Here is a 144,179-nt window from a genome sequence, read left to right as displayed (position 1 = left end):
GGGGCATTTCCTCGTAAGGAGTGCTACTAAAGTGCATGACTAGGTAATCGAACCCCATACATATCAAGTACGTCACACGTACGCATGGCATACCGATATGTATAGATACATCGATGGCATCACAACATAACCATAAACATACAAGCTTTATTTATGAGGCTCGGAAGAGCCACACACATAATATTACACATTAAGGGTCTCACGACCCATAATAGCAGTCATTCAGTTACAAGCCAGCGGAAGAGTTATAAACGGTCTGAGTACAGACAGGACAACTAGAAGGCACATGGCCTGACTATACTACAGACCAACGTAGGGCCAGATCGTAGCTGGGACACCAGCTACTCGTCGTCGTCGACGTCTACGAAGAACCCTCCATTAGGGTCATTAGCAACCTCTGCAACATGTATTAAGAAAACATGAGTACGAAGGTACTCAGCAAGACTTTAGGATAACTAACTACTCATGCAAGGTATCAAAAGGTATTGTGGGGTTTCATGCGGAAAGCCAGCATTTGACTCGTGGCTAGACAACTTGCATTTTTCAATAATTTTGACAACTTGATTTCTCGCACACGAGTCCACTAACACAACAACAATACACTATCGTGGAATCATTCCGTCTCCGTACGGAAATGTCGTCCACGACACTCACGCTTATCTTGGCAATTTTTATGAGTAGCCATTGAAGTTATCTATGAACAACATATGTCTCCAAGTAGTCCATATCCGCGGACGCGGCTATTCGAATAGATCATAACCCTGCAGGGGTGTACTTCGTCACACACGCTCTCGCCACTTATCGCCATGTGCACGTCATTCACCTCGGCAACCTTCAAGCGGAAGCCCAGCGAGGGAGTCGGCCACGACCGTTAACCACACTAGTACCTAGTCCAGGTTTATCGCCTATCTGAGAGTAACCTGTACGGATGTCCGGCGAGGTTTCCGCCACGGCCTCAAACGATGTGCGCAGGGTTCCCAAGCCCACCATCCGGGTGCCACTTGGTACACCGTGCCACTACCTACCGCATCACGGCCCACCTCTCAGGTCAGCACCATGCACGGCCTCCAGCATTACTATAAACACCAGAAACTACTTGCAACTCCTCGACCGAGTACTAAGCGATTAATAAGTCGAGAGGGTCAATTAAGTATCCCAACGTGTGGTAGTATCTAGTCTTGGATTACATACACGGAACTCAGTTCCTGAGGACGGTTCCAATGAAACAACCCGCCATGAACTCCTACACAGCCTTTCACCGGTACCTTTACCAAATCAGGTTCAACACACAATCTTTGCTTACCGAACACATTCTCACAATTCTGTTCATCTCCCAGATGACAGACCATACACAACTCTAAGCATAGCATGCATAGCAAGATAAGGCACACCACAGCTCAAGCAACTACCAGGTATGCTAGGTTGCAAGGTTCGACTAATTACTGTGACAAGGTTAGGTCATGCAAAGGAAGTGGGTTCAACTAATCATGGCAAAAGCAGTTGAAGCATTTGATCCTAATGCAATAAATAGGTGCAGGAGCAAGAACAGGGGATTTATCGGGATGATCAAAAGGGTTGCTTGCCTTGTTGCTCAAAAGAGGGACAATATCCGTCAGACGGATATTCGGTGGAATCCGAGGGTGCGGAGCCTACCGAAATGAATGGCAACAATCAATAACAATCATATGCAAACAAGATGATGCATGAGCATGGCATGAGAATGCAAGGTGATATTATTATAATCAACATGTGTTAGGTTTGTAGTTGATTTGAATCACATTCAAAATGAATTCAAACGAGGTATTCTCGAATACCGATTTAATTGATTCGACCTGATGCTCATATCAACTTGATGTTAACATGCATGAGATGTCATGTAAGGGTACTGATTTGTAATTAGGACAGTGTGTGATCATGTCAAACAAAGAGAAATTTAATTACTTTTCATATTCCATTTATAAAGTAATTATAGGAATTGACTTATTCCTTAATCTACTTGTTTGGGTTCTGTAACTTTTTCAAACATGAATGAAAATAGCATATTCAGATTCCTTGAATTTTTCTGATACTTTTTCATATATAAATTATTTTCATTGGAGTTACAGATTAATTTCTATGGATTTTTGAAGTTTTAATCATTTCTGGAATTATTTTTATACTGGAAAATACTTTTATTGCATCAGCATGACATCAGCAGGTCCATCTGGCCGTTGAAAGTCAAACCTGACCAGTGGGACCCACTGGTCAGTCTCTCTGGTCAATTTTAGATTAAGTTTAAACTTAATTAACTGATTAACCTTACTGGACCCACATGTCAGTGACTGATTAACTTATTTGATTTATTTTTACTAACTTTAAACTTGCCAGAGGCTGGCCCCACCAGTCAGTGGCTCAGGCCAGCCGAGATCCACCGGCGGCGAGGTCGTCCTCGCCGACGGGGAGCCTCCGGCGAGCACCAGAACCTCGGGGGGCTCGGAAATGGCGCACAGAGGGCCAAACGCATGGCTGAGACCATGGAAGGACCGGCCACTCGATGGCGAGCACGATGGGACAAGCCCCAGGGGCTGGGGTGGCCGAAATCAACGCCGGCGACGAGCTTGGCGGCGACCAAGTTCGGTCATCGTCGAGGCCATCGGATACGGGGTCAAAACTCTCGGGGTTGGGCACCTATCGCATCTACACAACGCCCTGAGGCTGCTGGTAGCCTCAGACGGGCCAACACTTCACCGGAGGGTTACCGGTGACGAGCTGCAGCGGCGGTCCTCGTCGGGCTCCGGTGAAACTAGGGCTAGAGGAGGGGATCGACGGGGAAAATTAGGGTAAAAGACCGCATGCTCACGGGGAGTGTGGAGCAGGGCTTAGACGGCTCGGGGAAGGCCTGGGGGCGACGAATCGAGCAGAGCTCGCCGGCGGCCAAAGGTTGAAGATGACGGTGCCGTGGGCGTTGCAGGGCTCGGGGTGGCTCCGGCTTCTGCAGGGAGGACCGGACCGACGAGGCGGAGCTAACGGCGTGCTCTGAGAGGGGATCCTATGGCTAGGGGCACGGGCAGCTCGAGCTTTGCTCGGCTCCAATGGCGGCAGAAGGGGGAGGATAGATCCGAGAGGAGGGGGAAGAACTGACGTTGGGAATGGATAGCGGTGGCCTCGGGGAGCTTATCCCCGGCCTTGCCAGCACAAGGCGGCGGCCAGGCAGGCGCACAGGTGCGTGGCCGCGCCGGAGAAGGCGGCGGCCACCTCCTGCTCCTACTGGCGCGAGGGAGGAGACGACTCAGGGAGATGGGCCGGGCCAGGCTAGGCGATAGGTAACCTCTTTTCCATTTCCTTCTGTTTTATTTCTGTTTTAATTTCTGACATTGATTTGCTATTTATTTCAGCTCCAAAAAGGTTGTAAAAAAATTATTTTAAGCACACCTGATTATTTGTTATAATATTCCCAACCATTTCCAAATTTTTCAACATTTTTGAAAATTTATAGTTTCTGATTTCAAATTTAAAATTTGAAACCAGTGGCTTTTTGCATTAATTTAAAATGCTTAAAGTGTCAAGAAAATAGTTTTCTCCAATGCTCATTTACTTTCATGATTTATCAGAAAGTTTGAACATTTCTTGAGGCCATTTTGGGTTCATTGATTTCAACTAGTTTGAGATTTCCTTTATTTAAAGTAGTGGCTAGGGTTTTGAGTTTTTCCTTTGCCACTTTCTTGTTCTTGTTGAAAATTCTTAGATGCAAATGCAAAGAAGACATGAGCTCAAGACTAACTTGCTTAAGGTGTCAGGGATGTGACACTTCTGATGAATTTATGATTGAGGCAGGTTTCACAGACGAGTTTGATGCACTTGTTCACAACATCGGACTCGAAGAATTCATCTCCGATAAATGTGAACAGCATGTTGCTCTCACTGCCTCTTTTGTTAGTAGATTCAAATTTTCAGATGGCCGTGAGACATCAGTATTGTTGGATCTCTATGACAAATCGTATACCATGGATTTTGAGGATTTCAATAGAATTGCAAAATACCTATTTGGGGTAGCCTCAATGATCCTCCTAAATCTTCGGTTAGAGATTTTTTTCTCTGGTATAATTGTTGGAGAAACTAGAGATATTACACAGGCTACCATGGGGAGCATTCATTTTCCTACCTTGCATTACTTCACCCTCTTCATAGGCAGATGCATTAATGGCAAGATTGAGCATTGTCACCTCTGTGCACCCGACCTTAGTATCCTTAAGAGCGTAGTAACGGGTGATAAGAGTTTCAAGATGGGAGCTATAATAGCAAGGAGGCTGAATAATAATGCTAATGAAGGGGATTTCTTGGGTGGTATCTATGCCACTCGCATAGCAAATTTTCTTGGAGTACCCATCCGTGAAGGAGATCCCCCGCTCCATACAGCTTTCCTTGACTGCGTCACCTTGACACGCTACCAGTTCCTTGAGAGGGATCATGAATCCCTCCTATACCGTTTGATATTTAACCGACAACATGTTTTCCATATTACCCTTCCTGCTCCTGCCTTATTTGACTTTCAGGTAAAACGGAGATATTACATAACCAGAGGAGAGGCAGAGGAGTATGAGAGGGAGGCAAAGGCTGCTCGTCTCCGTGAGGCAGCTATTCAGGCAGTGGCTGCAGCACTCCCGTACAACCCCCATTATGATTTTGGGTGTCGCCCGGACCATCCTTGGGAGTAGACCAACTTAGGCCAACAGCCTAAGCTTGGGGGAGTACGTGTTTCTCACGGACTTTACATTCTTGCTTATGCTTTCGCCTTGTTCGTCGATATTCACACTTTGCCACTGTATCATCCATGATAGTTTATTTCTTTTTCTCGTTTTCTTTTCGTGTGTCTGTCTAGTTTGAGAAAACCCAAAAAGATTTTCCTTTTTCTTCTTTTGCTTGTTGGGAGCTTTCCCGTGTAAATAGTTTTATTTTTCTTTCGGTCAAGGTAGAAGATAATGGTTACAATGTTTAGTGGCTCTCGCATGCATATCTGTTTATCTGTTAAAGAGCCATATTACTTTGTCTTCTCCTTTGTGTTTGCCTGCAGATTCCATCTTAGTACAATGCACGAGCATGCTTATTATTGTTCACATCGTTCGGTCGTGCAAGTGAAAGGCAATAATGATGTTATATGATGAAGTGACTGAGCCTGGAAAAGCTGGTATGAACTCGATCTATTTTGTTTTTGTAAATTTGACTTGCTCATCATTCCAAATTCAGCTTTGTTGTGAGAGAAACATGTTTGCAATGACAACTTAGAGATCATAGTTTTTGATGCCATGCTTAATTAGCTAGGAGCTTATAATGGTTTGTCTTGGATGCCAACATGAATTTTGAGATGACTATGATGTAGTATGATAGGATGGTATCCTCCTTTGAATGATTCAAGTGGTTTGACTTGGCGCATTTTCATGCATTAAGTTGAAACAAAATCAACATAGCCTCTATGATATTCATGTTCATGGTGATTTATGTCCTACTCATGCTTGCCCTCAATGTTAGTTAATCTCAATGCATTTTGATGACTGTTGTCACTCTCTAGTTGGTCACTTCCTAGTCTTTTGCTAGCCTTAACTTGTACTAAGCGGGAATACTGCTTGTGCATCCACTTCCATAAACCCAAAGTTGTTCCATATGAGTCCACCATACCTACCTATATGCAGTATCTACCTGCCGTTCCAAGTAAATTTGCATGTGCCACTCTCTAAACCTTCAAGAAATAATCTGTTTTGCATGCCCGATCCGCTCATGTGGTGACAGGGGGCTATCAGTATCTTCCATGCTAGGCATGTTATCCTCGATATGTGTTTATTCACTATCATTCACGAGAAAGGGGCTGGTAATTGGAATTCTCAGTTCCATGCTCAAATCGAAAAGATAATTGCAAACAAAAGTCCCCCAGGATTGATGTTGGTATAGACAGCACCCGAGGATTCGGCTAGTCGTGGAGTGTGATTGATTGGTGGTGGGGGAGTCAAAACTTTACTTTTCTGTTTGGGAACCGCCTATAGCATGTGTAGCGTGGAATATGTTGAGAACTCTTAGTCATTGCGTCGACAATCAAAGCATGCCACCCAAAATTATTATCTCTGTTTTCAAAGCTTGAGCTCTTGCACCTCTGCAAATCATTGCTTCCCTCTGCGAAGGGTCTGTCTATTTATGTTCATGTTGAGTCATCCTCCACTTATAAAAGCACCAATTAGAGAGCACCTCTGTCATTTTTATGCTTTGCTTTTAACTGTGTTGAGTATGACTGTGACTGGATCTTCATTGCCATGAAATACAATGTTTAGTCAGCCCTTGGTCTTTGAAGGTGCTCTACATTTATGTTTTGCGGTCTCAGAAAGAGCTAGCGAGATACCATCAGTTCGTACTTCTTCATGTTGTTTTGATTGAAGTGTTGACATTTGAGGCTTATTATTATTTGCTCGCTAGTTGATTATGCCATTGATATGAGTTTACCGTGAGACCTAGATGTCATTTGCTTATGTGGTTTCCTTGTGATCTTGCTAAAATTCTGGTTATGAGTTAGACATAGTTCCATCAACAAGATCAAACAGAGTTCGTCAAAGTTTTTCTTTTGTCTCTTTCAGTTTGTCAACTGAATTGCTTGAGGACAAGCAAGGCTTTAAGCTTGGGGGAGTTGATACGTCTCCGTCGTATCTACTTTTCCGAACTCTTTTGCCCTTGTTTTGGACTCTAATTTGCATGATTTGAATGGAACTAACCCAGACTAACGCTGTTTTCAGCAGAACTGCCATTGTGTTGTTTTTGTGCAGAAATAACAGTTCTCGAAATGACCTAAAAATTTATGGAGAATTTTTCTGGAATTAATGAAAAATACCTGCACAAAGATCCACCGAAGGAGGTGAGCCAGTGGGCTACAAGCCCACGAGGTGCGGCCACCCCCCTGGCCGTGCCTAGCTGGCTTTTGGGGCCCACAGAGCTCCACCGCCTCAAATCTCAGCTCTATATATTCTATTTCATCCGGATAAAAATCAGGGAGAAGGATTCATCCCGTTTTACGATACGGAGGTGCCGCCACCTCCTGTTCTTCATCTGGAGGGCAGATCTGGAGTCCGTTCAGGGCTCAGGAGAGGGGAGATCGTCGCCATCGTCTTCATCAACCTTCCTCCATCGCCAATTCCATGATGCTCTTCACCGTTCATGAGTAATCTCATCATAAGCTTGCTGGACGGTGATGGGTTGGATGAGATCTATCATGTAATCGAGTTAGTTTTGACGGGGTTTGATCCCGCGTATCCACTATGTTCTGATATTGATGTTGCTACTACTTTGCCATGCTTAATGCTTGTCACTAGGGCCCGAGTGCCATGATTTCAGATCTGAACCTATAGTGTTGTCGCCAATATATGTGTGTTTTAGATCCTATCTTGCAAGTTGTAGTCACCTACTATGTGTTATGACCCGACAACCCCGGAGTGATAATAGCCGGAACCACTCCCGGAGATGACCATAGTATAAGGAGTTCATGTATTCACTAAGTGTTAATGCGTTGGTCCGGTTATTTATTAAAAGGAGAACCTTAATATCCCGTAGTTTCCATTAGGACCCCGCTTCCATGGGAGGGATGGACAATAGATGGCATGCAAGTTATTTTCCCTAAGCACGTATGACTACATACGGAATACATGCCTACATTAGATTGGCGAACGGGAGCTAGTTACATATCTCTCCGTGTTATAACTGTTACATGATGAATAGCATCCGGCACAATCATCCATCACCGATCCAATACCTATGAGTTTTTCCTACTGGTCATTGCTATGTTACTTTGCCGCTACTGCTGTCACTGCTGCTGCTGTTACTCTCTTGCTACTGCTGTCACTTTGTTTCTACTGGTTACTGTTGCTACTGCTGCTATCATACTACCTTGCTAGTGATACTTTGATGCAGACACTAAATCTTTCAGGTGTGGTTGAATTGACAACTCAACTGCTAATACTTGATAATATTCTTTCGCTTCCCCTTGAACCGAATTAATAAATTTGGGTTGAATACTCTACCCTCGAAAACTGTTGCGATCCCCTATACTTGTGGGTTATCAGCATGCCTTGCTGGGGCCCCTAGGTTCCCTGCCTGAAACCCTAGGACGTGCCCCCAGGCTGGTCTGGCCCAGCCTAAGGGCAACAACGGGTATCCGAACACCTGCTGTTAACCGAACGAAGCCTGCGCCGGTGACATGGGCTTGTGTTCCACCCTCCGTCCCCAAGTGAGCATCGCGCGTCGTCGGGGTGGGAGCGGGTATACCACCCCGGCCCCCAGTTTGGGTTCGTTTAGCCTGGGAACATGGGCGTATGTTCCACCCTTCGTCCCCAGGGTGGGGCCCCTCGAACTAGACATGAGGGTGCGTCCACCCTGCCTAAGCCGAGAGGTCCCCGTTCCCCAGACCCAGACGCCTGCCTGAGGCAGCTCCCAACTAGCAGGTGTGCCCCACGAGTGTAGCCGCACTAGGCACCCTCATGGAGCCACCCCCTTGGATCACCCCACAGCGTTGTTCATACATGTTTGTGCGGGGGCGGTATATGGGGTCACGCTTGTGCCTCCTGTTGTAGTGATGGTCCGCGGGGTCTCCTCCGTGACGCGTAGGCGTGCCGGTGTGGTTGTTGTCATCCCGCGTGAGCCCTCGAGGGTTGATGGAGTCGGGCCTCTGGTACTCTCTCCCTGCTCTGGGAAGTGTGACGGGGAATGCTGGATGACGCACTCCAAGCGGAGCCGGGTCTTGCACCCACATCTGCTCCCGCTGGATCCCGTGCGGGGGCGAGCCCTGATGGAGGTTTGAGGCGCGCTCGCATGGTCCTTCTGTTGCATGTCTCGAAGGCGCGGGCTAACAGACACGGCTCGCACGGGGACGATGTCGGGCTTCTCCGGCGGTGGAGAGCTCGAGGTGGGGTGCATGATCTCTAACGCGGCGGTGACGTGCGACGCGCTGGCGCCTGAGCTCATACGCCACAAGCAGCGCAACATGCCTATGCATCGGGTGTTGGTTAGCTCGGATGAGGGGAAGGGCCAGCGGGACGCGCAGAAGAGCCGGGGCGACCCGGGGATGCTGCACGGGTGGTGAATATGGCAAACCCCGACGCTCGCCTGAAGTCTGTCCAGCATGGCCGTCGGGCGTCGGGGTGGATGGGGGCAGTCGGGCATCGTGGCCTGATCACGCCGTCCGCACCACACGGGCAACACGTCTCTCCGCACAGACTCGACATTTCCCCGCCATGGACGCGGTCAGTTTCGCTGAGCCGAACTTTGCGGGAGACCTCGACACGCCCCCTACCTGGCGCGCCAAATGTTGGATTTCAGGCACCGCTAAACCCTAAAGATTCGAACACTTGGGTGTGTACGAAGGTCTCTCCCTGCTTCGCCTCGCCTAACCCACTATTCGATGGAAACGATGAAGGACTCACTCAATGGCGAAGGGAACACAGAACACAACAATTTACCCAGGTTCGGGCCGATGCGAGGCGTAAAACCCTACTCCAGCTTTTGGTGGATTGCCTTTCACGGAGGTGGTGGATGAATTAGTACAATGTTCTTCCGCCTCCAGAGGCCGAGCAACTAGGTGTATCGTTGTACCGTCCGAATGAACCCCCTCTCTTAAGTATCCTACGCTCTCTATTTATAGCGGAGGCCCGGGTCCTCTTCCCTCATACCTTCGGCAGGAATGGATCCCACAACAGCCAATTTTGAAGGGGAACAAGGGAACATGCTCCCCTGACCAAAGGTGGTCTTCGGCTGCAAAGTAACTGTCAATGTCGCAGAGACGGGCCCACGGATGACGTTTGCCCTACTGGTGTGAGGTTGCGGCTTCGTTGCTCCAGAAGGGAAACCTTTGGAAGATGCCTTTGGAAAACCTGTACGCTCCCGCCTCCTTCGCACCGAAGGCGAAACTGCCCTATCCTGCCATTTGCTGCTCGCATGCTCTTCCATGGCGTGACCTTTGACTCCTGCTCGCCTGCGGGTCTTGACGCTGCTCCTCCCCTTGAGGCTTGGCCCCTCATGAGGGCCTTGTTCAGGGTGGTGTTTCTCCTTGCTGTTCTTGCGCTGTTGAAGTGGGCCAGCCCTGGGACGCAGGCAGGCAAGTCTGGGTACCGTGGTTCCCAGAACGCCAACAAGTCCTCTTGAGTGACAACCCGTAGTGGAGGCATGAGCCATTGCGCCCACTCCTGCATTATCACCTTGGGGAAATTAATGACCCTATGAGGCTGCCCAAGGCGCCACGCCGCCGCGTCGTATGCGTGGGCGGCCTCGTCGGCGGTGTGGAATGTGCCGAGGCCGAGGCACATGTCACCGGAGTGGATATCAGCATAGAAGGTGTCGGATGGGCTCTCGCGGACACCACGGAAGCCCGAACTTCCCCGGCGGTGCAACGACATGGTGCTGCGGCGACGGAGAGGCGAGTAGAGATGAGAAAGAATGGCGGAGAGAGCGGTGGGAGGCCGCGTGGCGAGGCATAGAGCAGTGGGAGGGCGCGTGGAGGCACGCTGAATTTATAAACTGCGCTAGACGCCACACGCCAAATATAGCGTGCGTTGGGCCACTTTTTCACGCGCGCGCGATCTTTTTCCGCGCACCGGAATCTCCCGCCCCCGCTGGAGTGCGCCAAACTGCTCCGCGCATGCTAAAACCCATGTTTCCCCCCACGCGCGTTTTTACCGCCACTGTTGGATATGCTCTTATGTTCTTCGCTAGATATAAACTTTGGAGTGACAATTTGTTGAATGTTGTGGGATAATCGTATGGTTCTATTATTTTAGCATTGTTGAGAGATTGTAGTAGTGAATGTAAGAACCCTAGGCCTTGTTTCTAAGCATCAATAAACTGTTTTTCTTCTGGTTTACTAATAATTACCTTCCTTTTTTTAATTTATTCAGATTATAAAAATTTATTTCTACTATACATACTACACTCGTATCACCATCTCTCCGCTGAACTAGTGCACCTATACCATTTGCCATTGTATTGGGTGTGTTGTGGACACAAGAAATTTCTTGCATTTGATTGTAGGGTCTTTGGAGAGAGACCATCTTCATCCTACACCTCCCATGAGTTAATAAACCTTAGGTCATCCACTTGAGGAAAAGTTGTTGTTGTCCTACAAAACTCTGCACTTGGAGGCCCAACAACGTATATACAAGAATAAAGCCGCGTAGTAGACATCAAGCTCTTTCCTCGCATCATTGCCGAGGAGGTGTGTGCTTGAATGTATATCTTTAGATCTCGCAAATTAATCTTTTAGTTTCTTGTTTTCACTAGTTTGGTTTCATAAAGGAAAACCACAACAAATGGAATTTAGGTTGCCTCAATTGGTTCGCCTTTTCAATGTCTTTCATGGAAATGATGGTTCAGAATATTGTGCTCAGTCGTTAGAGGAAGAATTTATAAAAAAGATTAATGTGAATTTCTTAAAGATGAGCATGATAGTAATTGTCAGTATGAATAATCTGAATATGCATCATGCTAATGATCATTGCACTAGTCATGATAACATGGTTCCCTATAAGTATGTCAACTTTTGGGGAGTTAATAAAATATGTGAAGACATGCCATATAGGGATGGTAGATTTTGTAAGAAGCATAAACATGATAAAACCAATTGGTGTCCTAAAGTGATAGATGAATTTGTCACAAGATTACGGTCTATTCATTCCATTACTTGTGAACTTTGCAATAGGGCTGGTCGTCTTAATTTCCAATGAATGCATTTTCATGATCAAAACGTTTCCGTATATTGTAATAATTTGATCTCCGGTGAACTCTATAATGAACTTTGTTTATTGTAGCGTGTGAAGAATTGTCACATCAAAATTATTTGTTTGATATATCCCTTATCACTAATGATAATGAAACTAATATACAAGAAATATATATGTTTTGCATAGTAAATCGCAATGACAATACTTATATTGGAAGCTATATAAAGGCGGGGAAACCATAAATTCAAAAGGAATACTAATGAAAGGGTAAAGGTCTCCCAATACCATCCTATAATTTCTCATAATGAATTAGGTTGCAAGGAGGATCTTCCCATCAAACCAATCTTTTCAATAAGAAGCTCTAATAAATTACTTAAACCCACACATAAGGTGGTGAAGAAGAAGAAAAGAAGGAAAAGTAGAGGAAAAAAGGTATCCCTGTCGAATTATGTTGCTCCTATCATTGTTGAGAATCAATCTGAAAATTGTATGGATGATGATACACTTGATGGTTATTTTGGTATGCCAATTTATTATAGTGATGAGGATGATTGGGAAGATAATGATACTCCTTATAGTATTGGAAATCCCGTTGGCACCAACTTGGAAAATTATGATGATAATAATTGTTATACTATTGGTGCAATTCATGCTAGTGATGATTATGCCAATGATACACAAACTCAAAAGCTTGGGGATGCTATGTTTCATGAAAATAACATGTTTGAGAATTTATTTGCTAAAAATAATGTTTATCCCAAGCTTGGGGATGTAGTGTTATATGAAGATGATCTTTTTAGTTCCGGTGCTTCCAATGATAAAATTTGTTATGATTATTACATGCCTATGATACGTCTCCGCCGTATCTATAATTTTTGTTTGTTCCATGCCAATATTATACAACTTTCACATATTTTTGGCAACATTTTATATGATTTATTTGACTAACATATTGATCCAGTGCCAAGTGTCAGTTCCTGTTTCTTGCATGTTTTTTGTTTTGCAGAATATCCATATCAAACAAAGTCCAAACATGATAAAATTTATGGGGAATAATTTTGGAATATATGTGATTTCTGGGAGGTAGAATCAATGCTAACGGAGGCACACGACCTCCACTAGGCACCAAGGCGCAACCCATACCCCCTGGTGCGGGGTGGTGCCTAGTGGCCACCTAGTAAGTTGGTTGCGACCCTTCTTAGGGCAAAAGAAAGCTAGTTTATGGATAAAAATCCCCTCAAAATTCCACCCTGATCGGAGTTATGGTTCTCCGAGAATCTAAGTAATGGTGAAGGGCCAGAAAACAGGAATGTGAAACATAAGAGAACGGAGAGGGAGATCCAATCTCGGAGGGGTTCCCGCCCCTCCGCCGCCATGGAGGCCACAGACCAGAGGGAAAACTATCCTCCCATCTAGGGGGCAAGGAAGAAGAGTAAGGAGGGGGCTCTCCCCCATCTCCCCCGGTGGTGCCGTAGTGTCGCAGGGGCAAGGAGAGTGACGATGATCTTCATCAAAAATCTTGCCACCCTCAATGCCAACTCTATCCCCCTATATGCAGAGGTGTAACACCTCTTTTCCTGATGTAACTCTCTACTTAAACTTGGTGCTCAACACTACATACTATTTCCCAATGATATGTGGCTATCCTATCATTTTTGAGTAGATTCAGTTTGTCGTCTGGGTTAATTGTGATATGTTGTTATTGATATGAGTTGTGTGTTGATATGGTGTTGTTCTAAGGTGCCATCCGTGAGGCGCACACGTGAAGGATACATGCGGGAGGGTTTGCAATATGTTCATGATTCGCTTATAGTGGGTGGCGAGAGTGACACAAACTTACACCCGAGTAAGGGGTTTTTGTGCGTATGGGAGTAAAGAGGACTTGATGTTTAATGCCATGGTTGGGTTTACCTTAATGATTTCTAGTGGTTGTGGATGCTTCCTAGAGGTCCAATCATAAGTGCATATGATCCAAGTACGGAAAGCATGTTAGCCTATCCTCTCCCTCATTACACATGATAAGTATCTATCATGTTATATTCAATTGCCTATGGACAATCTTTTTCTTGCGTTACACAAAAAGCTTTCTACTAAACAGCCCCAAACTTTTATTTACTTGCTCTTTATCTTTCTGCAAAATAGTATCATACTTCTTCTAGGTAAAGTAAGCATTTGCACGTATAGTGTTGTATCGGTGGTCGATAGAACTTGAGGGAATATTAATCCCACCTTTAGCTCCTTGTTGGGTTTGACACTCTTACTTATCGAAAGAGGCTACAAGCAATCCCTTACACTTTTGGGTTATCAAGACCTTTTTCTGTCGCCTTTGGCAAGGAGCAATAGCGTGGGGTGAATATTCTTGTGTGTGCTTGTTTGCTTTATCACAAAGTAGTTTTTATTTTATGTTCTAAGTTTTCCTCTATCTGAAGTTATGGATATGTAACACTAAAAAACAAACAAAAATAGTTGTACATGCTACTCATGGTGATGGGGAACCTCCTAAAACCCTCGATGCGTGTTATGTGGAAAATATAAAACACTACTTTGATAATCCTGAGAAAACCCCATTCAACTTCATAATGGGAGTAATGTTGGATCAACGTGAATACTTTAGGGATTATCGATTGACTCAAAAAGGGAAATTTTTATGGGATCCAATTCATACATTGCATTGGTATGCTTGGAATTTATGCCAACATGAATACTTTAGGGATTATCGATTCACCTTCCTTTTTAATGCAAATTTAATGATAATGATACCTTAGCTTCTTACGCTAATGGTATATATCATTACTATGATGTGGAACGAATAGAAGAATTTGTTGCTTTTAAGGGTGCTTATGAAACTGAATCTTTGTTCGAAATTTTTGAAAATTATTATGATGGTGTTTACAGACCTGAATTATTTTCTATACTTAAATATTTCTACGAGAATTATGAATACAAATATGATGTTGATGCATTTCTTGAGAAAGTCTCCGCTGTCCAAGAAGAGACTAATATTTTTCAAGAATCTTTGGAAGAAGAAATTGATGAAGCTCTGAGTTCATTGGATGAAAAAGATGATGAGGAGAGTGAAGAACAAAAGGAGGAAGAGAGGATTAGCTACCCGTGCCCACCTTCTAATGAGAGTAACTCTTCAAGTCATACATTGTTGAATTTCCCTTCGTGCTTACCAAAGTATGAATGCTATGATAACTGCTATGATACCGTTGATTCTTTTGAAATATCATTTTTGATGAAATTGATGCCTCCTATGCTTGTGGCCAAGATGCCAATATGAATTATACTTGTGAGGATGAACTTGTTATAGTTCCTTATGTTAAGAATGAAGTTTTTGCTATTGCACCCATACATGATAGTCCTATTATCTTTTTGAATTCTCCCAACTACACTATTTCGGGTTGCGTTTTACCACTTCACATGATGAACTTGCTATAGTTCCTTATGCTGGGTTGCTATAGTTCCTTATGTTGCTCTTATTAAGGATTATATTGATGGGTTGCATTTTACCACTTCACATGATGATTTTGATGGATATAATATGCATCTGCTTTCTGCTCCTACTTACAATTATTATGAGAGAGGAACTACATCTCCACCTCTTTATGTTTCCAACATGGTAAAATTGCAAGAAACTGCTTATGCTATGTATTGAACTTTTATGACATGCCGATGCATAGGAAGTGAGTTAGACTTCGTCATTGCATGATATATGTTGATTTGTGCTCACTACGAAATTACAAATCATTTTTAATTAAAATTGTCTTTGATATACCTTGGGATCCGGGTGGATCCATTACTTGAGCACTTTATGCCTAGCTTATCGGCTTTACAGAAAGCGCTGCCATGGGGACAACCCGGAAGTTTTAGAGAGTCATTTATTCGTGTTGAGTTCTTTTAAAAAGTTTGAAAACAAAAAAATGTGGGGAACTTAAAACTTTTTCAAAAGAAAAGTGAAAGTGAGAAGGACGAGCCTCGCTGAAGTGGGGGCTAGCCTTGAACTTTGTTCATGACCATGGAAATATTGTGAATCTTGATTACAGAAACTTTTCAACAAAAATTAATTACCCCCTTGTATAAATACCATTGTATTATAAAAATAACGTGCCAAGATTTGCCTTTAGGATTATTAGATTGCTTGTTTGTATGTGCGGTGCAAAAACAGAAACTTTGCCTGTAGTGCGTGAATTTATATTTTGTAGTCGAATGTTGAAAGTTACTGAAATTATTACACATTAATTCTATGCACATTATTTATTTCTTACCAATTTTTTAGAATGTTTTCATTTACAGAAGTATGGTTAATCTTCAGATTACTACAGGCTGTCCTACTCTTGTCAGATTCTGTTTTTGATGGATTGTTTTGCTCGTTTTGATGGAACTATCGATGGTATTAGCCATGGAGAAGTTATATTACAATAATTATAATGAAAAAATATGAATGGGTTTGCAACAATACTTAAGGTAGTAATTTGCATTATTATACAAACAGATCTCATGAGTTTTCTGTTAAGTTTTTTGTGGATGAAGTGTTCGAAGTTCGAGGAGGTCTCGATATGAGGAGATGGAGTAGAGGCAAGAGTTCAGGCTTGGGGATTCCCAAGGCACCCCAATTAAATATCCAAGGAGACTCAAGCTTTTAAGATTGGGGATGCCCCGGAAGGCATCCCATCATTTTTCAACAATTATCAGTGTGTTTTCGTCTTCGTTTCGTTTATGTGATATGCGTATATCTTGGAGCATCTTTTGTGTTTAGGTTTCACTTTTCTTCTATGCACCATGCTGGTTTGAGATAGTCTGTGGTTGATTTATAGAATTCTCACTGGACTTCACTTATATCTTTTGAGTATGGCTTTTTAGAATGCTTCATGTGCTTCGATTATATCATTTGAAGTTTGGATTGCCTATTTCTCTACATATAGAAAAAAGTTATTTGTGGAATGCTCTTCTGCTTCACTTATATTTATTATAGAATGGTCCTTTGTAGAAAGAATTAAACTCTCATGCTTCACTTATATCTATTTATAGAGTCAAAAGGAATTGGTCATTTACATGGTTAGTCATAAAATCCTACATAAAACTTGTAGATCACTGAGTATGATATGTTTGATTCCTTGTAATAGTTTTGCGACATTAAGATAGTAATATGTGGGTGAACTAGTTGATGATTGTGGGTTAGTTAGAATATTGATGTTAAGGTTTGTGATGCTCGAAGGATGCATGTATAGTCTCTCGTTATGCGATGAAGTTGGAGCATAATTTATCCTTGATGGAAATCCTTTGTGCTGTTATAATCGGAGTCGCGTGATGGTTAACTCCTCCCAACCTTCTCCCTAGGGGCACGCTAGTAGTGCTTTGCTTCGAGAAAGCTAATAAAATCTTGCAATAAGTATGTGAGTTCTTTGTGACTAATGTGAATCCATGGATATACGCACTCTTATCTTTCCGCAATTTGCTAGCCTCTACGGTACCGTGCATTGCCCTTTCTCACCTCAAGAGTCGCTGCAAACTTCGCAGGTGCATCCAAACCCCGTGATATGATAATATCTTCCTCAAAATATCCACCATACCTACCTATTATGGTATGTCCATATCCATTCCGAGATATATTGCCAAGCAACTTCCATCGCTTCGATTTTGATGAATTGAGCATTCATTGCCATATTTCTTTGCATGATCGTAAGATAGCTAGCATGATATTTCCATGGCTTGTACATTTTTTTATGTCCGTGCTATGCCAGATCATTGCACATCCTGGTACACTGTCAGCGGCATTCATATAGAGTCATACTTTGTTCTATGTATCGAGTTGTAAGTAAATAGAAGTGTGATGATCATCATTATTCATTATTAGAGCATTCTCCTAGTGAGGAAAGGATGATGGAGACTATGATCCCTCCACGAGTCGGGATGAGACTCCGGACAAAAAAGATAAGAAAAAAAAGGAAAAAGGGAAACAAGAAAGAAAGAAAAATGAGAGAAAAGAGAGAAGGGGCATGCTAATTCCACAATTGTGCTTCAAAGTAGCACCAAGTTTTTCATATGGAGAGTCTCCTATGTTGTCACTTTCATATACTAGTGTGAATTGTTCATTATAGAGTTCGATGCACACCCACTTAGTTTTCATATTGAGATTTCTACACTTATACCTCTTAGTGCATCCATTGCATGGCAATCCCAACTCCTCGCGCTGATATATATTGATGGGCATCTCCATAGCCCGTTGATACGCCGAGTTGATGCGAGACTTTCTTCTTCACTTTTATCCCTTTGAAACCTACCACCATATTCTTTTCCATCTTTATGCTATATCCATGGTTCACGCTCATGCATTAAGTGGGTAATAAAAGGCTGAAGCGCGTTAAAAAGTATGATCAAATTGCTTGATTGGACATCGGGGTGCTCATGATTTATACCTTATGCTAGGACGACCAAGCATGACAGGCTATATGATTTTGTAGGGATAGAATTCTTAAAGCATTGTTATTTTGTAAGGACATGCTTGTTTGCTAGTAAACCTGAGTATGGATGCCTTTTTGTCAAATGATAGACTATTTCCTTGAATCATTTGTATCTTAATATTCATGCCATGATTAGATTTATGATCAAGATTATACTAGGTACCATTCGACATAAAATATTATCTTTTTTATCATTTACCTACTCCAGGATGAGCAGGAATTAAGCTTGGGAATGTTGATACATCTCCGTCGTATCTATAAGTGTTGATTGTTCCAGGCCAATATTATACAACTTTCACATATTTTTGGCAACATTTTATATGATTTATTTGACTAACATATTGATCCAATGCCAAGTGTCGGTTCATGTTTGTTGCATGTTTTTTGTTTCGCAGAATATCCATACCAAACAAAGTCCAAAAGCGATAATAATTTATGGATAATTATTTTGTAATTTATGTTATTTTTGGGAGGTGGAATCAATGCAAACGGAGGCCCACAACCTCCACTAGGTACCAGGGCGCGACCTATACCCCCTAGCTCTGGGTAGTGCCTAGTGGCCACCCCGTAGGTCGGTTGACGCTCTTATTCGGGTGCAATAAAGCTAGTTTATGGATAAATATCCCTTCAAATTTTCAGCCCGACCGGAGTTACGTATCTCCGGGAATTTAAGAAACGGTGAAGGGCGAGAAAACAGGAACGCGAAACAAAAGAGAATAGAGAGGGATATCCAATCTTGGAGGGGCTCCCGCTCCTCCGCCACCATCGAGGCCATGACCAGAGGGGAACTCTCCTCCCATCTAGGGGGAGGCCAAGGAAAAATAATAAGGAGGGGGGATTGATATGTCTCCATCGTATCTACTTTTCCAAACTCTTTTGCCCTTGTTTTGGACTCTAATTTGCATGATTTGAATGGAACTAACCTGGACTGACGCTGTTTTCAGCAGAATTGCCTTGGTGTTATTTTTGTGCAGAAATCAAAGTACTCCAAACGTCATGAAAATTTATGGAGATAATTATTGGAAAATATGAAAAATACCTGCGCCAAGATCCACCTGAGGGGGTGGGCCAGTGGGCCACAAGCCCTACCTCCACCACCCCCCTAGTGGCGGTGGGCAAGCTTGTGGGGCCCACACGGCTCTACCGCCCCCAACCTCAGGTCTATAAGTTCACTGTCGTCCCAGAAAAAATAAAAGGAGAAGATTTCGTCGCGTTTGCGATATGGAGGCGCCGCCACAACCTGTTCTTCATGTCAAGGGTAGATCTGGAGTCCGTTTTGGGATCCGGAGAGGGTAAATCATCGCCATCGACATCATCAACCTTCTTCCCTCTCCAATTCCAAGAAGCTCTTCGTCGTTCGTGAGTAATCTATTCGTAGGCTCGCTGGGCGGTGATGAGTAGGATGAGATCTATCATGTAATCGAGTTAGTTTTGATGGGGATTGATCCCTAGTATCCACTATGTTCTCAGATTGATGTTGCTACTAATTTCCCATGCTTAGTGCTTGTCACTAGGGCCCGAGTGCCATGATTTCAGATCTGAAATTATTATGTTGTCACCAATATATGTGTGTTTTAGATCCGATCTTGCAAGTTGTAGTTACCTACTATGTGTTATGATCCGGCAACCCCGGACTGACAATAACCGGAACCACTCCCGGTGATGACCATAGTTTGAGGACTTCATGTGTTCACCAAGTGCTAATGCGTTGGTCCGGTTCTTTATTAAAAGGAGAACCTTAATATCCCGTAGTTTCCTTTTGGACCCCGCTGCCACAGGAGGGATGGACAATAGATGTCATGCAAGTTCTTTTCCCTAAGCACGAATGACGACACACGGAATGCATGCCTACATCACATTGATGAACGGGAGCTAGCCGCATATCTCTCCGTGTTATAACAAGTGCATGATGAATATCATCCAAACAAATCACCGACCCATTGCCTACGAGTTTGTCCTACTACTGCTGTTACTACTCTTGCTGCTGCTGTTACTTGTTTTGCTCTGCTGCTATTACTATTGTTGCTGCTGCTATTACTTGTCTTGCTCTGCTGCTAATGTTGTTACTATTGTCGCTTGCTACTGTTGCTACTTGCTACTGCTGTCACTACTGATGTTCATTGCCACTGTCGTTACTCGCTACTTTGCTGTTACTACTTTTCTTGCAGATACTAATCTTTCAGGTGTGGTTGAATCTGACATATTCAACTACTAATACTTGAGAGTATCCTCTCACCTCCTGCTTGGCGAACCAACAAATTTTGTTTGAATACTCTACCCTCGTAAACTGCTACGATCCCACGCGCTGGTGGGCCGTCAACAACATTCTTCTAGTTTCGATTGCCGGAGAGTGCTAGCAGCATTCTTCTGGTGCCCTTGCAAGGGAAGGTCTGCTGTTACGGAGTCAACATTTTTCTGGCACCGTTGCCGGGGAAGTATTGCTATATTCTCTGAGTCACTTGGGATTTATATCTGCTGATCACTATGAAGAATCTGAAGGATCCGAAGACCAAAGTCTTGCCCTCAACTACGGCGGGAGGTAAGGAATTGCCATCTTGCTCTGCACTTGATTCACCTACAGTTATGAGTAAGTTTGCGACATCACCTCCAGCTAGAAATCTTGATATGTCGCGTGTGCTTGATGATGCTTATGATGCTACTTCTAGAGATACTATGCCTGATGATGCTATGCTTGATACTGCTAGAGATGTTATGCTTGATACTGCTAGAGATGCCATATTGCCTGATGATGCTATGCTTGATACTGCTAGAGATACTACTTTTCCTGATGTTCCACTAGGGGTATTCCTTGATGCTCATATTGCTAGAGTTACTGCCAATGCTCGTGACGCTTCTGAAACTGCCGATACTATTGAGTTAGAACCTGCTTTTGCTCCTGTTAGATCTAGCTCTCCTAGATATGAATTGACTGATATACGTGAGGGTTATGTTATGGAGGGAGAGATAGCTGAGGATTTTCTTGCGTGTAAGGATGCCTATGACGCTGAGAAATTACTTCTCAAGTGGAAGGAAAAATCTCTGAAAGCTAGGATGAAATATGACCCGAAGTTTGCCACTTCACCTATCTTTATCACCGATCAGGATTATGAATTCTCTGTCGACCCTGAGATAATCTATCTAGTCGAATATGATCCTTTTCACGGTTATGAGTCTGAGAAGGTCGTTGCCCATCTTGCCAAACTTCACGATATAGCCACCCTTTTCACTAATGAGGAGAAGATCCGCCACTAATATATCCTTAAGCTGTTTCCTTTCTCTGTAAAGGATGACGCTAAATCCTGGTTCACCTCTCTTACTCCTGGATGTGTGAGTAGTCCCCAGGATATGGTTTATTACTTCTATGAGAAATATTTCCCTGCCCATAAGAAACAAGCTGCCTTGCAGGAAATATACTACTTTGCTCAACTCCAAGAAGAGAGTCTTCCACAAGCTTGGGGGAGGCTCATCCAGCTACAAAATGCCTTGCCTCATCACCCTCTTTAGAAGAACGAGATACTTGATATCTTCTATAACGGACTTACCGATGCTTCTAGAGACCACCTAGATAGTTGTGTCGGTTGTGTTTTTAGGGAACGAACTGTAGAACAAGCTGAGACCCTACTGAATAACATCTTGATCAACGATAATGCTTGGACTATTCCCGAACCACCTCCTAAGCCAACTCCAAAGAAAATAGGTATTCTATTCCTCAGTCCCGAAGATATGCAAGAAGCCAAGAAATCTATGCAAGAGAAAGGCATTAGATCTGAAGATGTCAAAAATCTACCACCTATCGAAGAGATCCATGGTCTCGATAACCCGATACAGGTAGTAGAAGTGAATTCTCTGCATAGGTTTGATGAGAGTGACATTCCTTTTGACAAACCTGCTAGCCTATGCTTTGATGAATTTGACAACTTTGTTGCCAAACAATAGAGTTTCAATGATTATGTTAGCAGCCATTTGGAACAAAGTACTCGTATGCTTAGCCATTTAAGTGCTTGTGTAGACAGAAATGTCAATGATCTGAAGCTTCGGAGTAAACATGCCTCTATGATTACTACTCAGGCAGAGCAAGTACTTAAAGCTCAGAATGACCTGCTCAATGAATTAAATGACAACTCTGTCACAGTCATTACTAGAGGAGGCAAAATGACTCAGGAACCTTTGTATCCTGAAGGTCATCCTAAGACAATTGATCAAGATTCTCAAGGAATCAATGCTGATACACCCAGTCATACTAAAGAGAAGAAGAAGGATGATAGAAACCTACACGCCAGTTCACCAAATACTGTCACACCTGAAGAACCTAATGATATTTCTGCGTCTGATGCAGAAACACAATCTGGTGATGAACATGAACCTGGTGACAATATGGACAGTGATGTTCATAATAATGCTCAACCTAGCAATGATGAGGATGTGGAGATTGAACCTTCGGTTAATCCTGATAACCCACAACCTACGAGATACGATAAGAATGACTTTACTGCTAGGAAGCATGGTAAAGCAAGGGAGCCATGGGTTTAGAGATCTATGCCCTTTCCTCCTAAGCCATCCAAGAAAAAGGATGATGAGGATTTTGAGCGTTTCGTTGAGATGATAAGACCCATCTTTCTGCAGATGCGGTTAACTCATATGCTCAAGATGTCTCTGTATACCAAGTACATGAAAGATATCGTGACTAATAAACGGAAGATACCGGATCTTGAGATCTCCACCATGCTTTCCAACTACACTTTCAAAGGTGTAACTCCTCAGAAACTTGGTGATCCCGGAGTGCCCACTATACCTTGCTCTATTAAAGGAAACTACGTAAGAACTGCCTTATGTGACCTTGGAGCCGGTGCTAGTGTTATGCCGCTCTCTCTTTATCATAGACTTGAATTGGATAAGTTGACACCCACTGAAATTTCTCTGCAAATGGCCGACAAATCAACAGCTTTCCCTATCGGCATTTGCGAGGATGTGCCTGTTGTGGTTGCTAACACCACTATCTTAACAGACTTTGTTATCTTGGATATTCCTGAGGACGATGCCATGGCTGTCATCCTCGAAAGAACCTTTTTAAACAATGCAGGGGCTGTTATAGATTGCAACAAAGGCAATGTCACTTTCCATGTCAACGGTAATGAGCACATAGTGCACTTTCCAAAGAAACGATATCAAGTACCTTGCATCAATGCTATCGAAAAGACTTCATCGATTCTTATGGGGAGCTTTGAATGCCCTATTCCTCGTGTCAAGATGAAGTATGATTTGCTTGTCGGGGAGATACATATCCCCATTGAGGTGATTTAGTGGCTATTCAAAAATTCTCCGTTCTCTCTTGCGATTCGAGAAGGTTTTGTCATGAGGACTTGATCAACCCCATTGACGGATTTCTTTCAATGACCATGAAATGGATGAATCAAAGAGTCACATACCTCTGTTTTAAGCTTTCATTTTGTGTTGCTTAGAAGAAAAATGATAGAATTAGTTTAGTTTTTCCTGTTTTCTGTTTTAGCGTCCCGGAGAAAAATACCTCGAAAATAAAAGTTCACCGATGGTCCTGAAAATTTAGTATGATTTTTTCTGGATTTTTTGAAAATTACTGGGCCTGAGAGCTAGCCTGGGGCCAGACCAGTGGGCCACAAGCCCTACCACCGCCACCCCCTGGTGGCGGAGGGCAAGCTTGTGGGGCCCACAGGGACCCCCTCCAGTCATTCCAGCTCCCAGCCTCTTCTTCCACCTCCAGAAAAAATTGTTTCGCAGCTCAAACCCGTGTTCTTGCTCATTTGGCTGTGATTTTCGATCTCCTTGCTCAAAGCACCATTCTCCGAACCGTTTTGGGGAAATTACTCCTTGGTAAGTGACTCCTCCATTGGTCCAATTAGCTTTTGCTCTAGTGCTTTATCCTTCGTGTATTCTTGCTACCTTGTTGACCCTGTTGTTGATCTAGAAAGGTTGATTTTAGCTGGCCCCAAGTAGTTTTAGCGCGTGATACGGTCACTAGGCACTAGTAGGAGTAGTTGCTACAAGGTGTGGTGGGTCTTCATTCACTTTTCTCTTGAACTTCAAAAATTTCAGCAAAAGGAAACTATGTTCAGGAGGAAGTTTCATGGTGGTTGCTCAAGTAAGAAGGGTCCCCGTGTCTCTTTTCGGGAGCCCGAACCTTTTCAACTAAGGGACGCACCAGTACAACCATGTGAATGGCCTTCCGATGAGTTCATGATCGAAGCAGGTTTCAAGTATGAGTTTGACACACTTGTCCGCAATGCCGGGTTAGAAGAATTCATCTCAGATAAATGTGAGCAGTATGTTATGCTCACTGCCTCTTTCGTGCGTAGATTTAAATTTTTGGTTGGCCGTGACTCATCCATATTGTTTGATCTGTAGGATAAATCCTATACCGTGGATTTGGAGGATTTCAATAGGATTTGCAAGTTACCCGATGGGGTAGTATTAATGATCCTTCTAAGTCTTCGGTCAGAGACTTTGTCTCCCATATAACTGTTGGAGAAACTAGAGATATCACGCAAGCCACCATAGGAAGCATCCATTTCCCTGCCTTGCACTACCTTGCCCTGTTCATAGGTAGGTGCATTAACGGCAAGGGTGCACATTGTCACCTATGCGCTTCCGACCTTAGTATCCTTAAGAGCGCAGTAACAGGTGACAGGAGCTTCAATATGGGAGCTATAATAGCAAGGAGGCTGAATAAAAATGCCAGTGAGGGGGATTTCTTTGATGGAGTTTATGCTACACGCTTAGCAAATTCTCTTGGAGTATCCATCCGTCCAAAATACCCTCCTCTCCGTACAGCCTACCTTGATCGTGTCGCTCTAACACGCTACTAGTTCCTTGAGAGAGATCATGGATCCCTCCTATACCGCTTGATATTTAACCGGCAGCATGTTTTCCATATTACCCTTCCTGCTCCTACTTTCTTTGACTTTCAGGAAAAACGAAGATACTACATAACCATAGGAGAGGCAGAGGAGTATGAGAGGGAGGCGACGGCTGCTCGACTTCGTGAGGCAGCTATTCAGGCAGTGGCTGCAACACTCGCGTTTAACACCCATTATGACTTTGGGTTTCCCTAGGATCATCCATGGGAGTAGACCAAGCTAGGCCAAAAGCCTAATCTTGGGGGAGTGCGTGTTCTCACCGACTTTACATTCATACTGATGCTTTCACTCTGTTAGCCGCTGTTTACACTTTGCCACTGTATTATCCATGCTAGTTTATTTTCGTTTTCTTGTTTTCTTGTTTTCTTGTTTTGTGTCCTTTTGAGAAAACCCAAAAAGATTTTTATTTCTTCTTTTGCTTGTTGGGAGCTTTCCCGTGTAAATAGTTTTCTTTTTCTTTGGGTCAAGGTAGAAGATATTTGTTACAATGTTTAGTGGTTCTTGCATGCTTACCTGTTTAGCTTTCAAAGAGCCATATTACTTTGTCTTCTCCTTTGTTTTTGCCTGCAGATTTAGCTTAGTCCAATGCGCTTATTATCGTTCACATCGTTCGATCATGCAAATGAAAGGCAATAATGATGATATATGATGAAGTGACTGAGACTCGAAAAGTTGGTATGAACTCTATCTATTTTGTTTTTGTAAATATGACTTAGATTCAGCTTTGTTGTGAGAGAACCATGTTTGCAATGACAACTTAGAGATCATAGTTTTTGATGCCATGCTTAACTAGCTGAGAGCTTATAATGGTTTGTCTTGAATGCCAACATAGATTTTGAAATGACTATGATGTAGTATGATAAGATGGTATTCTCCTTTCAATGTTTTAAGTGGCTTGACTTGGCGCATGTTCATGCATGTAGTTGAAAAAAATCAACATAGCCTCTATGATGTTCGTGTTCATGGTGATTTATATCATGTTCATGCTTGCATTCAATGTTAGTCAAACTCATTATATCTTGATGACTGTTGTCGCTCTCTAGTTGGTCGCTTCCCAGTCTTTTGCTAGCCTTCACTTGTACTAAGCGGAATACTGCTTGTGCATCCACTTCCATAAACCCAAAAAAATTTCCATGAGAGTCCACCATACCTACCTATTTGCGGTATCTACTTGCCGTTCCAAGTAAATTTGCATGTGCCACTCTCTAAACCTTCAAGAAATAATCTGTTTTGCATGCCCGAACTGCTCATGTGGTGACAGGGGGCTATTGGTATCTTCCATGCTAGGAGTGTTATCCCCGACAAGTGTTTATTCACTATCATTCACGAGAAAGGGGCCGGTAATTGGAATGCCCAGTTCCACACTTAAATCGAAAACATAATTGTAAAACAAGACTCCCCCAAATTGATGTTAGTATGGACGGTACCCGAGGATTCGACTAGCCGTGGAGTGTGATTGATTGGTGGTGGGGGAGTTAAAACTTTACTTTTCTGTTTGGGAACCGCTTATAGCATGAGTAGCATGGAAGATATTGAGAACTCTTGGTCATTGCGTTGACAATGAAAGCATGCCACCCAAAATTATTATCTCTGTTTTCAAAGCTTGAGCTCTGGCACCTCTGCAAATCAATGCTTCCCTCTGCGAAGGGCATGTCTATTTATTTTCCTGCTGAGTCATCCTCCTCTTTTATAAGCACCAATTAGAGAGCACCTCTGTCAATTTTTACGCTTTGCTTTTGATTGATATTGAGTATGACTATGACTGGATCTTCGTTGCTATGAATTACAATGTTTAGTCAACCCTTGATCTTTGAAAGTGCTGTGCATTTATGTTTTGCGGTCTCAGAAAGAGCTAGCGAGATACGACCTATTCATATTGCTTCATGCTTGTTTTGATTGAAGTGTTGGTATTTTAAACTCATTATTATTTGCTCGTTAGCTGATTTTTCCATTGATATTAGTTTACCATGAGACCTTTGTGTCACTTGCTTATGTGGTTAACTTGTGATCTTGCTGAAATTCTGGTTATGAGTTAGACATAGTTGCAACAACAAGATCAAACAGAGTTTGTCAAAATTTTTCTTTCTCTGTCAGTTTGTCAAATGAGTTGCTTGAGGACAAGCATGGTTTTAAGCTTGGGGGAGTTGATACGTCTCCATCGTATCTACTTTTCCAAACTCTTTTGCCCTTGTTTTGGACTCTAATTTGCATGATTTGAATGGAACTAACCTGGACTGACGCTGTTTTCAGCAGAATTGCCTTGGTGTTATTTTTGTGAAGAAATCAAAGTTCTCCAAACGTCCTGAAAATTTACGGAGATCATTTTTGGAAAATATGAAAAATAACTGCGCCAAGATCCACCTGAGGGGGTGGGCCAGTGGGCCACAAGCCCTGCCTTCGCCACCCAGCCTCCTCGTGGCGGTGGGCAAGCTTGTGGGGCCCACACGGCTCTGCCGCCCCCAACCTCAGGTCTATAAGTTCACTTTCGTCCTAGAAAAAATAAAAAGTGAAGATTTCGTCGCGTTTGCGATACGGAGGCGCCGCCACAACCTGTTCTTCATGTGGAGGTCATATCTGGAGTCCGTTTTGGGCTCCGGAGAGGGGAAATCGTCGCCATCGTCATCATCAACCTTCTTCCCTCTCCAATTCCATGAAGCTCTTCATCGTTCGTCAGTAATCTATTCGTAGGCTCGCTGGGTGGTGATGAGTAGGGTGAGATCTATCATGTAATCGAGTTAGTTTTGATGGGGATTGATCCCTAGTATCCACTATGTTCTGAGATTGATGTTGCTACTACTTTGCCATGCTTAATGCTTGTCACTAGGGCCCGAGTGCCATGATTTCAGATCTGAAATTATTATGTTGTCACCAATATAAGTGTGTTTTAGATCCGATCTTGCAAGTTGTAGTTACCTACTATGTGTTATGATTCGGCAACCCCGGAGTGACAATAACAGAAACCGCTCCTGGTGATGACCATACTTTGAGGAGTTCATGTGTTCACCAAGTGCTAATGCGTTGGTCCGGTTCTTTATTAAAAGGAGAACCTTAATATCCCGTAGTTTCCTTTTGGACCCCGCGCCATGGGAGGGATGGCCAATAGATGTCATGCAAGTTCTTTTCCCTAAGCACGTATGACGACACACGGAATGCATGCCTACATCACATTAACGAATGCGAGCTAGCCACATATCTCTCCGTGTTATAACTATTGCATGATGAATATCATCCAAACAAATCACCGACCCATTGCCTACGAGTTTGTCCTACTGCTGCTGTTACTACTGTTGCCGCTGTTGTTACTTATTTTGCTCTGCTGCTGTTACTACTGTTGCTGCTACTGTTACTTGTCTTGCTCTGCTGATACTGTTGTTACTACTATCGCTTGCTACTGTTGCTACTTGCTACTGCTGTCACTACTGTTGTTCCTTGCCACTTCCGTTACTCGCTACTTTGCTGTTACTACTTTGCTTGCAGATACTAATCTTTCAGGTGTTGTTGAATCTGATATATTCAACTGCTAATACTTGAGAGTATCCTCTCACCTCCTGTCTGGCGAACCAACAAATTTGGGTTGAATACTCTACCCTCGAAAACTGCGACGATCCCACGCGCTGGTGGGTCGTCAACAACATTCTTCTAGTGTCGATTGCCGGAGAGTGCTAGCAGCACTCTTCTGGTGCCATTGCAAGGGAAGGTCTGCTGTTACGGAGTCCGGGTTCTCTCCCTCTCTCTCCCGGTGGTGCTCAACACTACATACTATTTCCCAATGATATGTGGCTATCCTATGATATTTGAGTAGATCCAGTTTGTCCTACGGGTTAATTGTGATATAATTTTACTGACATGAGTTGTGTGTTTATATGGTGTTGTCCTAAGGTGCCTTTCGTGAGGCGCACATGTCAAGGATACACGTTGGAGGGTTTGCAATATGTTCATGATTCACTTATAGTGGGTGGCGAGAGTGATAGAAACTTACACCTGAGTAAGGGAGTTGTGCACGTATGGAGTAAAGAGGACTTGCTATTTAATGCTATGGTTGGGTTTACCTTAATGATTTCTAGTAGTTGTGGATGCTTGGTAGAGGTCCAATCATCAGTGCATATGATCCAAGTACAGGAAGTATGTTAAAGTATGCCTCTCACTCATTGCAGATGATAAGTATATATCATGTTATATTCAATTGCCTAAGGACAATCATTTTCTTGCGTTACACAAAAAGCTTTCTACTAAACAGTCGCAAACTTTTATTTACTTGCTATTTAATTTTCTGCAAAATAGTTTCATACTTGTTCTAGGTAAATTAAGTGGTTACACGCGTAGAGTTGTATTGTTGGTCAATAGAACTTGAGATAATATTAATTCTACCTTTAGCTCCTCGTTGGGTTCGACACTCTTAATTATCGAAAAAGGCTACAAACGATCCTACACTTGTGAGTTATCAACCTCCTATTTATGATGATTGCAGTTTTTATTAAAGTAGGTTTGGAAGAGTGTCAAATTTAGATGATTATTATCCAACTATTTATGAGGGTGTTGAATATTATTATAATGATAAAAATGGATTTGGAGAGGTCATGACTTTATTTAGTAATGATTCCACTACCTTGGAAGATGTTTTAGTTGATTATGATGAGAGCCAAGTTACTACTTATAATGATTATTATGATGATACTTATGTTATAAAAAGTGGCGATGATTACTATTATAAAACTTGTCATAATTATGAATACCTTTTTCTAAACATTATTCTTTTAATGTGGAAACAATTTATAATATTCAAGTCGCCTATGATACTCCCACTATTATGTATGAAAAGTTTGCTTGTTCGGAGAGTAATAAATTTTCTATGCTTGTGGATCAGGAAATGAATGCTTTATGTGATAATTATAATGTTTAATTACTTCATGATGACACTGAAAATTATTATGAGGGAGGAACATACGCTTGTAGGAACTGCAATAATATCGAGATTATTCTCTATGTGTTGAAAATCTTGAAGTTATGCTTGTTCTGCCTTCCTATGCTAGTTCATTCTTGCTTCCCTAAATTTTCTGCTAACAAAATCCCTATGAATAGGAAGTGTGTTAGACTTCAATGATATTGTCATGTGATTCATGATGCTCTTTTGCATGTTTCAGTTATTACTTTTTATGTGAGCATCAATGAAATCATCATGCCTAGATGAAAGGCTTTAAAGAGAAGCGTTTATTGGGAAACAAGCCAAAACTTTTACTTTCTATTTTTCAGTGTTCACGTGATTAAGATACTGTAGTAATCATGCTTTGTGTCTTCTATTTCAATAAGGAGCCAAGTAAAGCCTTTAGAATAGTGTGGATACTTGTTTGCTTGATTATGTGCGAAAATAAAAACTTCTGCGTCGACTAAAGAATTTCTCTCATTTTACTAGAGCTTATAAAAAATTATAAATTTTTACACAATTTTTCTATGAAAATTCTATGTGCTTTCTTATTTGTTTTGAGAATTTTCATAGATAGGAAAGTCTGGTTTAATTTCAGATCTTTACAGACTTCTCTATTTTTACGGATTCTGTTTTGCACGCATAGTGTGTTTGTTTTAGTGTTTCCATAGCTTATATTGAGTGATATAAATTATGGGAATGATATAATACAGTAGGTATTATGTGAGAACAATTATGAGTCGTGTCTTGACAGTACCTAAGTGAATGATCTATGTTTATTACACTAAACCCTCTCACGAAGTTCCATTAGGTCTTGTGTGACAAATGTTTTCAAATTTTGGGTGAGATACCGATAAGAATAAGGAGTAGAAAGAACCTAAGATTGGGGATGACCAAGGTACCCCCATGTTAATATCCAAGGAACACTCAAGCGTCTAAGCTTGGGGATTCCCCGAAAGGCATCCCCTCTTTCGTCTTCAACACTATCGATATATCTTACTTGGAGCTATATTTTTATTCATCACATGATATGTGTTTTGCTTGGAGCATCACTTTATTTTGTTTTTATATGTTATATATTATTTATAATCATGTTTTCTAATAAAAAGTACCAAGATTTACCTTTAGAATGCTTGAATTGCATGTTTGATGTGTGCTGTGTAAAAATAGAAACATTCGTTGTAGTATTTGAATTTATTTATTTTACTAGAACGTGGAAAGTTTCTGAATTTTTTAAACATTACTTTCATAAAAAAAATTATCATTTCCTAAATTTTCTAAAGTTTTGGATATAGAGAAGTACATTTTTAAATTAATTTCTACACACTGTTGTATTTAGACACATTGGTGTCATAGGTTTGTTATCTAGTTATCCTAGAGTTTTCATGGATTATATTAGTAGATATAAATTGTGTAAATGATAGTATGCAATACCTAATGTCTTAAAATCATTCTGCAACTTGTCTTGGCAGTACATGAAGTGTTGATTTATTCTTATGTGTACTAACCTATCTCACAAGTTCTTTTCGAGTTTTTGTGGATGAAGTTTTTGGGACTTAGGTAAAACCGGGATATGAGAGGATTGAAGAAGAGAAAAAATCTCAAGCTTGGAGATGACCAAGGCACCCCAAGTAAATATTTCAAGAAGTATCAAGCATCTAAGCTTGGGGATGCTACGCATCCCACCTCTCTTCATCAAACAAATATCGGTTAGCCTATGTTGAGCCCAAATTTTTATTTGTCCACATGATATATGTTGTTCTTGGAATGTATCTTCGTTTTCTTTGATGTTTATTTAAATCTCAGATATGAAAATGTTTATTGAGGGAGATTCTTCACATAGCTACTTAAATGTTTGACTATTCATTGATCTTCACTTATAGCCCATTAATTATTTCCAACCTTGATCAAATTTTTGAAGTTGGACAAGGAACACAACGTAATGGTTATCGCATATTTGTATAAAAGTTATATTGTTATGGATACTCCAACGTGTGGTGCTTGTCTATAACCTTTTGCTAGCCAAAACTTCATACCAAGTAGAGGTACGACTTGTACATCCAAATCCTCGAGCCAAGTTTCTGTTTGAAATATGCCCTAGAGGCAATGATAAAGTTGTTATCATCATATTTCCTTGTTGATGATAATCATTTATTATCCATACTAGAGTTGTATTGGCTGAAAACTTAAATACATGTGTCGATATGTAAACAACACCGTGTCCCTAGTGAGCCTCTACCAGACTAGCTCGTTGATCAAAGATGTTCAAGGTTTCCTAACCATGGACATGAGTTGTCATTTGATAACAGGATAACATCATTAGGAGAATGATGTGGTGGAGAAGACCCAACTGTAAGCATAGCATATTGTGACAGCCCGAGACCGACGCTCGAGAAGATTCCCCTCTTTTCCGTTGCTGGCGTGTGTTTATTTTAATTGCCGCATCATCATCGCATCATGCGCATCATCTGCATTGCATCGGCACTCCATTGCCACCAGTTTTCAAAACTTGCATCTGTTATTAGTTGTTGGTTCTCTCCGTGTTCGTCGTCCCGTATTGAGCCCGACCACACTCGCACGCGCCCACGGCATCGTCAAAACCTTGTTTTTAAAAGTGTGTACAAAATATTCTCTCATTGGGTTGAAACTTGGCGTGCGGTCTTATTTGGATGTAGGTAGGATGCTTGCCAATTTTCGTCGCAATCGGAGTCCTTCTCGTACTCGAACGGTCGACGTAGCGGCATCGTCTTCGGTTATTCGTCCAACGTGTTTTGGTGTTTTAAATCGGATTGCCGCGCCGCTCCATTTCCCTCTCGTCTCCAGCTAGCCATTCTACACATCCCACCTATCCATTCCCGCGTCTGTGGCCGTCCGATCGCGATCCGGTGGTCGAAAATGGAGCCGGATTCGGATAGACCTAGCCCCATTGTTATAAATAGACAGCCCCCATGCCTGATTTGGATAGCCACCAGCCCTACCTCGGGATGTGCGCCCACCACCAAACCCTAGCCGCACTAGTGCCCTGTCTCTCCTCCACCCGCACGTGCCCGAGACCCAGATCCGTCCCACCTAGGCCTGGATCAAACCTGCAGCCGACCATCTCCTCCCGAGCTCCTCCTGCTCGCGCTAGGGCCAGCTCACCCTCGTGCCCCGCCGCCCTCTGCCTCCGGTCACCTGCGCCGACCCGCTCCAGATTTGGCCGCCCCAGGGTCGGATCCGCTCAGGCCGCCGCACTTCCATGCCCCTGCTCGTCGGAAGACTCTCGTCGACGCCCCAGGACGCCGCCTACAATTGAGCTTTCACCGGATCCGGCATTCCTGTCTGTGGATCTGCGCGTTTCGCTCGCCTCCCTATCGTTCTACATGGGTGTGCGTGGGAGTGCTCCTTGCAAGCCGCCGCCGCACCCTCCATGGCTTGCATCGTGCCTGGCTGCAGTTCGAGCGGGCGAGGGGTGCCGTTGACCGCTGCTCTCGGCCTCGCTTGTTGCATGGCCAGCTTCGGCCTTCCCCACGCCTGGGTCGATGCCCAGTCCATCCGCTCCACCTCGGACTGCCTCAGCCTCCTCGAGGTCGCCTCCTCCTCCAGCCAGCCCAAGTGGCCGTCTGGTGAGCCGCTCCTATTCCCCGTCCTGGCGCAGTTTAGTTATTATGCACCATGCTCTGTTAGGCCCGTTAAGCTCCAGATTCGGCCCGTAGGTTTTTTTAAATTATCCGGCGAATTTATTAATTTCAGAAAAATGCTAGATTTTCAAATGCCCGTAGATTTCAAACCGTGCATCGGATCGCGATGAATTATATATGTAACTCGTGTAGAATTTCACGTAGAATATGATTTTAAAACTTGCATGAATATTTGAAGTGGTTTGACCCGCCATATGCCTAGATTTGCATGTTTTCCTAATAGGGATTTATTCCGTAGCTATCTTTATGCGTGTCCGGATAGTGCAAATCCCATAGATGAAATGTTCGTGTTGTTCGGGACCCTTTTCCATGTATTTTAGAGTAGTTTTTTGCATTTTTGCACGTAGGTTCCGTTGCTAGTTTATTATATCGTATTTAGGACATATTCTCGCATATACGTGTGGCGGTATTTTTATTTTGCAACCCAACATATTACACATGTTTTCGGGGTAGAAAAATTCATAGAATTTAACTGTGCATTTAGTTTCAGCTTTTGAGCAAGTTAGTGCACGTGATATTTTGCCATGTTGCCCTTTTGTTTATTTTGTGGGATTTATTCCGTGCATGATATGAATGAGTTGTCAATTAGAGATATGCCCTTGGATGTGTAGGCTGTCCTCTAGTAATTTTGGTTGCAATAGAAATCCATGTTTAGGTGTTGTTTGCATGATGTCAACATGCTAGAAAATAGTGCTGAATTGGAGATGCTGAAATAGTCTGAAATCTGTTATATTTTGTTGTTGTCTTGCCATGAGTTTATCTGGTGATCTATAGCTCTTTTGAGGTTGGTGCAATGGAGTTATTTGTAGTCCTTAAGATTCTCTAGCATGCTGTGAATTTTCATGCCATTTGGTGCCCTGTAGCATATAGTTTTGCTGCTGTAAATATGCCTTCAGATCGAAAACAGTACTGTCAAAAACTGTTATTTTCACCAAGTCTGAAACTATGTGTGAGATGCCATTTTGTGAGTTATTTTCCTAGTGATCCATGCTACCATGCTAGATGTTATTAGCAGGGTGTTGAAGTGCATCTTGCCCTCTGCTGTCTCATGTCTTGTTTGAGCATTTTGGATTTATGTAGCTTGTTGTTTTGGGGTATGGAAAATGCCATGTTGCTGTTTTTGGTAGATTATGACTGTTTCTTGTGTAGCTTGTAGTTGTTGAACCGTTGCTCCGTTTTGATCGTGTCCTATATGAAACTTGCTTAGAATCTTCTGTAGTTTCATATTTTGTTGCTGCCTTCTTGGTTTGGGATGCTTCTGACTGTCGTTGCACACATATTGCATTCATGCCATCATATCTTGCGGTGTTCGTATCTTTTGAACCGTAGCTCCGTTGGAGATGTTCTCTATGTGTAAATTGATTGAAGCGACGCGTAGAATCACGTGAACCAATTTATTTTTCTGTTTAAAAATATTAAAATGTGTTAGTTCAGATCTGGACAGAATTAAATTTTGGCGTATGAGGTCATCTCGGAGATGCTATATGTCGTTTCCGACCTCATTTAAAATGCCTAGATAGTTAGCTTAATTATGCTTCACCTCTTTCCATGTTTAACCACATTTAATATTGCTGTGTACCTAATCGGGATAGAACTAAATAATTCGTATGTGGAGTTTCGTCAATATGCAACTCGTTGCATATTGAACTTCACTTAATGTGTAGTGTTTGATTGTTGTCAATTGCCATGCCATGTGTTGCATATATTCAACTGATCATGCATCATATGTGGATTGCATCTTGTCATGCATGTGCCATGGTGAATATCTGTGTTGATGCTTGTTTCCTATTTGCTTCGTCTCGATAGAGTTCCGCAAGCATGTCAGAAAGTGAGGACTTGTTCGACTACATCAGTTCGTCAGCTTCACGGAGTCGTTCTTCTTCCAAGCGGGATTGCAGGCAAGATGACCATTTCCCCAGATACCATTACTATCATTGCCATGCTAGTTTTACCATTTCTGTCGTTATGTCTCGCTGCCTACCACCTGTTAAATAACAGCCTCTCAACATTGCCATGAAAACCTTCAACCTTTTCACAACCTAGCAAACCACTGATTGGCTATGTTACCGCTTGCTTAACCATATGTTAGTGTTGCTAGTTGCAGGTGCAATTGCTTCCATGTGATAACATGGGTTCCTTGTTATGTCACCATATTAATTGTTATTTAATTTAATGCACCTATATAATTGGTAAAAGGTGGAAGGCTCGGCCTTTCTAGCCTGGTGTTTTGTTACACCTTTTCCCCCTTAGTTTCGACTACCGGTGTTATGTTCCATAATTGAGCGCTCCTAACACGATCGGGGTTGTTATGGGGACCCGCTTGATAATTCGTCTTAGATTAAAATTGGTCTGGCAAGGCTCAACATTGGTACTATATTGGCCCAACATAATAATTCTATTAATACTAAAAGCATAGGGAGTTAGCGCTACCCGAGGAGTAATTCAACATAATACAGGGAGGGCCAGTGCTGATGGTGCTGGTCCAAAACTAGAGCATCGTGCGGGGCCAACCCGGGGCAACTCGGGAGATGTCTATCAGGCCACCGTACACTTCGCTTATCCGTCGTGTCCTGAGAACAAGATATGCGGCTCCTATCAGGATCGTCGACACGTCGGGCGGCCTTGCTGGATTACTTTTACCTTTTACGAAATATCTTGTGCATTGGGATTTCGGTGATGCTTTGGGTAATCTCAAACTTGAGGTTTTCCACTAAAGAGTCCGACGAGATCGCGAGTTTTGTGATCGAGGATTTCTATGCGGCTTGTGGTAATTTGTGATGGACTAGTTGGAGCACCCCTACAGGGTTAAATCTTTCGGAAAGCCGTGCCCACGGTTATGTGGCAACGTGGAAACTTTGTTTAACACTGGTTCTAGATAACTTGAAGTAAGCTTAATTAAAATATGCCAACTGAGTGTGTAACCATGATTGTCACTTTCGTGAGTTCCTTCTCCGATCGAGGACACGGTGGGGTTATGCTTGACGTAAGTAGGTGTTCAGGATCATTCATTTGATCATCAGTAGTTCACGTCTGTTATGCGTAGATCATCCCCCTCTTATTCTTGTACTTGTAAGTTAGCCACCAAATAAATGCTTAGTCCCTGCTGCAACCTCACCACTTAACCTTACCTAACCCATTAAGCTTTGCTAGTCTTGATACCTTTGGAAATGAGATTGTTGAGTCCCCTGTGGCTCACAGATTACTACAACACCAGTTGCAGGTATAGGTCAGGATATTAAGACGTGAGCGCGATGATTGTTCATTTGGAGTTTCTTCTTCCTCTTCATCGATCTGGGATGGGTTCCAGGTCGGCAGCCTGGGATAGCAAGGATGGACGTCATTCTTTTATCGTTTGTTTTCGTCCGTAGTCGGACCTTGCTCTTCTTCGTGATACTTATGTATTGTACTGATATGACTTTGATGTAGCTTGTGGCGAGTGTAAGCCAATTCCTTATACTCTTCTCTTCAGTTCATGTACTTGTAACAATATCCATTCTTGCGAAACAACGAGATGCGCTTCTATCCTTGTCGAGGCCGTCGTGCCAAAATAAGGATAGGATCGCATCTTGGGCGTTACAAGTTGGTATCAGAGCAGTACTGACCTAGGAGCCCCCTTGATTGATCGAGCTTAGCCGAGTCGAGTCTAGTGAAAAATTGTTTTGAGTCTTTGTTATATCGGAGAGGAGGTTTCTTTTTTCTCCTCTTCTATGTTGTGGTGAGGTTCATGACTTAGGAATTTTAATTCTACTCCTCTTCTCACTCAAAAAAAATAGAATCACGCGGATATTTTTGGAATCTATATGATGTCGATGTGACGGAGTTCTGTCTTGGTGCCTCCTGTCTGACTTGATTTCTTCCGGGGAGTTGAGCTCCAGGGGATTTTGAGCACATCGTTATCATTCAGATTTCTTAGTATCTCAGGACAAAGGTTGTTCGAAATTGCTTCAATACTAGTAGTGGCGAGAGGAGTCCGGCTTCCCCAGTACAGGTGCAGAGAGTTCCGGATGTATCGCCATACTTAGTATCATTGTGATTACGAGTGTTTGAGATAGATGAGGTTCCGAGATTCTGGTTATGTGTTGACGGATGTGATACACTGGACGGGTTAGTATGGGAGTTGAGTGATATATTACTCCTTGTATCGATGGACCAGATTGCATGACCAGAAATTTCGAGAGTTCTTAGGTGGGAATTCAAGTAGTTTCTTATAGTACAATCTTCCAACAAATGCATGATGTTAGGTTGGGGTTCGACATCTAGTGGATTCGTTTGTTCACGGTCGACTTACACCGGTTCTCGTTGTGTCTTAAAGAGTCCTTGCTACGACTCGGGAACGCTTCGTATGTCGTGTGCACTGCCTTGCACAGGATGGCTACTGTAAGGATCGAGCTCGTGCGATCCTGTCCATGAAAATATCGGACGGAATCTCTCTCATGAGTTTGTTCTGCCGAATTTGCAAGTCTCATCCTTTGTTTTGTTGGAATATGGTAATTCGAGTTGCTTCGACGTCAAGTGGTGAATTCGTATCCTTCCAAGAGGTGTTCTCGTGTTTTATGGGAATGCTCATTCTTTTGCTCAATCGGATTGTCTTATCAATTCTTGTCAACCGGAGTTGTCATATCAATTCTTTTTCAACGGGTGTGCTTCTCTTCAAGTGAATTCAATCCTCTCCAATTTTCCAAGTTCATTCTCTCATTTTTCCGGAGTTTTCTCATCCATCCCAAGTTGTCTTTGTTTTCCCACCCTCCCACCCTTTTCTCCTCTGAGTCAATCTTCATCCATGTGTCTTTCTCTTCAGTGATGCTTCCGCTCTCTTCTCTTCCGTGACATATCCGGCGATTCATTGTGAAGATTCTCAGGAGTTCTGAGTTCATCATTTCTTCAATCTTGTTATCTTTTCTGGTGAATTCAATTTGTTGGAAATATTCCCTAGAGGCAATAATAATTAGTTATTATTATATTTCTTTGTTCATGATAATTTTTTATTATCCATGCTATAATTGTATTGATTGGAAACACAATACTTGTGTGGATACATAGACAAAACACTTTCCCTAGTAAGCCTCTAGTTGACTAGCTCGTTGATCAAAGATGGTCAAGGTTTCCTGGCCATAGGCAAGTGTTGTTACTTGATAACGGGATCACATCATTAGGAGAATCATGTGATGGACTAGACCCAAACTAATAGACGTAGCATGTTGATCGTGTCATTTTGTTGCTACTGTTTTCTGCGTGTCAAGTATTTGTTCCTATGACCATGAGATCATATAACTCACTGACACCGGAGGAATGCTTTGTGTGTATCAAACGTCGCAACGTAACTGGATGGCTATAAAGATGCTCTACAGGTATCTCCGAAGGTGTTCGTTGAGTTAGTATGGATCAAGACTGGGATTTGTCACTCTGTATGACGGAGAGGTATCTCGGGGCCCACTCGGTAATACAACATCACACACAAGCCTTGCAAGCAATGTGACTTAGTGTAAGTTGCGGGATCTTGTATTACGAAACGAGTAAAGAGACTTGCCGGTAAACGAGATTGAAATAGGTATGCGGATACTGACTATCGAATCTCAGGCAAGTAACATACCTAAGGACAAAGGGAATGACATACGGGATTATATGAATCCTTGGCACTGAGGTTCAAACGATAAGATCTTCGTAGAATATGTAGGATCCAATATGGGCATCCAGGTCCCGCTATTGGATATTGACCGAGGAGTCTCTCGGGTCATGTCTACATAGTTATCGAACCCGCAGGGTCTGCACACTTAAGGTTCGACGTTGTTTATGCATATTTGAGTTATATGGTTGGTTACCGAATGTTGTTCGGAGTCCCGAATGAGATCCAGGAGGTCACGAGGAGCTCCGGAATGGTCCGGAGGTAAAGATTGATATATAGGAAGTCCTGTTTTGGTCACCGGAAAAGTTTCGTGCTCATCGGTAGTGTACCGGGAGTGCCGGGAGGGGTGCCGGGGACCATCGGGAGGGGTGTCACGCCCCAAGGGGTCTCATGGGCTATGGGAAGAGATAAACCAGCACCTAGTGGGCTGGAATAAGTTCCCACTAAGGCCCATAAGGTTTGAGAAGGAAAAAACACAAGGTGGAAAGAGTTTCCAAGTGGGAAGGTGGAATCCTACTCCAAGTAGGATTGGAGTAGGACTCCTCCACCTCCAATTTCGGCCAAACCTTGAGGGTTTGAGGCTGCCTCTTCCCTCCCCCTCCCTCCTATATATATTGAGGTATTAGGGCTGATTTGAGACAACTTTTGCCACGGCAGCCCGACCACATACCTCCACGGTTTTTCCTCTAGATCGCGTTTCTGCGGAGCTCGGGCGGAGCCCTGCTGAGATTAGATCACCACCAACCTCCGGAGCGCCGTCACGCTGCCGGAGAACTAATCTACCTCTTCGTCTCTCTTGCTGGATCAAGAAGGCCGAGATCATCGTCGAGCTGTACGTGTGCTGAACGCGGAGGTGTTGTCCGTTTGGCACTAGATCGGAGCGGTCGTGGGACGGATCGCGGGACGGTTCGTGGGACGGTTCGCGGGGCGGATCATGGGACGTGAGGACGTTCCACTACATCAACCACGTTTCTTAAACGCTTCTGCTGTGCGTTCTACAAGGGTACGTAGATCGGAAATCCCCTCTCGTAGATGGACATCACCATGATAGGTCTTCGTGCGCGTAGGAAATTTTTGTTTCCCATGCGACGTTCCCCAACAGTGGCATCATGAGCTAGGTTCATGCGTAGATGTCTTCTCGAGTAGAACACAAAAGTTTTTGTGGGCGGTGATGTGCGTTTTTCTGCCCTCCTTAGTCTTTTCTTGATTCCGCGGTATTGTTGGATCGAAGTGGCTCGGACCGACATTACTCGTACGCTTACGAGAGACTGGTTCCATCGCTACGAGTAACTCCGTTGTTCAAAGATGACCGGCGAGTGTCGGTTTCTCCAACTTTAGTTGAATCGGATTTGACCGAGGAGGTCCTTGGATGAGGTTAAATAGCAATTCATATATCTCCGTTGTGGTGTTTGCATAAGTAAGATGCGATCGTACTAGATACCCATGGTCACCACGTAAAACATGCAACAACAATTAGAGGACGTCTAACTAGTTTTTGCAGGGTATGCTTGTGATGTGATATGGCCAACGATGTGATGTGATATATTGGATGTATGAGATGATCATGTTGTAATAGTTAATATCGACTTGCACGTCGATGGTACGGCAACCGGCAGGAGCCATAGGGTTGTCTTTAAACTAACGTTTGTGCTTGCAGATGCGTTTACTATATTGCTAGGACGTAGCTTTAGTAGTAATAGCATGAGTAGCACGACAACCCCGATGGCGACACGTTGATGGAGATCATGGTGTGACGCCGGTGACAAGAAGATCGTGCCGGTGTTATGGTGATGGAGATCAAGAAGCACATGATGATGGCCATATCATGTCACTTATGAATTGCATGTGATGTTAATCCTTTATGCACCTTATCTTGCTTAGAACGACGGTAGAATTATGAGGTGATCTCTCACTAAAATTTCAAGGCGAAATTGTGTTCTCCCCGACTGTGCACCGTTGCGACAGTTCTTCGTTTTGAGACACCACATGATGATCGGGTGTGATAGACTCAACGTTCACATACAACGGGTGCAAAACAGTTGCACACGCGAAACACTCGAGTTAAGCTTGACGAGCCTAGCATGTGCAGACATGGCCTCGGAACACATGAGACCGAAAGGTCGAGCATGAATCGTATAGTTGATATGATTAGCATAGAGATGCTTACCACTGAAACTATTCTCGACTCACGTGATGATCGGACTTGAGATAGTGGATTTGGATCATGTACCACTCAAATGACTAGAGAGATGTACTTTTTGAGTGGGAGGTCTTAAGTAATATGATTAATTGAACTAATTGTCATGAACATAGTCTAATGGTCTTTGCGAATTACGATGTAGCTTGCGCTATAGCTCTACTGTTTTTATATGTTCCTAGAGAAAATTTAGTTGAAAGTTGATAGTAGCAAACTTTGTAGACTGAGTCTATAAAGCCGAGGATTGTCCTCGTTGCTGCGCACAAGGCTTATGTCCCTAATGCACCACTCGGTGTGCTGTACCTCGAGCGTCGTCTGTAGATGTTGTGAACATCTGACATACACGTTTCTGATGACTACACGATAGTTCAGTACAAAATACTTAATGGCTTAGAAGCAAGGCGCCGAAGACGTTTTGGAACGTCACGAAACATAAGAGATGTTCTAAAGATATGAAATTGTGATTTCATGCTTGTGCCCTTGTTAAGAGGTATGAGACCTCCGACAAGATTCTTTTTCCACGAAGTAGAGGAGAAAAGCTCAATCATTGAGCGTGTGCTCAGATTATCTGAGTACGACAATCGCTTGAATCAAGTGGGAGTTGATCTTCCAGATAAGATAGTGATGGTTCTCCAAAGTCACTGCCACCAAGCTGTGAGAGCTTCATCATGAACTATAACATATCAAGGATAGATACAATGATCCTTGAGCGATTCGCGATGTTTGACACTGCGAAAGTAGAAATCAAGAAGGAGCATCAATAGTTGATGGTTAGTAAAACCACTAAGTTTTGAGAAAGGCAAGGGCTAGAAGGGATACTTTGTGAAACGGCAAAGCAGTTGCTGCACTAATGAAGAGACCCCAGATTAAACCCAAGCCCGGGACTAAGTGCTTCTGCTATGAGGGGAACGGTCACTGAGGCGGAGCAACTCTAGATACTTGGTAGATAAGAAGGCTGGCAAAAGTCGAAAGAAGTATATTTGATATACATGATGTTGATGTGTACTTACTAGTACTCCTAGTAGCACGAGGGTATTGGATACCGGTTCGGTTGCTAAGTGATTAGTAACACGAAATGAAAGCTACGGCATAAACGGAGACTAGCTAAAGGCGAGGTGATGATACATGTTGGAAGTGTTTCCAAGGTTGATATGATCAAACGTCGCACACTCCCTCTACCATCGGGATTGGTGTTAAACCTAAATAATTGTTATTTGGTGCTTGCGTTAAGCATGAACATGATTGGATCGTGTTTATTGCAATACGATTATTCATTTAAAGACAATAATGGTTACTCTATTTGCTTGAATAATCACCTTCAATGGTTTATTGAATCTCGATCATAGTGTTACACATGTTCATGATATTGGTGCCAAAATATACGAGGTAATGATGATAGTACCACTTACTTGTGGCACTGCCGCTTGAGTCATGTTGATATAAATTGCATGAAGAGGCTCCATGCTGATGGATCTTGATACTCACTTGATTTTGAATCACTAGTGACATGCAAATCATACCACATGAGCAAGGCCTTGTTTTCATTGAGATGAAACAAGATAGTAACTTGTTGGAAGTAATACATTTTGATGTATGCAGTCCAATGGGTGCTGAGGCACGCAGTGGATATCATTATGTTCTTACTTCAATGACGACTTGAGTGGATACAAGAGTATTTACTTAATGAATCACAAGTCTAAAATATTGAATAGTTCAATTCTGTTTCGGAGTGAAGTTCATCGTAACAAGAGGATAAACTGTCTACGATATGATCGTAGAAATGAATATCTGACTTACGAGTTTTGGTACGCAGTTAAGACAATGTGGAAATTGTTTCGCAGTTCATGCCACCTAGAACATCATAGTGTGATGATGTGTCTGAACATCATAGCCACGCACTATTTGGTATGGTGCATGCTATGATGTCTCTTATCAAATTACCACTATCGTTTATGGGTTATGCATTAGAGACAACCGCATTCACTTTAAATAGGGCACCGCGTATTTCCGTTGAGATGACACAATATAGACTGAGGTTTAGAGAAATCTAAACTGTCATTTCTTGAAAGTTCGGGGCTTCGACACTTATGTGAAAAAGTTTCAGTCTGATAAGCTCGAACCCAAAGCGGATAAATGCATCTTCATAGGATATCCAAAACAGTTGGGTACATCTCCCATCTCAGATCCGAAAGCAAAGTGTTTGTTTCTAGAAACGGATCCTTTCTCGAGGAAAGGTTTCTCTCGAAAGAATTGAGTGGGAAGGTGGTAGATCTTGATAAGGTTAATGAACCATCACTTCAACCAGTGTGTAGCAGGGCGCAGGAAGTCGTTCCTGTGGCGGCTACACCAATTGAAGTGAAAGCCGATGATGGTGATCATCGAGCATCAAATCAAGTTACTACAAATATCGTAGGTTGACAAGGTCGCGTACTACTGCAGAGTGGTACGGGAACCCTGTCTTGGAGGTCATGTTTTTGAGAAACAATAAACCTACGAGTTATGGAGAAAGCAATGGTGGGTCCGGATTCCGACAAATGGCTGGAGGCCATGAAATCCGAGAGAGGATCCATGTATGAAAACAAAGTGTAGACTTTGGAAGAACTACTTGATGCTCATAGGACTATTGAGTAAAGATGGATCTTTAAAAGGAAGACAGACGATGATGGTGATAAGTCACTATTAAGAAAAGCTCGACTTGTCGCAAAGATGTTTTCGACAAGATCGAACAGTTGACTATGATGAGACTTTGTCACTCGTAGCGATGCTAAAAGTCTGTTAGAATTATGTTAGTAGTTGTTGCATTATTTATGAAATATTGCACATAGGATGTCAAAACATTGTTTCCTCGACGGTTTCCTTAATCAAACATTGTATGTGATACAACCAGGAGGTTTTGTCGATCCTAAAGATACTAGCAAGTATGCAAGTTCCAGCGATCCTTCAATGGACTGGTGCAAGCATCTCGGAGTTGGAATATACACTTTGATGAGATGATCAAACATTTTGGGTTTGTACAAGGTTTATGAGAAACTTGTATTTCCAAAGAAGTGAGTGGGAGCACTATAGAATTTCTGATAAGTATATGTGGTTGACATATTGTGGATCAGAAGTAATGTAGAATTTCTGTAAAGCATACAAGGTTGTTTGAAAGGAGTTTTCAAAGGAGTACCTGGATTGCGCTACTTGAACGTTGAGCATCAAAGATCTATGGAGATAGATCGAAAGCGCTTAATAGAAGTTTCAACAAGATGCATGCCTTGGCAAGTTTTTGAAGGAGTTCAAAATAGATCAGCAAAGAAGGAGTTCTTGGTTGCGTTGTAAGGTGTGAATTTGAGTAAGACTCAAAACCCGACCCCGGCAGAATAAAGAGAATAGACGAAGGTCGTCTTCTATGTCTTGGCTGTAGAATCTAAAGTATGCCATGCTGGGTACCGCACCTGGTGTGTGCCTTGACTCAAAGTGTGTTGAGAGGTACAGACAGTGATCCATGATTGAATCACTAGCAGCGGTCAAAATTTATCCTTAGTAACTGATGGACTAAGGAATTTTTCTCGATCATGGAGGTGGTTAAATAGTTCGTCGTAAAGGGTTACGTCGATGCAAGATTTGACACTAATCCGAATAACTATGAGTAGTGAAACAGATTCGTATAGTAGAGTATATATTTGGAGTATTTCCGAATATCACATAGTAGCAGCATCTATAAGATGACATAAAGATTTGTAAAGAACACACGGATCTGAAAGTTTCAGAACCGTTGACTAAAACCTCTCTCACGAGCAAGACGTGATCAGACCCCATAACTATATGGGTGTTGGATTCGTTGGAATCACATGGTGATGTGAAGTAGATTATTGACTCTAGTGCAAGTGGGAGCCTGTTGGAAATATGCCCTAGAGGCAATAATAATTAGTTATTATTATATTTCTTTGTTCATGATAATTGTTTATTATCCATGCTATAATTGTATTGATTGGAAACACAATACTTGTGTGGATACATAGACAAAACACTGACCCTAGTAAGCCTCTAGTTGACTAGCTCGTTGATCAAAGATGGTCAAGGTTTCCTGGCCATAGGCAAGTGTTGTTACTTGATAACGGGATCACATCATTAGGAGAATCATGTGATGGACTAGACCCAAACTAATAGACGTAGCATGTTGATCGTGTCATTTTATTGCTACTGTTTTCTGCGTGTCAAGTATTTGTTCCTATGACCATGAGATCATATAACTCACTGACACCGGAGGAATGCTTTGTGTGTATCAAACGTCGCAACGTAACTGGGTGACTATAAAGATGCTCTACAGGTATCTCCGAAGGTGTTCATTGAGTTAGTATGGATCAAGACTGGGATTTGTCACTCCGTATGACGGAGAGGTATCTCGGGGCCCACTCGGTAATACAACATCACACACAAGCCTTGCAAGCAATGTGACTTAGTGTAAGTTGCGGGATCTTGTATTACGAAACGAGTAAAGAGACTTGCCGGTAAACGAGATTGAAATAGGTATGCGGATACTGACTATCGAATCTCAGGCAAGTAACATACCTAAGGACAAAGGGAATGACATACGGGATTATATGAATCCTTGGCACTGAGGTTCAAACGATAAGATCTTCGTAGAATATGTAGGATCCAATATGGGCATCCAGGTCCCGCTATTGGATATTGACCGAGGAGTCTCTCGGGTCATGTCTACATAGTTATCGAACCCGCAGGGTCTGCACACTTAAGGTTCGACGTTGTTTATGCGTATTTGAGTTATATGGTTGGTTACCGAATGTTGTTCGGAGTCCCGAATGAGATCTAGGAGGTCACGAGGAGCTCCGGAATGGTCCGGAGGTAAAGATTGATATATAGGAAGTCCTGTTTTGGTCACCGGAAAAGTTTCGTGCTCATCGGTAGTGTACCGGGAGTGCCGGGAGGGGTGCCGGGGACCATCGGGAGGGGTGTCACGCCCCAAGGGGTCTCATGGGCTATGGGAAGAGATAAACCAGCACCTAGTGGGCTGGAATAAGTTCCCACTAAGGCCCATAAGGTTTGAGAAGGAAAAAACACAAGGTGGAAAGAGTTTCCAAGTGGGAAGGTGGAATCCTACTACAAGTAGGCTTGGAGTAGGACTCCTCCACCTCCAATTTCGGCCAAACCTTGAGGGTTTGAGGCTGCCTCTTCCCTCCCCCTCCCTCCTATATATACTGAGGTATTAGGGCTGATTTGAGACAACTTTTTCCACGGCAGCCCGACCACATACCTCCACGGTTTTTCTTCTAGATCGCGTTTCTACGGAGCTCGGGCGGAGCCCTGCTGAGATTAGATCACCACCAACCTCGGAGCGCCGTCACGCTGCCGCAGAACTCATCTACCTCTCCATCTCTCTTGCTGGATCAAGAAGGCCGAGATCATCGTCGAGCTGTACGTGTGCTGAACGCGGAGGTGCCGTCCGTTCGGCACTAGATCGGAGCGGATCGTGGGACGGATCGCGGGACGGTTCGTGGGACGGCTCGCGGGGCGGATCGTGGGACGTGAGGACGTTCCACTACATCAACCGCGTTTCTTAAATGCTTCTGTTGTGCGATCTACAAGGGTACGTAGATCGGAAATCCCCTCTCGTAGATGGACATCACCATGATAGGTCTTCGTGCGCGTAGGAAATTTTTTGTTTCCCATGCGACGTGCCCAACACAATTCAGTTATCCGTGTTCAACATATCCTTTTCATCCTTTATATTCTTTCCTATGTTGGAAATTCATATCAAGTCTTCTTGTTGTCATTTCTCTCTATTCTATCCGGAGCGTTGAACTTATCTCAGAAGTTTATTATTTTTAATTCTTTCAATTATTTTGAGGTGCTAACCTCATCTAGTTTTCATTTGTACCGATGCAATATCTTTCTTTCTGAGCAATCTTTTCACGGTGGTTTCTTTGAGTGGGCCCATAACCCACAGGTTCTTTCCTAGGATCTTATCTGGCTCTTGTAATATTTCCACAGTTCTCTAATTCTTTTCAAATATGACGTAAGTTTGAATTTCATTAGTCATATTCCTTCTTCAAGGTCGCTTCAAAAAATTATTCTCATATTTGGCTCAACCTTTCATTCTTCATTATTCCGGAGTGTCTCAGTTATTCTTGGTGGTCTTCTCCTCGTCATTTTTAGTTTCAAGACCGAAGGAGTGTTTCTCTCAAATCTTGGTCCATTCTCTTGAAGAGTCATCATTTCAGCTTTGTGGCATCATCTTGAATTGTTCCCAATCATGAGAATCCCTTTCTTGTTATCCGGTCCTTTTCTGAGTTGTTTTCATTCTTGATCCTCCGAAGGCCATCACTTCAGAAGATTTATTCGTTCTCAGCTTTCAGCTTTCGTTCTCAAATTCTTCTCAATTGTTGTCTCTTCGTTCATCTCTCAATTATTCTAATGCCGTGTTCAGTATTCTATTAGACGGCTCAAGATCTCTTCATTCTCAAGGTGTTCTTCAAGATTCTTGTGGTAGTAGTTCTCAATTTCTTCTTCGTTCTTTTCTTGCCAAGAGCTAGTTTCTATTCTTTCTAACGGAGGCCTTGTGACGCTGCTCTCTTCAATATATCATTTTGTGTTTTCAAGATCTTATTATTCCCTTGCTCAATTTAGTTAGTTTGTTGTGAATATTCTCAAGATCTTTCCATCGTATCGAATTTTTGTCCCTTTTTCCTACCGAAGTGCTGCCGAAATTTTGTGTGAATTCTTCCTTGTTTCTTATATCATTCTTCATCTTTTTGCAACCTTCAAGGATCATTGGTTTCACTCGTTTCTCAAAGAAGCAACTAAGATTTACCTTTTCCTCTTTCTCATCCTCTTCCCCTTTCATTCTTGGATCTCGGGTCGAGATCCTCTTGTAGTGTAGGAGAGTTGTGACAGCCCGAGACCGACGCTCAAGAAAATTCCCCTCTTTTCCGTTGCTGGCGTATGTTTATTTTAATTGTCGCATCATCATCCCATCATGTGCATCATCTCCATTGCATCGGCACTCCGTTGCCACCAGTTTTCAAAACTTGCGTTCGTTATTAGTTGCTCGTTCTCTCTGTGTTCGTCGTTACCCGTATTGAGCCCGACCACACTCGCACGCACCCGCGGCATCGTCAAAACCTTGTTTTTAAAAGTGTTTATAAAATATTCTCTGATTGGGTTGAAACTTGGCGTGCGGTCTTATTTAGACGTAGGTAGGACGCTTGCCAAATTTTCGTCGCAATCGGAGTCCGTCTGGTACTCGAACGGTCGACCGTAGCGGCACCGTCTTTGGTTATTCGTCGAACGTGTTTTGGTGTTTTAAATCGCATTGTCGCGCCGCTCCATTTCCCTCTCGTCTCCGGCTAGCCACTCTACACAGCCCACCTAGCCATTCCCGCATGTGTGGTCGTCCGATCGCGATCCCGTGGTCGAAAATGGAGCTGGGTTCGGATAGACCTAGCCCCATTGTTATAAATAGAAAGCCCCCATGCCTGATTTGGACAGCCACCAGCCCTACCTCGGGATCCGCGCCCACCACCAAACCCTAGCCGCACTAGCGCCCTCTCTGTCCTCCAGCTGCACGGGCCCGTAGACCCAGATCCGGACCGCTTAGGCCCGGATCAAACCTACAGCTAGCGAGCTCCTCCCGAGCTCCTCCTCCTCACGCTAGGGGCCAGCTCGCCCTCGTGGCCCCGCCGCCCTCTGCCCCCGGTCACCTGCACCGACCCGCTCCAGATTCGGCCGCCCCGAGGTCGAATCTACCACCGGTGAACAATTCCCGCTCAGGCCACCGCACTTCCATGCCCCTGCTAATCGGAAGCCTCTCGTCGACGCCACAGGACATCGCCTACGGTTGAGCTTTCACCGGATCCGGCATTCCTGTCCGTGGATCTGCCCGTTTCGCTCGCCTCCCTGCCATTCTGCATGGGTGTCCGTGGGAGTGCTCCTTGCAAGCCGCCGCCACACCCTCCATGACTCGCCTCGTGCCTGTCTGCAGTTCGAGCGGACGAGGGGTGCCGTTGACCGCTGCTCTCGGCCTCGCTTGCTGCAGGGCCAGCTTCGGCTTTCCCCGCGCCTAGGCTGAGGCCGAGTCCATCCGCTCCACCTCGGACTGCCTCAGCCTCCTCCAGGTCGCGTCCTCCTCCAGCCGGCCCAAGTGGCCCTCTGGTGAGCCTCTCCTATTCCCCGCCCTCGCGTAGTTTAGTTATTATGCGCCACGCTCTGTTAGTCCCGTTAAGCCCCAGATTCGGCCCGTAGGTTTTTTAAAATTATCCGGCGAATTTATTAATTTCAGAAAAATGCTAGATTTTCAAATGCCCATAGATTTCAAACCGTGCATCAGATCGCGATGAATTATATATGTAACTCGTGTAGAATTTCACGTAGAATATTATTTCACAACTTGCATGAATATATGAAGTGGTTTGACCCGCCATATGCCTAGATTTTCATGTTGTCCTAATAGGGATTTATTCTGTAGCTATCTTTATGCATGTCCGGATTGTGCAAATCCCATAGATGAAATGTTCGTGTTGTTCGGGACCCTTTTCCATGTATTTTAGAGTAGTTGTTTGCATTTTTGCATGTAGGTTCCATTGCTAGTTTGTTATATCGTGTTTAGGACCTATTCTCGCATATACGTGTGGCGATATTTTTATTTTGCAACCCCACATATTACAGATGTTTTCGAGGTAGAAAATCCCATAGAATTTAACTGTGCATTTAGTTTCAGCTTTTGAGCAAGTTAGTGCACGTGATATTTTACCATGTTGCCCTTTTGTTTATTTTGTGGGATTTATTCCGTGCATGATATGAATGAGTTGTCAATAAGAGATATGCCCTTGGATGTGTAGGCTAGCCTCTGGTAATTTTGGTTGCAATAGAAATCCATGTTTAGGTGTTGTTTGCTTGATGTCAACATGCTAGAAAATAGTGCTGATTTGGAGATGCTGAAATAGTCTGAAATCTATTATATTTTGTTGATGTCTTGCCATGAGTTTATCTGGTGATCTATAGCTCTTTTGAGGTTGGTGCAATGGAGTTATTCGTAGTCCTTAAGATTCTCTAGCATATTGTGATTTTTCATGACATTTGGTGCCCTGTATCATATAGTTTTGCTGATGTCAATATGCCTTCAGATCAAAAATTGCACTATCAAAAACTGTTATTTTCAACAAGTCTGAAGCTGTGTGTGAGATGCCATTTTGTGAGTTATTTTCGTAGTGATCCATGCTACCATGCTAGATGTTATTAGTAGGTTGTTGAAGTGCATCTTGCCCTCTACTGTCTCATGTCTTGTTTGAGCATTTTGGATTTATATGGATTGTTGTTTTGGGGTGTAGAAAATGCCATGTTGGTGTTTTTGGTAGATTATGACTATTTCTTGTGTAGCTTGTAGTTGCTGAACCGTTGCTCCGTTTTGATCGTGTCCTATATGAAATTTGCTTAGAATATTGTGTAGTTCCATATTTTGTTGCTGCCTTCTTGGTTTGGGATGCTTGTGACTGTCGTTGCACACATATTGCATTCATGCCATCATATCTTGCGCTGTTCGTATCTTTTGAACCGTAGCTCCGTTGGAGATGTTCTCTATGTGTAAATTGATTGAAACGACGCGTAGTATCAAGTGAACCTATTTATATTGATGTTTAACAAATATTAAAATGTGTTAGTTCAGATCTGGACAGAATTATAAATTGGCGTATGAGGTCATCTCGGAGATGCTATATGTCGTTTCCGACCTCATTTAAAATGCCTAGATAGTTAGCTTAATTACGCTTCACCTCTTGCCATGTTTAACCACATTTAATATTGTTGTGTACCTAATCGGGATAGAACTAAATAATTCGTATGTGGAGTTTCGTCAATATGCAACTCGTTGCATATTGAACTTCACTTAATGTGTAGTGTTTGATTGTTGTGAATTGCCATGCCATGTCTTGCATGTATTCAACTGATCATGCATCATATGTGGATTGCATCTTGGCGTGCATGTGCCATGGTGAATATCTGTGTTGATGCTTGTTTCCGGTTTGCTTCGTCTCGATAGAGTTCCGCAAGCGTGTCGGAAAGTGAGGACCCGTTCGACTACATCGGTTCGTCTGCTTCACGGAGTCGTTCTTCTTCCAAGCGGGATCTCAGGCAAGATGACCATTTCCCCAGATATCATTACTATCATTGCCTTGGTAGTTTTACCATTTCTATCGTTATGTCTCGCTGCCTACCACCTGTTAAATAACAGCCTCTAAGCATTGCCATGAAAACCTTCAACATGTTCACAACCTAGCAAACCACTGATTGGCTATGTTACCGCTTGCTTAACCATGTGTTAGCGTTGCTAGTTGAAGGTGCAATTGCTTCCATATGATAACACGGGTTCCTTGTTATATCACCATATTAATTGCTATTTAACTTAATGCACCTATATACTTGGTAAAAGGTGGAAGGCTCGGCCTTTCTAGCCTGGTGTTTTGTTCCACCTTTGCCCCCTTAGTTTCGGCTACCGGTGTTATGTTCCATAATTGAGCGCTCCTAACACGATCGGGGTTGTTATGGGGACCCCCTTGATAATTTGTTTTAGATTAAAACTCGTCTGGCAAGGCCCAACATTGGTACTATATTTGCCCAACATAATAATTCTATTAATACTGAAAGCATAGGGAGTTAGCTCTACCCGAGGAGTAATTCAACATAATACAGGGAGGGACAGTGCTGATGGTGCTGGTCCAAAACTAGAGCACCGTGCAGGGCCAACCCAGAGCAACTCGGGAGATGTCTATCAGGCCACTGTACGCTTCGCTTATTTGTCGTGTCCTGAAAACGAGATACGCGGCTCCTATCGGGATCGTCAACACATCGGGCGGCCTTGCTAGATTAGTTTTACCTTTTACGAAATATCTTGTGCATCGGGATTCCGGTGATGCTTTGGGTAATCTCAGAGATGAGGTTTTCCACTATGGAGTGCGGCGAGATCGCAAGTTTCGTGATCGAGGATTTCTATGCGGTTTATGGTAATTTGTGATGGACTAGTTGGAGCACCCCTGCAGGTTTAAATCTTTCGGAAAGTCGTGCCCGTGGTTATGTGGCAACGTGGAAACTTTGTTTAACACTGGTTCTAGATAACTTGAAGTAAGCTTAATTAAAATATGCCAACTCAGTGCATAACCGTGACTGTTTCTTTCGTGAGTTCCTTCTCTAATCGAGGACACGGTGGGGTTATGTTTGACGTAAGTAGGTGTTCAGGATCATTCATTTGATCATCAGTAGTTCACATCCGTTATGCATAGATCATCCCCCTCTTATTCTTGTACTTGTAAGTTAGCCACCAAATAAATGCTTAGTCGCTGCTGCAACCTCACCACTTAACCTTACCTCGCCCATTAAGCTTTGCTAGTCTTGATACCTTTGGAAATGAGATTGGTGAGTCCCCTCTAGCTCACAGATTACTACAACACCAGTTGCAGGTACAGGTCGGGATATTAAGATGTGAGGGCAATGATTGTTCATTTGGAGTTTCTTCTTCCTCTTCATCGATCTAGGATGGGTTCCAGGCCGGCAGCCTAGGATAGCAAGGATGGACGTCGTTCTTTTATCGTTTGTTTTCGTCCATAGTCGGACCCTGCTCTTCTTCGTGATACTTATGTATTGTACTGATGTGACTCTACTGTAGCTTGTGCCGAGTGTAAGCCAATTCCATATACTCTTCTCTTCAGTACATGTACATGTAACGATATCCATTCTTGTGAAACGACGAGATGCGCTTATATCCCTGTCGAGGCCGTCGTGCCAAAATAAGGATAGGATCGCATCTTGGGCGTTACACATATGGTCATATCACTTAGTTTGTTGGTATTGCTTTGTTCATGGCATGTATGTTTTCCTAAGACCATGAGATCATGCAACTCCTTGAAATCGGAGGAATGCCTTATGTGTATCAATCATCACTTTGTAAGTGGGTGATCATAAAGGTAGTCTAGACATATCTCCGAGGGCGTTTGTTGGGTTGACATGGATCAAGACTGGGATTTGTCACTCCGTATGACAAAGAGGTATCTCTGGGCCCTCTCGCTAATATAGCATCACAACAAGCTTGCAAGTAATTTGATTAAGGAGTTAGTCACGGGATCTTGTATTATGGAACGAGTAAAGAGACTTACCATTCCAATATTGAACTAGGTATGGAGACACCAATGATCGAATCTCGGGCAAGTGACATACCGCTTGATAAAGGGAACTGCATCTGGGATTAACTGAATTCTTGATATCGTGGTTCGACCAATAATGATGTTTGTGGGATATGTGGGAACCAATATGGTCATCGAGGTCCCGTAATATATTATTGACTGGAGAGGTGTCTCGGTCATGCCCACATGATTCTCGAACCTATAGGGTCCTTGCGTTTAACGTTTAGTGACGCTAGAGTGGTATTGGGATACTCACATTGGTGACCGAATGTTAAACAGACTCCCAGATGAGATCCTGAACGTCATGAGGAGTTTCGGAATGGTATGGAGGTAAAGATTTATATATAGGAAGTCATGTTTTGGTCTCCGGAAAAGTTTTAGCCATTACTGTACCGGGTGCCAGAAGGGTTCCAGGGGTCCCCCGAGGGGTCCACCTACCCCATGGGCTCACATGGTCTCTAGGGGTGGTGCCCTAGACAACCTAGGACAAGGTCACCAGCCCCTAAAGGCGCATGGGGCTTGGGAGAAAGAGTCCCAAAGGGACAAGGCACCCCCAGAGTTGCTGTGGAGGAGGGGGACTTCTCCCATCTGGAGGGAGGCTCCTCCCTAGGTGACGAGCCTCCTTGGAGGAGGGGCCAAGGGCTGCATCCCACATTTGCCCCTTGACTACCATATATAGTATAGGAGAGGAGAGGGTTGCACACACCGATCCCTACGCCCTGGTGGAAGCCCTCCCTCTCACATTACTCCATTTTCTCCTCAAATCGCATCTACGATAGGGCTTGGCAAAGCTCCCCCGTGATTGCTCCACCACCATCACCACCACAAAGTCGTGCTGGTTGAGACCTCATCTACTTCTCCTCCCTTTCTTGTTGGATCAATAAGGAGGAGATGTCATTGAGCCACACGTGTGCGGAATGCGGAGGTGTCGTCCGCTCAGCGCTGGATCGGATTGGATCACGATTGGATCATGAAGAGTAGGACTACGTCAACCATGTTATATACGCTTCCTCTTAACGGTCTATGAGTGTACGTTGACACGCTCTCCCCTCTCGTTGCTATGCATCTCCATAGATAGATCTTGGGTGTTCGTAGGAACTTTTTGTTTCCCATGCAACGTTCCCCAATAGTTGTATCAGAGTGAGGTTTATGCATAGATGATATGCATGAGTAGAACACAAAGAAGTTATGGGCACTGATGTTCAAATTTCTTACCTCCTTAGTCTTATTTTGATTCATAGGTATTGTAGGATGAGGCGGCTCGTAACAACCTTACTTGTCCTCACACAAGAGATCGGTTCCACCGATTGACATGCAACTAGTTTTGCCTAAACGGCTCGCGGGTGTCCGTCTATCCCACTTTATTTGGATCATATTTGATAAAGGCGGTCTTTGTAGAAGGTTAAAAAGGCAACTTGATTATCACCATTGTGGCTTTGCATACGTAAGAACGATTCTTACTAGTTACCCATAACAACCACGTAAAACTCGCAACACCAAAGTAGAGGACGTCTAACTTGTTTTTGCACGGTATGTTGTGATGTGATATGGCCAAGACATGATTTGATATATGTGATGTATGAGAGGAACATGTTTGGTAATATTTATCGTGACTTGCATGTAGATGAGAACGGCAACCAGTAGGAGCCATAGGGTTGTCTTTAATTTATTTTATGTCATTTCTTTACTTTAACGCTATGCGCTAGCAATAGTAGTAGAAGCAATAGCTGGCGAGACAACCACATGACGACACGATGGTGGAGATCATGGTGTCATGCTGGTGATGATGGAGATCATGCCAATGCTTTTAAGATGGAGATTGAAAGCACAAGACGATGATGGCCATATGATGTCACTTATTTGATTTTCATGTGATGTTTATCTTTTATGCATCTTATTATACTTAGGATGATGATAGCATTATAAGATGACCCCTCACTTAATTTCAAGGTAAACTGTGTTCTCCCCAAGTATGCACCATTGCGAAAGTTCGTCGCTTCGAAGCACCTCGTGATGATCGGGTGTGATTGACTCTTTGTTCACATACAATGTGTATAAGCCAGTTTTGCACATGCAAAATGCTTGGGTTAAACTTGACGACCCTAGAATGTACAAACATGGCCTCGGAACATAGGAGACCGAAAGGTCGAACATGAGTCATATAGTAGATATGATCAACATGGAGATGTTTACCATTGAAACCACCTCAACTCACGTGATGATCAGACTTGGGTTGGTGGACTTCGATCATGTTACAATTATACAACCCGAGGGATATTGATTCGAGTGGGATTTCTTTAGTAATTTGATTAACTGAACTAATTATCATGGACATAGTAAAAATGTCTTTGCAAATTAGGATGTAGATCAATAGCTCGAGTTGTAGCTCCCCTATTTTTTTGATATGTTCCTAGAGAAAACTAAGTTCAAAGATGATGGTAGAAATTATATGGTCTTGGTCCGTGTATGAGGATTATCCTCATTGCTGAACACAAGGCTTATGTCCTTGATGTACCGCTCGGTGTGCCAACCCCATCAAGCATCGTCAATGGATGTTGTGAACATATGGAAGACACGTTCTGATGACTACTCGATAGTTCAGTGCGCCATGCTTTACGTCTTAGAACCAGGGCTCCAAAGATGTTTTGAACACCATGGAGCATATGAGATGTTCCAAGAGCTGGAATTGGTATTTCAGGCTCATGACCGTGTTGGGAGGTATGAGGCCTCTGACAAGTTCTTTGCATGTAAGATAGAGGATAATAGTTGTGTTAGTGAGCATGTGCTTCGAATGTCTGGATGCTACAATCTCTTGAATTAAGTGGGAGTTAATATTCCACATAAGACAATGATTGACAGAGTTCCCCAGTCACTGCCACCAAGCTACAAAAGCTTTGTGATAAACTATAATATGCAAGGTATGGAAAATACGATCCCTGAGCAATTCACGATGCTTGAAGCTGCAGAGGTAGAAATCAAGAAGGAGCATCAAGTGTTGATGGTTGATAATACCACTAGTTTAAAGAAGGGCAAGGGCAAGAAGGGAAACTTCAAGAATTTCAAGCCAGTTGCTGCTCTAGTGAAAGAAAACCAAGGTTGGACCCAAAGCCTAGACTGAGTGCTTCTATTATAAGGGGAACAGTCACTAGAAGCGGAACTACCCCAAATACTTGGCAGATAAGAAGGCTGGTAATGTCAACAAAAGTATATTTGATATACCTCTTATTGATTTGTGCCTTACTAGTGCTCGTAGTAGTCCCTGGGTATTCGATACCGGTTCAATTGCTAATAGTAGTAACTCAAAACAGGAGATACAGAATGAACGGGACTCGCTAAGGACGAGGTAACGATGCACGTTGGAAGTGTCTCCAAGGTTGATGTAATTGGCATGATCACTCTACCTTCGAGATTAGGTTAAACATAAATAAATATTATTTGATGCCTATGTTAAGCATGAACAATATATTTAGATCTTGTTTATTGTGAGACGATTATTCATTGAAATTAGAGAATAATGATTATTCTGTTTACATGAATAATATCTTAATGATCATGCACCCAATGTGAATGATTTATTGAACCTCGATCGTAGTGATACACATCTTCATAATATTGATGCCAAATGATGCAAAATTAATGATAATAGTACCACTTACTTGTGGCACTTCCGCTTGGGTCATATTAGTGTAAAATGCATGACGAAACTCCATGCTTATGGAGTTTTAGAATCACTCGATTTTGAATCGCTTGATATGTGCGAACCATGCCTCATGGGCAACATGACTAAAACATCTTCTTCCAGCACAATGGAGCAGGCAAGTGACTTATAGGAAATAATACATACTGATGTATGCGTTCAAATGAGTAATGAGGCATGCAGTGGATATCGTTATTTTCTTACCTTCACTAATAACATAAGTATATATGGGCATATTTACTTAATGAAACACAATTCTAAAACTTTTTAAAAGTTCAAACAATTGGAGAGTGAAGTTGAAAATCATCATAACAAGAAGAAAAAAATTCCGCGATCTGATCATGGTGGTGAATATCCGAGTTATGAGTTTAGCACAAACTTGAGACAATGTGGAATCGTTTCACAACTGATGCCACCTCGAACACCATAGTGTAATGGTGTGTCTCAACATCGTAATCGTACTCTATTGGATATGATGCAACATATGATGTCTCTTACTGATTTTCCACTAATGTTTTGGGGTTTGCATTAGAGACAACTACATTCACTTTAGATAGGGCACCATCTAAGTCCATTGAGATGACACTGTATGAATTATGTTTTGGCAAGAAACCTAAGTTGTCATTTCTAAGATTTGGGGATGCGACACTTATGTCTGATAAGCTCGAACCCAAAGCTAAAAAGTGCATCCTCATAAGATACCCTAAAGCAACAATTGGGTATACCATCTATCACAGATCTGAAGGCAAGGTATTTGTTGCCAAGAATGGATCCTTTCCAAAGAAGGAGGTTCTCTTGAAAGAAGTGAGTGGGAGGAAGATAGAACTTCATAAGGTTATAAAATCTTCACTTGAACTGGAAAGTAGCGCAATGCATAAAGGTGTTCCTATGATGCATGCACTGATTGAAAAGGAGGCTAATGATGATGATCATGAAACTTCGGATCAAGTTACTACCGAACCTCATATGTCGACAAGGACACGTACTGCCCCGAGTGGTATGGTGATCCTGTCTTGCAAGTCATGTTGTTAGACAATATTGCGCCTACGAACTATGAGGAAGAAATGATGGGCCTTGAAAGTGCGTTATATCGACTAGAGGGGGTGAATAGGAGATTTTTAGAGTTTCATCACTAAGGAAATTCCTCACTGACGACTAACTTACAGCGGAAACAGTAAAGGATCAGAAGTGCAAAGTTTCACAACAGCAGTTTTTCAGAGTGAGGAATGTGAAAACAGATTGCACAGTGAGCGGGCACGCAGAAAACAGATGAAGATTAACTAGCGTGAAGAATTTGGGGTTGAGGAATTTCAGAGAAAGTCTTCAGCAAATTCTTCAAACAGTAGCAGTGAAAGTCATCAACACATAATCTGAGGAAAGTAAGGAGTTGAGGAATTAGAACCCGTTTCACAGCGAAGACAGTAGTTGATGACCCAGTTCCAATTGTTGTGACAGTCGTACATCTGGTTTGGAGCGGCTTGGTATTGAAACCAAAGGACACACAGTCCCTACCGTGTTCTCCTTGGGCTAAGAACACACAGTCCTCGCCCAACACTTGTGGTAAGTCTTCAGGGCAGACTTCCAAACCCTCACAAACTTGGTCACCCGGCAATCCCAATTGACTGCTAGAAAGCTCTAGACCATGACGCCTAACCGTCTGGAGGACGCACAGTCCTCAAAGGTAAAAGGATTCAGTCCCACACAGGAACAACTTCTTCAGTGATGCTCAATCACTAGGTTTGGTTTGTGGTTTCGGTGTATGGGGTATTTCCTCACTGATGAATTACTCTCGAAGATTCTGAGGAATTTGGTTGCTCTTATGACAAGTGTCAGTTTCTAACGGAGCAACCAACCAGCTAATGGTTGTGGGGGCGGCTATTTATAGCCTGGGAGCATCCCGACATGATTTGACACTAATGCCCTTAAATAATCTGACCGTTGGTGTGGATAAGACCAATGACTTGGCGTGGCTATCGAAACGGTCGGAACCCTCAACTGTGAGAGTCCTCATGTCACTCGTATTCCTCACTTGAGGCTTTTGGTAGGATTAGGCTTGGGTTGAGCATCATGAGGAAATTCATTCCAAAGTGTAACTTCGACCCCCTTTAACAGTACGGTGTTCCTATTACTCAAATGCGAAGAAAATAAAACAGAAAGAGTAAATCTTCATGCTTCAAAGTCTTCAAAATGATTTTCTTCAGGACACACCGAATTCCTCAATTTCAGTATCTTCATGAGGAATATCAATTTCATCACAGATTCTTCGCGATTCATTTCTTCAGCTTCAGACCAATTTCTTCAACCGAAGATATACATTTTTAGGGGTCGATATTCATCAAATATCTCAAACTCCTCAGTCACTTATAGATCCTGTGTACACTCATAAACACATTAGATACTTAACCTATAATTCTTCAAACCACCAAAATCACTAAGGGGCACTAGATGCACTTACAATCTCCCCCTTTTTGGTGGTTGATGACAATTAGGTTAAGTCTTCATGAGGGATCAAAAATATGAAGTGTAAATACTCATTTGAGGAATTTGAAATCAACATTCAGAGAGACTCCCCCTAAAGATGTGCATATCTTGAGGATTTTGCTTTTCACAGAAAATGCACATTGATGATTTATATCATGGAGATCTCCCCCTGAGTCTTGTAAATCATGCATACATGTAACATATCATTTGAAGAAAATGAAGATGCATGATGACAAATGGTATCTGACGAATTCCAGCATGCGTGCATTTAAACTTGAGGAATAAGCATGCGTAGAAAAACGTTCAAAAGCGTCAGAGTACCATCGGGCTTAAGTTACAACTCATTACATAAAAACTTCAGAAGAGCCAAGAGTTTGTAACTTAAATATAGTTCATAAGCCCCAAAATATCCCGCTTGAAGACTAACTCTCAAGTTTCTCCCCCTTTATCATCAAGTGACAAAAAGGGACAAACTGAGGACTAACTCCCGTGAAGACTTCACTTCTTGGCGGTTGGTGAAGAGGCATGATGCTTCTTGGTAGTAGTCTTCTTCCTTGGACCGGTAGCAGTTTCGAGTTGTTCCTCCTCAGTTTCAGCAGTGCAGAATGAAGAAAAGGAGCTGACTTCAAGGTCTGGAACTGGAATGGGACTGAACTTCTTCTTGGGAGGCCACGACCAGTCAAAGTCTCGCTCAAAGTCCATTTCTTCAAGCTCTGTCTGAGTCTTCAGATGTGCAAGTGTAGCCCAGGTGCGATCAAAAACCTCATGCAGATAGTGATGGTTAGGCTTCACAGAGTTCTGTGTTTCAGTGAGGGTTTTCACAATGGCGCCAAACTGGCGTTTGACCCACTTGTGATTGCGATCCACCTTCTGATGAAGACTGAGGAGGAGCTCTCTTGTATTCATCACGCGAGGAGGAACGGGGCTTGTCGGGTGAGTCTCAGTATCATCCCATGAAAAATAAGCTTCTGGCTCTCTGAACTGGCCATCAAGGGGCCTACTGCCTTCATCAATCACTGACTTGCCTTTTCCTTCAATGGGCTCGAAAGTCTTCTTGTTGACCCGGATAGGAGGCATATAACCAACATGGTTTTGGAAATCAGCGTGGAAGTTGATGCCTATCCTTGTCCTGATGAATCTCATGATCCATGGGGCATATATCTTGTGATCAAATGGACACATAGCATTGTCGGCCAAAGTCCTCAAGAAGAAATCATGGATGTTGATAGGAATACCATGGATGATGTTGAAGAGGATATTCTTCATGATGCCTACGACATCTTCTTCATCATCATGGCCTTTGATCGGCGCGAGCACACTGCATAGGATTCTGTAGACAGACCTTGGTGTATATTTGAGCTCGTGGACGAGGAAGGTTTTTCTCAGTGATTGTCCTTCAGCCAAAGGCTTCATGAGGACTTCCATCATCCCGTTGGGCAGCTCACGCTCACCGTAAAGCTTCACAACCTCCTCTGAGGGAATTGGTACAGGTAGTTCACAAAGGAGCTTAGTAGCAGGAGCCTTGTAGTGAGTGTTTTGTGTCATCCAGTCAAACACCCAGGTGTTAATGTCTTCAGGGTTGCCAGATATGTGAAGAGTGGCATTAAACTTAAGAATGAGCTCACTGTTCCAATCAGAGATGTCGGAGCACATTGGCAGCAGACCAGCGTCATGGAGTACATTGAGGACTGGCTCTAGGCACGGTATTGCTTCAAGTTCATTGTGAGGAATATGTCTGTGCTGGAATATCTTGTTTCTTCCACACAGCATAGAGGAATAGTAATTCAGCTGTGTCCTCGTCCAAAACTTCAGATGCCTCATTTGAGGCTTGTCATAGGGGTTCTGTCCAATGAAGTACATGCGCTCTTCAAATAAATTCTCCTTTTGAAACTGTGGTCGCTTGGAGAATGGCTGACGTTGAACTGGCTGAAGGTTTTGCTGAGGAACAGGAGGGGAGACAACAATGGCAGTCTCGGGGTTGAGCACGACGAAGGCATTGTCTTGATCAGGTGCATTTTCCTCAGCATTGTCCTCAGGGTGAGGAATTTCATCAGCTGGGGCTTTAGGCTGAGGAGCTTGCTCTTGCTGGGCATCAGACTGAGGGGCTAGCTCTGGCTGGGCATCAGGCTGAGGAATAGGTTCATCTTGCTCAGGTGGAGGAGTTGGGTCAGCTTGTTCCTCATCTTGAGGATTTTGCTCAGGTGGAGGAGTTTGGTCAGCCTGTTCCTCATCTTGAGGATTTTGCTCAGAACTTTGAATTTTATCAGCTTGAGGAATTTCACTTTGTTCTTCCTCAGCTGGCTTGGTGACAGAGGCAGTTTCATCAGCTCGAGCAGCTGATCCTTGAGCAGTGTCTTTCTGAGGAATGAAGGGCTGAGAACTGTCATCAATACGAATTTCTTCGTCAGTGTGTTCCTCAGAGGCGACATCCTTCATTTCCTCGTCTGTCCCTTTCTCTTGGTCATCAAGGATGACCATTTCATAAGACGGAGCAACATTTAGGGGCACAGGGTCCAGTCGAGCAGTATCTTCAAGTGCTTTGAGGCGCTTGGCCTCTGTTTCTTCTTCTGCTGAGGAGGCCTTTCTCTTTTTGGCTTCCTTCTCAGCAGCCCTAGTTTTCTTCACGTATGATGCAGACGGAGTCATCTTCTTCACCTTTGAAGCTTTTGGTGAAGGGGTTCTCTCGACAGATTCTTCAGCTGGCTTTGAGGAACCAGCTGGAGCAGAGTCATCAGCTTGCTGTGATGAAGCAGTTGGGTCAGGGGCAGTGTCACCTGCTGCATCACGTTCAGCAGCTGGATTTTCCATGGTGATTTCTTCAATAGCCGGTACATCCAAACGGCTCTCTTGGGGTATTTCCTCAGCTTGAGGAGATTCATCAGCTGGCTCTTCAATCAAGGGCTGGGGAGTTGGTGCTGGAGGTGCACCCTTCTTGTTGTAGTCATCAACAGCTTTAGTGGCCAGCTTGATGAAATTGCTCTTGAGACTCTCACGATCTGACAGCTTGGAGTACTTATAAGTTAAATTCTTCAACTCAGCTTGTGTTGACACCAGTGCATCAGGCGTCAAGATGAGGAGATTCTACTTGAGGAATTTCTCCTTTTTAACCTTCGCAACCTTGGCCTGCCTGGCTTGCTGTTCTTTCCACTTGGCTTCATTGATGAATGTGGCCACCATGTGGCTGATGCCAGGGGGAAGTTTCAAATCATCAAGCGGAGTGTTTGGGTCCTCATACCAGATGTGTGTGTAGTCTAGGAGGACCTTGGGGTCCATGGCCAGAGGAATGGCGCTGCCTGATGCTTGAGCTACCCTTTCCTGCTTGTTTCTGATTATCGCTTGCAGGGTTTGATCATCATATTCATCACTGCCCTCTGATGCAGACGGGACTGTGATGATTTTGCTGGGGCTTGGCAGAGTTGCTCTTTCGGCAGACACCTGAGTCTTCACATGAGGTGGTGAAGACTTTGTCTCCGAGATGGTTGCAGTTGGGAGTGAGGAGCTGGAGGTGGCGGTCAGTGGCTTCATGACCGGCTTCTGTACAGGTGTCTCTTGAGGCTTTAGTGGTGGTGCTGAGGATTTTGGAGCTGAGGGTTTTGGCGCTGAGGGTTTTGTAACTGATGCGTGAGCAGACTTTGAGGCTTTGGAGCCCTTGGTTTTGATGGCACAGACTGCGGTTGAGGAATTAATGAACCAGAGGTCTCAGCGGCAGAGGAAGTAGCTGCAGTTGAGGCAGCAGCTGAGGATTCATTGAATTTCCTCACTGCAACATCTGCGTGCTTCTTGAGCTTAGCCAGATGCTTTTCCTTCTCATCTGGATAGTCATCAAGGTTCTTGAGGCTTGAGGGATGTGCTACTTGATGAGCCTCAAGTGGGGCCCATTTGCCAGGAGGCTTCAGGGCGAATTTCTTCGCATACTTGGCAGTTACAAACCTGTATTCCTTCCATTCCTTAGCCCATCGGCGTTCTATCTTCTGCAGCCGAATCTTTCTCTTGGCCATTATTTCATTTTCATCAGGTGTGCAATAGTCCAAGTAAATATCCTCAGGGATATCCACAGTTGTGTTCTTCTCAAGTTCTTTCCTCCCTTCTGCTTTCTGTCATCCTCCATTTTCTTCAGCTGAGGATTTTGCTGATGAGATTGAACTCTTGAGGATTCTGATGATACTTGAAGATTTTCTTCAAGAAACGCTGCAAATGAGTTAATGTGATGAGAACCGAGAGATTCATCAGCTGACATGTGTGCACCTGTGAACAGAGTATAGTTGCGAGGAATTTGGAGAGGTCATATGCGTTCTCAGATTTGAAGAAAATGAAAAAGTTTGACAGTTGAGGAATTTAACCACTGGTTGAGGAATTTGCCTAAGCATACTGTTCTTGGGTTCCAGAGTTGTACAGATCCGAAAATTCGCACAATTGAGGAATCTCGTGAAAATCTTAGATGCTTAGTGAAGTTCATCAATGGTGTGGTGATAGGCAGTGTTTGAGGAATCAAGTGCATATCGATTCTTGAGGAAAAACAGATTTCACATAGGAGATGTAACGTAGTAGATCTAACTTGCTGAAAAATGGGATTTTTATTTACCCTTGAAGGTGCGCACGAAGAACACAGAAAAGTTATGTAGAGAAGCTCTTCGGTCGCGTGTCCAATGCGCCCTAACCCGGCGGCAGAGGACGTCTACGGCGGCGGCGGCTGACGAAGATGGTCCGTCTCCGGCGTGGTTCCGGTGACGGAGAAGTGGAGGCAGTGAAGCTCTTCTTCACCGGCGACGAGACTTCCAGCGGTGGCACTAGGGTTCGTTGCGTTTTTGCTGTAACAGGAGAGCGATGGGGCGACGAAGTGTTTGCCGAGGGGGATAAGGACATATTTATAGCCACACAGTTACTGTTGGCGCGAAGAATTCGGACCAAACAGCCCCTGCCTCTACGTCTCCGCAGGACACGTGTAGTTCCCAAGCAAAGCGGTGGAGATAGTGGAGATCGTGGTTACCCGAACGTGGGAAGTGGGGTTCAGTTACTGTGCATTAAAGAAATAATTTTTGAAGATTTGAGGATTTTTGTTACAAAATCATCAGCTGACTAGGACACAGTGAGGATTTTGAACAAAGTTTCAAGTAGAACGCATATGAAGAATCGAATAGACTAGATGAGAATAGCATAGAGGGAAAGTAGGGTCCGATCACATTCACTAAGAAGAAATATCAACTTGAAGAAATAGCTATAAGTGAATGTTGTTGAGGACTTGAAATCACAGTCTATCTAGTCAAACGAAAGTCATCAAGTGTTTTTGAAGATTTGAGTAACTTGAGGATTTTGTGATAAATCGTCACAATGAAGAACAACTGTTTTGAAGAAAAACACATTTTGAGGAAATGGAACATTTGAAGAAAATCAACTTGAGGAATTTCACGTTGGGCAGTGGCGTGACCCACCATATAAGAATGTTGATTATAGACTCTGCATACATTTGTCGTAGGGCCCTGAGAATCAATTTCTTCGTTGATTTCTTCACATTCAGAGTGATATTCTTCATCGGTTGATGAAAATCGATTCATCATGTGTTGCACATCTAAGTCATCAATTTTGCATAAGTGTTAGGATGTGTGCATGTTTTTACAAAACATTTGAAGATTCTAAGATATTTAGCTCACACCGCAACTTGCAAAACCTTTTCTCATCCAAGGGCTTAGTGAAGATATCTGCCAGTTGATCATCAGTCTTCACATGGTCGATGAGGATATTGCCCTTGAGGACATGGTCCCGAAGAAAATGATGACGAATCTGGATGTGCTTGGTCTTCGAGTGTTGTACTCGGTTGTATGCAATCTTGATTGCACTCTCATTGTCGCAGTAGAGAGGCACATTCTTCATGTTGATGTTGTAGTCCTTGAGGGTTTGCTTCATCCATATAATTGAGCATGGCATGAACGAGCAGCAATGTACTCAGCTTCGGCAGTGGAGAGTGACACGCAGTTCTGCTTCTTTGAGGACCAGCAAACTAGTGATCTTCCGAGGAAATGGCATGTGCCAGAGTTGACTTGCGATCCACACGGTCACCAGCATAGTCGGAATCAGAATACCCTGCCAGATGAAGATTTGAGCCCTTGGGATACCATAATCCTAGTGTTGGTGTGTGAGCTAAGTATCGAAGAATATGCTTCATAGCCTTATGGTGTGATTCCTTCGGTTTTTCTTCAAAACGTGCACACATGCAAACACTAAGCATTATATCTGGCCTAGATGCACATAGATACAATAAAGAGCCAATCATGGAGCGATATACCTGCTGATCGAAATCTTTACCATTTTCATCAGAGCCGAGGTGGCCGTTGGTAGGCATTGGAGTCTTGGCACCTTTGCATTCATGCATGTCGAATTTCCGCAGAACATCCTTGAGGTATTTCTCCTGTGTTATGAAGATTCCATTGCGTTGTTGATGAATTTGAAGACCTAAGAAGAATTTCATCTCCCCCATCATAGACATCTGATATTTTTCACTCATCATGTAAGCAAATTCATCATTGTACCGTTTGTCAGTACAGCCAAATATGATATCATCGACATATATTTGACACACAAATAGCTCATTATCATAGGATTTAGTGAAAAGAGTTGGATCGAGTGAACCAGGTTTGAAGCCTTTCTTCATGAGGAATTCTTTCAATGTGTCATACCATGCTCGAGGGGCTTGCTTGAGACCATAGAGAGCCTTTTGAGTCTGAAGACTTTGTCTGGATTCTTTGGATCCTCAAAACCTGGGGGCTGAGCAACATATACTTCTTCCTCAAGCTTACCATTGAGGAATGCACTTTTCACATCCATTTGATATAAGATGATGTTATGATGATTAGCATAAGAAAGTAGTATTTGAATAGCTTCAAGTCTAGCAACAGGTGCAAAAGTTTCATCGAAATCTATTCCTTCAACCTGGGTGTAGCCTTGGGCTACAAGTCGTGCCTTGTTCCTCACCACTTGACCGTCCTCATCTTGCTTGTTTCGGAAAATCCACTTGGTGCCGATGATGTTGTGCTTGCGAGGATCCGGTTGTTTGACGAGCTCCCATACGTCATTCAGCTTGAATTGAAGAAGTTCTTCTTGCATAGCTTGGATCCACTCTGGTTCCAGAAAAGCCTCAGCAACTTTTGAGGGTTCTGTGATGGATACAAAGGAAAAATGCCCACAAAAGTTAACTAAGTGTGAAGCTTTTGAGCGAGTGAGAGGACCTGGCGCGTTGATGTCGTTGAGGATTTTGTCAAGTTCTACTTCATTTGCAATCCTCGGATGAGCTGGTTGAGGATTTCGTCTGGGCTGAGGAAGTGGTTCTGGTGCAATTTCCTCAGGAGCATCTTCTTGATTTTCATCAGTGATGGGGATCGTTTCTTCACCAATTTCCTCAGTGGGGACAATGTCTTCAGTAGGTTTGAGCTTTATTGCTTCCTTAGGAGACAACTTATCTGGATCAGAAGGCAATTGCTCTCTTTGCGAGTCATTAGTTTCATCGAACCACACATCTACAGTCTCAACAACTTTGTTGTGATAGTTGTTGAAGACTCTGTAGGTGTGCGAGTCCTTTCCATAACCGAGCATAAAACCTTCATGTGCCTTAGGTGCAAATTTTGAGCTATGGTGAGGATCTCTAATCCAACATTTTGCACCGAAGACTTTGAAATAAATTGCATTGGGTTTCTTATCAGTGAGCAGTTCATATGAGGTTTTCTTGAGGAATTTGTGAAGATATACCATGTTGATGATATGGCACTAAGTGTTGATTGCTTCAGGCCAAAAGCGACGAGGAGTCTGATATTCTTCAAGCATAGTTCTTGCCATCTCAACCAGAGTCCCGTTCTTCCTTTCGACGACACCATTCAGCTGAGGAGTATAAGGAGTAGATAATTGGTGAGTAATACCAAGTTCATCAAGATAATTATCAAGACCAATGTTTTTGAACTCTGTTCCATTATCACTCCTGATATGTTTGATCTTGATGCCAAAGTTCGTCGAGGCCCTTGAAGAAAATAGTTTGAAGATTTCCTGCACTTCAGTTTTATACACTATGATATGCACCCATGTATATCTGGAATAATCATCAACTATGACGAAGCCATATAAAGATGATGCATTGGTTAGTGTGGCATAGTGAGTATGTACAAATAGATCCATATGAAGCAATTCGAAGGGACGAGTAGTGGTCATGATAGTCTTCGAGGGATGCTTGGATCTGGTCATTTTCCCAGATTCACATGCACCGCAGAGATGATCCTTGAGGAATTTGACTGATTCGATGCCGATGACATGCTTCTTCTTCGCGAGCGTGTGCAAATTCCTCATGCCTGCATGACCTAGTCTTCGGTGCCACAGCCATCCTTCTGAGGTTTTTGCTAGTAAGCAAGTGGCTGGTTGAGGACCTGTAGAGAAATCAACAATGTACAAATCCCCTCTTCTTACTCCTTCGAAGACTTTGGATCTATCAGATTCCATGATGACTACACATCTATATCTACCAAAGATAACAATCATATCAAGATCACAAAGCATCAAGACGGACATAAGGTTAAAACCAAGGGATTCAACAAGCATCACTTTGTCCATATGCCTATCCTTGGAAATAGCCACTTTGCCAAGTCCCAATACCTTGCTTTTACCTTTGTCAGCATATGTGATTTTCTTCAGAGGTGGTGGAGTTAGTGGAATATTCATCAGCAAGCTTTTATCACCAGTCATGTGATGTGTGCAGCCACTATCAAGAACCCACTCGGTATTCTTGGGTTTGTCATCCTATAGATGAATTAGTACAGCTTACCATCTCATATGCTTCAGATTTGAAGAATATGATATCAATTTCATCAGATAAGAATTTCATCACAACAGAATTATAAGGACGTGTGAATATTTCTATTTCATCAACATTAGCTTGCGTCCTATCAAGCATTTCCTCAGGTCTCCAGCAAATTCTTCAGATGATGATTTTCATCTGGAGACCTGACCTACAGAAGTGATTAGTTCGATTTCTTCACCACCCACATCTGAAGGGGTGGCAAAGCATTCATCATCCTGCGAGCACCATATGAGAAAGGTGGCATTGAAGCTAATGCACTTCTCTTAACAGTAGGGGGGTTAAAGTACTCATATGAATATGCAGAGAACTGGTTTGAGGATTTATGAACATAATGATTTGAAGAGTAACGCTTATATTCATATTCCTTGTAGTTTCCCTGCATGTTAGACGCATTAGCACGGGTACGAGCATAGTTTTGACCAGTTGAGGATTTTGATCCTCTTGAAGACTTTGGTCCTCCTGAGGATTTTGATCTGGGGTTCAGATTCTTCATTGGTGGTGTCATGAGGACATTCACCTGAAGATTTTCAAGACAACTTTTGGCAACCCAGATTTTCCTCAAGGGAGGACCATTCCTGCAGTTAGTTCCAACATATCGAGCAAATACTTCACCAGATTGATTTTTGAACAGTTTGTAGTTGGAGTCAAATGACTCATCTGAGGAATAGGGTAATTCACATGAAAAGCCAGTTAGATTAGATGGATCAAAAGGAGGCCCAGTAGCAGCAACCTATGAGGTTTTGGGATACTGCTCAGGTTTCCAATAAGATCCATCAGCATTTAATTTCCTTTCAAAGGCAATTCCTTCTTTCCTCGGGTTCCTGTTCAAGATATGCTTTTTGAGCACATCTCAAAGGGTTTGATGTCCTTTGAGGCTTTTGTATATGCCCGTCACATACAATTCCTTCAACCCTGCATTTTCATCAGTAACATTTGTGTTTTCCTCAAGTGAGGAAATAGTCACTACAGGTGCAGTTGAAGAATTTGCAGCAATAGAAGCATTTTATGATTCTGGTGAAGAATTAGCAGTTTCGCGTTCAATGCATTTAATACATGGAGGAATGAATTCAGCTTGAGCAGCGCTGATCTGTTGAGCTAGTAATGAATCATTTTCCATACGAAGATCATCATGAGAAATCCTCAGCTTCTCTAGATCAAGCTTCCTTTGAAGAAATTCATAGGAAAGTTTCTCGTGATCAGCGAGGAGTGTATCATAACGATCTTGAAGATTATCTAATCTAGACTGAAGACTTTTCACATCTTGAGTGAGGATTTGGGTAAGATTCATTTCATCATTCAACAGATCATCACTTCTATCTAGCAGTTTCTGAAGCTTTTCCAGGGCAGTTTGTTGTTTAGTGGCAATGATAGCAAGTTTACTGTAACTGGGTTTTTTATAATCATCAGGTTCACAGACACTTGAATCAGAGGAGGAAGCATCATTCGGTACCTTTGAACCTTCTGCCATGAAGCAATAGGTTGGAGCGAAGTCATCAGCATAGTCATCAGTGTGGATGGTGTTATCATCTTCTTCAAGGTTGAAGATTGACTTGCTGACGAAGGTGGTTGCCAGTGCAAGACTAGCCTGTCCGGATTCTGAGTCTTCATCAGAACCCTCTTCTTCATCACATTCTTATGATTCTGCCTCGGAATCCATTTCCTTGCCAATGAGTGCCCGAGCCTTTCTGAAACTAGTCTTCTTGTGCGATGAGGGCTTTGAAGATGAGGATTTTGAAGATTTCTTCTTCTTCTTCGAGTCATCAGAACTGTCATCCTTGTATTTCTTCTTCTTTGATTCCTTTCCCAAACGAGGACAGTCAGCAATGTAATGACCTGATTTCTTGCACTTGTGGCAGGTTCTTTTCTTGTAGTCCTCAGATGAAGATTCTGATTTCCTCATGTCTCTTCTTGAAGATTTACCTAACTGGCCACGTCGTGTAAACCTCTGGAATTTCCTCACGAGCATTGCAAGCTCCTGTCCAAATTCTTCAGGGTCACCAATGTTGTCATCCGAATCTTCTTCTTCAGATGAGGAAATTGCTCTAGCCTTCAGTGCACGTGGTCTAGAATAGCTTGGTCCATATAGATCTTTATTTTCTTCTAGCTGGAATTCATGAGTATTTAGCCTTTCGAGTATATCAGCTGGATCAAGCATCTTGTAGTTTGGTCTTTCTTGAATCATCAGAACTAAAGTATCAAATGAAGAATCCAAAGATCTCAGCAGTTTCTTCACAACTTCGTGATCAGTAATGTCTCGAGCTCCCAGTGCTTGCAGTTCATTTGATATGTCAGTGAGGCGATCAAAGGTGTCTTGGCAGATTTCATTGTCATGCCTCTTGAAGCGATTGAAAAGATTGCGAAGAATATCAACACGAGAGTCACGCTGGGTTGATACTCCTTCATTTACTTTGCACAGTCTCTCCCAGATCAGTGTTGCAGATCCCAAAGCACTCACTCTTCCAAACTGGCCTCGACTCAGATGGCCACAGATGATATTCTTCGCTTGAGAATCGAGTTGCTTGAATTTCTTCACATCAGCAGCAGAGACACTAGCAGAGATGATGGGGACGCCATGTTCCACAATATACCAGAGATCATTATCAATAGCTTGTAGATGCATTTTCATCTTGTTCTTTCCTTCGAAGGTAGGACATGCTGCAGTCACCTTAAACATGCCTGCAGTCGACATAACTAAAACTCCAGGTGGTTAAACCAAAATCACACAGAACAAGGGAGTACCTTGCTCTGATACCAATTGAAAGTGTGTTATATCGACTAGAGGGGGGTGAATAGGTAATTTTTAGAATTTCATCACTGAGGAAATTCCTTTTGAGGAAACTCCTCACTGATGACTAACTTACAGCGGAAACAGTAAAGGATCATAAGTGCAAAGTTTCACAACAGCAGTTTTTCAGAGTGAGGAATGTGAAAACAGATTGCACAGTGAGCAGGCACACAGAAAACAGATGAAGATTAACTAGCATGAAGAATTTGGGGTTGAGGGATTTCGGAGAAAGTCTTCAGCAAATTCTTCGAACAGTAGCAGTGAAAGTCATCAACACATAATCTGAGGAAAGTAAGGAGTTGAGGAATTAGAACCCGTTTCACAGCAAAGACAGTAGTTGATGACCCAGCTCCAACTGCTGTGACAGTCGTACATCTGGTTTGGAGCGGCTTGGTATTGAAACCAAAGGACACACAGTCCGGGACACATAGTCCCTACCGTGTTCTCCTTGGGCTAAGAACACATAGTCCTCCCCCAACACTCATGGTAAGTCTTCAGGGTAGACTTCCAAACCCTCACAAACTTGGTCACCCCACGATCCACAATTGACTGCTGGAAAGCTCTAGACCATGACGCCTAACCGTTTGGAGGATGCACAGTCCTCAAAGGTAAAAGGATTCAGTCCCACACAGGAACAACTTCTTCAGTGATGCTCAATCACTAGGTTTGGTTTGTGGTTTCGGTGTATGGGGTATTTCCTCACTGATGAATTACTCTCGAAGACTCTGAGGAATTGGGTTGCTCTTATAAAAAGTGTCAGTTTCTAACGGAGCAGCCAACCAGCTAATGGTTGTGGGGGGCGGTTATTTATAGCCTGGGAGCATCCCGAAATGATTTGACACTAATGCCCTTAAATAATATGACTGTTGGTGTGGATAAGACCAATGACTTGGCGTGGCTATCGAAACGGTCGGAACCCTCAACTGTGAGAGTCCTCATGTCACTCGTATTCCTCACTTGAGGCTTTTGGTAGGATTAGGCTTGGGTTGAGCATCATGAGGAAATTCATTCCAAAGTGTAACTTCGACCCCCTTTAACAGTACGGTGTTCCTATTACTCAAATGCGAAGAAAATAAAACAGAAAGAGTAAATCTTCATGCTTCAAAGTCTTCAAAATGATTTTCTTCAGGACACACCGAATTCCTCAATTTCAGTATCTTCATGAGGAATATCAATTTCATCGCAGATTCTTCGCGATTCATTTCTTCAGCTTCAGACCAATTTCTTCAACCGAAGATATACATTTTTAGGGGTCGATATTCATCAAATATCTCAAACTCCTCAGTCACTTATAGATCCTGTGTACACTCATAAACACATTAGATACTTAACCTATAAGTCTTCAAACCACCAAAATCACTAAGGGGCACTAGATGCACTTACACGCATATATTCTGACAAATGACTAGAGTGTCACATCCCTGGTATTCCCTGTTAGGGTTTAACAACTTGTGCTCATATCTTCTTTCATTGCATTCAAGAATTGGAAATAAACTCAAAAGAAGTGGTGAAATCCAAAGCAAAACCCTAGCCACTTCTTATTCAAAAGAATTCCAACAAGTGCCAAATCAATGAACCCAAAATGGCCATTAGAAAAGTTCATCTTTACGATAAATATAGAAAACAAGATATGAGAGATGAAACCTATTTTCAAAATACTTTTGGCATTTTAAATTTAAGCTAAAAGCTACTGAAATCAATTATATATTTGATTTCAACTAATTCAAAGTTTCCAAAAATGTTGAAAACTTTATGAGTGGTTGAAAATATTCCAACTAACACTCTAGTATTTGTCAAACTATTTTAGGAATAGTTTGGAGCCAAAAATAAAACAAAACAAATGTCAGAAAGAATAAACAGAAAACAGAAAAGAATAAAAATGGAAAAGACATATCTAGCACTCACCTGAAGCCCAGCCCACTTAGCCATGTCGTCTTCCTCCTGCCAGTCGGAGCAAGAGGTGGCCGTCGCGTTCCCCGGCGCGCCCACGCAGCTGCGTGCCTGCCTGGCCACCGTATCGCGCTGGCGCGAACAGGGATAAGCTCCCCGAGGTCCCCGCGAGCTCATCCCCTCCCCATTCGCCCTGCTCTCTTCTCTCTCCCTCGGCTGCCATGACCGCAAGCTTGAGCTCAAGCTCGTCGTCGCTCCTGCCCCTCTCCCTCTCACCTGAGCCACGCAACAGCTTCGCCTTGATCCCCTGAAGCTCTCCATCTAGTCGCGCGACGCCAAGAACCCCTGAGACGCCGTGACACCTTCGTCTTCCTCCTCGGGTCACCAGAGCTCGCCGCCGTCGTTCTCCCTCCTCAGGCCATCCCCGCGCCCACTCTCGACGCCTCTGCACTCCCCGTGAGCTCAGGGTTCTTTCCCCCAAGTTTTCCCCCTCGATCCCTTCCTCTAGACCCCGATCCCACCAGAGCCCGACGAGATCCGCCGCGGGACCTCGTCGCCGGTAGCCCTCTGGTGATCGGTTGGTCATTCTGAGGCCACCAATGGCTTCAATGCGTCGCGTAGATGATGTAGGAGCCCAGCCCCGTGCGTGATGCCCTCTGTTTCGATGACCCCGATGATGCCCGAACTTTGGCCGCTGCCAAACTCATCGCCGGCGTCATCTCCGGCTATCTTAGCCTCCGTTCTTTGCATAAATGGAACTGTGGTTGTGTGTTGGTTTGTTTGGTGCCCTCCACCGTGCATTTGGTCATCGGAGATGCATTTCCGAGCCCCTCCGCCGTTCTGGTGGTCGTCGGAGGCTCACCGTCGGCGAGATCGACCTCGCCGCCGGTGGATCTGACCCCCCTTAGCCTATGACAGGTGGGGCCAGCCCCTCGCTAATTAAATTTAGTAAAAATAAAAATAATTTATTTAATTAACTTAAACAGACACTGACAGGTAGGTCCTACTCTGTAAATTAACTAATTAAGTTAAATCTAAATTAAAACTGGCCAGAGTCACTAACCAGTGGGTCCCACTGGTCAGGGTTGACTTTCAACGGCTAGTTGGAACTGCTCATGTCATGCTGATGCAATAAAGACTTTTCTATTTAAAAATAATTCTAGAATAAGTTCAAAACTTTGGAAACTCATAGAAAATTGAATATAACTCCAAATTTGACAAATAATATATGTAAATGGATCAGAAAAATCCAAGGAATGCAATGGTGCTATTTTCATGCATCAAGTCAAATCAATTAAAAAGAATTTGATAAAATATAATTCAAATGATATTTGAATTATGATTTCAAATCAAGATCACCCCAAAGGGTTCTCCTAGTCATCTGAAACCGTGCTACATTGCATTTCATGCATCATTTTGTTGCATATGTTTGATATTGATTGATTGTTGTTATTCCGTTAGGCTCCGCCCCTCCGGACACGTCTGATTATCCGACTAACGGGTATCACCCCTCTGCTGAGCAACAAGGCAAGCAACCATTTTGATCATCCCGATAAATCCCATGTTTTCCCTCATGCTCTTATTTATTGCATTAGGCCAAAATGCTTTCACTGCTTTTATCACGTTAGTTGAACCCCACTTCCTTTGCAGGACCTGTCCTTGTCACAGTAAATAGCTGAACCTTGCAACCTAGCATACCTGGTAGATGCTTGAGCCATGATGTGCCTTATCCTGCTATGCATGCTATGCTTAGAGTTGTGTATGGTCTGTCATCTGGGTGATGAACAGAATTGTGAGAATGTGTTCAGTGAGTAAAGGTGGTGTGTTGAACCTGATTTGGTAAAGGTACCGATGAAAGGCTATGTATGAGTACATGGCGGGTTGTTTCATTGGAACCGTCCTTAGGAACTGAATTCCATGTATGAAATCCAAGACTAGATACTACCACACGTTGGGATACTTAATTTACCCTCTCGACTTATTAATCGCTTAGTACTCTGTCCAGGAGTTGCAAGTAGTTTGTGGTGTTTATAGTCATGCTGGAGGCCGTGCGTAGCGCTGACCTTAGTGGTGGGCTATGAAGCGGTAGGCAGTGGCACGGTGTACCAAGTGGCACCCGGATGGTGGGCCTGGGAACCCTGCGCACATCATTTGGGGCCGTGGTGGAAACCTCGGCCGGACTTCCGTGCGGGTTACCCTCAGATAGGCGATAAACCTGGACTAAGTATTAGCATGGTTAACGATCGTGGCCGACGCCCTCGCTGGGCTTCCGCTTGAAGGTTGCCGAGGTGCATGACGTGCACATGGTGATAAGTGGCAAGAGCGTGTGTGAAGAAGTACACCCCTGCAGGGTTATGATCTATTCGAATAACCGCGTCCGCGGATATGGACTAGTTGGAAACATATGTTGTTCATAGATAACTATAATGACTACTCATAAAATTGTCAAGATAAGCGTGAGTGTCGTGGACGGCATTTCCATAGGAAGACGGAATGATTCCACGATGGAGTATTGTTGTGGTGTTAGTGGACTCATGTGCGAGAAACATAGTTGTCAAAACTATTTAAAAACGCAAGTTGTCTAGCCAAGAGTCAAATGTTGGCTTTCCGCATGAAACCCCACAACTCCTTGTTGATACATTGCATGAGTAGATAGATTTCCTAAAGTCTTGCTGAGTTCTTTTGTACTCACGTTTGCTTAATAATTTGTTGCAGAGGTTGTTAATTACCCTAATGGAGGGTTCTACCTAAACATCGACGACGATGAGTAGGTGGTATCCCAGCTACGATCTGGCCCTAGGTTGGGTCTGTAGATAGTCAGGCCATGTGCCTTTGTCTTTCCATCTATCTGTACTCAGACTGTTTTACTCTTCCGCTGGCTTGGAAGACTTGTGTGTATGAATTATGATGATGGGTTGTGAGACCCCTATCTGTGTAATATTATGTATGAGGCTCTTCCGAGCCTTCTAAATAAAGTTTGTATGTTTATGGTTATGTTGTGATGCCATCGATGTATCTATACATATCGATATGCCATGCGTACGTGTGTTGTACTTGATATGTATGGGGTTCGAATACCTAGTCATATGCCTTAGTAGCACTCCTTACGGGGAAATGCCCCTTTGTGATTCCATCGAGCCATGGTAGTTCGCTACTGCTCAGGACACATTGGTTGACCGGCATGTGTCCTTCTTAGCTGATGTGTCTGTCCCTTTGGGAAATGGCATGCGTATGTAACGGAGTCCTTGTAGCTTGCTACGACTCGTCTCCATGCGTTGATGACCGACACCTACTTTGCTGGGTCATGTATGCATGTCCGTGTACGGAACTGCCACTTTAGTTTATGACTATACATGTCGATCCGGGTTCTTTGACATTGGATTGCTAGCGACACAATCGCATACGCGAGTCAAAAGGCGCAAACGGTCCCGACTAAGGTAAGGCTGCAGCCGTGGGGATATCCGTGTGTGAGATCGCAAAGAGATGCGATGTGTTATAGGTTGGATTCCTATGGCTTAGGATCGGGGTCTCGACAGCATTGGTTTCAGAGCCTGACTGACTGTAGGATTACTAAGCCAAACTGGTCGATGTTGAGTCTAGGATTGCTTTAGTTATACATAAGGGAATTGTTTGTGGAAGGCAACGTAAGACTCTTGTTTCTCTTCTCAAGTTATTCTATTCTGGTCATCCTCGTCTTTTCTATGGGGATTAAGGACTAGGTTACTTATCTTTCTCTTAGGCTCGTGTTTCTGATCGGTAGATTATAGGACAACAAGTCGAGAGTTACTTCGGGTTTATTTTATTCCAAGGAAAAGGAAGTAAGTTTTGATGACCATGGAATTGAACTTGATAGTTGAGTGGTTATGCTATCCTATCTTTCTGGGTTGTCTCAAAATTGTTTTTGAGCATTTACAACCGTTATGCTGCCCAATTTTGTCTTCAAAGCTCTAATGCTTTTGCATTACTCTATATTTTCAGATGTCTGGCCGTCCTTCTCGTCAGGTGGTCCGTCTGACTAGGTGCATTGATGTGCCGGGTCATACGGCCATGCTAGTCAGGATGATGTCAGTATCCGGTTACCGCTGGTACCCAGAGTACACAGTGGAGGAGCAGTACCGGGATTTTAATCAGAGTCAGTACCTCTGCACTGTTAGGGTATTCCCAGATTACCCTGGAGCTGAGGAGCCGATCCATTGGTCTTATGGATTGGGGGTCACTGTTGACATGGCAGTACAAGATGCTGCCTATTCAATGCTGACCATCATGAGGGCCGGACATGCACTATTGCAGAATTCAGAGTTCTGCTATGTTCCTGCCTCTCAGCCAGGAGAAGAAGGATACCTCAGTGGGGTCTACTTTGATTCCTCTATGGAGGATCCGCTGCAGTCCACTGCTGAGATGCTAGAGAATAGACACAGGGATGCTCATGCCCTTCAAATGGAGCTCTATGCTACACGTGCCCGTCTGTGCACGGCTTTGACACAGCTAGCACTTGTAGTCGAGACATGGTTTGGAGATATGGAGATGATGAACCCTGTTAGGACCCATCTTCCGGCTCATGTTGACTTGCCTGCTATTGCGGGAGTCACCCCTCTTCGGGGACCTCTACTACCACCAGTCAGGGGACCAAGCCCACACATGTGTCCTTACGGATCCCAGGGGTCTCAGGCTGGAGTTTTTCCTAATCCGCAGGTTGAGCTCCCAGGCCATGGAGGCAATCTTTATGAGATGTTCTATGAAGATGCCTGAACCGTGAGTAGAAGGATTGTCTGGTAGTAGTTATACTTCCACAGTCCTGTGTGACTCGTGGAGTATGCTTGTGTTGTGAGATGAATTCCGGAGGCATAGATAAATAATGTATAGGAAGCTTGGAAGCCTCTGATTAGTAGTTTCATGTTTTCAGTAGTTTTCTCTTCGGTTAAGGTTGTACTGAACTATGTAATGGTGTGTATGAATCATGGTGTATATATAGCAGTTGCTTGTTACCATGTTGTTCGGATGTTCATTTCCGCATTCCACGTGTTCAGTGCATTCTTAATCCATAGTTAGTGTTGATGTTGATATTGGTCTAAGCTGTGAGTTTGTTTATCAGGATGGTGTTCACCAGGTTGAACCGCGCCCCTACTCATGAGCAAGGAGAGGGTAGTCAAGCATCGCAGGAGGAACTGCCTCACCCGCCCTCTTTGGCGGAAGTTATGCTTGGGGCAGAGAGAAACAAAAGGGAGACTAACCGTCTGTTAGAGCGTACTGAGCAAAATACGGCTCGTCAGCCTAGGAATGATGCAGTGTCCCTCAATGACTTTGTGAAGCTGAATCCTCCAAAGTTCCATCACTCCGTCGATCCCCTCGACGCTGATGATTGGTTGTGCAGTATATCGCGCAAGATTCGCTCTGCAAATGTTTCTGAGGCTCACAAGGTGACCTTTGCGGCGTACTTTTTGGAAGGACCCGCCAATCTATGGTGGGAGAACTTTGAAGCTATGCGTCCTGCTGAACCAGCAGCCACATGGGCAGACTTTAGTGCAGCCTTCCGTCTGCACCATATTCCAGAGGCCCTGATGGACAGAAAGAGAGAGGAGTTCTGTGCATTTACCCACGGAAAATTGACCGTGGATGCCTATAGCCGCGAGTTCGGTAACCTCGCCCGCTATGCAACTGAGGAGGTGTCAACTGATGCCAAGAAGCAAGCAAGATTCTGTAAGGGTCTGAGCCCTGAACTTCGTCGTGATTTGCGCCTCCACGAATGTACAAGCTTTCAAGCTCTTGTCAACAAGGCGATCAATGCTGAGACTGGTCATACCGACTATGAAGCCACAAAGAAGCACTCTCGTGACTCTGGCTCGTCATCTGGTTCCGCGTTTCCAAAATGCAAGCTGTGGGTTCCAAATAGTTCTCTGTCGCCAAGATATACTCCGAGGCCATCCTATGTGGCGCCTGAGACGAATCAGACCAACCCTCCAGCAAAAACCTATGGTGGTCCAGCTGGCAATGTTGCACCACGTGCCAATCAGGTGATCTGTTACAAGTGTGGAGAACCAAGGCACTTTTCCCGAGAGTGTCATCGGAATATGGGTACCAAGCAACCCGGAAAGTCCGTTGGGCAAGGTAAGTCGAGCAAAGCTTATTATGTGAAGCCAACTCCTGCACATGGTCGTGTGAACTATGTCTCAGCAGAAGAAGCTGCAAAGAATCCCGACATCATACTGGGTACGCACCTTGTTAATCATCACCCAGCGTCTGTTCTTTTTGACACTGGGTCATCTCATTCCTTCATTTCAGAAAGTTATGCATAGTTGCATAACATGTCTTTCTGTGATATGCCAATTCCATTGGTTGTCCAAACCCCTGGTAGTAAGTGGCAAACCTCCAGGATAACCTATGACAATGAAATTCTAGTAGACAGGCTAGTTTTTCTAGCATCTTTGATAGCCCTGAAATCTTCGGATATCAATATCATCTTGGGTATAGACTGGATGTCAACTCATTATGCCAAGATTGATACTCATTCTAGAAATGTTCAGCTTACCCATCCCTCGGGTGAGATAGTCAATGTCTCTACTCGAGTTGCCAAGTGCCAACTCTATTCCCTCAATGCCAACCCTCTTCCGGAACTTGAAGACATTCCGGTAGTCCGTGACTTCCCGGATGTTTTTCCAGAGGAACTGCCAGGAATTCCACCTGACAGAGATGTAGAGTTTGAGATAGACCTTGTTCCAGGAACCGTTCCAATAGCCAGAAGACCTTATAAGATGGCACCCATGGAGCTAGCCGAACCTAAGAAGCAACTAGATGAGGCCTTGAATAAAGGTTTCATTCGTCCTAGCTCTTCTCTTTGGGCTTGTCCCGTCCTCTTCGTCAAGAAGAAAGACGGAACGGATCGGATGGTTGTAGATTACCGACCTGTTAACCTGGTCACCATAAAGAACAAGTATCCGTTCCCCAGGATCAACGACCTGTATGATCAGCTCGCTGGATCCTCAGTCTTCTCCAAAATGGATTTGAGGTTGGGATACCATCAAATCAAGATCAAGAACGGGGACATTCCAAAAACGGCTTTTGTCACTCGTTATGGCCAATATGAGTACACCGTCATGTCCGTTGGTTTAACCAATGCCCCAGCCACCTTCTCTCGCTTGATGAATTCAATCATCATGGAGTATTTGGACAAATTCGTCGTAGTATACCTCGATGATATTCTGATCTACTCGAAGAACGAACAAGAACATGCCGAGCATCTAAGGCTGGTATTGATGAAACTTCGAGAGCATCGCCTTTATGCCAAGTTTTCAAAATGTGAATTTTGGTTACCATAAGTGACCTATCTAGGTCACGTAATCTCTGATAAGGGTATTGCTGTCAATCCCGAGAGTTCAAGCTGTCCTTGATTGGACTCAACCTGAATCGGTTAAGCAAGTTCGGAGTTTCCTTGGTCTAGCAAGCTATTGTCGCCGCTTTGTCGAGAATTTCTCCAAGGTTGCAAAGCCTCTAACTGAACTCCTCAAGAAAGATAAAAAGTTCGAGTGGCCACCATAGTGTGAGCATAGTTTTCAGGAACTAGAAAGACGTCTGACTTCCGCACCTGTGTTGCCACCACCTGATTTCTCTAAGGACTTTCTTATCTACTGCGATGCCTCGCGACAAGGATTAGGTTGCATTCTCATGCAGGATCGTCATGTGATTGCATAAGCATTTCGACAGTTGCGTCCACATGAGGATTATTATCCCACACATGATCTTGAGCTTGCAGCAGTAGTCCATGCACTTAAAACCTGACGACATTACCTTCTTGGTAATCGTTGCGAAATATTCACTGATCACCAAAGTCTGAAATATATTTTCACCCAGCCGGATTTGAATCTCAGGCAAAGACGATGGGTTGAGTTGATCGCGGATTACGACTTAGGGATAACTTACACCCCAGGGAAGGCCAATGTTATGGCTGATGCACTAAGTCGTAAGTCCTATTGTAACAACCTGATGCTACAACGAGGTCAACCACATCTCTATGAGGAATTTCGAAAGTTAAATCTTCACATTGTTCCTCAAGGATTCCTTTCTAACCTGGCGGCGAAGCCTACTCTTATGGATCAAATCATAGCCGTGTAGGCATATGATAAGGGTATATCCCGGATCAAGGAGAATATTGCTAGCGGAAACGCTAGGGATTTCTCTATCAATGAGCAAGGTGTTGTGATCTTTCAGAACCGTCTAGTGGTTCCTAAGAGTAAACGTCTGCGGCAATTGATCCTTAAGGAGGCTCATGATTCTCCTCTCACCATTCATCCTGGTAGTACTAAGATGTATCAGGACCTACGCCATAGGTTTTGGTGGACTAGGATGAAGAGAGAAATTGCTGAGTTCGTTGCTAACTGTGACGTTTGTCGTCGAGTTAAGGCAGAACATCAAAGACCTATTGGCACCCTTCAACCTTTAGCTATTCCTGAATGGAAATGGGATAAAGTCGGTATGGATTTCATCACCGGATTTCCCAAGACCAAGAAAGGAAATAATGCTATTTTTGTGGTCATTGACCGTCTTTCCAAAGTAGCTAAAGTATAACAGCTAGCCAGCTAGCAGAGTTATATATCTCTCAAATAGTGTCTCTTCATGCTGTTCCTCTGGAGATTAACTCAGACCGTGGAAGTATCTTTACTTCTCGCTTCTGGGAGAGTTTTTAGAATGCCATGGGGACTCACTTATCTTTTAGCACTGCTTTCCATCCTCAGTCAAGTGTTCAAGTAGAAAGAGTGAATCAAATCCTAGAAGATATGCTCCGAGCTTGTGTTATATCGTTCGGTATGAATTGGGAGAAGTGCCTTCCATTCGCTGAGTTCGCTTATAACAATAGTTATCAATCAAGCTTGGGCAAAGATCCTTTTGAAGTTCTCTATGGACGAAGATGTCGAACACCTCTTAATTGGTCAGAAACAGGAGAGAGGCAACTCTTTGGTCCGGATATGATCCAGGATGCGGAAGAGCAAGTTTGCATTATTCGTGAAAAGTTGAAAACAGCCCAGTCTCGTCAAAAGAGCCAATATGATCATCATCATAAGGCTGTGACCTTTGAAGTTGACGAGAAGACTTACCTTCGGGTTACACCTTTGAAGGGTACCCATTGATTCGGTATCAAGGGCAAGTTGGCTCCTCGTTACATTGGTCCTTTTCGCATTCTTGCCAAACGAGGAGAAGTTGCCTACCGATTGGAACTTCCTCCACATCTTTCCAAGGTTCATGATGTATTCCACGTCTCGCAACTCAGGCGTTGCTTTTCGGATCCCATCCGTGAAGTGGATCACGAAACGCTTGATCTCCAAGATAACCATTCATACCGAGAATACCCTATGCGTATTCTTGATCAAGCTGAGCGTACCACTCGACATCGAAACCTCAAGTATCATAAAGTTCAATGGTCAAATCATTCAAAAAAGGAGACAACATGGGAAAGAGATGATCGTCTCCGACTTGAGTATCCCGCGCTATTCCCGACGACTTCCAAATCTCGGGACGAGATTCTTTTGAGTGGGGGTGAGTTGTCACATCCCTGGTATACCCTATTAGGGTTTAACAACTTGTGCTCATATCTTCTTTCATTGCATTCAAGAATTGGAAATAAACTCAAAAGAAGTGGTGAAATCTAAAGCAAAACCCTAGCCACTTCTTATTTAAAAGAATTCCAACAAGTGCCAAATCAATGAACCCAAAATGGCCATTAGAAAAGTTCATCTTTTCTGATAAATATAGAAACCAAGATATCACAGATGAAACCTATTTTCAAAATACTTTTGGCATTTCAAATTTAAGCTAAAAGCTACTGAAATCAATTATATATTTGTTTTCAAATAATTCAAAGTTTCCAAAAATGTTGAAAACTTTATGAGTGGTTGGAAATATTCCAACTAACACTCTAGTATTTTTCAAACTATTTTAGGAATAGTTTGGAGCTAAAACTAAAACAAAACAAATGTTAGAAAGAATAAACAGAAAACATAAAGTAAGAAAAATGGAAAAGACCTATCTAGCGCTCACCTGAATCCCAACCCACTTAGCCCTGTCGTCTTCCTCCTCCAGTCGGAGCAGGAGGTCGCCGCCGCGTTCCCCGGCGTGCCCACGCAGATGCGTGCCTGCCTGGCCACCGTATCGCGCTGGCGTGAACGGGGATAAGCTCCGCGAGGTCTCCCCGAGCTCATCCCCTCCCCATTCACCCTGCTCTCTTCTCTCTCTCTCGGCCACCATGACCACAAGCTTGAGCTCGAGCTCACCATCGCTCCTGCCCCTCTCCCTCTCACCTGAGCCGCGCAATAGCTTTGCTGTGATCCCCTGAAGCTCTCCAACTAGTCGCGCGACGCCAAGAACCCATGAGACGCCGTGATGCCGTCGTCTTCCTCCTCGGGTCACCGGAGCTTGCCGCCGTCGTTCTCCCTCCTCAGGCCATCCCCATGCCCAATCTCGACGCCTGTGCACTCCCCGTGAGCTCAGGGTTCTTTCCCCCAAGTTTTCCCCCTCGATCCCTTCCTCTAGACCCCGATTCCACCGGAGCCCGACGAGATCCGCCGCGGGACCTCGTCGCTGGTAGCCCTCCGGTGATCGCCTGGTCATTCTGAGGCCACCAATGGCTTTAGTGCGTCGCGTAGATTCTATAGAAGCCCAGCCCCGCGCGTGATGCCCTCTGTTTCGATGACCCCGATGATGCCCGAGCTTCGGCCGCTGCCAAGCTCGTCGCCGGCGTCATCTCCGGCCATCTTAGCCTCGGTTCTTTGCAGAAATGGAACTGCGGTTGTGTGTTGGTTCGTTTGGTGCCCTCCACTGTGCATTTGGTCATCGGAGATGCATTTCTGAGCCCCTACGCCATTATGGTGCTCGCCGGAGGCTCACCGCCGGCGAGATCGACCTCGCCGCCGGTGGATCTGACCCCCCTGAGCCTATGACAGGTGGGGCCAGTCCCTGGCTAATTAAGTTTAGTAAAAATAAAAATAATTTATTTAATTAACTTAAACAGACACTGACAGGTGGGTCCTACTCTGTTAATTAACTAATTAAGTTAAATCTAAATTAAAACTGGCCAGAGTCACTAACCAGTGGTCCCACTGGTCAGGCTTGACTTTCAATGTCCACTTGGACGTGCTGATGTCATGCTGATGCAATAAAGACTTTTCTGTTTAAAAATAATTCTAGAATAAGTTCAAAACTTTGGAAATTCATAGAAAATTGAATATAACTCCAAATTTGACAAATAATATATGTAAATGGATCAAACAAATCCAAGGAATCCAATGGTGCTATTTTCATGCATGAAAAACAAAGTTACAAAATAGCATCAGGTCAAATCAATTAAAAGAATTTGATAAATTAAAATTCAAATGATATTTGAATTATGATTTCAAATCAAGATCACCCCAAAGGGTTCTGCTAGTCATCTCAAACCATGCTACATTGCATTTCATGCATCATTTTGTTGCATATGTTTGATATTGATTGTTTGTTGTTATTTCGGTAGGCTCCGCCCCTCCGGACACGTCTGATTATCGGACTGACGGGTATCACCCCTCTGCTAAGAAAGAAGGCAAGCAACCATTTTCATCATCCCGATAAATCCCATGTTCTCGCTCCTGCTCTTATTTATTGCATTAGGCCAAAATGCTTTCACTGCTTTTATCACGTTAGTTGAACCCCACTTCCTTTGCATGACCTGTCCTTGTCACAGTAAATAGCTGAACCTTGCAACCTAGCATACCTGGTACATGGTTTAGTCATGATGTGCCTTATCCTGCTATGCATGCTATGCTTAGAGTTGTGTATGGTCTGTCATCTGGGTGATGAACAGAATTGTGAGAATGTGTTCAGTGAGTAAAGGTGGTGTGTTGAACCTGATTTGGTAAAGGTACCGGTGAAAGGCTATGTAGGAGTACATGGCGGGTTGTTTCATTGGAACCGTCCTTAGGAACTGAGTTCCGTGTATGAAATCCAAGACTAGATACTACCACACGTTGGGATACTTAATTTACCCTCTCGACTTATTAATCGCTTAGTGCTCTGTCCAGGAGTTGCAAGTAGTTTGTGGTGTTTATAGTCATGCTGGAGGCCGTGCGTAGCGCTGACCTTAGTGGTGGGCTATGAAGCGGTAGGCAGTGGCACGGTGTACCAAGTGGCACCCGGATGGTGGGCCTGGGAACCCTGCACACATCGTTTGGGGCCGTGGTGGAAACCTCGGCCGGACTTCCGTGCGGGTTACCCTCAGATAGGCGATAAACCTGGACTAAGTATTAGCATGGTTAACGATCGTGGCCGACGCCCTCGCTGGGCTTCCGCTTGAAGGTTGCCGAGGTGCATGACGTGCACATGGTGATAAGTGGCGAGAGCGTGTGTGAAGAAGTACACCCCTGCAGGGTTATGATCTATTCGAATAGCCGCGTCCGCGGATATGGACTACTTGGAAACATATGTTGTTCATAGATAACTATAATGGCTACTCATAAAATTGTCAAGATAAGCGTGAGTGTCGTGGACGGCATTTCCATAGGAAGACGGAATGATTCCACGATGGAGTATTGTTGTGGTGTTAGTGGACTCATGTGCGAGAAACATAGTTGTCAAAACTATTTAAAAACGCAAGTTGTCTAGCCAAGAGTCAAATGTTGGCTTTCCGCATGAAACCCCACAACTCCTTGTTGATACATTGCATGAGTAGATAGATTTCCTAAAGTCTTGCTGAGTTCTTTTGTACTCACGTTTGCTTAATAATTTGTTGCAGAGGTTGTTAATTACCCTAATGGAGGGTTCTACCTAAACATCGACGACGATGAGTAGGTGGTATCCCAGCTACGATCTGGCCCTAGGTTGGGTCTGTAGATAGTCAGGCCATGTGCCTTTGTCTTTCCATCTATCTGTACTCAGACTGTTTTACTCTTCCGCTGGCTTGGAAGACTTGTGTGTATGAATTATGATGATGGGTTGTGAGACCCCTATCTGTGTAATATTATGTATGAGGCTCTTCCGAGCCTTCTAAATAAAGTTTGTATGTTTATGGTTATGTTGTGATGCCATCGATGTATCTATACATATCGATATGCCATGCGTACGTGTGTTGTACTTGATATGTATGGGGTTCGAATACCTAGTCATATGCCTTAGTAGCACTCCTTACGGGGAAATGCCCCTTTGTGATTCCATCGAGCCATGGTAGTTCGCTACTGCTCAGGACACATTGGTTGACCGGCATGTGTCCTTCTTAGCTGATGTGTCTGTCCCTTTGGGAAATGGCATGCGTATGTAACGGAGTCCTTGTAGCTTGCTACGACTCGTCTACATTCGTTGATGACCGACACCTGCTTTGCTGGGTCATGTATGCATGTCCCTGTACGGAACTGCCACTTTAGTTTATGACTAGACATGTCGATCCAGGTTCTTTGACATTGGATTGCTAGCGACTCAATCGCATACGCGAGTCAAAAGGCGCAAACGGTCCCGGCTAAGGTAAGGTTGCAGCCGTGGGGATAACCGTGCGTGAGACCGCAAAGAGATGTGATGTGTTACAGGCTGGATTCCTATGTCTTAGGATCGGGGTCCCGACATAGAGGCCATGTAATCCGAGATAGGATCCATGTATGATAACGAAGTACGGACTTTGGTAGACTTGCACGATGACTGACAGGCCATTAAGTACAAATGGATCTTTAAGAAGAAGACATACGATAATGGTAATGTCACCATTTATAAAGTTTGACTTGTCACCAAGAGGTTTTCGACAATTTCAAGGAGTTGACTACGATGAAACTTTCTCACTCGTAGCGATGCTAAAGTCTATTTGGATTATGTTAGCAATTGATGCATTTTTTTGATTATAAAACTGGCAGATGGATGTCAAAATAGCGTTACCTTAATTGTTTCCTTAAGGAAAAGTTGTATGTGATACAACCAGAAGGTTTTTTCGATCCCAACGATGCTAAAAGGTATGCAAGCTGCAACGATCCTTCTATGGACTGGTGCAAGCATCTTGGAGTTGAAATATATGCTTTGTTGAGGTGATGAAAGCTTTTGGATTTATAAAAAGTTTATTAACAAACTTGTATTTAGAATAAAGTGAGTTGGAGCACTATAACATTTCTGATAAGTATATGTGGATGACATATTGTGGATTGGAACTCATGTAGAATTTATAGAAAGCATAAAGGGTTGTCAGAAAGGAGTTACTGAAAGGAAGACCTGAGTAACAGTTCTTAAATAGTGGGCATCACGATCTATACAGATAGATCAAGATGCATGATAAGACTTTCACACATCACATACCTTGACAAGATTTTGAAGGAGTTCAAAATGGATCAGTCCAAGAAGGATTTCTTGCTTGTGTTGTAAGGTGTGAAGTTGAGTAAGACTCAAAGCTTGAACATGGCAAAAGAAAGAGAAAAGGACGAAGGTCATCCCCTACGCCTTAGCCATAGGCTAGGCTCTATAATGTATGACATGTTGTGTACCGTACCTTATGTGTGCCTTCACATGAGTCTAGAAATGGGGTACAAGATTGATCGAGGAGTGGATCACTTGAAGGCGGTAAAAATTATCCTTAGGTACCTAAATAGGACTAAGGAAATGCTTCTCAGTTATGGAGGTGATGAAGAGTTCATCGTAAAGAGTTACGCCCATGCAAGGTTTGACACCGGTACAGATGAATCTGAGTAGAAAACTGGATATGTATAGTGGACCAGTCATTTGGAATAGCTCCAAGTGGAGGATGATAGCAACATCTACCGTATGACATAAGGATTTGCAAATCACACACGGACCTGATGTTGTAGACCCGTTGACTAAAACCTCTCTCACAAGCAAAAGATGATCAAACTCCACAACTCATTGGGTGTGAATCATATGGTGATGTGAACTTGATTATTGACTCTAGTGCAAGTGGGATACTTTTGTAAATATGCCCTGGAGGCAATAATAAAGTTGTTATTATCATATTTCCTTGTTCATGATAATACTTTATTATCCATGCTAGAATTATATTGACCGGAAACTTAAGTACATGTGTGGATATGTAAGCACCACCGTGTCCCTAGGGAGATGATGACCCACGAGTATAGGGGATCATTTGTAGCCCTTTTCGATAAATAAGAGTTTCGAACCCAACGAGGAGCTAAAAGTAGAACAAATATTCCCTCAAGTTCTATCGACCACTGGTACAACAGTATGCACACTTAACATTTGCTTTACCTAAAAAAGGAATAAAACTAGAAGTACTTTGCGAGAATAAAACTAGAAATAAATTGCAAGATAATAAATATACTAGTGTAGTATCAAGCTTTTTATAACACAAGAGAAGGATTTGTCCCTAGGCAATTGACTACGTTACTAGATCGATATCAAGTTTTTATGTGGGAGAGGCCACTGCTAGAATGTCATTCCTTACTTGGAATTCTATGCACTTATGATCGGAACTATTAGCAAGCAACCATAACTACTAACGTTCATTGAGGCAAAACCCAACCATAGCATTAAGATATATATTGGGCCCCCCTTCAATGTCGTAGCATCAATTTCTATGTTAGGAAGAAGTATTATGTCACTCTTGCCCTCTAATGAATAGTACTATCAACATACAACTAACCCTATGGTGTGATCCACACGCGCGCTCATATGATGGGAACCAAAGGACGACAACATATCCACAAGAAAATCAAACCAATCATAGCAATTTCACCAATTAGTCCATAGGACAAAATATATCTACTAAAACATCATAGGATAACCACATATCATTGGGAAATAGTATGCAGCGTTGAGCACCATGTTTAAGTAGAGAGTTACATCAGGAAAACAGGTGTTATACTGCTGCATAGAGGGAGAGAGAGTTGGTGTTGACGGCGGCAAGATTGTTGATGTAGATTGCGGTCATGCTCCTTGCCCCGGCGGCACTCTGGCGCCACCGGGAAAGAGGGGAGAGAGCCCCCTTCTTTTTGTTCTCATTCCTTGGTCTCCCCCAAGATGGGGGGAGAGTTTCCCATCTGGTCCATGGCCTCCATGGCGGCGGAGGGGCGGGAGCCCCTCCGAGATTGGATATCTCCCGCCGTTATCTTCTGTTTCGCGTTCCTATTTTCTGCCCCTTCACCGTTTCTTAAATTCTCGGACATCTGTAACTCCGATCGGGCTGAAATTTTTACACAATTGTTTTCCATAAATTATCTTTCTTGCACCTGATGTAGAGCGCCAACCGACTTACGAGGTGTCCACTAACCACCACCACGCGCCAGGAGGTGTGGGCTGCACCCTGGTGGGTAGTGGAGGACGTGGGCCTCCATTGACGTTGATTCCAACTCCCAAAATTCACATATATATACCAAAACAATCTTTCGTAAAATTTTATCACATTTGGGCTTTGTTTGATATGGATATTTTGCAAAACAAAAAACATGCAACAAACAGAAACTCGCAATGGGCACTGGATAAGTAAATTAGTCCCAATATTAATATAAAATGTTCCCAAAAGAATATGAAAGTTGTAGAACATTGGCATGAAACATTCGAAAATTATAGATACGACGGAGATGTATCATGAGCCTCTACTAGACTAGCTTGTTGATCAAAGATGGTTAAGAATTCCTAACGATGGACATGAGTTGTCATTTGATAAGAGGATCACATCATTAGGAGAATGATTTGATGGACAAGACACAACCGTAAGCATAGCATAGGATCGTATCACTTAGTTTGTTGCTAATTCTTTCTTCATGTCAAGTATTTGTTCCTAAGACCATGAGATTATGCAACTCTCTGACATCGCAGGAATGCCTTGTCTGTATCAAACACCACTTTATAACTGGGTGATCATAAAGGTACTCTAAAGCTATCTTCGAGGGTGTCTATTGGGTTCGCATGGATTGAGACAAGGATTTGTTACTCTATATGACACAGAGGTATCTCTGGTCCCTCTCCGTAATAGAACATCACAAAAAGATTGCAAGCAGTGTGACTAAGGAGTTAGCCAGGGGATCTTGGGTTACAAAACAAGTAAAGAGACTTGTCGGTAACAAGATTTAACTAGGTATGGAGATACCGACAATCAAATCTTGGGCAAGTAACATACCGCTGGACAAAAGGAACTTCATACAAGATTAACTGAATCCTTGACATCGTGGTTCGACCGATAATGATCTTCATGGAATATGTGGGAACTAATATAAGCATATATGTCCCGCTATTGGTTATTGACCGGAGAGGTGTATCGATCATGTCCACATGATTCTCAAACCCGTAGGGTCCGTACGCTTAACTTTGAGTTCCAAAATGGTCCAGAGCTAAATATTTATATATGGGAATTCGTATTTTGGTCAGCGGAAAACTTTTGGTCATTATCGGTAATGTACTGAGGTGCCATAGGGGTTACGGGGGTCCACCGGGGAGCCCACCTGCCCCTTGGGACCACATGGGCTGTAGGGGTGGTGCTCTAGACAACCCAAGCCAAGGGCACCCAGCCCCTAGAGGCGCATGGTTCTTGGGGGCAAGAGTACCAAAGGAACATGGTACCTTGGAGGTGCCATGGAGGAGGGGCCTCCTCCCTTCCTTGTGGAGGGAGGACTCCTCCCTAGCTCTTGCCCCTCCTTGGAGGAGGGGACAAGGGTTGCGCCCCACCCCTGCCCCTTGCCTCCTATATATAGTAGAGGAGAGGGGAGGGCTCCACAGACCAATCCCTACGCCCCAATGGCAGCCTCATACGTCTCCAACGTATCTATAATTTTTGATTGTTTCATGCTAATATATTATCATCCTAGGATACTTTTGGAGTAATAATTTACCAATTTATATTATTTTTGAGCACTAACCTATTGACTCAGTGCCCAGTGCGAGTTGGTGTTTTCTGCGTGTTGTTTTTCTTTTCAGGTTTACAGTACCAAACAAAGTCCAATTGCCCCAAAACTTTGTATGGTTTTCTCTGGACCAAAAGAAGACATGGAAGCCTCGGGAGAAGACTACATGCCGCACGATGGAGGCACAAGCTAACAGGGCGCGGCTAGGGGGGTTGTCGCGCCCTGATGGCTTGTCCCTCTACCTCCGTTCTCTGGACTATAAATTCCCATATATTACAGAAACCCTAGGGAATATCGCAAACACTGTTTCCACCGCTGCAAGTATTTGTTCCATGACAATCCCATCTAGGGCTTCATCCTGATAATACGTCTCCAACATATCTATAATTTTTGATGGTTCCATGCTATTATCTTGTCAAACTTTGGTTGTTTTGTATGCCTTTTATATATTTTTTGGCACTAATTTATTAACTCAGTGCCAAGTGCCAGTTCCTGTTTTTCTGTGTTTTTGACCCTTTACAGAGGAGAATATTAAATGTAGTCCAAACGGAATAAAACTTCCGAAAAGATTTTTTCCGGAACAGAAGATACGCACGGGACGTGAGAACCAAGGCAGAGGCCACCAGGGGAGGCCACAAGCCCCCTAGGCGCGGCCAGGGGGCGCGCCTAGCAGGCTTATGGGCCCCCTGTGGCTTGTCTGCCCTACCTCTTCCGCCTATAAATTCCCGAAAAATCCAAAACTATGCCATAGATCCACGAAAATACTTTTCCGCCACCGCAAGCTTCTGTCTCCGCAAGATCCCATCTGGGGCACGTTCTGGTGCTCTGTCAGAGGGGGATTCGGATACGGAGGGCTTCTTCATCAACACCATGGCCTCTCCGATGATGCGTGGGTAGTTCACCATAGACCTTCGGGTCCATAGCTAGTAGCTAGATGGCTTCTTCTCTCTCTTGGATCTTCAATACAAAGTTCTCCATGATCTTCATGGATATCTATCCGATGTAATCTTCTTTTGCATTGTGTTTGTCGAGATTTGATGAATTGTGGATTTATGATCAGATTATCTATGAATCTTATTTGAGTTTCTTCTGATCTCTTATATGCATGATTTCATATCCTTGTAATTCTCTTCGAGTTGTGGGTTTTGTTTGGACAACTTGATCTATGATTCTTGCAATGGGAGAAGTGCTTGGTTTTGGGTTCATACTGTGTGGTGACCTCACCCATTGACAGAAGGGGTAGCGAGGCACGCATCATGTTGTTGCCATCAAGGGTAAAAAGATGGGGTTTACATCATTGGTTTGAGTTTATCCCTCTACATCATGTCATCTTGCTTAAGGCGTTACTCTGTTCGTCATGAAATCAATACACTAGATGCATGCTAGATAGCGGTCGATGTGTGGAGTAATAGTAGTAGATGCAGAAAGTGTCGGTCTACTTGTCTCGGACGTGATGCCTATTGTCACATCCCTGACACCTTGATCAAGCTAGCTTTGTGCTCATGTTTTCTTTGCATTGCATCTAGGAAATTTTCAACAAGAATAAAGCAAGTGGTGAAGGAAAATTCTCAAAACCCTAGCCACTTCTTAAAATAAAGGAAATCTCAAACTAGTTAAAATCAATGAACCCAAAATGGCCTCAAGAAAAGTTCAACTTTTCTGATAATTCTTGGAAACAAATAATCAATAAAGGAAACCATTTATTTTATACTCTTGGCATTTTAAATAAATGCAAAAACCTACTGGTTTCAAGTTTAAAATTTGAAATCAGAAACTTTAAGCTTTCAAAAATGTTGAAAACTTTAGAAATGGTTGGAAATATTCCAACAAATATTCTGGGGTGTTCAACATAGTTTTTACAAACTATTTGGGAGCTGCAATAAATAGCAAATCAATGTCAGTAATTAAAATAGAAACAAAACGGAAAGAAATGAGAAAAGTCTTACCTGTCGCTCACGTGGCCCGGCACAGCTTCTTCTGTCGTCTTCCTCCCTCGCCAGTGGGCAGCAGGAGGTGGCCGCCGCGTACTCCGGCGCAGCCACGCACCTGTGCGCCTGCCTGGCCGCTGCCTCGCGCTGGCAAGCACGGGGATATCTTCCCGAGCCTGTCCCTATCCGTTGCCCAACTCATTCTCCCCCTCTGCCTCGTTTCTTTCTGCCGCCATTCGAGCCCGAGCAGAGCTCGAGCTCACCGTTGTTCTAGCCTACCCTTCTCCCTCCTGAGCCGCGCAATAGGTCCGCCGCGACTCCCTGAAGCTTTCTAGCCACGAGCCCGACGCCGAGACGCAGTGAAACGACGAGACGTAGTCGTCTTCTTCCTCGGGTCACCGAAGTTCGTCGCCGGCGTTCTTCCTCTCCAGGCCGTCCCCGAGCAAGCTAGCGGCACCACTGCACTCCTCGTGAGCTTGCGCATATTTCCCCTAAGATCTCCCCGTCGATCCCCTCCTCTAGGCCTAGTTCCATCGGAGCCCGATGAGATCCGCCGTGGGAGCTCGTCGCTGGTAGCCCTCTGGAGATCAGCTCATCCTTCTGAGGCCACCAGCAGCTTCAGGCCGTCGCGTAGATGCCGTAGGAGCTGAGTCCCGTGCGTAGCTCCCTCTGTATCGATGCCCCCGATGACGCCCGAACTTTGGCCACCGCCAAGCTCGTCGCCGACGTCATCTCCGGCCAGATCAGCCCCAGCTAAGTGCAAAAATGAACCCGCGGGAGAAGTGTCGTTCCTCTGGTGCTCTCCGCGTCGAGTTTGGCCCCCTATGCGCCGTTTTCGAGCCCCTCCGCCATTCTGGTGGTCGCCGGAGGCTCCCCGCCGGCGAGGACGACCTCGCCGCCGGTGGATCTCAGCTGGCCTGAGCCACTGACGTGTGGGGCCAGCCTCTGGGAGTTTAGGAATAATAAAAATAAAATCAAATAATTTAATAAGTCACTGACATGTGGGTCCAGTGAGATTAATTAGCTAATTAAGTTTAATTCTAATCTAAAACTGACCAGAGACACTAACCAGTGGGTCCCACTGGTCAGGTTTGACTTTCAACGGCCAGTTGGACCTGTTGATGTCATGTTGATGCAATAAAGAGGTTTTCCAGTATAGAAATAATTCCAGAAATGCTTAAAACTTCTAAAATTCATAGAAATTAATCTGTAACTCCAATGAAAATAATTTATATATGAAAAAGTATCAGAAAAATTCAAGGAATCTGAATATGTCATTTTCAAACATGTTTCAAAAAGTTACAGAACCCAAACATGTAGATTAACGAATAAGTTAATTCTTATAAATACTTTATAAATAGAATTTGGAAAATATTTAAATTTCACTATGAATGACAAGATCAAACACTGTGCTAATTACAAACCAGCAACCTAACATGTCATCCCATGCATGTTAAAAGCAAGTTGATCTGAGCATCAGGTCGAATCAATTAAAATGGTATTCGAGAATACCTCGTTTGAAGTGATATTTGAATTTGATTCAAATCAACTTCAAACCTAATACATGTTAGCCATAATAGTATGTCACCTTGCATCCTCATGCCATGCTCATGCATCATCTTGATTGCATATGTTTGATATTGATTGTTGTCATTCCTTTTGGTAGGCTCCACTCCCCCGGATTCCACCGAATATCCGTCTGGCGGATATTGTCCCTCCTCTGAGCAACAAGGCGAGCAACCATTTTGATAATCCCGATATATCCCATGTTCTTGCTCCTGCACTTAATTATTGCATTAGGATCAAATGCTTCAAATACTTTTGCCACGTTAGTTGAATCCACTTCCTTTGCATGACCTATCCTAGTCACAGTAAATAGTTGAACCTTGCAACCTAGCATACCTGGTAGTTGCTTGAGCCATGATGTGCCTTATCCTGCTATGCATGCTATGCTTAGAGTTGTGTATGGTCTTTCATCTGGGAGATGAACGGAATTGTGAGAATGTGTTCGGTAAGCAAAGGTTGTGTGTTGAACCTGATTTGGTAAAGGTACCGGTGAAAGGCTGTGTAGGAGTACATGGCGGGTTGTTTCATTGGAACCGTCCTTAGGAACTGAGTTCCGTGTATGAAATCCAAGACTAGATACTACCACACGTTGGGATACTTAATTTACCCTCTCGACTTATTAATCGCTTAGTACTCTGTCCAGGAGTTGCAAGTAGTTTGTGGTGTTTATAGTCATGCTGGAGGCCGTGCGTAGCGCTGACCTTAGTGGTGGGCTATGAAGCGGTAGGCAGTGGCACGGTGTACCAAGTGGCACCCGGATGGTGGGCCTGGGAACCCTGTGCACATCGTTTGAGGCCATGGCGGAAACCTCGGCCGGACTTCCGTATGGGTTACTCTCTGATAGGCGATAAACCTGGACTAGGTACTAGTGTGGTTAAAGTTCGTGACCGACGCCCTCGCTGGGCTTCCGCTTGAAGGTTTCCGAGGTGCATGAAGTGCACATGGCGATAAGTGGCGAGAGCGTGTGTGACGAAGTACACCCCTGCAGGGTTATGATCTATTCAAATAGCCGCGTCCGCGGATATGGACTACTTGGAGACATATGTTGTTCATAGATAACTTAAATGGCTACTCATAAAATTGTCAAGATAAGCATGAGTGTCGCGGACGGCATTTCCGTATGGAGACGGAATGATTCCGCGATGGTGTATTGTTGTGGTGTTAGTGGACTCGTGTGCGAGAAATCAAGTTGTCAAAATTATTTAAAAATGCAAGTTTTCTAGCCATGAGTCAAATGCTGGCTTCCGCATGAAACCCCACCATACCTTATTGATACATTGCATGAGTAGTTAGTTATCCTAAAGTCTTGCTGAGTACCTCTATACTCATGTTTGCTTAATAAATGTTGCAGAGGTTGCTAATGACCCTAATGGAGGGTTCTTCATAGACATCGACGACGACGAGTAGCTGGTGTCCCAGCTACGATCTGGCCCTAGGTTGGGTCTGTAGTATAGTCAGGCCATGTGCCTTCTAGTTGCACCTGTCTGTACTCAGACAGTTTCAAACACTTCCGCTGGCTTGTAACTGAATGACTGCTATTATGGGTCGTGAGACCCTTTCTGTGTAATATTATGTGTGTGGCTCTTCCGAGCCTCTTAAATAAAGCTTGTATGTTTATGGTTATGTTGTGATGCCATCAATGTATCTATACATATCGGTATGCCATGCGTACGTGTGTCGTATTTGATATGTATGGGGTTCGATTACCTAGCCGTGAACTTTAGTAGCACTCCTTACAGGGAAATGCCCCTTTGTGGTCCAATGAGCCATGGTAGCTTGCTACTGCTCCGGACACATTGGTTGACCGGCATGTGTCCTTCTTAGCTGCTGTGTCTGTCCCCTTTGGGGAAATGTCACGCGATGTAATGGAGTCCTTGTAGCTTGCTACGACTCGTTTACACTCGCTGGTGACCGACACCTGCTTTGTTGGGTCATGTATGCCTGTCCTTGTGCGGTACTGCCACTTTGGTTTATGACTAGACTTGTTGATCCGGGTTCTTTGACATTGGAATGCTAGCGACACTATTGCATACATGAGTCAAAAGACGCAAATGGTCCCGGCTAAGGTAAGGTTGCAGCCGTGGAGTTAACCGTGCATGAGACCACAAAGATATGCAACGTGTTACAGGCTGGATTCCTATGGCTTAGGATCGGGGTCCCGACACCTATATGTATGATCATTGCCTTAGATATCGTCATGACTTTGCGCGGTTCTATCAATTGCTCGACAGTAATTTGTTCACCCACCATAATATTTGCTATTTTGAGAGAAGCCTCTAGTGAACACTATGGCCCCCGGGTCTACTTCACATCATATTTTCAGCCTTACACTTTTACTTCGTTGCACTTTCCGCCTTCAGATGTCACTTTGCAATCAATCTTGAAGGGATTGACAAACCCTTTATAGCGTTGGGCGCAAGCTCGTTTGTGTTTGCGCAAGTACTCTGGACACTTGGCTTGATTCTCCTACTGGATTGATACCTTGGTTCTCAAAACTGAGGGAAATACTTACTGCTATTGTGCTGCATCACCCTTTCCTCTTCAAGGGAAAAACCAACGCAAGCTCAAGAGATAGCAAGAAGGATTTCTGGCGTCGTTGTCGGGGAGTATCAAGTCAAGAATAGTCTCCCATCAACGTGCCAATTTCTGGCGCCGTTGCCGGGGAGGATCAAGTCAAGAATAGTCTCCGTCAACGAGTCAATTTCTGGCACCGGGGATTATTCTAAGCGAAGCTTATCCAAGTAAGTGTGCAAGCTCATCTCTTGCATTTACTTTTTTGCCTCTCGTTTTCCTCTCTCCCACTTCTGAAAAACAAAAATTTACAAAAAAATATTTGCCTTTTTCGTTTGCCTTTCCTTTGCTTGTGTGCTATGTGCCTTCAATATGCTTGCATCTTCGCTTGCTGAAAATCTATTGATATGGATCCTCATCCACTTGCTAATCTCTTTAAGAGATCCAATTATGTTGATCCAATTGCTAGTGAGTTGAGTGCACTTGAATTTCTCTATGGAGTTTTGCTTGACATGCGTGAATCTGAAAATCGTGATGAAGAAATTAATGAAGTGATTCACGAGGGCTCCCTGAATGAAAAGCATGATTGCAATGGTTTCACTATAAATCCTATTAGTGTCAATCATGCTACAAATATGCAAAACCCTAAGCTTGGGGATGATAGTTTTTCTATGTCCACTACTTGTTGCAATGATCGTGATTGGGGTGATGATTTTTCTTATGATCTTGAAAATTTTTTGAGCCTCATGATGAATATGATGTTTGCAATAATATTGAAAGTGGGTTTGGAGAAGTTATGACTTTAGTTGATGACAATCCCACTATTTTTGAAGAGCGTCAACTTTGCATGCATGTGGATCATGAAAAGAATATCCTATGTGATAGCTATATTGTTGAATTTGATTATGATCCCATGTGTAATTGCTATGAGAGAGGAAAATATTGTGGTAGAAACTTTCATGTTACCAAATCACCTCGCGTTATGTTGAGATTGATATTATCTCTTCCTTCTTCCTTGCATATGGTAACTATTGGTTGTCTTGACAATCTGTTTTCCTATAAAATGCCTATGTATAGGAAGTATGTTAGACTTAGATATGTTTGTCACATGTTTCATGATGCTCTCTTCGTGTCCGATTGCTATCTTTTACGTGAGCATCATTGAATTATCAATGCCTAGCTAAGGGCGTTAAACAATAGCGCTTGTTGGGAGGAAACCCAATGAATTTATCTTTTTCTTTCTGTTTTGTTGCATCCACACCATGATAATTCTGTTACGATTGTGTCTTTTGTGTTTCTTTTTGTGTTTGATCCAAGCAAAACCTTTATGACTAGTTTGGTGTTGGTTGTTTGACACTGCTGGAAAAAGACAAAAACTTTTTGCTCACGAAATTATTTTTCATTATTATCCAGAAAGAGCTTTTGAGTTTATTCTTTTCGCTGCTTGTTGATATGCCTTTTGTCCAAACTGTCGTAAATTTTCAGCAATTTTGTGATACAATAAGTATACGAAGTATACAGATTGCTACAGATTGGTCTGTTTTTGACATATTCTGTTTTTGTTGTGTTGATTGCTTGTTTTGATGAAACTATGGATAGTATCGGGGGGTACTAGCCATGGAAAAGTGATAATACAGTAATCTAACACCAATATAAATAGAAATCAAGTACGTGATGAGGTGGTAGTTTGTTTTCTTGTGCTAATGATATCACGAGTTTCTGTTTAAGTTTTGTGTTGTGAAGTTTTCAAGTTTTGGATGATGTTCTCATGGACAAAGGGATAAAGAGTGGAAAGAGCTCAAACTTGGGGATTCCCAAGGCATCCCAAGCCAAATTCAAGGACACCAAAAAGCCTAAGCTTGGGGATGCCCCGGGAAGGCATCCCCTCTTTCGTCTTCCATCCATCGGTAACATTACTTGGAGCTATATTTTTATTCACCACATGATATGTGTTTTGCTTGGAGCATCTTGTATCTTAGGAGTATTTTCTTTTTGTTGTGTCACAATCATCCTTGCTGCTCACCATTTGAGAGAGACATGCACTCATGGTGAAATTTCTAGAATACTCGTTGAGCTTCGGTTATATCTTTTGAGTTAGGCAATTTAGCTCACATGTGCTTCACTTATATCTTTTGAGCTAGACAATTTTGCTCTATGTGCTTCACTTAGATCTTTTAGAGCACGGCGGTGCGTAACTTGGTAGTTGTCTTGTGCTATGAAAGTAGTCCCAAAGGTGATAGGTACCCAAAGAGGATACAATAAAACTTCCATCTTCATGTGCATTGATTAGAAAGAGAAGTTTGATTCCTCTCAATTAGTTTTGAGACGTGGATTTGGTAATATTAAGAGTTATGTTAGTAGGGTGTTGTGAATCTAGAAATACTTGTGTTGAAGTGAGCGATTCCCATAACATGCACGTCTGGTGAACCGCTATGTTAGGAAGTCGGACCATAATTGATATACTGATTGTCATCCTTTGTGTTGTGGTCGGGATCGCGCGATGGTTAACACCTACCAACCCTTCCCCTAAGAGTATGCGTTTAGCACTTTGTTTTGATTACTAATAAAAAAATTCGCAATAAGTATGTGAGTTCATGACTAATGTGAGTCCACGGTATAGATGCACTTTCACCTTCCACCATTGCTAGCCTCTCTAGTGCCGCGCAATTTTCGCCGGTGCACAAACCCACCATATGTCTTCCTCAAAACAGAGACCATACCTACCTACTATGGCATTTTCATAGCCATTCCGAGATATATTGCCATGCAACTCCCACCGTTCCATCTCATGACTTGTGTCGTCACTCTCATATTCCCATTGCATGATCGTAAGATAGCTAACGAGATGTTTCAACGTCATACGCCAAGCTAGATCGTTGCACGTCCCGGTACACTACCAAAGGCATTTCCTATAGAGTCGTCATCGTTCTAAGCTTTGAGCTGTGAGTAAATAAAAGTGTGATGATCATCATTATTAGAGCATTATCCCATGTGAGTAAATAAAAAAAGGAAGAGGCCAAAGTTGCCCACAAAAAAGAAAAAAAAAGAGATATGGAAAGAGGCCAAAGAGCCCAAACAAAAAAAAGAGAAAAAGAGAGAAGGGACAATGCTACTATCTCTTTCCACACTTGTGCTTCATAATAGCACCATGTTCTTCATGATTGAGAGCCTCTCGTTTTGTCACCACCATATGCTAGTGGGAATCTTCATTATATAACTTGGCTTGTATATTCCAATAATGGGCTTCCTCAAAATTTCCCTAGGTCTTCGTGAGCAAGCAAGTTGGATGCACACCCACTAGTTCTCCTTTTGAGCTTTCACATACTTATAGCTCTAGTGCATCCGTTGTATGGCAATCCCTACTCATTCACATTGATATCTATTAATGGGAATCTCCATAGCCCTTTGATATGCCGAGTCGATGTGACCATCTCCTCCTTTTAGCCTCACAACCTCCACCACGCTCTATTCCACCTATAGTATTATATCCATGGCTCACGCTCATGTATTGCGTGAAAGTTGAAAAAGGTTTGAGAAAGTAACAGTGCGAAAACAATTACTTGGCCAATACGGGGGTTGTGCATGATTTAAATTAGTTGTGTGGGGATGATGGAGCATAGCCAGACTATATGATTTTCTAGGGATAACGTTCTTTGGCCTTGTTATTTCGAAAGTTCATGATTACCTTGCTAGTTTGCTTGAAGTATTATTGTTTTCATGTCAATAGCAAACTATTGTTTTGAATCTTATGGATCTGAACATTCATGTCACATAAAAGAAGTTACAAAGGACAACTATGCTAGGTAGCATTCCACATCAAAAGTTCAGTCTTTATCACTTCCCTACTCGAGGACGAGCAGGAGTTAAGCTTGGGGATGCTTGATACGTCTCCAACGTATCTATAATTTTTTATGGTTCCATGCTATTCTCTAGTCAAAATTTGGATGTTTTGTATGCCTTTTATATCTTTTTTGGGACTAACTTATTAACTCAGTGCCAAGTGCCAGTTCCTGTTTTTTCCGTGTTTTTGACCCTTTTCAGAGGAGAATATTAAACGGAGTCCAAACGGAATAAAACTTCCAAAAATATTTTTTTCCGGAACAGAAGATACGCAGGGGACGTGAGAACCAAGGCTGAGGCCACCAGGGGAGGCCACAAGCCCCCTAGGTGCGGCCAAGGGGCGCGCCTAGCAGGCTTGTGGGCCCCCTGTGGCTCGTCTGCCGTACCTCTTCCGCCTATAAATTCCCGAAAAATCCAAAACTACACGAGAGATCCACGAAAATACTTTTCCGCCGCCGCAAGCTTCTGTCTCCACAAGATCCCATCTGGGGCACGTTCTGGTGCCCTACCGGAGGGGGGATTCGGATACGGAGGGCTTCTTCATCAACACCATGGCATCTCCGATGATGCATGAGTAGTTAACCATAGACCTTCGGGTCCATAACTAGTCGCTAGATGGCTTCTTCTTTCTCTTGGATCTTCAATACAAAGTTCTCCATGATCTTCATGGAGATCTATCCGATGTAATCTTATTTTGCGGTATGTTTGTCGAGACCCGATGATTTGTGGATTTATGATCAGACTATCTATGAATCTTATTTGAGTTTCTTCTGATCTCTTATATGCATGATTTCATATCCTTGTAATTTTCTTCGAGTTGTGGGTTTTGTTTGGCCAACTTGATCTATGATTCTTGCAATGGGAGAAGTGCTTGGTTTTGGGTTCATACCATGCAGTGACCTCAACCAGTGACAGAAGGGGTTCTATCAATTGCTCGACAGTAATTTGATTCTCCTACTGGATTGATACCTTGGTTCTCAAAACCGAGGGAAATACTTACTGCTACTGTGCTGCATCACCCTTTCCTCTTCAAGGGAAAAACCAACGCAAGCTCAAGAGGTAGCACCCGACACCATGCCAGAGGGTGGTGGGGTCGATCACGGAGGGCCTCTTCATCAACCTTGCTGCCCATGTGATTATGTGTGAGTAGTTCACCACAGACCTACGAGTCCCTAGTTTGTACCTAGATCTCTCTCTCTCTCCCTTGATCTTCGATACAATGATCAAGGCATCTTCGCTTTGATCTATCCGATGAAGTTCTTTTGCATGGTGTGTTTGGTGGGATCCAATAAATTATTGGTTTATGTTCGGATTATTCATGAGAAGTATTTGACTCTTCTCTGATTATTATGATTCTTATTTGCATGATTATCATAGTTTCGTAAATCTCTCCGATCTGTTGAATTCTTCAAGATTACACTGTTTATCGTTCTTCAAGATTACACTGTTTATCATGAACTAAATACATAGAGAGGCAAGCATTGAAGCGCTCTTGAAGTGGAGTAATAGTAGTAGGTGCAAGCAGGAGTCAGCCTATTTTCTTACAATGGATGTGATGCCTATATACACATGATCGTTGTCGTGATAATCCCATAACTATCCACTAATTGACCAACAGTAATTTGTTCACCCATCGTATGTTGCTTTCATGAGAGATGCCCCTAGAGAACACTATGATCCCAGGTCTATTCACTTATATATTCACGAAAATTATCTTTACCTCAGTGTTATGATTTGTCTTTTATTTTATTTTTCAATTTACAATTCTCTACAATTATCTACACACCTTGTTCTCTTGCAAATAACGAGATTAAGGGGATTGACAACCCTCTTGCCCGCGTTGGGTGCAACTTGTTTGCTCTTTTGTGTGCATCCACAGAAGACGGTTGAGGATTGATATTCCTATTGGTTCGATAAACCATGGTTACTTAAATGAGGGAAATACTTACCCGTATCATGCTACAATTACCTGTTCCTCTTCACGGAAAACCCAATGCACATTAGAAGTATCACGAAGGATTTCTGGCGTCGTTGCTGGGGAATGTCATCACCAACTACCAAGTAACTTCATACAAATTATCATTAACATTTTCTTCTTTTTATTCGCTGTTATATTTTCTTCTTCAAAAAAATCAAAAATATAAAAATATTTATCTTTATTTGTCACTAGTTCACTTCTTTGCTCGCTAGTTCACTTGTCGTACTTGTTACTTTGCTTGCTTGATCACCATGTCTCAAGATACTACTAAGTTCTGTGACTTCTAAAATACTAAGAGTAATGATTTTATTAGTACTCCTATACCACCCCCACTAGTGTGAAGGCTTTCAATATTAATGCTGCATTACTGAATCTTGTCATGAAAGAACAATTTTTGGGAAGTCCTAATGAGGATCCCGCTGCTCATCTCAATACCTTTGCTGAACTTTGTGATTTGCAAAATAAAAAGGACATGTATAATGATATTGTGAAATTAAAATTATTTCCGTTTTCACTAAGAGATGGAGCTAAGGCTTGGTTTTCATCTTTACCACGTAATAGTATTGGAACATGGGGTAACTGTAAAGATACTTTTATTACCAAGTGTTTTCCTCGTGCTCAGATCGTCTCCCTTAGAAATCAAATAATGAATTTTAAACAACATGATCATGAACATCCTGCACAAGCTTGGGAGAGGATGAAATTCATGATTAGAAATTGCCCTACACATGGTTTAAACTTGTGGATGCTTATCCAAAACTTCTATGGTGGACTAAACTTTGTATCTAGAAATCTTCTAGATTCCGCTGTAGGTGGTACCTTCAAGGAGGTGACCATAGGAGAGGCCACCAAATTTCTGGACAACATCATGACTAACTACTCTCAATGGCATACCTAAAGAGCTCCAAATGGTAAGAAGGTAAATTAAGTGGATGAAATTGTTACTTTGAGTGAAAAAGTGGATGCTCTTATGAATTTGGTTGCTAATAAAAATGCTCATCCTGATCCTAATGACATGCCCTTTTCTAATTTTTATTGAGCAAAATTAAAATTCCATTGATGTGAATTTTATCTCGCGAAATAATTTCAATAACAATGCCCATAGGGGTAATTTAAAAGCTAGGCCATATCCCGATAATCCCTCTAATGGTTATGGAAACTGTATGGAAATTTTTATGGAAACCCTTCTACCAATAATAATAATTTATTCTCTGATCTTGAAAACACCATTAAATAATTCATTAATTCTCAAAAAGTTTTCAATACTATGGTGGAGGAAAAGCTGCATACGATCGATACTTTGGCTAGAAACATTGACATAATTTCTCTTAATGTATAAACTCTTAAAAGTAAAGCTTTGCCACCCAAGCATGATTTTAATGAGACTATTAAATCTATACAAATATCTATTAACAAAAGCAAGGAGAGGACCACTAAGTTGAAAGCTAAGTGGGAATTCCTAGAAAAAGCTCTCCTGCTCTGTTTTTACCGAAACCATGACGAATATCTTAAAATGATTGGAACTTCTCCCATTGAATTCTCATTTAATTCTCTGAATATAAATGATAAAGGCACTAGGTATGAGTGAACTTTAGCTAGAGAGCGCCATGTTTGCTTGGAGGGTGATGATTCTAATGCTAAAAGTGAAAAGGTGGGTTTGGAGAGGTCAATACTTTAACTAGTGATGTGTCCACTATCTTGTATTACAAGGACTTCAATTATGGAAGTTGATATTTAGTAGAATTTATTTCCTTGTTAAAAAACCATTATTAGCTCACCCAATGCTTATGAACAAAACAAGGCTTTTACTAATCATAAAGTGGAAGTAATGATAAAATCTTACGATGAGAAACTTGAACTTGAAGTTTCTATTCCTAGAAAATTGCATGATAAGTGGGAACATAATATAAAAATAAAGATAAATAAATATGAATTCAATTCTTTGTGTGAACTTTGTGCTAGTGTTTCAACAATACCCAAATCCCTTTGTGATGTCTTGGTCTCACTAATATTCAAGAGTGTTCCCCAAACTTGCATCTTCCAGATTCTACCATTAAGAAATACTTAGGTAGAATTAGTTATGTTATCATTATTGCGAAAAATAATTTTGTGCCTTTATATTTCATTTTTATTGATACTGATTGCAATCATACTTCTCCAATAATACTTGGAAGACCTTTCTTACGAACTATTGGTGCAATTATTGATATGAAAGAGGGAAACATAAGATTCAAATTTCCATTAAAGAAATGGATGGAACAATTCCCTAGAAATAGAAGCAAACCACCGTATGAATCCCTCATGAGGGATACTTATGTGTTGAGTGTCAAATATGACAACACTTGATCATATGAATTATGCCTAGCTAGGGCATGAAACAATATCGCTTGTTCGAAGGCAACCAAATAGTTATCTTAATTTCTATTTTTACTTTCTGTTTTGGTGTTATGAAATTATTAATGCCTCTGCAATGATTGCGTATTTATGTTGAAATTAGTGTTTGTTCCAAGTGAATCCTTTGGGATGACTTTTATGATAAGTATAATTGATACGGTGCAAAAACAGAAACTTTGACATCCAGTGCAGAATTTCATTGATTTTACTCGAACGTCTTTTTAAGATGAATTTGTGACATACTGTTTCTGTTCAAATTCCTCGGGTCTTCTTAATATTTCAGAATTTTTGGAGTTATAGAAGTATATCTTATTTACATATCATTACACACTATTCTGTTTTAGACAGATCCTGTTTTTTGCTTGCATAGTTTGTTTGTTTTGATGATGCCATGGATTATATTGGGGGGTAAAAGCCAGAGAGAAGTTAAAATATAGTACTTATTATTAAATTAAAAAATAATAAATTTATAACAGTATCTGAAGTATTTTATAAGTTTCTTATGCTAATGGATCTCACAAAGTGTTGTTGAGTTTTGAGAGATTGAAGTTTTGAGGTTTTGGGTGTTATCACGATGGAAAAAGGAATAAGGAGCGCAAAAGGCGTAAGCTTGGGGATGCCCAAGGCACCCCATGCTAATATTCTAGGAATAATCAAGCATCTAAGCTTGGGGATGCCACAGAAGGCATCCCCTCTTTCGTCTCAATCCATCACTGGAGATACATTTTTATTCGTCACATGATATGAGTTTTGCTTGGAGTGTTGATTGCTTTTGTTTGATTTTTATTTTTAGTTTGACACAATCAAAATTGTATGGACACACCAACTTGATAGAGACACACATTCATCATGATTTGTTAGAATACTCTATGTGCTTCACTTATATCTTCTGAGCTTAGAAGTTGCTCAAGTACTTCACTTATATCTTTTTGAGCATGGTAGCATATATATTTTATAGAAATATTTGCACTCTTGTTCTTCACTTATATTTGTTTGAGAGTTAAGGAATAGTAATGGTAATTTGCATGGATCATAATGGATAGTCCAAAAATAATAAGTATTCAATAAATGATAATCAAAACCATCATCTAGCACATAAAGAGAAATTGTGGGTTAATGATATTGATGTGGTAATATGAAAAAGGTTTGAGTGCGTCATTGTTGATTAGTAGAAGTACCGGTTTTATGATGTGTTAATTTATTGTTTGGCTGAATACTAAAAAGGCATGGTGCGGATGTGTGATCATTTCTATTCCTTGTTAAAATCCTAGTGATCTTTCGGGTCGAAGGCGCGCGATAGTTAATTCCTCGCAACCCCTCCCTTTGGGCATGCGAGTAGTGCTTTGATTTCTGATAAAACTAATAAAACTTTTCAATAAGTGCAGTATTTATTTATTACTAATGTGAAACCATGGACAAACGCAATCTCACCTCCTCATATTTTGCTAGCCTCTTCGGTATCGTGCATTGCCCATTCTCACCTCGAGGATCGGTGCAAACTTCGCCAATGCATCCAAACCGCGTGCCATGATACGCTTTGTCACACATAAGACTTTCTATATCTTCCTCAAAACAACCACCATACCTAGCTATCATGGAATTTCCATATCCATTCCGAGATATATTGCCATCCATATTCCACTGTTACACCATATGACTAGTTCGTTCATCATCACATTACTTTGCATTATCATAGAGAGCCGACATAGCATTTGTGGCAAAGCCACCATTCACCATATTACTGATACATGTCACACTAGATCATTGCACATCCTGATACACTGCTAGAGGCATTCATATTGAGTCATATTGCTTCATAGTTCTTCATATCGAGCTTTCATTGAGTTGTAAGTAAATGAAACTGTGATGATCATCATTATTATAGAATTATCAAGTGAGGAATTAAAAATGTGGGAGGCCAAATGAGCCCACCAAAATAAAAAAAATGAAAAAATGGAAAAATGAATGAGACAAAAAGAGAGAAGGGACTTTTCTACTATCCTTTACCACACTTGTGCCTCAAAGTGGCACCTTGTTCCTCATATAGAGAGTCTCGTCTTATGTCATTTTCATATGCTAGAGGGAATCACTTTTTTCATTATTATAAACTTGGCTTGCATATTCCGATGACGGGCTTCCTCAAATGCCCAAGGTCTTCATGAGCAAGAAAATTGGATGCACACCCCATTTAGCTTCACTTGAGCTTTTATACACTTATAGCTTGAGTGCATCATTTGCATGTCACCCCTACTCCTTGCATTGATATATAATGATGGGAATCTCCATAGCCCGTTGGTACGCCTAGTTCATGTGAGACTATATTTTCCACTTTTTTACCCTTTTGATATCTACCACCATATTCTATTCCACCCTTATGTTATAACCATGGTTCACGCTCGTGTATTGCATGAAGAATAAAAATTTGATTCACATTGAAAAATTACGATCCGGTTGCCCTACTTGGACACTATGGTGCTTGAAATTTGTATTAATGTGGTGAAGACAGAGCCATGCCTTGTTAATATGAAGATGAATGGGGGTAAACATTCTTTTAGGATCATATACTTTGAAATATTGATGGTTTTTTTGCTTGTGCTTATAAATATTACTATGTTGATGTTTGTTAATTCATCGTTTCTCATTGAGTAGACATGCAAAAGATTACATACTGAGTAGCACATCACATCAAAAATTCTGTTTTTATCATTTACCTACTCAAGGACGAGCATGAATGAAGCTTGGGGATGCTTGATACGTCTCCAACATATCTATAATTTTTTATTATTCCATGGTATTATATTATCATCCTAGGATACTTTTGGAGTAATAATTTACCAATTTATATTATTTTTTAGCACTAACCTATGGACTCACTTCCCGGTGCTAGTCGTTGTTTTCTCTGTGTTTCTTGCTTTTCAGGTTTACAGTACCAAACAAAGTCCAATTGCCCCTAAACTTTTTTATGATTTTTCTGCACCAAAAGAAGACTCGGAAGCCTCGAGAGAAGACCGGAGGCCACATGAGGGAGGCATAAGCCAACAGGACGCGACCAGGTGTGTCGGCCAACCCTGATGGCTTGTCCCTCCCTGGTGGCCCCTCTACCTCCGTTATTTGGCCTATATATTCGCATATATTCCAAAACCATAGGGAACATCGCAAAACACGTTTTCCACGATCGCAAGTCTATGTTCTAGAGCGATTCCATCTGGATCTCCATTCCATTACCCTGCCGGTTGGGGGATCGATCATGGAGGGCCTCTTCATCAACCTTGTTGCTCTCATGATGATGTGTGAGTAGTTCACCATAGACCTACGAGTCCATAGTTGGTACCTATATGGCTATCTCTCTCTCTCTGTTTTGATGTTCAATACAATGATCATCGCATCTTCACTTTGATCTATCCAATCTAATTCTTTTGTATGGTGTGTTTGCTGGTATACGATGAATTGTGGGTTTATGTTCAGATTATGCATGAAAAGTATTCAAGTCTTGTACGATTATTATGATTTTTGTTTGCATGATCATCATAGCTTCTTAAATTTCCCTGATCCATTGAATTGCTTTGGCCAAGTAGCTTGATATTTCTTCAGTGAGAGGGGTGCGTTGTAGTGGGTTCAACCTGGCGAGTTTATATATCCTAGTGACAGAAGGGGACAATATACATCTTTGTGTTGTTTCTACTAAGGCTAAAATGATATGGTTTATTTATATTGATCGAGTTTACTTTGTTCGGATCATGTCATCGTTCTCCAGGCATTACTCTGTTTGTCATGAACTTAATACGTAGAGAGGCAAGCATAGAAGCGCTCTATAAGTGGAGTAATAGTAGTAGGTGTAGGCAGGAGTCGACCTATGTTCTTATGGATGTGATGCATATGTACACATGATCATTGGCGTGAAAGTCGCATAACTATCCGCTTTTCTATCATTTGCCCAATAGTAATTTGTTCACACACCATATTTTGCTTTCACGAGAGATGCCACAAGAGAACACTACGCCCCCCGGGACTTTTCACTTATATATTCACAAAACTTATCTTTACCTCAGTGTTCTGATTTGTCTTTTATTTTTTTCTAATTTACAATTATCTACACACCTCATTTACTTGCAAATAATGAGATCAAGGGGATTGACAACCCTCTTCCCCGCGTTGGGTGCAAGTTGTTTGCTCTTTTGTGTGCAGCCACTGAAGACGGTTGAGGATTGATATTCCTATTGGTTTGATAAACCTTGCTTTCTTAAATGTGGGAAATACTTACCCGTATTGTGCTACAATGACCCGTTCCTCTTCAGGAAAACCCAACGCACATTAGAAGTATCACGAAGTATTTCTGGCGCCGTTGCCGAGGAATATCATCACCAACTATCAAGTAACTTCATACAAATTATCATTCACTTGTTCTTATTTTTATTCACTGTTATATTTTCTTGCTTCAAAAAAATCAAAAATATAAAATAATTTATATTTGCTTGTCACTAATTCACTTCTTTGCTCGCTAGTTCACTTCTCCTGCTTGTTACTTTGGTTGCTCGATCACCATGTCTCAAGATACTACTAATTTGCGTGACTTCTCAAATACTACTAATAATGATTTTATTAGTATTCCTATACCACCCGCCACTAGTGCGAAGGCTTTTGATATTAATGTTGCATTACTGAATCTTGTCATGAAAGAACAATTTTTGTGAAGTCCTAATGAGGGTCCCCTTGCTCATCTCAATACCTTTGTTGAACTTTGTGATATGCAAAATAAAAAGGACATGGGTAATGATATTGTGAAATTAAAATTATTTCCGTTTTTCACTAAGAGATAGAGCTAAGGCTTCGTTTTCATCTTCACCACATAATAGTATTAGAACATGGGATTGGTGTAAAGATGCTTTTATTACCAAGTGTTCTCCTCATGCTAAGATAGTCTCCCTTAGAAATCAAATAATGAATTCTAAACAACATAATCATGAACATATTGCACAAGCTTGGGAGAGGATGAAATTGATGATTAGAAATTTCCCTACACATGGTTTAAACTTGTGGATGCTTATCCAAAACTTCTATGATGGACTAAACTTTGTATCTAGAAATATTCTAGATTCCGCTGCAGGTGGTACCTTCAAGGAGGTGACCTTAGGAGAGGCCACCAAATTTCTGGACAACATCATGACTAACTACTCTCAATGGCATACCTAAAGAGCTCCAACTGCTAAGAAGGTAAATTATGTTGATGAAATCGTTGCTTTGAGTAAAAAAGTGGATGATCTAATGAATTTGGTTCCTAATAAAAATTCTCATGTTGATGCTAATGGCATGCCCTTTTCTACTTTGATTGAGCAAAATTAAAATTCCATTGATGTGAATTTTATCTCGCGAAATAATTTCAGTAACAATGCCTATAGGGGTAATTTAAATGCTAGGCCATATCCCGGTAATCCCTCTAATAGTTATGTCAACTCTTATGGAAATTCTTATGGAAGTACTTCTACCAATAATAATAATTTATCCTCTGATGTTGAAAACACCATTAAACAATTCATTAATTCTCAAAAAGTTTTGAATACTATAGTAGAGGTAAAGTTGCATACGATCGATACTTTGGCTAAAAACATTTACATAATTGCTCTTAATGTATAAACTCTTAAAAGTAAAGCTTTGCCACCCAATTATGATTTTAATGAGAATATTAAATCTATCCGGATACCTATTAATTAAATCAAGGAGAATACCACTAATTTGAAAGAAAGGGGGAATTCCTAGAAAAAGCTCTCCCACTCGGTTTTTACCAAAACCATGACGAAGATCTTAAAATGATTGACACTTCTCCCATTGAATCCTCATTTACTTATTTGAAAATAAATGATAAAGGCAGTAGAGATGAGTGAACTTTAGCTAGAGAGCGCCCCGTTTTCTTGGAGGGTGATGTTGCTAATGATAAAACTGAAAAAGTGGGTTTGGAGAGGTCAAAACTTTAACTAGTGATATGCCCACTATCTTGGATTACAAGGACTTAAATTATGAAAGTTGATATTTAGTAGAATTTATTTCCTTGTTAAAAACCATTATTAGCTCATCCAATGGTTATGAACAAAACAAGGCTTTCACTAATCATATAGTCGAAGTGATGATAAAAGGTTACGATAAGAAACTTGAACTTGAAGTTTCTATTCCTAGAAAATTGCATGATGAGTGGGAACATAATATAAAAATAAAGATAAATAAATATGAATGAAATGCTTTGTGTGACCTTGGTGCTAGTGTTTCAAAAATACCTAAATCCCTTTTGTGATGTGCTTGGTCTCACTAATATTCAAGAGTGTTCTCCAAACTTGCATCCTCCGGATTTACCATCAAGAAATCCTTCGGTAGAATTAATGATGTTATCTTATTGCAAATAATAATTTTGTGCCTTTAGATTTCATTGTTCTTGATATTGATTGCAATCGTACTTGTCCAATAATACTTGGAAGACCTTTCTTACGAACTATAGGTGCAATTATTGATATGAAAGAGGGAAACATAAGGTTCCAATTGCCATTAAAGAAATGAATGGAACACTTCCCTAGAAATAGAATCAAACCAACTTATGAATCCATCATGAGGGCTGCTTATTGGTTGAGTGTCAAATATGACAACACTTGATCATATGCATTATGCCTAGCTAGGGGCATAAAATAATATCGCTTTGTCGGGACCCCGATCCTAAGCCATTGGAATCCAACCTGTAACACATCGCATCTCTTTGCGGTCTCACGCACGGTTATCCCCACGACTGCACCCTTACCTTAGCTGGGACCGTTTGCGCCTTTTGACTCGCGTATGCAATTGTGTCGCTAGCAATCCAATGTCAAAGAACCCGGATCGACATGTCTAGTCATAAACTAAAGCGGTAGTTCAGTACAGGGACAGGCATACATGACCCAGCAAAGCAGGTGTCGGTCATCAGCGAATGTAGATGAGTCGTAGCAAGCTACAAGGACTCCATTACAACGCGTGACATTTCCCAAAGGGACAGACAGAACACCTAAGAAGGACACATGCGGGTAAACCAATGTGTCCGGAGCAGTAGCGAACTACCATGGCTCGATGGAATCACAAAGGGGCATTTCCCCGTAAGGAGTGCTACTAAAGCATACGACTAGGTATTCGAACCCCATACATATCAAGTACAACACATGTACGCATGGCATACCGATATGCATAGATACATCGATGGCATCACAACATAACCATAAACATACAAACTTTATTTAGAAGGCTCGGAAGAGCCTCACACATAATACTACACAGATATGGGTCTCACGACCCATCATCACAAGACATACACACAAGTCTTACAAGCCAGCGGAAGATTAAAACTGTCTGAGTACAGACAGACGGAAAGATAAAGGCACATGGCCTGACTATCTACAGACCCAGCCTAGGGCCAGGTCGTAGTTGGGACACCGGCTACTCGTCGTCGTCAACGTCTAGGTAGGACCCTCCATTAGGGTCATTAACAACCTCTGCAACAATTTATTAAACAAACGTGAGTACAAAAGTACTCAGCAAGACTTTAGGATAATCTATCTACTCATGCAATGTGTCAACAAGGAGTTGTGGGGTTTCACGCAGAAAGCCAGCATTTGACTCTTGGCTAGACAACTTGCATTTTTAAATAGTTTTGACAACTATGTTTCTCGCACACGAGTCCACTAACACCACAACAATACTCCATTGCGGAGTCATTCTGTCTCCCAACGGAAATGTCGTCCACGACACTCACACTTATCATGACAATTTTATGAGTAGCCATTTTAGTATTCTATGAACAACATATGTTTCCAAGTAGTCCATATCCGTGGCCGCGGCTATTCAAATAGTTCATAACCCTGCAGGGGTGTACTTCTTCACACACGCTCTCGCCACTTACGCCATGTGCAAATCATGCACCTCGGCAACCTTCAAGCGGAAGCCCAGCGAGGGACTCGGCCACGATCGTTAACCACGCTAATACTTAGTCCACGTTTATCGCCTATCTGAGGGTAACCCGCACGAAAGTCCGACCGAGGTTTCCGCCATGGCCCAAAATGATGTGCGCAGGGTTCCCAAGCCCACCATCGGGGTGCCACTTGGTACATCGTGCCACTGCCTACCGCATCATAGCCCACCTCTAAGGTTAGCGCTACGTACGGCCTCCACCATAACTATAAACACTAGAAACTACTTGCAACTCCTGGACCGAGTACTAGGCGATTAATAAGTCGAGAGGGTCAGTTAAGTATCCCAATGTGTGGTAGTATCTAGTCTTGGATTACATACACGGAACTCAGTTCCTAAGGACGGTTCCAATGAAACAACCCGCCATGTACTCCTACATAGCCTTTCACTGGTACCTTTTCCAAATCAGGTTCAACACACAACCTATAGTAACTGGACACATTCTCACGGTCATGTTCATCACCCAAATGACAGACCATACACAACTCTAAGCATAGCATGCATAGCAGGATAAGGCACATCATGGCTCAAGCATCTACCAGGTATGCTAGGTTGCAAGGTTCAGCTATTTACTGTGATAAGGACAGGTCATGCAAAGGAACTTGGTTCAACTAACGTGGTAAAAGCATTGAAAGCATTTTTATCTAATGCAATAAGTAAGAGCAGGAGCGAGAACATGGGATTTATCGGAATGATCAAAATGGTTGCTTGCCTTGTTGCTCAGCAGAGGGGTGATATCCGTCAGTCGGATAATCAGATGTATCCGGAGGGGCGGAGCCTACCGGAATAACAACAATCAATCAATATCAAACATATGCAACAAAATGATGCATGAAATGCAATGTAGCATGGTTTGAGATGACTAACAGAACCTTTTGGGTGATCTTGATTTGAAATCATAATTCAAATATCCTTTGTATTATAATTTAGCAAATTCTTTTAATTGATTTGACCTCATGTTGTTTCATACCTTTGTTTTTCATACATGAAAATAGCACCATTGGATTCCTTGAATTTTTCTGATCATTTGACATATATTATTTGTCAAATTTGGAGTTATATTCAATTTTCTATGAATTTCCAAAGTTTTGGACTTATTCTGGAATTGTTTTTAAACAGAAAAGTTTTTATTGCATCAGCATGACATCAGCAAGTCAATCTCGCCGTTGAAAGTCAAACCTGACCAGTGGGACCCACTGGTTAGTGACTCTGGCCAGTTTTTAATTTAATTTTAACTTGATTAACTAATTATCAGGGTTGGACCCACATGTCAGTGTCTGATTAGGTTTTAAAATAATCTTTTTTTTCTTTTGCTAATCTTAATTAGCTTGGGGGCTCGCCCCACTTGCCAGTGACTCAGGGGAGTCAGATCCACCGACAGCGAGGTGGATCTCACCGGCGATGAGCCTCCGGCGACCACAGAAACGGCGGAGGGGCTCGGGATTTTCATTCCGACGACCAAACTTCATGCGGAGGGCACCAGACGAACGGCACTTCACCCGCGGTTCCATTTTTGCACGCGGCAGGGGGTGAAATGGTCGGAGATGACGCTGGCGACGAGCTCGGCGGCGGCCGAAACTCGGGCATCATTGGGGGCACTGCTACGGGGCTCAACACGCGCGGGGCTAGGCTCCTACAGCACCTACGCAATGCACTAAAGCCATTGGTGGCCTCAGAAAGACCAGCCGTTCACCGGAGAGCTACCGGCGACGAGCTCCCGCGACAGATCTCGTCGGGCTCCGGTGGGATCGGGTGAAAGAGGAAGGAATCGAGGGGGGAAACTTGGGGGAAAGATTCCGAAGCTCAAGAGGAGTGCAGAGGCGACGAGAGCAGGCTCGGGGATGGCCTGAGGAGGGAGAACGACGGCGGCGAGCTCCGGTGACCCGAGGAGGAAGATGACGGCGTCACGGCGTTTCAGTGCTTCTCGGTGTCGAGCGATTAGCTTAGGAGCTTCAGGGAGCTTTGGTGGAGCTGTTGCGTGGATCAGGAGAGAGGAAGAGAAGCTGGAGTGACAGCTAGCTCGAGCTCGAGCTCGCGGTCATGGCGGCCGAGAGGGGGAGAGAGGAGGGGGCGAATGGCGAGGGGATGAGCACGGGGAGGTCTTCGAGGAGCTTATCCCCTTCGCGCCAGCGCGATGCGGTGGCCAGGCAGGCACGCAGGTGCGTGGCCGCGCCGGAGGGAGCGGTGGCCACCTCCTGGTGCCGACTAGCACAAGGAAGACGACAGGCGCTATGGTGGGCTCGGCCTCAGGTGAGCGACAGGTAAGGTTTTTCCTATTTCTCTTCTTTTCTGTTTCTGTTTTATTCTTACCGACTTTGTTTTGTTTTATTTTTGGCTCCAAACTAATCCTAGAATAGTTTGAATGATACTGGAGTGTTAGTTGGAATATTTCCAACCACATATAAAGTTTTCAACATTTTTGGAAACTTTGAATTATTTGAAATCAAATATATAATTGGTTTAGTAGATTTTATCTTAAATTTAAAATTCCAAAAGTATTTTGAAAATATGTTTCACCTATGATATCTTGTTTTCAACATTTATCTAAAATATTGAACTTTTATGAAGGCCATTTTGGGTTCATTGATTTGTTACTACTTTGGTTTTCTTTTGAATATAGAGTTTGTTGAGGTTTTGCTTTGATTTCATTTCCTTCCTTGAGTGCAATTCAAATTATTAAGATGCAATGGAAGAAAACATGAGCTCAAATTTTCTAAACCCTAATGGGGATCAGGGATGTGACAACTCACCTTCACTCAAAAGAATCTCGTCCCGAGATTTGGAAGTCGTCGGGAATAGCGCGGGATACTCAAGTCGGAGACGATCCTCTCTTTCCCATGTTGCTTCTTTTTCAGAATGATTTGACCATTGAACTTTAAGAAACTTGAGGTTTCGACGTCGAGTGGTACGCTCATCTTGATCTAGAATACGTACAGGGTATTCTCGGTATGAAAGGTTGTCTTGGAGATCAAGCGTTTCGTGGTCCACTTCACGGATAGGATCCGAAAAGCAATACCTGAGTTGCGAGACGTGGAATACATCATGAACCTTGGAAAGATGCGGAGGAAGTTCCAATTGGTAGGCAACTTCTCCTCGTTTGGCAAGAATGCGAAAAGGACCGATATAACGAGGAGCCAACTTACCCTTGATACCGAAACGATGGGTTCCCTTCAAAGGTATAACCCGAAGGTAAGCCTTCTCATCAACTTCAAAGGTCACAGCCTTATGATGACGATCATATTGGCTCTTTTGATGAGACTGGGCTGTTTTCAACTTTTCACGAATAATGCGAACTTGCTCTTCTGCATCCTGGATCATATCCGGACCAAAGAGTTGCATCTCTCCGGTTTTTGACCAATTAAGGGGTGTTCGACATCTTCGTCCATAGAGAACTTCAAAAGGAGCTTTGCCCAAGCTTGATTGGTAACTGTTGTTATAAGCAAATTCGGCGAATGGAAGGCACTTCTCCCAATTCATACCGAACGATATAACATAAGCTCGGAGCATATCTTCTAGGATTTGATTCACCATTTCTACTTGACCACTTGATTGAGGATGGAAAGCAGTGCTAAAAGATAAGTGAGTCCCCATGGCATTCTGAAAACTCTCGCAGAAGCAAGAAGTAAAGATAATTCCAGGTCTGAGTTAATCTCCAGAGGAACACCATGAAGAGACATTATTCGAGAGAGATATAACACTGCTAGCTGGCTAGCTGTTATACTCTCACGAACTAGAAGAAAATGAGCTACTTTGGTAAGACGGTCAATGACCACAAAGATAGCATTATTTCCTTTCTTGGTCTTGGGAAATCCGGTGATGAAATCCATACTGACTTTATCCCATTTCCATTCAGGAATAGCTGAAGGTTGAAGGGTGCCAGCAGGCCTTTGATACTCTGCCTTAACTCGACGACAAACGTCACAGTTAGCAACGAACTCAGCAATTTCTCTCTTCATCCTAGTCCACCAAAACCTCTGGCGTAGGTCCTGATACATCTTAGTACTACCAGGATGAATGGTGAGAGGAGAATCATGAGCCTCCTTAAGGATCAATTGCCGCAGACGTTTGCTCTTAGGAACCACTAGACGGTTCTGAAAGAACACAAGTCCTTGCTCATTAATAGAGAAATCCCTAGCGTTTCCGCTAGCTATATTCTCCTTGATCCGGGATATACCCTTATCATATGCGTGCACGGCTATAATTTGATCCCTAAGAGTAGGCTTTGCCACCAGGGTAGAAAGGAATCCTTGAGGAACAATGTGAAGATTTAACTTCCGAAATTCCTCATAGAGATGTGGTTGACCTCATTGTAGCATCAGGTTGTTACAGTAAGACTTACGACTTAGTGCATCAGCCATAACATTGGCCTTCCCCGGGGTGTAAGTTATCCCTAAGTCGTAATCCGTGATCAACTCAACCCACCGTCTTTGCCTGAGATTCAAATCCGGCTGGGTGAAGATATATTTTAGACTTGGGTGATCAGTTAATATTTCGCAGCGATTACCACGAAGGTGATGTCGCCAGGTTTTAAGTGCATGGACTACTGCTGCAAGCTCAAGATCATGTGTGGGATAATTATCCAAATGTGGACGCAACTGTCGAGATGCGTATGCAATCGCATGACGATCCTGCATGAGAATGCAACCTAATCCTTGTCGCGAGGCGTCGCAATAGATAACAAAGTCCTTAGACAAATCTGGTGGTAACAACACACGTGCGGAAGTCAGGCGTCTTTTCAGTTCCTGAAAACTATGCTCACACTATGGTGTCCACTCGAACTTTTTATATTTCTTGAGGACTTTAGTTACGGGCTTTGCAACCTTGGAGAAATTCTCGACAAAGCGGCAGCAATAGCTCGCTAGACCAAAAAAACTCCTAACTTGCTTAACCGATTTAGGTTGAGTCCAATCAAGGACAGCTTGAACTCTCTCGTGATAGACAGCAATACCCTTACTAGAGATTACTTGGCCTAGATAGGTCACTTCTGGTAACCAAAATTCACATTTTGAAAACTTGGCATAAAGGCGATGCTCTCAAAGTTTCATCAATACCAGCCTTAGATGCTCGGGATGTTCTTGTTCGTTCTTCGAGTAAATGAGAATATCATCGAGGTATACTACGACGAATTTATCCAAATACTCCATGAAGACTGAATTCATCAAGCGAGAGAAAGTGGTTGGGGCATTGGTTAAACCAAAGGACATGACGGTCTACTCGTATTGGCCGTAACGAGTGACAAAAGCCATTTTTGGAATGTCCTCGTTCTTGATCTTGATTTGATGGTAACCCAACCTCAAATCCCTTTTGGAGAAGACTCGGGATCCAGCGAGCTGATCATACAGGTCGTTGATCCTGGGGAGCGGATACTTGTTCTTTATGGTGACCAGATTAACTGGTCGATAATCTACAACCATCCGATCCGTTTCGTCTTTCTTCTTAATGAAGAGGACGGGACAAGCCCAAGGAGAAGAGCAAGGACGAATGAAACCTTTATTCAAGGCCTCATCTAGTTGCTTCTTAAGTTCGGCTAGCTCCAAGGGTACCATCTTATAAGGTCTTCTGGCTATTGGGACAGTTCCGGAACAAGGTCTATCACAAACTCTACATCCCTGTCAGGTGGAATTCCTGGCAGTTCTTCTGGGAAAACATCCGGAAAGTCACGGACTACCGGAATGTCTTCAAGTTCTAGAAGAGGTTTGGCATTGAGGGAATAGAGTTGATATTTGGCAAATCGAGTAGAGACATTGACTATCTCACTCGAGGGATGGGTAAGCTGAACATTTCTAGAATGGGTATCAATCTTGGCATAATAAGCTGACATCGAGTCCATACCCAAGATGATATTGATATCCGAAGATTTCAAGGCTATCAAAGATGCTAGAAAAACTAGCCTGTCTACTAGAATTTCATTGTCATAGGTTATCCTGGAGGTTTGCCACTTACTACCAGGGGTTTGGACAACCAATGGGATTGGCATATCACAGAAAGACATGTTATGCAACTGTGCATAACTTTCTGAAATGAAGGAATGAGATGACCCAGTGTCAAAAAGAACAGACGCTGGGTGATGATTAACAAGGAGCGTACCCAAAATGACGTCGGGATCCTCTGCAGCTTCTTCTGCTGAAACATAGTTCACACGGCCACGTGCAGGAGTTGGCTTCACATAGTAAGCTTTACCCGACTTGCCTTGCCCAACGAACTTTCCAGGTTGCTTGGCACCCATATTCTGAGGACACTCTTGGGAGTAGTGCCCTGGTTCTCCACACTTGTAACAGATCACCTCATTGGCACGTGATGCAGCATTGCTAGCTGGACCACCATAGGTTTTTGCTGGAGGGTTGATCTGATTCGTCTGAGGCGCCACATAGGATGGCCTCGGGGTATATCTTGGCGTCACAGAACTATTTGGAACCCATAGCCTGCGTTTTGGGAACGCTGAACCAGATGACGAGCCAGAGTCACGGGAGTGCTTCTTTGTGGCTTCATAGTCGGTATGACCAGTCTCGGCACTGAACGCCTTGTTGACAAGAGCTTGAAAGCTTGTACATTCATGGAGGCGCAAATCACGACGAAGTTTAGGGCTCAGACCCTTGCGGAATATTGCTTGCTTCTTGGCGTCAGTTGACACCTCTTCAGTTGCATAGCGGGCGAGGTTACCGAACTCGTGGCTATATGAATCCACGGTCAATTTTCCCTGGGTGAATGCACAGAACTCCTCTCTCTTTCTGTCCATCAGACCCTCTGGAATATGGTGCAGACGGAAGGCTGCACTAAAGTGTGCCCATGTGGCTACTGGTTCAGCAGGACACATAGCTTCAAAGTTCTCCCACCACATATTGGCGGGTCCTTCCAGAAAGTACGCCGCAAAGGTCACCTTGTCGGCCTCAGAAACATTTGCAGAGCGAATCTTGCGCGATATACTGCACAACCAGTCATCAGCGTCGAGGGGGTCGACGGAGTGATGGAACTTCGGAGGATTCAGCTTCACAAATTTATTGAGGGACACTGCATCATTCCTCGGCTGACGAGCCGTATTTTGCTCAATACGCTCTAGCAAACGGTTGGTCTCCCTTTTATTTCTTTCTGCCTCAAGCATAACTTCCGCCAGAGAGGGCGGGTGAGGTAGTTCCTCCTGTGATGCTTGACTACCCTCTCCCTGCTCATGAGCAGGGGCACGGTTCAACCTGGTGAACACCATCCTGACAAAAAAACTCACAGCTTAGACCAATATCAACATCAATACTAACTATGGATTAAGAATGCACTGAACACATGGAATGCGGAAATGAACATCCGAACAACATGGTAACAAGCAACTGCTATATATACACCATGGTTCATACACACCATTACATAGTTCAGTACAACCTTAACCGAAGAGCAAACTACTGAAAAGATGACACAACTCATCAGAGGCTTTCGAAGCTTCCTATACATTATTTATCTATGCCTCCGAAATTCATCTCACGACATAATCATACTCCACAAGACACACAGAACTATGGAAGTACAGCTACTACCATACTACTCTTCCACTCACGGATTCAGGCATCCTCATAGAACATCTCATAAAGGTTGCCTCCATGGCCTGGAAGCTCAACCTGAGGATCAGGAAATACACGAGCCTGAGTACCCTGGGAACTGTAAGGACACGGATGTGGCCTTGGTCCCTTGACTGGTGGTAGTAGAGGTCCCCGAAGAGGGGTGACTCCTCCTATAGCAGGCCAGTAAACATGAGCCGGAAGATGGGTCCTAACAGAGTTCAGCATCTCCATATCTCCATACCCTGTCTGGACTATAGGTGACAGCTGCGTCAAAGCCGTCCATAGACGGGCACGTGTAGCATAGAGCTCCATACGAAGGGCACGAGCATCCCTGTCTCTATTCTCTAGCATCTCAGAAGTGGACTGCAGCAGCGGATCCTCCATAGAGGAATCAAAGTAGACCCCACTAAGTTATCCTTCTTCTCCTGGCTGAGAGGCAGGAACATAGCAGAACTCTGAATTCTGCAACAGTGCATGTCTAGCCCTCATGATGGTAAGCATTGAATAGGCAGCATCTTGTACTGCCATGTCAATAGTAACCCCCAATCCCTAAGACCAATGGATCGGCTCCTCAGCTCCAGGGTAATCTGGGAATACCCTAACAGTGCACAGAAACTGACTTTGATTGAAATCCGGGTACTGCTCCTCCACTGCGTACTCTGGGTACCAGCGGTAACCGGCTACTAACATCATCCAGACTAGCATGGTCGTGTGACTCGGCACATCAATGCACCTAGTCAGACGGACCACCTGACGAGAAGGACGTCTAGGCATCTGAAAATTGAGAGTAATGCAAAAGCATTAGAGCTCTCAAGACAAAATTTGGGCAGCATAACGGATGTAAATGCTCAAAAACAATTTTGAGACATCCCACAAAGATAGGATAACATAACCACTCAACTATCAAGTTCAATTCCATGGTCACCAAAACTTACTTTCTTTTCCTTGGAATAAAAGAAACCCGGAGTAACACTCGACTCGTTGTCCTATAATCTACCAATCAGAAAAACACGAGCCTAAGAGAAAGATAAGTAACCTAGTCCTTAATCTCCGCAGAAAAGACGAGGATGACCAGAATAGAATAACTTGAGAAGAGAAGCAAGAGTCTTACGTTCCCTTCCACAAACAATTCCCTTATATATAACTAAAGCAATTCTAGACTCAACTTCGACCAGTTTGGCTTAGTAATCCTACAGTCAGTCAAGCTCTGATACCAACGCTATTGGGACCCCGATCCTAAGACATAGGAATCCAGCCTGTAACACATCGCATCTCTTTGTGGTCTCACGCACGGTTATCCCCACGGTTGCAGCCTTACCTTAGCCGGGACCGTTTGCGCCTTTTGACTCGCGTATGCAATTATGTCGCTAGCAATCCAATGTCAAAGAAACCGGATCGACTTGTCTAGTCATAAACTAAAGCGGCGGTTCAGTACAGGGACAGGCATACATGACCCAGCAAAGCAGGTGTCGGTCATCAGTGAATGTAGACGAGTCGTAGCAAGCTACAAGGACTCCATTACAACGCGTAACATTTCCCAAAAGGACAGACACAGCAGCTAGGAAGGACACATGCCGGTCAACCAATGTGTCCCAAGCAGTAGCGAACTACCATGGCTCGATGGAATCACAAAGGGGCATTTCCCCGCAAGGAGTGCTACTAAGGCATACGACTAGGTATTCGAACCCCATACATATCAAGTACAACACACGTACGCATGGCATACCGATATGCATAGATACATCGATGACATCACAACATAACCATAAACATACAAACTTTATTTAGAAGGCTCGGAAGAGCCTCACACATAATATTACACAGATAGGGGTCTCACGACCCATCATCACAAGACATACACACAAGTCTTACAAGCCAACGGAAGATTAAAACTGTCTGAGTCCAGACAGATGGAAAGATAAAGGCACATGGCCTGACTATCTACAGACCCAACCTAGGGCCAGATCGTAGCTGGGACACCAGCTACTCGTCGTCGTCAACGTCTAGGTAGAACCCTCCACTACTAGGAAAAGGGCTATAGATGATATAGACACTAACGGCGCACCACACAAGTAGTGCGCCACTACTATATAGCAGTGGCGCACCATGTGCAGGTGTGCCATTAGTGTGATGGGCACTAATGGTGCACCACACACTCGGTGCGCCACTACTATAATTTTTTATTTTATTTTTTGCAAAAGTACTAATGGCGCACCGGGGCAGAGTGCGCCATTACTAGTTTAACTAGTAATGGCGCACCACTCACCCAGTGCGCCACTACTATAAAAAAATTTTGCAAAACTACTAGTGGCGCACCACCAGCCGGTGCACCATTAGTAATCATGGTTACTAATGGCGCATTTGTAGGTGGTGCGCCACTACTATATATTTTTTTGCAAAACTACTAATGGCACACCACGAGGTGGTGTGCCATTAGTAACCAAGGTTACTAATGGTGCATTTGTAGGTGGTGCGCCATTAGTAGTGTCTGTTTCGCTCCCAATCGAAATTTTAGTTTCCCTCCTCTCCACCGAAAACGCTCCCCCCACTACGCGGAGCGCTCCCCCCAAAAACTTGAAACGAGAACCGCCCTGCACCCGGTCCATAGACCCCATCCCCGCCCGCAAACCGCTTCCTCCTCCCGCACACCACCTGTCGCCGCCGCCGCCTCGAGGTCGTCCGCAAGGGCAACGCCGCCGTCGGCGTCCGCGGCACCGACACTGTCGTCCTCGGCGTCAAGAAGAAGTCCACCGCCAAGCTCCAGGACTCCAGGTACCATCGAATCCCCTTCCCCCTCTCGCTCCCCCTCCTCCCCACCTCGCGTTCCGGCCCGCAGATCTCATCTCGCCCTCCTCCTCTCGCAGGTCCGTGCGGAAGATCACGAGCCTGGACATGCACGTCGCGCTGGCGTGCGCGGGGCTCAAGGCGGACGCGCGGGTGCTCATCAACCGCGCGCGCGTCGAGTGCCAGAGCCACCGCCTCACCGTCGAGGACCTCGTCACCGTCGAGTACATCACCCGCTACATCGCTGGCCTGCAGCACAAGTACACCCAGAGCGGCGGAGTCCGCCCCTTCGGCCTCTCCACCCTCATCGTCGGCTTCGATCCGTACATGGACAAGCCCGCCCTGTACCAGACCGACCCCTCCGGCACCTTCTCCGCCTGGAGGGCCAACGCCGCGGGGAGGAACTCCAACTCCATGAGGGAGTTCCTGGAGAAGAACTACAAGGACACCTCCGGCAAGGAGACCATCAAGCTCACCATCTGAGCCCTTCTAGAGGTATTTATGTTGCAATTGCTTCTTGTTAGTTTTATATCCAACAGAATATACCTCAATGTGCTGTCATAATCTGAGTTATAGGACTTGCATAAGTGTTTGGAACCTTGTTTGTTCTTGTGACTGTGATTAAACATGAGTATTTCTAGATAAAAAATCGCGTGTTGGTTTATGAATGCTATAACAAATCACGCACGTGTATGCTAGATAAAAGTAGCAACCAAGCTAGTAGCTTCATGACATTTCAGCTCATATAGTTTTTTTATATAAGAGAGATTCTGCATTTTAATAGAACACATCGTGAATAATTATGAATTTCCTTTTTTAGGACTATTTGTTTTGATCCAACGGTCAGGTGTTGCTCACCAGAAACATGCCTGTCTAACCAGATAGGAAGGCATGCCCTGTTTTTTTCCTGCGGTAGATCTGAGATGGGAGGGGTGCCGAAGTCCTGAGTTGTCGTTTGTCCTCTATATGCAACCATGATGCAATCGTCGATTGACAGACAGTCAATTGTGTCATATGCAGGTTATATTCTAACATCTCAATTTGTCACTTGGCAGGTAACGTCGATACCGCGGTCTTCTTGGTTGCTCTGATGCGAACTACAGCGTCCTTCACAGGGGTCTAGAGGGCAGTGATCTTACTCGGGAAGCCATAGACAGTCCGAATCTTATCTGCGCCGGTGCTGCTGTTCCGCAAAATCACTCCTCTCGTTGGAACGGTTGATTGACGATAGTATAGGTGCCGAATATGCTTGTGAATTGGTGATTTTTTCCATCACTATCTATTGTTGCCGTAGGCGAGGAATTCAGTGGCAAGTTCGTATGCGTGAGCAGACAGGGAAATTCATAGCACAACTCGGGCTGTCGATTCAAGGCCGGGTTGATGCTTCCTCTGGACGACTCCGTGCTATATCTGAGATGTCGGCCATGTAGGATTTGGATAGCACAAAATGCGAACCCTTGACCCTTGTGGTTTCTATTTTTCTTTTTGGGACACACACGTCGTCCGATGTTTTCTAGTCGTAGTTGTCACTTCCTGACCATATGTCCTAAACCTTATGAGATGGTCGGCATGGCCAGTACATACCATCAGACTTGGTGCCTATCACATGTCTTTCCATTTCTATGTTGATGTGGTGATTATAAATGTGGAACAACAGTCCTTGGCTTTTCCTGACTTAGTGAATTCATACATGATAACCTCATTTCATTGTTAACTGAATATTTCAACCTGTCAAAGATGTGATTGTAGATCAGCACACAAGGATATATTATTTCCTGGCTTGTTTGTTTTTTACTTTACAGAAAACCTGCAGTATGGTTTCAAACTGTTAGTTTTGTTGCCTATTGGTGGTGAGGGTTAACACAGTATCACGAGCCTTTAAATTTTTAATGTCAATGCCATTTGATTATGAGCTGTGAGAGCTTGTGGCTTGTTTCCATCCTGCTGTAGATTTAGGATTTCAAATTACAGTGATTATAGATGTGTCTGTTGTTCTTATATCACAACGTAGAGGTGCTCATTCTCTGACATTATGCTTTGAATTAAACAGAATGAAGTATTACAATGGGCGTCTGTTCCACAAGGTGGAGAAGGATTTCCTGGCACAATCTGGGGACCCTACTGGAACTGGCAGTGGTGGTGATTCCGTGTACAAGTGAGCATTGTTTTACTGAACTCGCATATATGTGTTCGCCCCAACTTATGTTTTTGTGTGCGTGCATGTGTGTGTTACTACTTACTAAGCTCTGAACCTTATACTTTGGTCTTTTGTTTTCGATATTTACTTGAACTTAGGCTGGCTATTATTGTCAAAGATATGCCTGAAAGCTGAATCTTCTTTCTCTAGGTTCCTTTATGGTGATCAAGCTCGATTTTTTAATGATGAAATCCGTCCAGAATTAAGGCATTCAAAAACTGGTACTATTGCTATGGCAAGTGCTGGTGAGAATTGCAATGCCTCACAGGTACAATATTACAACACTACTGATGTTTGATTTTTTAGGACCTAAGTCTGCCTGCTTCTAACTTATTGATATCTATTTTTTATTTCTTTAATTCTACATCACCTTGAGGGATGATGTCGATTAACTTGACGACAAGCACACGGTTAGTAGTAGCTTATTCACTGTTTTCTTTTTTCTGTCTGGGTGAGAGGCTGATGATTGCTTCAGTGAGTTCATCACTTTGTTCTGTTGATTGCAGGTCTTTGGGACGGTTGCAGAAGGTCTTGACACACTGACAAAGATAAATGAAGCTTATGTTGATGATAAAGTAAGACCGTTTAAGGACATAAGGTAGAATATTGTTTCACACCTGTGGTAAATTGCATAGTTAAGACATATCTGCCAAAAGAACGGGGCTGTTGATTTGGTGCCCTTGAGAACCAAAAGTTTGCCAGCCTTCTCAAACTGTAGCTGCTTTTTTTTATCTACTATATGGTTTGATGCCAAAATTTTAGGTTAAGTTCTATCTACCCGTCAGTTCATTTTTGGGGCCAAGTGTGGCCCAAATCTGAGCTGCCAGTTTGGTTTGCAGAATTTTGCTGGGTTTCCATGGGCTAAATTTAGGCACACACCAAACATACCTTTTTTTCTTTTCCAGCATTAACTTGCTTTCATTCTTTATGCTTGCTGATTGTTCGCCAATTTTCTAATTGACAGGATTAAACATACATATATCTTGGATGATCCTTTTGACGATCCTCCTCAGCTTGTTGAACTTATTCCTGAGAATTCTCCATTAGGAAAGCCACATGATGAGGTAAGTCGAGTTATGTCATTTGTGTTCATTTCAGCAAGATCTCGAGTATGAATGCACCTGTCTCATTGACATCCTTCACCATATAAAAGTGGTTATGTTCTCAATGCCATATTTTGCCTTCTCGGTGTGCAAATTCACAGGTTGCAGAAGAGCACCTAGAGGATAGTTGGGTCCCTCTAGATGAAACAGTGGATCCTGGTCAGCTTGAAGAGTTGATCCGCTCTAAAGAAGCACATGCTAATGCAGTGATCCTTGAGAGCGTAAGTCCTGGTGTCATATCAAAACCAACACCTTACTCGTTAGTACTCCTAGTTACCATGTCATGGTTATTTAATTCAATCATCACCAAGCTGTGTTAGGAAGAAACTCTAAATGGTTGTTCTAATTCCACACCGGAGCCTCTTACAGTCATTGCCTATTTGTGCTCTCGCCTCTTCAACAATCAGTAGAGCATCATTCTGAAGTCAGCTAAGTAGCAAGCTAATGTGGTTGTCGCCTTGCAGGTACAACAACTAAGAAAGATGGGAGAGAAAATGGGAGTGGAAAACACTTAAATTTGGAGCTGCATGAATTAATATGTGAGTATTTTTATATACTTTGTTGATACACTTACCAGTAACTTTTTTAAGCAGGATTGAATATTCAAATCATTTGCTGATGACCACGCTCCCGTGTGTCTTCCTAAATTTCTGGCTTGATTCATCATCATATAGTTGAAGGGCTTTAGTGATGATATTACCTTTCTTTCTCTGAATAACCCTCGTGTTGTATCTTCATAGGTTTGTAGCACAATTGATCTAGCGTCGTTGATTGTCAAAGCTTTGCTAGATTACACACATATCCCATCACTGTTTGATACTTTCTTCACCGATGCATCGCTTCATGGTCTTAGTGCTGACAGGAAGAAAGTAGTCCAGGCTAAATGATTAAACACCCGAATGGCGGTAGCCTAGTCATCTTTCCGCAATTTTTTCATCCCATTTTTTCCCAGTTGGTTGTAATTTATGCATTTCACATGTAAAGACAAATAAAACTGAAGCAACTACACATAATATTTATATCGGCAGTGCATAGTTCAATATCACTCTATATAATAGCTCAATGCATAGTTTTACAAGCACTGGAACATAGTTCTATATAATAGCATGTGAGATTATTATAACTTTTATAGAAACTATATTGTTAACTATGATATCACGATAATCTTTTGATCGAATATTTTTAATACGCATATGAGATTTTAACAACTTGATCTGGTTCCACTTTCTTCACAAATTTGTGCAAAATGTTTTCATGTACTCAACCTATTGATGCACATGGACATGATGACTCTTTAGCGTTTATGGACCAACCAACCTGTAATCATGGACCTTATTGTCTTGTAGACCATTTGGTGTTTCGAGTGTTTTGGATCTTGCACTTTATGCATGTAGATACAAACTTGTGTGTTCTGGACCATCTAAAGTCTCTCATAGTAACCAATAGTCCTTATCTTTTTGTGACTTGTGTGTTCTAGATGATTGTTAAGATGGTCAAAACTATGCTTCCTCTAGGTTAATTTGTTTGTCAACTTGCGTTCAATGTATGTGCATGTTTATAAACATATTTTCATTGTGGTGTAATATGTGTTTATCTTGAACCTTCTTGTGGGTGTGAGGATAATAATTGAATATTTTCAGAGCTAGTAGTATAACCTGTGGCGCACCATGAGCTATACTAATGGCACACCTGGGAGGCATACTAATGGCGCACGTGGGAGGCATACTAATGGCGCGCCTGGGAGGCATACTAATGGCGCGCCTGGGAGGCATACTAATGGCGCGCCTGGGAGGCATACTAATGGCGCACTGCCTTGTGCGCCATTAGTATACCAGATACTAATGGCGCATCTGTGGTGTGCCATTAGTAAAAAATTCTAATGGCGTGATGCTAGTGGCGCACCTATAGTGCGCCATTAGTAGCCAAAACAGGTGCGCCACTAGCAGGCCTTTTCCTAGTAGTGCTCCATTAGGGTCATTAACAACCTCTGCAACAATTTATTAAACAAACGTGTGTACAAAAGTACTCAGCAAGACTTTAGGATAATCTATCTACTCATGCAATGTGTCAACAAGGAGTTGTGGGGTTTCATGCAGAAAGCCAGCATTTGACTCTTGGCTAGACAACTTGCATTTTTAAATAGTTTTGACAACTATGTTTCTCGCACACGAGTCCACTAACACCACAACAATACTCCATCGTGGAGTCATTCCGTCTCCCTACGGAAATGCCATCCACGAACTCACACTTATCTTGACAATTTTATGAGTAGCCATTTTAGTTATCTATGAACAACATATGTTTCCAAGTAGTCCATATCCACGGACGCGGCTATTCGAATAGTTCATAACCCTGCAGGGGTGTACTTCTTCACACACGCTCTCGCCACTTATCGCCATGTGCACATCATGCACCTCAGCAACCTTCAAGCGGAAGCCCAGCGAGGGAGTCGACCACGACCGTTAACCACACTAATACTTAGTCCAGGTTTATCGCCTATCTAAGGGTAACCCGCACGGAAGTCCGACCCAGATTTCCGCCATGGCCCCAAACGATGTGTGCAGGGTTCCCAAGCCCACCATCGGGGTGCCACTTGGTACACCGTGCCACTGCCTACTGCATAATAGCCCACCTCTAAGGTCAGCGCCACGTACGGCCTCCAGCATAACTATAAACACCAGAAACTACTTGCAATTCCTGGACCGAGTACTAGGCGATTAATAAGTCGAGTGGGTCAGTTAAGTATCCCAACGTGTGGTAGTATCTAGTCTTGGATTACATACACGGAACTCAGTTTCTAAGGACGGTTCCAATGAAACAACCCTCCATGTACTCCTACATAGCCTTTCACCGGTACCTTTACCAAATCAGGTTCAACACACAACCTATGGTAATTGAACACATTCTCACGATCATGTTCATCACCCAAATGACAGACCATACACAACTCTAAGCATAGCATGCATAGCAGGATAAGGCACATCATGGCTCAAGCATCTACCAGGTATGCTAGGTTGCAAGGTTCAGCTATTTACTGTGACAAGGACAGGTCATGCAAAGGAAGTGGGTTCAACTAACGTGGTAAAAGCATTGAAAGCATTTTGATCTAATGCAATAAGTAAGAGCAGGAGCGAGAACATGGGATTTATCGGAATGATCAAAATGGTTGCTTGCCTTGTTGCTCAACAGAGGGGTGATATCCGTTAGTCGGATAATCAGATGTATCCGGAGGGGCGGAGCCTACCGGAATAACAGCAATCAATCAATATCAAACATATGCAACAAAATGATGCATGAAATGCAATGTAGCATGGTTTGAGATGACTAACAGAACCTTTTGGGTGATCTTGATTTGAAATCATAATTCAAATATCATTTGAGTTATAATTTAGCAAATTCTTTTAATTGATTTGACATGATGCTGCTTCATAACTTTGTTTTTCATGCATGAAAATAGCATCATTGGATTCCTTGAATTTTTCTGATCATTTTACATATATTATTTGTCAAATTTGGAGTTATATTTAATTTTCTATGAATTTCCAAAGTTTTGGACTTATTCTGGAATTGTTTTTAAACAGAAAAGGTTTTATTGCATCAGCATGATATCAGCAGGTCAATCTGGCCGTTGAAAGTAAAACCTGACCAGTGGGACCCACTGGTCACTGACTCTGGCCGGTTTTTAATTTAATTTTAACTTAATTAACTAATTATCAGGGTTGGACCCACATGTCAGTGCCAGGCTAGGTTTTAAAATAATATTTTTTTTATTTTGCTAATCTTAATTAGCCTGGGGGCTGGCCCCACTTGCCAGTGACTCACGGGAGTCAGATCCACCGGCGGCGAGGTGGATCTCACCGGCGATGAGCCTCCAGTGACCACAGAGACGGTGGAGGGGCTCGGGATTTTCATTTCGGCGACCAAACTTCACGCAGAGGGCACCAGACGAACGGAACTTCACCCGCGGTTCCATTTTTGCACGCGACACGGGGTGAAATGGCCGGAGATGATGCCGACGATGAGATCGGTGGCGGCCGAAGCTCGGGCATCATCGGGGGCACTGCTACGGGGCTCAACACGCACGGGACTAGGCTCCTACAGCACCTACGCAACGCACTGAAGCCATTGGTGAGCTACCGGCGACGAGCTCCCGCGACGGATCTCGTCGGCCTCCGGTGGGATCGGGTGAAAGAGGAAGGAATCGAGGGGGGAAACTTGGGGGAAAGATTCCTGAGCTCACGAGGAGTGCATAGGAGACAAGAGCAGGCTCGGGGATGGCCTGAGGAAGGAGAACAGCGAGCTCCGGTGAACCGAGGAGGAAGATGACGGCGTCACGGCATTTCAGTGCTTCTCGGTGTCGAGCGACTGGCTTAGGAGCTTTAGGGAGCTTCGGCGGAGCTGTTTCTTGGATCAGGAGAGAGGAAGAGAGGCTGGAGTGACTGCTAGCTCGAGCTCGAGCTCGCGGTCATGGCGGCCGAGAGGGGGAGAAAGAAGGGGGCGAATGGCGAGGGGATGAGCACGGGGAGGTCTTCGGGGAGCTTATCCCCTTCGCGCGAGCGCGATGCGGTGGCCAGGCAGGCACGCAGGTGCGTGGCCGCGCCGGAGGGAGCGGCGGCCACCTCCTGGTGCCGACTGGCACAAGAAAGACGACAGGCGCTATGGTGGGCTGGGCCTCAGGTGAGCGACAGGTAAGGTTTTTCCTATTTCTCTTCTTTTGTGTTTCTGTTTTATTCTTACTGACTTTGTTTTGTTTTATTTTTGGCTCCAAATGATACTGGAGTGTTAGTTGGAATATTTCCAACCACATATAAAGTTTTCAACATTTTTGGAAACTTTGAAATATTTGAAATCAAATATATAGTTGATTTCAGTAGATTTTATCTTAAATTTAAAATTCCAAAAGTATTTTGAAAATATGTTTCACCTCTGATATCTTGTTTTCAACATTTATCTTAAATATTGAACTTTTATGAAGGCCATTTTGGGTTCATTGATTTGGCACTACTTTGGTTTTCTTTTGAATATAGAGTTTGTTGAGGTTTTGCGTTGATTTCATTTCCTTCCTTGAGTGCAATTCAAATTCTAAATATGCAATGGAAGAAAACATGAGCTCAAACTTGCTAAACCCTAATGGGGATCAGGGATGTGACACGCTTGTTCGGAGGCAACCAAGTAGTTATCTTAATTTTTGTTTTTACTTTCTGTTTTGGTGGGACGAAATGAATACTTCCTCTGAAATGATTGTGTTTTATGTTTAAATTAGTGTTTGTGCCAAATAAAGCCTTTGGGATGACTTTTATGATAAGTAGAATGGATACAGTGCAAAAACAGAAACTTTGACATCAAGTGCAGAATTTCTCTGATTTTTCTTGAACGTATTTTAAAGCTGATTTTTTTACACAGTGTTTATGTTCAAATTCCTCAGGTCTCCTTAATGGTTCAGAATTCTTGTAGTTAGACAAGTATAGTTTATTTACAGATCATTACAGATTGTTTTGTTTAAAACAGATTTTGTTTTTGCTTGCATAGTTTGCTTGTTTTGATGATGCCATGGATTTTAACGGGGGGTATAAGACACGGAGAAATTAGAAAATATTACCTGTTATTAAATGAAATATTAATAAATTTCCAACAATACCTAAATTATTTTATATGTTGCTTATACTAACGGATCTCACGAAGTTTTGTTGAGTTTTGAGATATTGAAGTTTTGAGTGTTTGGGTGTTATCACGATGGACAAAGGAATAAGGAGCAGAAAACGCCTATGCTTGGGGATGCCCAAGGCACCCCAAGGTACTATTATAGGAATAATCAAGCATCTAATCTTGGGGATGCCATGAAAGGCATCCCCTCTTTGTTCTCAATCTATCATTGGAGCTACATTTTTATTCGTCACATGATATGAGTTTTGTTTGGAGCGTCGATTGCTTTTGTTTGATTTTTATTTTTAGTTTGACACAATCATCATATTATGGATACAAAAAGTTTATAGAGACACACATTCATCATGATTTGTTAGAATACTCTATGTGCTTCACTTATATCTTCTGAGCTTAGCAGTTGCTCAAGTACTTCACTTATATCTTTTTGAGCATGGTAGCATATATATTTTACAGAAATATTTGCACTCCCATTCTTCACTTATATTTTTTGAGTGTTAAGGAATAGTAATGGTAATTTGCGTGGATCATAATGGATAGTCCAAAAATAATAGGTATTCAATAAATGATAATCAAAACCATCATGTAGCACATAAAGAGAAATTGTGGGTTAATGATATTGATGTGGTAATATGAAAAAGGTTTGAGTGCATCATTGTTGATTCGTAGAAGTAATGGTTTTAAGATGTGTTAATTTATTGTTTGTCTGAATATTATAAACGCATGGTGCGGATGTGTGAGCATTTCTATTCCTCGTTAAAATCCTAATGTTGTTTCGGGTCGGAGGCGCACGATAGTTAACTCCTCCCAACCCCATTCCTTTGGGCATGCGTGTAGTGCTTTAGTTTCTGATAAAACTAATAAACCTTTGCAATAAGTATAGTATTTATTTATTAATAATGTGAAACCATGGACATACTCTATCTCACCTCCTCATCTTTTGCTAGCCTCTTCGGTAACGTGCATTGCCCATTCTCACCTCGAGGATTGGTGCAAACTTCACCTATGCATCCAAACCCCATGGCATGATACATTCTGTCACACATAATACTTTCTATATCTTCCTCAAAACAACCACCATACCTAGTTATCATGGCATTTCCATAGCCATTTCGAGATATATTGCCATCCAAATTCCACTGTTACACCATATGACTAGTTCGTTCATCATCACATTGATTTGCATGATCATAGAGAGCTGACATAGAATTGGTGGCAAAGACACCATTCACCATATTGCTGATAGATGTAATGCTAGATCACTGCGCATCGCAGTACACGGCCAGAGCCATTCATATTGAGTCATATTGTGTCATAGTTCTTTATATCGAGCTTGTTGGGTAACGTAGCATAAATTCAGAATTTTCCTACGCCATACTCAGATCTTCCTATGGAGAGACCAGCAACGAGAGAGGGGAGAGTGCATCTTCATACCTTTGAAGAGCGCCGAGGGAGAGAGCAACTTGTGTCTCCAACATCCCCAAACCCCTCTCTATTTATAGGAGGAGAGGGGAGGGGTGCGCCACCTCTAGGGTTCCCACCCTAGGGGCGGCGGCAGCCCAGACGGGAGAGGGGGGCGGCGGCCAGGGCAGGAGAGGGGGTGGCGCACCCCGTGGTGTGCCTTATGCCCACCAGCGCCTAGGGTCCCCCCTTCCTCTCTGGTGCGCCATGGGCTGGGTGTGGAGGGTGCACCAGCCCACCCAGGGGCTGGTTCCCTTCCACACTTGGCCCACATAGCCTTTCGAGGCTTGTGGCCCCTCCTGGTGGGCCTCCGAAACCCTTCCGGTGGTCCCGGCACTTTGCAGGTGGTGCCCGAAACATTTCTGGCGTCCAAACCCATCAATCCTATATACCAATCTTTACCTCCGAACCATTCCAGAGCTCCTCGTGACATCCAGAATCTCATCCGGGACTCCGAACAAGCTTCGGTAACCTTGTATAACAATTCCCTATAACCCTAGTGTCATCGAACCTTAAGTGTGTAGACCCTACGGGTTCAGGAGGCATGCAGACATGACCGAGACACCTCTCCGGCCAATAACCATCAGTGGGGTTTGGATACCCATGGTGGCTCCCACATGTTCCACGATGATCTCATCGGATGAACCATGATGTCAAGGATTCAATCAATCTCGTATACAATTCCCTTTGTCTGTCGGTATAGAACTTGCCGGAGATTCGATTGTCGCTATACCCATACCTTGTTCAATATCGTTACCGGTAAGTCTCTTTACTCGTTCCGTAGCACATCATCCCGTGACTAACTCCTTAGTCACATTGAGCTCATTATGATGATGTTCTACCGAGTGGGCCCAGAGATACCTCTCCGTCACATGGAGTGACAAATCCCGATCTCGATTCGTACCAACCCAACAGACACTTTAGGAGGTACCCGTAGTGCACCTTTATAATCACCCAGTTACGTTGTGACGTTTGATACACCCAAAGCACTACTACGGTATCCTGGAGTTGCACAATCTCATGGTCTAAGGAAAAGACACTTGACATTAGAAAAGCTTTAGCATATGAACAACACGATCTAGTGCTATGCTTAGGATTGGGTCTTGTCCATCACATCATTCTCCCAATGATGTGATCCCGTTATCAATGACATCTAATGTCCATGATCAGGAAACCATGATCATCTATTGATCAACGAGCTAGCTAACTAGAGGATTGCTAGGGACACATTGTGATCTATTTATTCACACACGCATTACTGTTTCCTGTTAATACAATTAAAGCATGAACAACACACGATTATCATGAACAACACAAGGAAATATGATAATAACCATTTTATTATTGCCTCTAGGGCATATTTCCAACAGTCTCACACTTGCATTAGAGTCAATAATCTAGTTACATTGTGATGTATCGAATACCCATAGCATTGTGGCGTTGATCATGTTTTTCTCGAGGAAGAGGTTTAGTCAACGGTTCTGCAATATTCAGATCCGTGTGCACTTTACAAATATCTATTACTCCTCTCTAGACCTGGTCCTGGATGGAGTTGTAGCGGCGTTGGATATGCTTGGTCTTTCGGTGAAATCTGGGCTCCTTGGCTATGGCAATGGCTCCAGTGTTATCACAGAAGAGTGTCATTTGACCCGACGCGTTTGGAACCACTCCAAGGTCGGTGATGAGCTCCTTCATCCAAATCCCTTCATCAACCGCTTCTGAAGCAGCTATGTACTTTGCTTCACATGTAGATGCTGCCACGACGTCTTGCTTGCTGCTGCACCAGCTCACTGCCCCGCCATTCAAAACATACACGTATCTGGTCTGTGACTTAGAGTCATCCGGATCTGTGTCGAAGCTAGCATCGGTGTAACCCATTACGACGAGCTCTTTGTCACCTCCATAAACGAGAAACATCTCCTTAGTCCTTTTCAGGTACTTAAGGATATTCTTGACCGGTGTCCAGTGTTCCATACCGGAATCACTTTGGTACCTCCCTACCAAACTTATGGAAAGGTTTATATCAGGTTTGGTACACAGCATGGCATACATTAGAGAGCCTACAACTGAAGCATAGGGGACAGTACTCATCTTCTCTCTATCTGCTGTCGTGGTCGGTGACTGAGTCTTACTCAATCTCATACCTTGCAAAACTGACAAGAACCCCTTCTTTGAGTTTTCCATATTGAACTTCTTCAATATCTTCTCAAGGTATGTACTTTGCGAAAGACCTATGAGGCGTCTCGGTCTATCTTTATAGATCTTGATGCCTAATATGTATGCAGCTTCTACAAGGTCCTTCATTGAAAAACTCGTGTTCAAGTAGGCCTTTATGCTCTCCAATAACTCTATATTATTCCCCATCAATAATATGTCATCCACATATAGTATGAGGAAAGCTACAGAGCTCCCACTCACTTTCTTGTACAGACAGGCTTCTCCATAAACCTGTATGAACCCAAATGCTTTAATCACCTCATTAAAGCGAATTTTCCAGCTCCGAGATGCTTGCACCAGCCCATAGATGGAGAGCTCGAGCTTGCATACCTTGTTAGCACTCTTAGGATCGACAAAACCTTCTGGTTGCATCATATACAACTCTTCCTTAAGATACCCGTTAAGGAACGTTGTTTTGACGTCCATTTGCCAAATTTTATAATCATGAAAAGCGGCAATTGCTAACATGATTCGGACTGACTTCAGCTTCGCTACGGGAGAGAAAGTCTCATCGTAGTCAACTCCTTAATTTTGTCGAAAACCCTTTGCAACAAGTCGAGCTTTGTAAACGATCACATTACTGTTTGTGTTAGTCTTCTTCTTGAAGATCCATTTATTTTTTGTGGCTCACCGATCATCGTTCAAGTCCACCAAAGCCCATACTTGTTCTCATACATGGATCCTATCTCGGATTTCATAGCCTCAAGCCATTTGTTGGAATCCGGGCCCGCCATTGCTTCTTCATAGTTCGAAGGTTCATCGTTGTCTAACAACATGATTTCCATCACAGGGTTGTGGTACCACTCTGGTGCGGATCGTACCCTTGTGGACCTTCGTGGTTCAGTAGCAACTTGATCCGAAGCTTCATGATCATCATCATTAACTTCCTCTCCAGTTGGCGTAGGCGCCACAGGAACAATTTCCCGCGTTGCGCTACTCTCTGGTTCGAGAGGGGGTGTAATTACCTCATCAAGTTCTACTTTCCTCCCACTTACTTCTTTCGAGAGAAACTCTTTCTCTAGAAAGGATCCGTTCTTGGCAACAAAGGTTTTACCTTTGGATCTAAGATAGAAGGTATACTCAATAGTTTCCTTAGGGTATCCTACGAATACGCATTTCTCTGCTTTGGGTTCGAGCTTTTCTGGTTGAAGTTTCTTCACATAAGCATCGCAGCCCCAAACTTTTAGAAACGACATCTTAGGTTTCTTGCCAAACCATAGTTCATATGGTGTCGCCTCAACGGATTTAGACGGTGCCCTATTTAAAGTGAATGATGCAGTTTCTAATGTGTATCCCCAAAATGATAGCGGTAAGTCGGTAAGAGACATCATAGATCGTACCATATCCAAAAAGTGCGATTACGACGTTCAGACACTCCGTTACGTTGCGATGTGCCAGGCGGCGTTAGTTGTGAAACAATTCCACACTTGCTTAGGTGCGTGCCAAATTCATGACTCAAATATTCTCCTCCACGATCAGATCGTAGACACTTTATTTTTCTGTCACGTTGATTCTCAACCTCACATTGAAATTCCTTGAACTTTTCAAACGTCTCAGATTTGTGCTTCATCAAGTAGATATACCCATACCTACTCAAATCATCGGTGAGAGTGAGAACATAACGATAGCCACCGCGAGCTTCAACGTTCATTGGACCACACACATCAGTATGTATTATTTCCAATAAGTCGGTTGCTCTCTCCATTATTCCTGAGAATGGAGTCTTAGTCATCTTGCCCATGAGGCACGGTTCGCATGTCTCAAATGATTCAAAGTCAAGAGACTCTAATAGTCCATCAGTATGGAGCTTCTTCATGCGCTTAACACCGATATGACCAAGGCGGTGATAAGTCCATTTTGCATCATGCTTTCATGTTGATATTTATTGCTTTATGGGCTGTTATATTACTTTGTGGTACCATATTTATGCCTTTTCTCTCTTATTTTGCAAGGTTTATTTGAAGAGGGAGAATTCAGGCAGCTGGAATTCTGGACTGGAAAAGGAGCAAATCTTAGTCCACTATTTTGCACATCTCCAAATGCCCTAAAAAGTTACATGGATTTTTTTGGGATTATATAAAAAATATTGGGTGAAAGAAGTACCAGAGGGGGCTGCCAGGGCGCCACAAGCCCTGCCACCGCCACCCCCCTGGTGGCAGAGGGCAAGCTTGTGGGCTCCCTGACGGCCCACTAGCCCCCCTCTTTTGCTATATGAAGGGTTTCGTTCCAGAAAAAATGAATCGGGAGCTTTTTCGTGGTTTCGCCGACGCCACGAGGCGGAACTTGAGCAGATCCAATCTAGAGCTCCGGCAGGACGATCCTGCCGGGGAAACTTCCCTCCCGGAGGGGGAAATCGTCGCCATCGTCATCACCAACACTCCTCTCGTCGGAGGGGAGGCATCTTCATCAACATCTTCATCAGCACCATCTCCTCTCCAATCCCTAGTTCATCTCTTGTAATCAATCTCCGTCTCACGACTCCGATTGGTACTTGTAAGGTTGCTAGTAGTGTTGATTACTCTTTGTAGTTGATGCTAGTTGGATTACTTGGTGGAAGAGTTTATGTTCAGATCCTTGATGCTATTCATTACACCTGTGATAATGATTATGATTATGCTTTGTGAGTAGTTACTTTTGTTCCTGAGGACATGGGATAAGTCATGCTGATAATAGTCATGTGAATTTGATATTCGTTCGGTATTTTGATATGATGTATGTTGTCTTTTCCTCTAGTGGTGTTATGTGAACGTCGACTACATAACACTTCACCATACTTGGGCCTAGAGGAAGGCATTGGGGCATAGTAAGTAGATGATGGGTTGCTGGAGTTACAGAAGCTTAAAACCAGTCTATGCGTTGCTTCGTAAGGGGCTGATTTGGATCCACTAGTTTAATGCTATGGTTAGACGTTGTCTTAATTCTTCTTTTGTAGTTGCAGATGCTTGTGAGAGAGGTTAATCATAAGTGGCATGCTTGTCCAAGTAAGGGCAGTACCCAAGCGCCGGTCCACCCACATATCAAACTATCAAAGTAACGAACGCGAATCATATGAACATGATGAAACTAGCATGACAGAAATTCCCGTGTGTCCTCGGGAGCGTCTTTCCTCCTATAAGACTTTGTTCAGGCTTGTCCCTTGCTACAAAAGGGATTCGGCCACTTGCTGCACCGTTGCTACTACTTGTTACATGTTACTTTTTGCTTGCTATGTTTCACCTCGCTACACAATCACTTGTTACTGCTACTTTCAGTGCTTGCAGTTATTGCCTTGCTGAAATCCATTTATCAGAGCCTTCTGCTCCTCGTTGGGTTCGACACTCTTACTTATCGAAAGGACTACGATTGATCCCCTATACTTGTGGGTCATCAAGACTCTTTTCTGGCGCCGTTGCCGGGGAGTGAAGCGCCTTTGGTAAGTGGAAATTGGTAAGGAAACATTTGTATACTGTGCTGAAATTTATTGTCACTTGTCACTATGGAAACTGTTCCTTTGAGGAGTTTGTTCGGGGTATCTTCACCACGAACGGAAGCACGAGGAGTTGTTCCTCAACCTGAGGTACCTACTAAAAATATCTTTTATGAAATTCCTTCGGGTATGCTTGAGAAACTGCTGGCTAATCCTTTCACGGGAGATGGATCTTCACATCGAGACTTGCATCTGATCTATGTAGATGAAGTTTGTGGTTTATTTAAGCTTGCAGGTTTGCCCGAGGATGAGGTAAAGAAGAAAGTATTTCCTTTATCTTTGACGGATAAGGCGTTGATATGGTATAGGCTATGTGATGATACTGGATCATGGGACTACAATCGGTTGAAATTGGGATTTCATCAGAAGTTCTATCCTATGCATTTAGTACATCGTGATCAGAACTTTATTTATAACTTTTGGCCTCGTGACAGGGAAAGCATAGATCAAGCTTGGGGGAGGCTTAAATCAATGCTATATTCATGCCCCAATCATGAGCTCTCGAGAGAAATCATCACTCAAAACTTTTATGCTCGGCTTTCTCATGAAGATCGTACCATGCTTGACACTTCTTGTACCGGTTCTTTTATGAAGAAGGATATTGATCACAAGTGGATTTTATTGGAGAGAATCAAACGCAACTCTGAAGATTGGGAGCTGGAGGAAGGTAAGGAGTCAGGTATGAATTTCCAGTTTGATTGCGTTAAATCTTTTGTTGAGACAAACACTTTTAGAGATTTTAGTGCTAAGTATGGACTTGACTCTGAGATAGTAGCTTCTCTATGTGAATCTTTTGTTGCTCATGTTGATCTTCCCAAAGAGAAGTGGTCTAAGTATCATCCTCCTGTAGAAAGCAACATAGCCAAAACCAATCTAGTTGAGGAGAAAGTCATTGCTTTTAGTGATCCTGTTGTTCCTTGTGCTTACACTAAGAAACCACCATACCCTGCTAGGATAAAGGATTATTCCAAAGCTCCAACTGTGATGTGTAGGGGTTACATTAGACCACTTGCACCCCCTGAGGAGATTAGAGTTGAACCTAGTGTTGCTATTATCAAAGATCTCTTAGCCGAAGACATAGACGGGCATGTTATCAAATTCTGTTAGGACTCCGCTACAATTGCTAAACCTCATGCGAAGGACAAATACGGACCTGTAGTTGGCCTGCCTGTTGTTTCTGTCAAGATAGGAGATCACTGTTGCCATGGTTTATGTGATATGGGATCTAGTGTTAGTGCAATACCCCGTTCCTTATATGCTGAAATCAAAGATGAGATTGCACCTGCTGAGTTAGAACCCATTGATGTCACTATTACGCTAGCTAATAGAGACACTATCTGCCCTATGGGAATTGTGAGAGACGTAAAAGTCCTGTGTGGTAAGACGAAGTATCCTACTGATTTCCTCATCCTTGGTACTGCACAAGATAGCTTTTGTCCCATCATATTTGGTAGACCCTTTCTCAACACTGTCAATGCTCACATTGATTGCATTAAGCAGACCGTCACAGTTAGTTTCGAGGGTGTGTCTCATGAGTTTAACTTCTCCAAGTTTGGAAGACAACCCCATGAAAGAGAGTCGTCTGGTAGAGATGAAATTATTGCTCTTGCCTCTATTGTCGTACCTCCTACAGATCCTTTAGAGCAATATCTGCTTGAGCATGAAAACGATATGCATATGGAGGAGAGAGATGAGATAGATAAAATTGTCTTAGAGCAATATCCTATTCTCAAGAATAATCTGCCTGTTGAACTACTTCGGGATCCTCCCCCACCAAAGGGTGATCCTGTTTTTGAGCTTAAATAGTTGCCTGATACTATTAAGTATGCCTATCTTGATGAGAAGGAGATATATCCTATTATTGTTAGTGCTCTCCTCTCAGAGCACGAAGAGAAGAAGTTACTAAGAACTCTGAGGAAGCACCGTGCTGCTATTGGATATACCCTTGATGATCCTAAGGGTATTAGTCCCACTCTATGTCAGCACAAGATTAAAACCGATCCTGACTTTAAACCAGTTGCTGATCATCAAAGGAGATTAAATCCTAAGATGAAAGAGGTCGTTAGAAAAGAAATATTAAAGCTTCTGGAAGCAGGAATCATTTATCCTGTTGCCCATAGTGATTGGGTAAGTCCGGTACATTGCGTACCTAAGAAGGGAGGTATCACCATCGTTCCTAATGATAAGGATGAACTAATCCCACAAAGGATTATTACCGACTATAGGATGGTGATAGACTTCCAGAAACTGAACAAGGCAACCAGGAAAGATCATTATCCTTTCCCGTTTATCGACCAAATGCTAGAAAGGCTATCAAAACACACACACTTCTTCTTTCTAGACGGTTATTCAGGTTTCTCGCAAATACCTGTTGCACAATCTGATCAGGAGAAAACCACTTTCACCTGCCCCTTTGGTACCTTTGCTTATAGACGTATGCCTTTTGGCTTATGCAATGAACCTGCCACCTTTCAAAGATGTATGATGGCTATATTCTCTGACTTTTGTGAAAAGATTGTCGAGGTTTTCATGGATGACTTCTCCGTTTATAGGTCTTCCTTTGACGATTGCCTCAGCAACCTTGATCGAGTCTTACAGAGATGCGAAGATACCAACCTCGTTTTGAATTGGGAGAAGTGCCACTTTATGGTTAACGAAGGTGTCGTCTTAGGACACAAAATTTCTGAGAGAGGCATTGAAGTTGATAAGGCTAAGGTTGATGCAATTGAGAAAATGCCTTGCCCCATAGATATCAGAGGTATACGAAGTTTCCTAGGTCATGCTGGTTTCTATAGAAGGTTCATCGAAGACTTCTCTAAGATTTCTAGGCCTCTTACCAACCTCTTACAGAAGTATGTTCCTTTTGTTTTTGATGAGGATTGTGAGGAAGCTTTCGAAATACTTAAGAAGGCTTTGATAAACGCACCTATTGTTCAACCACCTGACTGGAACTTGCCCTTTGAAATCATGTGCGATGCTAGTGATTATGTTGTTGGTGTTGTTCTAGGACAAAGAGTTGACAAGAAGTTGAATGTTATTCACTATGCTAGTAAAACTCTAGACAGTGCCCAAAGAAACTATGCCACTACGGAAAAGGAATATTTAGCAGTCGTGTTTGCATGTGAAAATTTCAGATCTTACATAGTTGACTCCAAAGTCACCATTCACTCTGATCATGCTGCTATTAAGTACCTTATGGAGAAGAAGGACGCTAAGCCTAGGCTGATCAGATGGGTTCTCCTCTTACAGGAATTTGATTTGCACGTCGTTGACCTAAAGGGTGCTGATAACCCTGTAGTAGATAACTTGTCTAGACTAGAGAATGTCCTTGATGACCCACTACCTATTGATGACAGCTTTCCTGATGAGCAATTGAATGTCATCCGCACTTCACATAGTGCACCATGGTATGCTGATTATACAAATTATATCGTAGCCAAATACATACCACCCAGTTTCACCTATCAGCAAAAGAAGAAATTCTTCTTTGATTTGAGACACTACTTTTGGGATGATCCTCACCTTTATAAGGAAGGAGTAGATGGTGTTATTAGACGTTGTGTACCTGAACATGAACAGGGACAAATCTTGCAGAAGTGTCATTCTGAAGCCTACGGAGGACACCATGCTAGAGATAGAACTGCCCATAAGGTATTGCAATCAGGTTTCTATTGGCACACTCTCTTCAAGGATGCCCGTAAGTTTGTCTTGTCTTGTGACGAATGCCAAAGAATAGGGAATATCAGTAAGCGTCGGGAAATGCCTATGAACTATTCACTTGTCATTGAACCATTTGATGTATGGGGCTTTGATTATATGGGACCCTTCCCGAGTTCCAATGGGTACACTCACATCTTAGTTGCTGTGGATTACGTCACTAAGTGGGTAGAAGCTATCCCCACTAAAAATGCTGATCACCACACCTCTATTAAGATGCTTAAAGAAGTCATTTTCCCAAGATTTGGAGTCCCTAGATATCTGATGACTGATGGCGGTTCACACTTCATTCATGGTGTTTTCCGCAAGATGCTCGCTAAGTATGATGTCAACCATAGAGTTGCATCTCCTTATCATCCTCAGTCTAGTGGTCAAGTGGAGTTGAGTAATAGGGAGATCAAGTTGATCCTTGATACATCTCCAACGTATCTACTTTTCCAAACTCTTTTGCCCTTGTTTTCGACTATAATTTGCATGATTTGAATGGAACTAACCTGGACTGACGCTATTTTCAGCAGATTTGCCTTGGTGTTATTTTTGTGCAGAAATCAAAGTTCTCCAAACGTCCTGAAAATTTACGGGGAGCAGTTTTGGAAAATATCAAAAATATCTGCGCCAAGTTCCACCTGAGGGGGTGGGCCAGTGGGCCACAAGCCCCTGCTCCGCCACCACCCCCTGGTGGCGGTGGACAG

At 43.0% G+C, this 144,179-nt stretch overlaps 2 pseudogenes; both read left to right on the top strand.

Annotated features, from left to right (window-relative positions):
• The first annotated feature begins 33,479 nt into the window (after positions 1-33,479).
• On the top strand, positions 33,480-127,852 carry LOC123405442 (annotated as a pseudogene).
• On the top strand, positions 125,235-127,375 carry LOC123402212 (annotated as a pseudogene).
• Positions 127,853-144,179: the final 16,327 nt, after the last annotated feature.

This window comes from Hordeum vulgare, chromosome 6H (genome assembly GCF_904849725.1).
Source record: "Hordeum vulgare subsp. vulgare chromosome 6H, MorexV3_pseudomolecules_assembly, whole genome shotgun sequence".
NCBI classification, from domain to species: Eukaryota; Viridiplantae; Streptophyta; class Magnoliopsida; order Poales; family Poaceae; genus Hordeum; species Hordeum vulgare.
This window is presented reverse-complemented; position numbering and strand designations above follow the sequence as displayed.